Below are 138629 nucleotides of genomic sequence, written 5' to 3' on the forward strand. Positions count from 1 at the left end.
TCAGGGGCATCAGTGAAGGGTTTCAGTAACGGGGGTGGGGGGAGAATCTTGTATATGCCTCAGATGCTATCTGATGACATTCTTAGCTTTTGGATTGATGGAAGCCAATTAATCCAAATTAGGAGAAATTGGTGCATTCCAAAAGGTTTTTTATTACCAGTCACAGAAGTGGCCAAGTAATGGCCGTTAAGGGGGCTAACAATACTCCAGAAAAAGGCATAATTAGGCTCTGAACCTGGGGTATTCCAACTGCTCGCCTGCACCTCAGCTCTAACTGGTCAGACTTTGCAGACACAGCTTCCTTTCGGGGATTCTCATCCACACCTGTTAGGGTTTTGTCAGCTAATTTATTCAGAGGTATTTACTGGAGGGCTTCTACATGCCTTGTTATGTATCCTGAGAGAGACAGACAAGGAAAGCAACAGGACAGATGTGCAAAGTAAGAATTGTGTAGTGAGGACTATTTAAAGGACCTAGGTTCTGGCTAGGAAGTGATGGGGTATGGCTTAGGTCAGAGAAGGAGCTGGTGTAGCAGGGCTGAGTAAGGAAAGTCTGAGATATAGCCTCTCAGGTAGAGAAGTGAGTGAGACCAGAAGACATTCGAGGTCATTCCAGAGTGGCTGGGATGGGGAGGGAGAACCAGCTGTGGGTGAGAAGAGTGTTTAGAGAGAGAAGATAGCATCAGGGTCTCCTGGCTGTGGTTTCTCTTGTCTTTGGGATGCACCCTGTCCTTCTATCCCTGTAGCTCCTTCTGGAACAGCCTTTCTCTCTATGATACCCCTGTCCTTCACACTTCCTCTTTAAGGCTTTGACTTTTTAGCTTCGTAAGTGTTACTGTGCACCAGTCTCTACCCCTCCTGTTCATAGGGATGGCTCTCTTTGTATCTGCAGCCCTGCCACACACTGGGAGGCACTCAGGGCATGAACTAAGAGCATGTACCCTTGTACATGTTTCATCCCATGTCAACAGCAGCCTCCAAACAGAGACCAAAAAAAAAAAAAATCTATGTTCCCTTTGCCACTTTTTAGAGCCCTCTCTGGAGCTCCCTGTCTGTTCTTCTGTGCTAGCCTCTGGTATCGTGCCGTGTAGAGCACCTGCCAGCATTCATCATTTATCCTCACCAGTCCTGTGCTGCCCCACTAGGCATGCCCAGGAAATGTTGGTGGAGAGCCCTTCTCTCTAGGAGGTTGAGGCGCTTGACTTCTTCATGGGAGCTCTTTCTGGTGTTATGGAGATGGGGAAGTGTTTTGAGGGACTCTGAGCTACATTCCATGAGCACTTGGAAAAGGATATGAACTCCTTACCCCCCATATTACATATTCGGGTGCTCTGTCTACCTTGCCTTTCAGGCCCTTGGGGTTTCTTAAGCAGATTTTGGAAAGGTAGAGTGCTTCCCTACCAAGCAGGAAACCCTGGATTCAATCCATAGCACCCCATAAGCCTGGCTTGGTGGTACAAGCCTGTAATACCAGCAGTTAGGAGGTGGAGGCAGGAGGATCAGAAGTTTGAGATCATGATCCACTCTACAGGGAGTTAAGGGTTATTCTGTCTCAAAAAAAAAAAAAAAAGCTCTCTTACAGACACAACTGTCCCCTGTTAACACTTGCTGCAGCCATGGTTAACTCAACCATATTCTTTGATATCATGGCGGATGACAAGCCACTGGGCCACAAGCTCTTCGTAGACAGAGTCCCAAAGACAGCACAAAACTCCACACTGGAGAGAAAGGACTAGGATATAATGGTTCCTTTCCCAGAACATTCCAGGATTCATGTACCAGGGTGGTAACGTCACACGTCATAATGGCCCTGGCAGCACATTCATCTACAGGGAAACAATTGAGGATGGGACCATCATTCTGAAGCCTATAGGTCCTGGCATCTTGTCTGTCATGGAGACATGCTGTACCAAACATGAATGGTTCCCCGTTTTTTTTATTTGCACTGACAAGATCAGTCAGCTGGATGGCGAACAGGGAAGGTGAAAGAAGGCGTGGCCACCGTGGAAGCCACTGGGCGTTTTGGGTCCAGGAATAAGACCAGCAAGAAGATGCCTATCGCTGAGAGTGAACGGCTCTGTAGCTCAGGAGAGCTCCCACTGCATCTGCCAGCAATAAATACTTCATGTATAACTTCTGCTCTCACTGAAGTTCTTTGGGTTTCATATTTGCTTCTCTCCCCTCCAAGTCTGCCTGGATTGCAGAGTTAAGTTTATGATTATGAATAGAACTTAACTGTGAAGAAGGAAGAGGAGGGGGGAGGATTTGTCTGCATCTCAATCTGATGAAAAAGAAACTGGATCTTCAGCGATGGTATACTAATCTATTTTTTTTTTCAATGGTGGCTCACAATACGGTGTGGTTTGAGTATGCTTGGCCCGGGAGTGGCACTATGAAGTGTGGCCTTGTTGGAGGAAATGTGTCCCTGAAGGGGTGGGCTTTGAGACCCTTCTCCTAGCGGCCTGGAATACAGTGGCCTCCTGGCTGCCTTTGGATCAAGATGTAGAACTCTCAGCTCCTTCTAAGTGTATTTGCTATTTAGCACTGTGGCTGTTGGTTTCATTTTTTTCTTTTTTCTTTTTTTAACAATGGCAATGTGTCCTATTATAAATGAGGAGTACAGAGCTTTGATGTTAAGGCTGTGTGGTTGACATGAAGCCCCTTTGTAGAGCATGGTAAGGAGATGGTCTGCTTTTCCTGTGGTGGAGGATCTATTCAGCCTTGTGACCTGAGGCTGGTTCTTTACCCAGATCCCTTGGGTACTCCTCACTAGCCAGGAAAGGTTTGCAGAAGTGAGACAAAGCAGTCCCTGGCACACCGTGTGCATGTAGACATTCAATTAAAGTGACACATGCGTCGCCCAGCTCTCTAGGGATCCCTGCTGATGGCACCTTGCTGACCTGGCTGCTGCTTCTCCACTCTACAGTTAGTGTCTGTGCTGGACTCTGGCAGCCAGGAAAATCCAGCTCCGTGTGCGGGGACAGCTGCATGTCCGGCTTCACTTACTAACTTCATTCTTTGCTTTTAAAGCTGACAGACACCATCCTTCTTCACAAAGGTCTTCTTTGCCACCAACCCCCCCCCCCCGCGCCCCCCAGGCTCGATTGACAAGGCTCGGCTGAAGCTAAAACTACACCCACATCTAGCAAATTAGCTAGTGGATATTCTTGTAGATAGTTCTTGTGATGTTTTGAGTTTTGTTTCTTAAAAGAAGGGTTGTATTCAGAGAGAATGGTCGTTAGAAGAGAGGCTTAGCTGACAGAGATGTTTGTTTCCTGATGTCCTCAGTTGGATTCCAAGCCCTTCCCTAGGAGGCTGGCCCAGAGGCCCTTCACCATCTAATGTGTTGTTTGGGAGGAAGTAAGTAGTAAGAGAACCGGGGCTCACTTTTCCTTGGGATTGCATTTTAAAATCGCCTGTGTTAAAGTGCAGTTTGCATCAGTAACTACACCTTTGTTACACACACACACACACACACACACACACACACACACACACACACACACACACACACACGGTATCCATTGCTTTAACCCCTTGGAGTCCCTTCCACTCCTACTTCCTGGCCCCAGGCTGCCACTGAACTGCCGTTTGCCATTGTATATTAGTTTATGTTGTTTCAGAAATCTGTGAAGAAAAAAAAAGGGAACTGGAGCCTTTTCTGTGATTCATCTGTGAGCACAGACAACTTCTGCCTCGCCTCCCTTTCTTCAGATGCTCATGATCTGGCTTGCAACCTCGGGCATACGAGGCAGGTACCCGGCCCCGGGTTAATTCTCTGTGTTGCCATGGTGTGCTACAATTCGCTCATCGTTTACCTTTTGATAGACATTTGAATTGTTCTCAGTATTTGAGTATTATGAGTAAAGTTGGGATGAGCTTTCTTGTACAAGTTTTTCTTTGCCTGTGTGCGTGCGTGCGTGCATCTGTGTGATGCTTTGGTTTTCTGAAACAAGACTTTATATTGTACAAACTGGCCTTGACCTGCCCCCTCCTGAACACGGGGCTTATAGGCACCCGCGGCTGTTCCTGCCCTTTTGGGACTTCTGAGTGGCAACCCCAATGTCACCCATGCGTATTTATTTCACAGCTTCCAGGGCTTTCCTCTCTCCTCATCAGCTCACCCTTCCCCTCCTTGTGGGCGCACCTTTCATCCCGTCGGCCCTGCCCCCACAGTACTTTATATCCAGAATCCCTGTCCCTTTCTTGGGTTGCTCACGGGCTGAGACAGTCGTTGTTCTCTTTAGTTTCCGTCTCTGGAACTTGGGGTTTGTTCTTTGGATCCTTTGGACCTCTTGCGTTTTCCATGTCTCCAGCCCGTATCCTCTGGGCATTTCTTACGTGTTCAGCATTTGAGGAAATGGCCTGTGAGGAAGATGGAGCCCTTTGAGCCCCCTGCGCTGTAGTAGGAACTTCTACACTCTGGTTCCCGGCCTGCAGGCTCCTCCCACTGTCTTCGTGTTACTTTAGGATTTCAGGGTGACTTCCCACTTGTATGTATTTATTTGTCTGACAAATTTATTTTATTTTATTTTATTTTATTTTATTTTATTTTATTTTATTTTTTGGAGCTGGGGACTGAACCCAGGGTCTTAGGGTCTTGCGCTTGCTAAGCAAGCGCTCTACCACTGAGCTAAATCCCCAACCCCAGTCTGACAAATTTATAATGCACACTCTTCAGGGATTCAGCTTGGGAAGGCTCTATCGTGACCTAAGTCTGTGGTCTAATTTCCTGAGGTAGACTTGTCACAGCAGTCCTGTGTATGTGTCACTGAAGAAGAAGGAACCCTTAGGTGTATTTCCTACCCTAGATCACAGCTTGTATCTTGTAGCATCATCAGCCACTTGGTGAACTAGAGAAGACCAGAGGCCTGGTGCTGGGGATAGGGGATGGGGGGAGGGGTGTTGGAGGAGGTGAACGATGTGGGGGTGGGTGGCGGGCATGGTAAGGGGGAGGTGTGTGATGGGGGAGGTGTGTGGTGGGGGGAGGGGTGTAGTGGGGGGAGGTGTGTGATGGGAGGTGTGTAGTGGGGGGAGGTGTGTGGTGGGGGGAGGTGTGTGGTGGGGGGAGGTGTGTGGTGGGGGGAGGTGTGTGGTGGGGGGAGGTGTGTAGTGGGGGGGAGGTGTGTGGTGGGGGGAGGTGTGTGATGGGGGAGGTGTGTAGTGGGGGGAGGTGTGTGGTGGGGGGAGGTGTGTAGTGGGGGGAGGTGTGTAGTGGGGGGAGGTGTGTGACTCGGGGGAGGTGTGTGGTGAGAATGTTTTTTTTTTTGTTTGTTTTTTTTTTGTTTTGTTTTTGTTTTTTTTTTTCCCTTTTTTTTGGAGCTGGGGACCAACCCAGGGCTTCGCGCTCGCTAGGCAAGCTCTACCGCTGAGCTAAATCCCCAACCCCTGGATGAGTTGTTTCTTAAAGTGGGATTTGGCCACCTGAACCCACTTGGGGGAAGGAGTCAAGAACTGACTCTTCTCGAGTTGGACTTCCGTATGCATACCATTCCCTCCTGTAAATGAAGAAATGTCATTAAATAATTCCTAGATTGAGTTGTGCTTCCTACACTGTATTTCCACATCCCCTTTATAGTATATAGCTCGGGGGTTTAAGCTTGTCTGTTGTAGCACTTCACCCACCCCCTTTTCATGGCTCATTAATGTTCCATTATATAAGTATGTCACAGTCTAGGTACTCGTTAATGGGTTGGCGACCATTAATTCAGTTGTGTCTGGTTTGGCTATTCTAGGTGAACATTCATGTACAGGTTTTTGTTTGGGCATATGTTTTGGATTTGTTGTTGACGTAGGGTCTCATAGACAGGCATGATGGCACACACCTTGAATCCCAGCACTTGAGAGGTTAGAGACAGGTAGATCTCTGAGTTCAAGGACACCCTGGTTTACAGAGCAAGTTCCCAAGACAGCCAGGGCTACACAGAGAAACTCTGACTTGAAAAATGGAAGAAAAAAAAAAACCAAACCAAAACTTTTTTGTTTTTGTTTTCTTTTTAATTATTGTGTGTATTGGCCTGTGGAGTTATCCAAGCAGGCCAGAATGGGGCACAGGGGTGGGGGTGGGGCGCCAGGTCCCCTGGAGCTGGAGTTACAGGTGACTGAGCTCCTGACCTAGGTGCTTGGAACTGAATGCTGGCCTTCTGCAAGAGCATTGACATGGAGTACACTTAACTTCTGAGCCGTCTCTCAGCGCCATCTTTTTACAGTTTTGTCCTGCTCCTCCTTCCTCTATGGTTACAGCTAGGAAACAGATCCTGGTCTCCATGACATAGAGACCATGTCATGATGTCTACTTGGGTTTTTTCCTAAGAGCTTAGTTTTAGCTCCTGAGCTGATGTTTGGTCCATTTGGTCTCAGGTAAGGGTCAGTATACGGCCAGTCGCCCAGCATCCTGGCTGAATGAGGCTTCTTGCAGTGTGGCTCAGACTGGGTCAGGGCTAGACCTCGTGATTCTTCTGACTTAGCCTCCCGGGTGTTGGGATTATGGGTGTGTATCGCCACACCTGCCTGAGTCTTAATTATCTTAGGCCCCGAATTCACTTAACTACCATAACAACCCTGAGAAATGTTTATTGTCGTTATCAATTACATTTTATGCATTTTTAAAGCTGCTCCTTTTTTTTTTTTTAAAGAAAATTTTATTTTTTAAAACTATGCATAGATGGGGTTGGGGATTTGGCTCAGTGGTAGAGCGCTTGCCTAGCAAGCACAAGGCCCTGGGTTCGGTCCCCAGCTCCGGAAAAAAAAAAAAAAAAAAAGAAAGAAAGAAAAACTATGCATAGACAGTATATGTGAGTGTGGGCTTGTGCACCTGACCGTGGTACCCACAGGGTCCAGAAGAAAAGGTTGGATGCCCTGGAGCTGGTGCAGTGAAGCCAGCTGACATGAGTACTGAGAACCAAACTCCAAGTCTCTGGAGGAGCAGTCACTTGCTGGGCGTGGTGGTGGCTCCAGCCTTTCATTCCAGTGCTCTGGAGGCAGGGGCAGGTGGATCTCCATGAGTTCAAGGCTAGCCTGGTCTTCATCTTTAGAGGTAGTTCCAGGACAGCCAGGGCTACACAGATAAACCCTGTCTAGAAAAACATCAAAATAGCCACCGAGCCATCTCTCCACCCCTTTTGATTTTAATGTTAATAACTGTTTGTGGTTTATTTTACCAGATGAAGAGGGCAGGCTCACCAAATCTCACAATCCAAATAAGAGCCTCTGATCTGTGCTGTGTTCTAGTCTTCCAGGCCCATGAGGACAGTAGCCTGCGGGCTATGCACCAAGAGTGCCTCCTTAGTGTATAGACAGTCTGAACCACACAGAGGAGGGCATGGCTGAAGACCTGATCTTTTTCAGGCATGGAGCTCCAGGAAGCCTCCGCTTTCGTATTCCAGAGTCCCTGTTTGAGATGGTGGCCCATGCACCGGCATGTATGAAGGGGTTAGGGCAGTTTTCAGGGTTCTGATGTCCCCATGCTGTCCCTCTCCGTGGTTGGTGGTACAGGTGGCCCTGTTTGGAAGAGTAGCATCTGAGTCATAGACCACCTGAGGTGGAGGGGGAAACTCCCCGTTAGCCTTCACGAACAACTCACCTTATATCATTTTGGGGTTTCTTCAGTTCTGGACTTCAGCGACCCCTTCAGCACTGAGGTGAAGCCCAGAATTCTGCTCATGGGTCTCAGGAGGAGTGGCAAGTCGTCCATACAGAAAGTTGTCTTTCACAAAATGTCCCCGAGTGAGACGCTGTTCCTGGAGAGTACCAACAGGATCTGCCGGGAAGACGTCTCCAACAGCAGCTTTGTCAACTTCCAGATTTGGGACTTCCCAGGGCAGATTGACTTTTTTGACCCTACATTTGACTATGAGATGATCTTCCGAGGGACAGGAGCACTGATCTTTGTCATAGACTCCCAGGTACGTAGAGTCTCACAGCCAGCGCCTACCTCCCTATATCTGTTTGCAATGTGGTTTGTTTTTGTAAAATTGTGTGAGTGTGTCTATACACACAGGCGTGTATGTCATGCACATATGCAAGTGTGTGTAAGCACAAGTGCACCATAGCCCAGGTGTATGGGATGTGTGGAAGGGGGTGGCGCTGGGGCTGTCAGAGGTTACTTTCCTGCACCCCTGGGATTAGAGGCTCAAGCCTGAACCAAGTACCTCTACCGGCTGAGTGATCCTGCTGGCCCGGTGGGGTGGTTTAGGCTTTTAAATCTGCAGGTCTTACTATCAAACAGAATTTCTTAGAGCCCTCAGACTTTGCAGCAGAGAAAAGGCTCCTGTCTAGTCATAGCCCAAACACACTTAACCTCACATGTGGAGACCAGATCCCAGAAGATATGTGGAATGACAAGTTCTCTGCAACAAAATTTACTTTGAAGGTTACATTTTATAATGTTTACTTTCTAGGTAGATAGGATTCTAAGTGAAGTTTTTTCTTCTGAATCAAAGTATTACTTTCTTGATTTTGTGATGTGTATGGGTGCTGTGCCTGCATGTATGTCTGTGAACAGCGTGTATATCTGATGCCTGCAGAGGTAAGAAGAGGACATTGGATCTCCTTGAAAACTGGAGTTATAGACAATACGAGCCATGTAGGTGCTGGGAATTGAACCTGCGTCCTCTGAAAGAGCAACCAGTGCTTCTAACCACTGAGCCATTTATTTAGCCCTTGAATCAAATTACTGTTAGTATCTATTTGATCACTATAGCTATTTTATGTATTTTATAGATGACTATTAAAGTGTGAGGTAGGTATTTCCTAGGAAGATAGTTCCTTGTTTTTTCCACAGTTCATACCTCTGTTTGGATAACCAGATCCACCTTTGTGTTTTTGCTCCCATGACTGTAAGTACTGAGAAATGTGCTCTCATGATAAGGTTGGGGATACCGGTTTTGTCATAGCGTTTACTCACGATTTTAAAATCCTCCCAAGCTGTACCTCCTACATCACCTAGTTTTCTGTCATAAAAATTATTTTTAGTAGCTTTTTAACAGATCCGGGTAAGTCCTCCTTCAAATTGGCTGTAGAGGAAGAATGGGGATCCACTGACTGGTGAGGAGCCCCATTGTCAGCCATTAGTTGATCTCACCATTTCTTTTTTTTTTTTTGGAGCTGGGGACCGAACCCAGGGCCTTGCGCTTCCTAGGTAAGTGCTCTACCACTGAGCTAAATCCCCAGCCCCGATCTCACCATTTCCTAACTGGGACTTTATCCCTTGCTCAGTGGAAGGAAGAGGAGGGGAGATCAGTCTGACCATTCTGTGGAGGGCGTGCAGTTGGGTCCTTAGAGGACCCTGAGACTCTGGTGTAGGCTGGAGGTTTTCCCTGGGCCTAAAGGAAGCAGGTTCTCCAAAGAATGCCAAACCCAGTCTAGAGTGGCGGTTTAGAGGTTTCCCAGAAATGAATCGCTTCTGTAGTCCGTTCAACCTTCCAGGGTATGTGTAATACAGAAGTAACATCTATATTACATGTGTGTGTGTCTGGCTCTGAGAACAGAACTCTCAGTGCCTTAGGGATTCATTCTTCCTTCAGGGGAAGTCTGTAGAGGGAGTGAGCCATGCCTGACTTGTGGAGGGTTCACTCTGTCCAGGTCCACTCAAAGCTTGTGCCTGGACCCTTGGTATGTATGGATCTGTTGAGAGCTGATTTCCTGGCCCTCCCATTTGTACTAATGTGTTTTCTGGCCTATCTGCCCTCCTGTCTGTTTGCCCACACTGTAAATCAGGGAGCCCAGGGAGCAGCTAATGTGTGCACAATACAGGGCAGGGAACTCTGGCTTCCCCTAATGCCTCCCAGGTTATTTCTGCAGCTGTTTTAAGTAGCTGTGAGAAAGTGGATTCCACCCAGAGCTGACGGCTTAGTAAATACTCAGGCACCATATTGTCCTGTAGCAGCTCCAGTGCACATCTGCCTAAGCCATTTGCGATAGGGCTGTAATTTCGCCCCAAATGGGTTTAGTTACTTATTTTTACTTTTGTTCATTTTTAATCATGTATACATGTGAGTCTATGTATATGAGTACAGGACCTTGTGGCATCCGGAGGTGTTTGCTCCCCTGGACGCAGAGAGAGCTTTGGGTAGCTGTGAACTGCTCCACACAGGCACAGGAACTAGACTCTGGTCGCCAGCAAGAACAGCGGTTCCTTTTAGACACCAAGCCATCTTTCTAGTCCGTACTTGCTTATATTTTTAGATAGGTATTTTTATCCAATCATGAAGCAGGCTTTTAGTTAGGTTAGTAAATGTGTGGGGTGTGTGTGTGTGTGTGTGTGTGTGTGTGTGTGTGTGTGTGTGTGTGTGTCCCTGAACACATACATGCACTTGAGTGTGTGCCCAAAGAGGTCAGAAGAGGATGTTGGGCCTCCTGGTACTGGAGGTGGTGCTGAGCCACCCCGTAGCGTGCTCAGTCCCTCCGGTTCAGTCAGTAAGGCTGTATATTACTTCATCTGTTAGTGTGAGCCAGGTATGCTGACACAGTTTTTAAAAATTTATTTATATACACTGTACAGTGTAGCTATCTTCAGACACACCAGAAGAGGGCATCAGATTTCATTAAAGATGGTGTCATGTGGTTGCTGGGATTTGAACTCAGGACCTCTGGAAGAACAGTCAGTGCTCTTAACCGCTGAGCCATCTCTCTATGCCTGGGTCTGATGATAGTGTGTATATCGGGTCATTTTATACAAAGGGTATTAGCTTGCTTTCTCCTTAAAGGTTTAAGGCACAGCATGTTTGAGACATAGTTTACATGCAGTAGAGTGTACTCTTTATGTATTTGAGTACACTGTAGCCAAAAGACCCCAAAAGAGGTCATTGGATCCCTTTGGATCCCATTACAGATGGTTGTGAGCCACCATGTGGTTGCTGGGAATTGAACTCCGGACCTTTGCAAGAGCAGTCAGTGATCCTAACCACCGAGCCATCTCTCCAGCTGAGTTTTTGGGTTTTTTTTGTTTGTTTGTTTTTTGTTTTTGTTTTTGTTTTTGTTTTTTAACACTTATTTATCCAGGGCACATGCCATGATGTCTCTGTAGAGGTCAGAGGTCAGGCTGAGGGGGACCATTCTACCATCTGGATCTTGTGGACTGAACTCAGGGCATCAGGCTTGATAAGATTACCACTCTGCCATCTTCCCAGCCTGCAACAAGCTTTGGAAAGTTCTAATAAAAGAAACCTTTCTGGTTTACTTCTTCCTGGTCTGTTCTGCCAAGTTTCTAATACCAGAATCACTTGGGGCAATGATTGCCAAGGAAGGCTCTATTGTATTTCCAGTGTGGCTAACAGTCTAGTATTCTATTTCAGACTTCTTCAAAGCTGGCTGGCTGGTTGTTATCGAGGACCGCCAGTATCCCTCTGCCCTGTCTGATCATCTTTAGAGTTGGCTTGTACCCCAGCATGTATGTTCCTCTACAGAACAAGTTGGAGCCTAGAGTTGATCTCAGAGACTTATCTTTGCTGGTACCATGTACCCGCCTTAGGTGGGGGGCGCCCCCCAACCAAGAGCAACTCCAAGCCGACATTTCTCTCAAGACTTTTGAAACAGTGTGAACACTGTTTGGATACAAGTGTTGACTACCTGTAAAGAGATAAGTGGAAGAGATATGCTCATATAGTACTTAGGAGGAGAGGACAAAGGGCTTTGCTATTCATCATTCAGTTCCCCCCTTCCTTCCTTCCTTCCTTCCTTCCTTCCTTCCTTCCTTCCTTCCCACTCTGTTTGTCTGTCTTCCTTCCCTTCCTCCCTTCCCCGCCCCCCCCTCCTTCCCCAGACATCGTCCTGGAATTCACTCTGTAGACCAGGCTGGCTTCAGACTCAGATATCTGCCTGCCTTTGCCTCCCAAATGCTGGAATTAAAATCATGTGGTACCATGCCCAGCATAGGTTTTTCTTATTTAAAAGATTAAAAATAATAATATCAGGACCCCATCCCAGAACACCATGAATACTAGGCAAGGTTTTCATTGGGCTACATCGACAACTCTGTTTGTTTAGAATTATTTCTGTATACGTTAGCTGTCCAGACACACCAGAAGAGGGCATCGGATCCCATTACAGATGGTTGTGAGCCACCATGTGGTTGCAGCAGCTAGAACTCAGGACCTCTGGAAGAGGCCTCTTTACCTCTGAGCCATCTCTCCAGCTCCACTTGTTTGTTTTGAAACAGAATCTCAAAGAATATCCCAGGCTGGCCTATAATTCAAAGCAATCCTCCTGCCTCAGCCTCCCCGCTGTTAGGATTACAGGTGTGAGCCACCATTCCTGACACTGATAGTTTGATTACTAAACAGAAAGATGGTTGCATAGGTGTTTTATTATTTTATTATACTGAGGTAGGAAAGAAGAGAAAATAGTATTGTGGTGTTTGAAACAATTGCTCTAGACCAGGAGTCTCTGTATGGGGCAGTAAGCAGAGACTCTGGGGGCTGCACTGTCTGTGGGAGTCCTGGAGGAAGAATCCACACCCTGCCATGTGGCACCAAGCACCCTGGCAGAGTATACAGACAGACAAGCACGGCTGAGCTGACTTCCTGTGTGGCTTAGGTACAAAAGCCAGTGGGGCTTTGCTGACTTTCTGGATTAGTGTTAAACTCCTTTCTCACCTTCCCTCCCAACCTCATTTTATCTGTAGTCTCCATTACGGTCCTTGGGAGCCCCGGGAAGCTAGAGGCATCTGTCTTGGAGGATTTAGGTATTGGTCCGGTTCCTTTTCCTGGAGCCCTTGCCTTTACAGCTATCAACAGTCTCTGCTATGGCTCCCCAAACCAGCTGCATCTTCTTAACAAACTTAGGCTTGTACGCTCGAAGTTTGTGAAGCCGGAATTTTTCTTGTTGGGGGTGTTGGGAGTTCGGGAAAAAATATTTTCGGAGATGATAGCTATGTGTTTCGAGGTGACAAGTGTGTGTGTGTGGAAGGTTCTGGAAACAGCTTAAGGCATGAACTTTGTTCCAGGATGACTATATGGAGGCGCTGGCCAGGCTCCATCTCACTGTGACCAGGGCCTACAAGGTGAACACTGATATCAACTTCGAGGTGTTTATTCATAAAGTGGACGGTCTGTCGGATGATCACAAAATCGAAACCCAAAGAGACATTCACCAGAGGGCAAACGATGACCTTGCCGATGCTGGGTTAGAGAAAATTCACCTGAGGTAAGAAAGGTTGGAGCAAGTGGGTTTGGGCTGCAGTCACCACAGGCTGGGTGTGAACTGGCTGGGTAGGCACAGATGGTGGCATTTTACCTGTTCACCTGTTTCTCGCTGGGATAGGATCAAAAATGTTTTGCACTGGCTAAAATGCTTTTGGTAAAAGGCAGTGTTTGTTTCCTTCTGTATTCAACAACGTCGTCACAGCTAAACTTCTCATCTCATACGAGAAACACAATGAAACCCATGACTCTAATCCGGGATGCTCACGGGTGCTCACTAAGTGATAGTTCTTGCTAATAGGATGGTGTTTAACCATGAACAGAGGAGACTTAAAATCACTAGGATAGGGTTTCAGAGGAAAACTTCTCCCATCTGTTTGGTGGGGATGGTAGGATAGATGATACGCAGCATCGTTGATTTTGAAAATTGGAAGATGAAAATGATTTAAAAGCTCCTGATCATTGTAGAGGCTCGTGTAGAGGTGACGAGTAGACGCTCTCACAGCACGTAAGGATTGCTCCCGTGGATAACGCTGGCCAAACTCTGAGGCATTCCAGGCAGTGAGGAATGGCCGTGGTTCTGGCACTCGGGGCAGAGGGGGCCGCCTGTCAGGGCATGCTTGGTTCTGAACGAGGTCATCGTGGATTCTAGTGCCTGTGCCTTAGACTTGTACAGGTCACTGGTGCGGGTGGAAGAGCCCAAGACGACTGCTCGGATGGAGCCTGGTGAAACGCTGCCTTCTCTTTCAGCTTTTATCTGACAAGCATATACGATCATTCAATATTCGAAGCCTTTAGCAAAGTGGTTCAGAAACTGATCCCGCAGCTCCCGACGCTGGAGAATCTGCTGAACATCTTTATCTCAGTGAGTAGACAGTTTTGTTCCTGCTTGGGTCATTGGCAGAATTCGAGAGCAACACGGAGAAAGTCCAAAGTTGTAATGTCTGCCTGCATTTCGGGCCACTTCAGTATTGCTCTAGAGGATCACTCACCCCTACGTCGTGTTTTAGAACTTTTCAGTTTTAACTCTGAAAATGTACGTTCCCCTCAGTGTGCTTGGATCGCTCGTTCAAATGGGAGGCAAGCATCAGTTTTAGCTAGGGAGCAAAAAAGCCTGGCTCTGGGGCTGGCAAGTTGGCACAGCGAAGGCACCTGTTGCCAGTGTCACCATGGCAACCATGGGAGAACATGTTACAAGGAGAGAACTAACTCCTTCCTCAGAGTCGTCTTCTGACCTCTACATGTGTACTGTTGCAGTCCCAACCACCCCAGCCACACAAAAAATACGTAAATAAATGTAAGCAGATGCCTTTAAAACCCCTTGGTTCTGTCAGTGAGGTTTGTGCTTGCATACAGGTTTAACACCATGTCTGTGGTGAGCCCGATGAGCCAGGGGTTAGGAACACTACCCGAGTGGTTTACCTCAGACAAATAACTTTGGCTAATGCTGCGGTCAGTTTCTTTTTCAAGTCCATCGTAAAATTCGTGACAGTTTAAAGTGCAGTAAAATCATACAACCAGAAGTCCTTGGACTTTTTTCTTATTACATTGAGGATGTATGTCATTGACTTTTTAAAAGATAGATGGATACAGTGGCCCGCCTATGTGTATGCCTGCAAGCCAGAAGAGGGCACCAGATCTCATTACAGATGGTTGTGAGCCACATGTGGTTGCTGGGAATTGAACTCAGGACCTCTGGAAGAGCAGTCAGTGCTCTTAACCACTGAGCTGTCTCTCCAGCCCCCATTCACTTTTTTTTTTTAAATCTCTAAAGAAAATCGCTTTGTTATAAAATCGTTGCCTAGTGACTGTACAAATTAGAGAGCTCCTCTGTGACATTTCATAGAGGTATACGCTATACCACCCCAGCCTCCATGTTCCTGTCCCGTCCCTCCATGCCCCTCACCCTTCCCTAATTGGTGGGATGGAGTATCATTTCTTTTAAATGTAACCATGAAGCAGTCTGAACTTGCTGTTTCTTTAAGGCCTGCCTTCCTTCCTTCCTTCCTTCCTTGTTTCCTTCCTTCCTTCCTAATAATTTTATGTATATGAGTACACTGTAGCTGTCTTCAGACACACCAGAAGAGGGCATCAGATTCCATTGTGAGCCACCATGTGGTTGCTGGGAATTGAACCCAGGACCTCTGGAAGAGCAGTCAGTGCTGAACCATCTCCCCAGCCCAAGGCATGTCTTTTTTATTTTTTTCCCCTTTCAGAATTCTGGAATTGAAAAAGCATTTCTATTTGACGTGGTCAGTAAGATTTATATTGCAACCGACAGCACGCCGGTGGATATGCAGACGTATGAGCTGTGCTGCGACATGATTGATGTGGTGATTGACATCTCTTGTATTTATGGGTAAGCAACACATTCTTTTTTATTGTCATTGAAGCAGGGTTTTTTTTTTTTGTTTTGTTTTTTTGTTTTTTTGTTTTGAGAGAGTATATTATCTGATTATTCTTAAAGCTCTAGTCCTGCTGTCCTTCCCAGGGCTGGAGATGAAGCCCAGTTATGCTCAGAGTCCTGAGGTCAGCCCTCAGCACTGCAGAAAAAGGGAGAAGTGGGGGACGGGAGGAGGGCCACCCTTCGGCTTTCCTTCTCATAGCTTCTGTGGAATTTTTGTATTCACTTGACTTATGCTTTTGTTTTAGTCGACTGAGATCTATAAATAGGCCATGTAACATGCCAATAATAAAAAGTAATTGTTGAGCAAACGCTTACTAACTGTGGTTCAAGCTTCGTCGCATGCATCACGTAGTCTCAGCTGTTTTATGGGGCAGGCACTATGCCATAGCTGTTTACAGATAAAGAACTGGACTTTCCGATGGAGAAGTTTCAAAGACACGCTTTTGCTGTCAGTATGAAAAGATTAGACTTTGAACCTTGGTCTGAATGATCCTGATGCTGGAAATCCTGCACACAGTGCCGTCCAAGGGGTAAAAATAGATCTGCAGGCCACCAAGAATGTTTCCATTAGCCCCTTTGTTATAGAAAATACCTGCTCAGTATTTTTAAACATTGGATGTTGATCGCCTAGGTGGGCAGAGAATTGTAAAACTTGGCAAACGACTTCTGCCTGTTTTTATTTACTGTGGCCTTAACATGCATAGAAACCAAAACTTCCTATACGCTTGAGATAATATTATCTATCGAGTGGAGAAAGTTGTATTGCTAAATATAGAAGCACTCTGCATGCCTGAGAGGCTAGTGGGCAAGTTTGTACAGTTGGAGCGTGAGCGAGCTGCCCCCTGTTGTCAGCCTGTCGCTCGCTGTGCTCTGAGACCCCGTGTTTTCACCCCCTCTTCTCTCTGCGTCACCCCATCTCACACTCCGTCAGCCTCTAAAGTTCCAAGATTAGCCATTTCTGTCTTCCATCTGAAGATTCTTTGCCTACCCAGTCAGGTTTTCTGTTAACCGTGTTATCTTACTCGTGAACATAAAAAACCCAGGTGTTCACATAACATACTCACCTCCTAGACGGTAAGATTGAAAACACTGTTAACAGGTTTATAGTGTTCCTGCCCTGATAGACCCTAGATCAATTGTATATGCCATAATTTTTTTTAAGATTTATTTATTATATGTGAGTACACTGTAGCTGTCTTCAGACACACCAGAAGAGGGCGTCTGACCTCATTACAGATGATTGTGAGCCATCATGTAGTTGCTGGGATTTGAACTCAGCACCTCTGGAAGAGCAGTCAGTGCTCTTAACCACTGAGCTATCCCTCCAGTCCATGTACATGCCGTAATTTATTATTGTCATCAGACATAGGCATCTAGCTTTATAAATAGACCTTCCTCAAGAGTCCGATCCTGTGGTAGTCTGTTATTGTTAAGTGGTTGTTGGTCTTGAATGAGATTTGGGAGCTGAGGAAGTCTGAGTACAGTCTCAGTTGCTATGGTAACCATATGGCGAACAACACAGATATCCGCACGTTTTTAATGCTATGCATGAACATCATTATTATGTGCATGGTAATTAGACAAGAGTGAGTTGTGATGTTAATCAGAGTTACTTTTGCCCACTAAAACAAACATGGAGAGGGAGGGAGCTGGCTTTGCCAGAGATGGTTTTTCTATGGTGGATGCTGGTGTTTAGAGGGCTCAGGATTCAGGGAGAACTAACTGCTGGTTAGTTTTATGTCAGCTTGACTCAACTGACAATGTAACTCCACAAATGGGCAAGCCTGTAGGGCATTTGCTTGCTTGCTCTCTCTCTCTCTCTCTCTCTCTCTCTCTCTCTCTCTTTCTCTCTCTGTCTGTCTGTCTCCCTCCCTCCCTTCCTTCCTTTCTGTTCGTTTTTTATTTTTGGAGTCAGGGTTTTTCAGTTTAGCCCTGGCTGTCCCAGAACTCACTCTATAGACCAAGCTAGACTCAAACTCTTAGAGATCCTCCTGCCTCTTCCTCCCAGGTACCAGGATCAAAGGCGTTCAGCACCGCTGCCCAGCTGGGCGTTTTCTTGATTAGTGTTTGTGGAGGGAGGGCCCAGCCCTATTTGAGGTCCTGTCCTGACTTCCTTTGATGATGAACAGTGACATGGGAGCATCTGAATGAGCCCTTTTTCCTCCCCAAGTTGCTTTGGTTGTGTTTGATCACAGCAGTAGTAACCCCGACTAAGACACTCAGCTAACTGAAGCCGCTGTGACCCAGCTCAGTTAACTGGCAAGGCAGGAGTTGGGATGTGGGTAGAAGTGAGACGAGGGCCTTTGTAGGCAACCAAGGAAGGAGGTGGCCTTGGGGCAGGAGGTCTTACTGACTGCCCTTTCAGCAGATTAGCTTAGGTGTTGCAGGACTCTCTCAGCTGTGGGTTCTATAGAGCTAGCAGCTCAGCACACAGGTAAACACACACACATGTGTACACACACACACACACACACACACACACACACACACACACACACATTCCATCTTCCTGTGTTTTCATTGCTTGTAGATGAGAAAGTGAGTGTAATTTTAATAGTAAAACATCACAAATTTCTACTTGTAATTTTGGTTCTTGTATTTTGTTTGATGTCTTGCTGTGGTTGTAAAAACAACACCTTTTTTTTTTTTTCTTTTCTTTTTTTCGGAGCTGGGGACCGAACCCAGGGCCTTGCGCTTGCTAGGCAAGCGCTCTACTGCTGAGGTAAATCCCCAACCCCAACAACACCTATTTGTGACAGGCATAAAAAAATAAACTAGTTTGGGATCAGGGACGGGAGCTCAGTGATGGACACTTACCTGGCCTTGCCTGAAGCCTGGGCTAGATCTAAACTAAAAACAGAAGCCAAGGTCTCCGTAGCCTTACGTAGCCTTACGTACTGTCTAGAGACAGCCATTGTTCTTAGCTTTAGGGACTTTTTATATCATGCTTTGTCAGCATGTACCATGAGCATGCCTGGTACCCTCAGAGTTTACAAGAGGGTTGTTGGGTCCCTTGGAACTGGAGTTTCTGATGGCTGTGAGTCCCCTTGTGGGTTCTGGGAGGTGGTACATGCCTGTAATCCCAGCTGTCAGGAGATTGGCTGAGGCAGAAAGTGGGAGAGTTCAAAGCCACTCGGGCAGCATGAGTGTAGCAAGATCCCATCTCAATGTAAATAATGTGTAAAATAGTGTGGTGGGAGTTAAAGTGTTAGTACGAGTCTCAGGGAATTTCTGTGAAGAGACGCCATAATAAAGGAGAACATTTGATTGGCGCTGGCTTACTGTTTCAGAGGTTTAGTCTATCATCTTCATGGCAGGGGGCGTGGCAGCATGTTGGCAGATGTGGCACAGGAGAAGAACCTGAGAGTTCTGGTTTGTAGGCGGCAGAAGGAGGCTGTGCAAAGCTAAAAACCTCAGAGCTGGCTTCCACAGACACACCCACTCCAACAAGGCCACACCCACTCCAACAAGGCCACACCCACTCCAACAAGGCCACACCTTCTAATAATGCCACTCCCTTATGGGCCAACCATTCACACTCATGAGTCTATGGGGGGGGGCGGGGGGGTTCATTCCCATTCAAACCATCTTGACATGTCTTCAAACGTCTGAACTCTTGCACTTGGGAGATTTCTTTGTTAAAGCTGGCTGGGATACAGCTCAATGGTAGACCTCTTCTTCCCTAGCGTGCACAGGGTCCTGAATTCAAATCCTAGTATGGGAGGTGGCTTTGAATCTTTGACAGTTTATAGTGGGCTCATTGGCGCTTTCAAAAACTAATTTCCCTATATTTTTTCTTTTTTTAAATTTAAGGACCATTTTATTAGAGTATGAAAGTAAAACAGGACATGACAGCTGTAAGTATTGGGAGCTGCTATGAGGAAGGAGACGGCTAGAGAGAGATGCCTTTTTGAATCAGGGTTCAAAACACCTGCCGTGTTCTGTCATGGAAGTCGGCAAGTAGGTGCATGGCAGAGGGGAGCGGAGATTCAGAGAGTGAGAAAGCCCAGGTGCCACAGAAAACATGCAGGCTTTTGGCCAGTATCTGAAAGAAAAAATGTGGCAGGATAGCTGTCTCCTCCACCCCCTTTCTTTTTCTGAGATAAGATGCTGTTATATTGTCTGTGCTGCCCTTGAACGTCTGGGCTCACCTAATCGAAACTTAAATTACTTTTAAGTGTGTGGGTACCAGCAGTTTAAATGCTATTCAAAGCTAAAATTCCCACATAGCCTTGAAAATACACTTCAGGCTCTTTATTACTTTGAGCCCCACCCACCCACTCCCCCTCCAGCCCTTTTTATTTTTGTAAGATTAAAGCATCAGCTTTGATGTTTGTCCTACCTAGATTTTAGATTCTGGTTTACCTCTCATTAACTTTGTTCAAGAAGTAGTGGTAGTAGTGGTGGTAGTGGTAGTAGTAGTGGTAGTGGTAGTAGTGGTAGTGGTAGTAGTGGTAGTAATGGTAGTGGTAGTAGTGGTAGTGGTAGTAGTAGTAGTAGTGGTAGTAGTGGTAGTGGTAGTAGTGGTAGTAGTGGTAGTAGTGGTAGTAGTGGTAGTAGTAGTGGTAGTGGTAGTGGTAGTAGTAGTGGTAGTGGTGGTAGTGGTAGTAGTGGTAGTGGTAGTAGTGGTAGTGGTAGTAGTGGTAGTAGTGGTAGTGGTAGTAGTGGTAGTAGTGGTAGTAGTAGTGGTAGTAATGGTAGTGGTAGTAGTGGTAGTAATGGTAGTGGTAGTAATGGTAGTGGTAGTAGTGGTAGTGGTAGTAGTAGTAGTAGTGGTAGTAGTGGTAGTAGTGGTAGTAGTGGTAGTAATGGTAGTGGTAGTAGTGGTAGTAATGGTAGTGGTAGTAGTGGTAGTAGTGGTAGTAATGGTAGTGGTAGTAGTGGTAGTGGTAGTAGTGGTAGTAGTGGTAGTGGTAGTAGTGGTAGTGGTAGTAGTGGTGGTAGTGGTAGTAGTGGTGGTAGTGGTAGTAGTAGTGGTAGTGGTAGTAGTAGTGGTAGTGGTAGTAGTGGTAGTAGTAGTGGTAGTGGTAGTAGTGGTGGTAGTGGTAGTAGTAGTGGTAGTGGTAGTGGTGGTAGTAGTAGTGGTAGTGGTAGTAGTGGTAGTAGTAGTGGTAGTAGTAGTAGTTGTTATTATTATTATTACTACTATTAAGCTTAACCTTTCCCCAGTATCTGTCTGGTTTAGAGTATTTTTTGGCAGCTAGTGCGTGATCAGAATTAAGTATGGTCAACTGTTTATTACATTGTAACTTTTGGGTGACGTTGATAAGGTTTAGTGTAATTCCAGTTGAGTCAGATTTCTAGCCACTTATTCATGAATTCGAGCAATACACTAGAAATTGTAAATAGTTTCGGGTGAAGGGAAAAGGTACAGACACTCTCTTTGTGAGGAAAGGATTCAGAACCAGTCAGTCACACTAGTATCTTCAGTGGGTCCCGTCTTGGTCCCTAAGGCTGTGGTGTTGGTGTTCGCCTGGGTTTTGCATGTTCTCACTCTTGGGCTCTGCTGAATAATACGTCATTTCTCCAGTAGGAAACTTGGAAGTGCTGACCGTTTACAAAGGAGGGAACTGAGGCAGCAGGCAGACATAGGAAAGCAGTAGCCAGGCTCTGTCCCTGGAGGCCACACCTGAACATGCTGAGTCTACCGAAAATGAGTTCAATTGCACAAAGAACTCTGTGTCTTCTGTAGGGGTTTCTAACCATGTGGGCACGTTGGCTTTTATTTTCCTCATGTCTGACACTGGTGTTTTGGCTGCACTGCTTGGACACAGGTTGCAGATCTCCTGATTCTTTGTATTTCCTGAGAACAAGGATGTCTTTTTGCAGGACCACAGTCTAACCATCAAATAAGGCAAATTTAGCACGTCCAGCATGCTCCATTATCTAATATATGTCATACTCAAATTTTATCAGTCCTGGGGGGGTGCACTTTTTTTTTGTGGAGCTGGGAGATGGATCCTAGGACCTCCGTGTGTGTGTGTGTGTGTGTGTGTGTGTGTGTGTGTGTGTGTGTATGTGTATGTGTACACATACTGTGCATGCCTATGTGAGACAGGGTTTCTCTGCGTAGATCAGGCTGGCCTCAAACTGAGAGATCTGCCTCTCTCTAGCTCCCGAGAGCTTGAGTTAAAGGCGTGTGTCACTTCTGCTTCTTACTTCTGTTTTCTGTTGGTTTTTTCCTCTGGCCCAAGTCAAGCTCAGCAAGCATTTGCCTCTCCTATCTATCTGGACTGTTTGGAGGTCTTTGGCCTTGCTTTTGGCAGGTGCCTTTGGCTTTGGAGGGATGAGAACTTTTCTCTACCTCTGCTTGCGTTCTTCCGGCACCTAGAGTTGCCTAGTTGCCATAGTAACCATTACGTTGGTAACAGACTGACAATCACCTCTGTGTCTGTGCCCAAAGGTACTGCATGTGTCTTGACTGTAAATGTCCTATTATTAGGGCAGCTGTTTTCTGTGTGTTGGGGAGGGGAGGTCGTCTGTCTCGGGGTTGCCATTTGTAGTTCTTTCTTGAAGGTCTAATACATTTTGGTTTTTTTGTCTCCATTTAGCCTCAAAGAAGATGGAGCGGGCGCCCCGTATGACAAGGACTCGACAGCCATTATAAAACTGAATAATACAACGGTTCTTTATCTAAAAGAGGTCACGAAGTTCTTGGCGCTCGTTTGCTTTGTCAGAGAGGAAAGCTTTGAAAGAAAAGGTAACTTTTGGTGCGATTTAAAAGTTCATACTGCCTCTGTCGCGTGTGTTGAATGTGTGTGTAGACAGCGGGTGCCCTCGAAGCCTCAACTTTAGTTACGTGGCCCTTGATTGGCAGGCCTGAGGCAGGCCCTTCATGAGTAGATTTCTGGACCTGTCTGTCCCCTAGGTGTGTAGCCATGATTAGGATGAGGTGGCAGGAGAACCAGAATCCTCCCTGTTAACCAGGCTGTTGCACAGAAGGTGTTAGGTGAGCCATATGACCATTGCTCTCTGATTAAAGAAGCGCTAGAGGTAGTTGGCATTTGATGTCTGCTTAGTATTCCCATACTCTTAAGTCCTGGAATAACAGGGATGGTACCATGACCCACACGTGAAGGAGTGACTGATAATATAACACCGTCCTGTAAGAGTCAAATCAGTTGTTGGTGATGGGTGTGCGTGTATGTTTTAAGCAAAAGCAACTAACTGATTCTTTTCCCCCTTTATTTTGTGAATGATGCTCGTGTGGCTAGGGCTGGGTACTGGTAGCCAGGGCATAGTTTACCATTGCTGACAGATCTGGGGTAGCTCAGGGCTTATCCAGGAGGTCAGAGACCTGGCCTCAATCACAATCACTAACTAGCGCTACACAAGTAAAGCTAAGCTATAGTGGGGAGCAAAGGCGAGGCTGTGGAGGGCAGTGGGAACAGCCTCTAGAGCAGCTTCCTTATCCTGTGTGCAGTAGGGCTCCTGATAACTGTTCTAATGTTAAGGAACACAGCTGATTAAAGGGCACCTGCCTTTAATCCCAGCACTCGGGAGGCAGACAGAGGCAGGTGGAGCCCTGTGAGTTTGAGGCCAGCCTGGTCTACAGAGCTAGTTCCAGGATAGCCAAGGCTACATAAAGAAACCCTGTCTTGGGGTTAGGGATTTAGCTCAGTGGTAGAGTGCTTGCCTAGCAAGCACAAGGCCCTGGGTTTGGTCCCCAGCTCTGAAAAAAAGAAAAGAAAAAAAAAAAAAAACAAAAAAACCCTGTCTTGAAAACCCCAAATAAATAGATAAAAATTAAAATAAGGAAAACATAAAGAACAAAATCAAACTTCACATCTGAGGTAAGTCTTTTTTTTTTTTTTGGAGCTGGGGACCAAACCCAGGGCCTTGTGCTTGCTAGGCAAGCACTCTACCACTGAGTTAAATCCCCAACCCGGTAAGTCTTGTTATATCTCTGAGACTTTTTTCTTGCCCTCTTTTCCTCATCCCTTCACTTGCAGCAAAGCTGGGTCGCTGTTGGAGTAGTTTTAGAGCTGTTTTTTTTTAGTTTCCTCACATTAGTTTTACTGTAGCAAAGGTTATCTATGTATCTCTCTCTCTCTCTCTCTCTCTCTCTCTCTCTCTCTCTCTCTCTCTCTTTTTCTCTCTCTCTCTCTCTCTCTCATATGTGGCATATTCCTGTGGTATATATGTGTCTTGTGTATGGTATATGTGTGTTGTATGTAGTGTATTCATGTGGTATATGTGTGATGTGTATTAGTATGTTATATGTGGTATAGGCATGTGTTGTGTATGTGCCAGGGGCGAGCCCCAGCGTGCTGCTCCTTCTTGTGGGTTCCTCTTGAGGCAGTGCAGGGGGAAGAGCCTCGATGGAGGGTAAGATGTTTGTCTTACAAGATACTTAGGGTTGCTGTATGATAAAAATTAACTAAGTTACTTTGCTACTGTAGCTGCCTGCCTTCTGGGTTCCTCTTAGCACCTCATCCTGAAACAACCAGGGATTAAGTGAAGTAGCCTTTGTTCTATCAGCAGGAACTATGTGGCTCTAACTTTCAGCCTGCTTGCTAGTTGAAGGCACAGGAAGAAAAGGGGGACACTTTGAAAAGTGAATTTAGCATTTATTTCTTTTTTTTTTAAAGATTTATTTATTCATTTATTATATATAAGTACACTGTAGCTGTCTTCAGACACACCAGAAGAGGGCATCGGATCCCATTACAGATAGTTGTGAACCACCATGTGGTTGCTGGGAATTGAACTCAGGACCTCTGGAAGAGCAGTCGGGTGCTCTTAACCGCTGAGCCATCTCTCCAGCCCTTAGCGTTTATTTCTAAGTTGTAAAAAGTTTCCTATGAAAGCTCTCTAAGAAAAAGGGGGAAAGCAGAAAGATCTTAAGCGGGCCAAGGGAAACTTGCTCTCCTCTCTTTGTCCTCAGCACTTACACATCTTTCAGAACACACAATCACATGGTAAAAAGTTCACCACAAGTTTACACACAAGTTCAAATCATAAACCGAGTAAGTTTACAACAGAGAATGTTTGCATGCATATCCGTTAGGAGCAATTATCTGGCTTAACATCCATCACCTGTCACAGCTCTACAGGTTCACTGAGAGTTAAAAACCATAACTAAGTTATTAGTGAAAGTTTGGTATAAATAAACCCAGTCAGTATTTTATCTTCTGCTCTAGAGCCTGTAATAAATCATAGTTCCCTTTTTATGACCTTTGGTTAATGGTTGAACAACCTTTGGAATGTGCTTGAGTAGTAGGTGCAGTTAACTCTTGCTAGAGACTGGCAGCGTTCTCCTTGCAGTTTTGACCGTCAGAAAGAACCTAACAGCGGCCCCACTGTAGAAGAGTTAATGATCACTAATATAATTTTAGGAATTCTTTTATAGGATCATCATAAGACTTAAGTCATCCATTTGTCTATGTAGCATTGGTAAAATTGCACATCTTCATAGTTCAGCAGAGATCCGCTCAAAAGGGTGGGCTCGTACCTAGTGATAGTTATGTATATTTAGTAATAACAGGAAGAGCATACCAATAGATGGAATCTTTCCTGAAATGATTTACTCCTGGGCCTTGCCTATGGGAGCAAATCTATTGAGGATTATTTATTAATCCGAAGCTGATAGTTATTAGCTTGTCCCATGATGGCTCCTGACATCTATGTTGTGTTCTTGTGGCATATGCATGTGCTATATGTATTAGTATGCTGTATTTTGTATTTATATGTTAGATGTAGTGTATAAGTGTTTTATGTGGTATGTTAGTATGTTATGGGGTGTATTTTTTATATGCATGGGATAGGTATGGCATATAAATGTATGTGGTGTATTAGTTTATTGTATGTGCTGTGGTATTTGTATATGTTAGGTGTGGTGTATGCTTATGTTTTATATGGTATATTAGTATGTTATGTATGCTATATGCATGTGTTATATAGTGTCTTTGGGTGCATACATATGTGTGGATGCTTATATCACCTTTATTGTTTTCTGCCTTGTTCCTTGAGACAGAGTTCCTCGGTGAAACAGGAACTCACCATTTTGGGCCAGGCTGGCTGAATGACCAGCAAACTGCTGCCAGCCCCCTCTGCCCCAAAAGCACTAGTGGGATGCCTCAGCTCTAAAGGGTAGACACGTTTTGGTGGCTTCCAGTGAATAGTAACAAAGTATCTTTCAGACTTTATGGTTAATATGCCCAGTTTGCTGTATTCTTATCGATAATTGAATTGAAATTTGCATTTCTAGCCTCCTTATAAGGCTGTGTTTGGTGATGAGAGCCAAACAGACTTTTTTTTTCTTTTTTCCAGAGCTGGGGACCAAACCCAGGGCCTTGTGCTTGCTAGGCAAGCGCTCTACCACTGAGCTTAATCCCCAACCCCCAAACAGAATTTTGAATCATTTGTCCTCAAACCCCTTAAGAGTGTTCACCTTTCCTCCCCTATTTCCATCTTCTGGAATGAATAACAGATTATCTATTAGATTATGTGCTTCCTCTGGGAAGACAGACAGGAGGACTGGGCCAGTACACAGTGGTAGAGGCTTGCCTCTTGTGCACGATGCTGTAGGTTCGATCCCAGGACTCCATCCCTGGTCAACAAAGGGAGGGAGACAGGGCTGTATTTTGTTTTACTCTCTCATGCAGTTGATTTTGTCTTTGTTAGGAGCTGACGGCACCAGTGTATGTTGGGGGTAAAGGTGGCTGGCTGGCCAGGGGCTAGGGGAGGTAGTCCTCCCCAGGGAAGAGCACATCCACTGGTTGTCCAGTGCTAAAAGTCAGCCCTGAAAACATACATACAGGTAGCATTATATGGACTTGTTTAGGAACAAACAAGCACATGTATATATCCATGGAATAGCAATTAGTGAAAAAAGAGGCCATGGATTTGAAGGAGATGGGGAGGGGTGTGGCGGGAGGAAAGGGAAGGGAGAGATGTTACTAAATCTACAGATAGCTACCGAGGCTCCTCTCTGGGTAGAGAGAGCTCAGTGTGCGTGTATACATTCACATTGTCAGTCCCTTCCCCAGTTTATAGTTGATCGGCCTTTCCTGTAGATGCTGGTAGCCAAGGAGAACAAGGGCCACAACGAGGTGCAACCTCAGCTGGCAGCATGTTCTAAAGTTTAGGAACTTTTGAGCTGGGCTAGAGGACCTGTTTAGTTTGAACCGATTTCATAATCAACTGGAAAAAAGTTGCTAAATTAGTAAATAATCTCCAAGTGTTCATCCATCTCCCCTTGGACATTTGGTCTGGGGACTGACAGTCTTGTAAGTCCTGGGTGGAATGAACTTGTGCACACGGGGAAGAGTCAGTCCGACACAGGAACGCCACTGTGCCCTCCCATCCCAGACACTGAATGCTGTCTGTCGGTTTCCAAGGGGAACCAGCCTCGCTCTGTTAAAGTACTGCCAGGTTCTCCACGACAAAGTTTCTATAATTAAATACTTGTACAAATCCGGTTGCTTCTTTGACCTTTAGCATTAATTTTAACATCTGACTGTGTGGAACTAAGTTTAAGTAGAAATTGATCATGTACATCTTTGGTACGTTATCCCTGAAACCTACTGGGATGACAGGCAGGTTTTGTAGAATATAGGAAATGAGCTAGAAACCTAGTTGTTGAGTTTAATTCGGTGCTGTGATCTAGAAATGTAGGGGAATGGGCACATTTAAGGTTTCATCTCGTGTTTTTGTTCTGTGTGTTTTGTTATGGTTGTTTCTGTTGTTGGTTTTTTTGTTTTTTTGTTTTTTGTTTTTTTGAGACAGTGTTTTTCTGGCTAGCTTTGGCTGTCCTGGAACTCTGTAGACCAGGCTGGCCTCAAGGATCTGCCTGCCTCAGCCTCCCCAGTGCTGGGATTAAAGGCATGTGCCATCACCGCCTAATCCCTCATCTCACTTTTGTTTGTTTGTTTTTTTTTTTTCTTTTTTTTTCTTTTTTTTCAGAGCTGGGGACCGAACCCAGGGCCTTGCGCTTGCTAGGCAAGCGCTCTACCACTGAGCTAAATCCCCAACCCCCCTCATCTCACTTTTAATGTGTGTGCATGTTTGTGTGTGTGGCGGTGTCTTTCTCTGTTGTTTTTCTATCTTATTTATTTAGTTCCTTTTGAGGCAGGGTCACACCATGTAGCCGTGAGTTCCTAGGTGAGTTCTTGGGGGGAATTCAGGTTGTCAGGCTTATGAGGCTTGTGTGTGTATATGTGTGTGTGTCAGGATGGAACTTAGGTCATCAGTCTTACATAGCAAATATACCAGCTGAGCCATCTTGACGTTAATATTAATCTTAAATTAATATTAGCCTTTAATCTGAATAATTAAGGAAGTGCAGTTCAGTGGTTTTTCAGACCTTTTGAGCTGTGGAAACATTTGGAAATACTCTGGAAACTTCTGGAATGCTCTCTAGAGAACACCTACCTCATGACTGACCTGCTATTTCTGCAGCCTGGGCCTGTGAAGCGCTGGTTGGTCCCCTGCTGCCCCCTACTGGAGATGCATGCCGGGAACAGAGGTTGGTTTTGGTGTTATTTAGAGACTTTGTCTTCCCTTGTGCAGGCCTTATTGATTATAATTTCCACTGCTTCCGGAAGGCCATCCATGAAGTCTTCGAGGTGAGGATGAAGATGGTGAAATCTCGGAAGGCCCAGAGTCGGTTACCCAAGAAGACTGGAGCTACTCCCAATGGGACTCCTCGGGTGCTGCTGTAAGGGGAGCCGTCAGGAGCCAGAGCCCAGACCTCAGTGAGGAGGCTGTTAAACTAAACTGGACTGCAGGAAGGCTGAGCCCTGACTCAGACATATTAAGGAAAAAGAAAACTTACCCTTTTTAAAATAAAATAAGCACTTTGAAGCAAAAAACCTGTACAGTGACAGTGAGACCCACTGTATGTACTTTAACTACATATGTGTAAACTTTTATGTTGATAGAAAAACCCTTGTGAGACCTGCCAGGAAATGTACATATTTTGCACCTTTTTCATGTTTTTTTTTTTTTCTCTCATTGAGGTGAACTTTGATAAGATGACTTTTCTAAAACTCTTTTCTGTACTTGGTGACAAGGACATACTGTAGTCCATATGGCAATCAGAAATTAATCCAATATATTGCTAAAGACTTTTTGTAAACTTGGGACTCTTTTGCTGCCAGTTGTGGAAGGGGAAATAATTTTTCAGTGGAGCAGGAACAGGTCAGGGCTGGAAGGGTCCAGACCAGAGCAATAAGAACTTCTCTAGCCGGACAGTGGTGGTGCATGCCTTCAATCCCAGCAGACGGATCTCTGTGAGTTCAGGGCCAGCCTGGTCATCATACTGAGTTCCAGAACAGACAGGGCCACACAGAGAAACCCTGTCTCAAAACCAATCAACCAAAAAACCCAAAACAAAACGGGAATTTTGTAGAAAAATGTTAGTGCCAAGCTTACCCCTCTACGTTTGCATGTCCCTATGGCCATGCCTTCCGACTCGCCCAGACTTTATGGGACTTTTTACCTCAGCACACACCATTGTAGTCACTTTATGCAGATAGGTGATTTCTTCCTGCTACATTATTCGGATGAACCTTTGGGGGACCAGATTTCTAAAAGGATGCCAATCAGTGTAGAGAATCTGAGTTTGAGGAGACCGGGACAGATAGCATTGATTTGTTGGGGGAAAACCGTAGAGGCACTTCTGCGCCTGCCAAGGAGGGTGCTCAGACTAAAGATGCATCCGTACATCGCATATGTAAAGCTCCTGCGAATGGTGTATTGATGCACTGTGTTTAAAGTCCTTGTTCAAGACCAGTTTTTAATGCTCCATGACCACAGGAGTGGAGCGGAACTTTGGTCTTGATTGAGTTTAGTCCTTGGTGGCTCAGTTTGCTACCTGACTCATTCTTTTTTTTTTTTTTTCATAGGTATGTCTGCACTTTAATTTTGAAATAACAACAGTAATTTTAAAAATCATCATATTGTTCTAAAATAATATCTTCTGGATATGAAGGGGCTATGACAGAGGGTATGGTTGTTGTCATAAGATATACATTATCAAGTCAGTCAATATCTGCATGAAGAGGCAATGAGCTCACAAGATCCCAACCTTAGCTGAGGAACTACTGACAGTTGATATCTCTGACTCATTCTTTTCATCTGTGACAACACAGTTATGTGTGTGCTTCTTTAGATCGGTAGGGAACCGAGAGTCCTAAATCTAGCCCCATTTCAAACCATTCCGAGGGTTAGCACTATCAGCTATGTGTGGCATTAGCAGAGGTTATTAAAGCAGGGTCCACTAGGGATGTCAAAGCAGCTTATCTCTGAAGCTCACTTCTTCTAAGCGTCTTCTTCCCATCTTCTTGCTTCCCTTTCCCCAAATTCTATATTGTTCGAGACAGCACATCTCTACGTAGCCCTGGCTGTCCTGGAACTCGCTCTGTAGACCAGACTGTCCTTGAACTCAGAGACTCACCTGCCTCTGCTTCCCCGAGTGATTAGAGGTGAACACCACCACTGGCCAGGTCTTAACACTTTTGAAGTTGGTAACTGAACCTGGAGATGGATGGTTGAAATGTAAGATTTGAGCCTCCCAGTAGTCCATACATTCAGGAGATTTCTAGTAGTCGTACTATGGCTCCTTCCTTATGATTTCTGTGAAGAGACTTGAATGAGATGGTAGGAGCCTGGAGTTTTCCTTAATTTTCAAGAACTATTCCCTGATTGGCCTTTGCCAAAAGGCTGGGTGGAGGTTGGCCCTGTGTGCCCCCCACACACAAAGGCACCAGGGAGTAAGGGGCACAGTTTGCTCTTTTTGAGAGGGGGTGGGGTCTGAGGTAGCTCAGGCTGGCCTCGAACTTGCCAAGTAGCCAAGGATGCTCTCCAGTTTCTGATGCTTCAGCCTCCACTTCCCCTAAGCGCTAGGATTATAGGAATGCACCACCATGCTTGGCTTGAACAGTGCTGAGAATCGAGCCCAGAGCTTTGTGCATGGGAGGGCAAGCACTCTACCAAGCTAGTATTCCCCAGCTCCCTTTCGTAATAGTTTTTTTACAAAGACTTTCTCTTTGAATAGATAAAGACTTGAGTATTTAATAAGACTTTAGTTTCGAGATAAGGCACTAGCCTGTCTGGTAAAACCACATAAAATTAGCATGTCTAAGTGGCGCTTCCATTTTTAAAGCTGGTTATATAATGGTTTTTTGTTGAAATGTGCCTTAAAAGCCTATCACTTCAAGAGCATGTGATTTCTTTGAAGGATAGGCAGGAACAATCCTGTGACATAGGGCCCACGTTCCTGATCATAAATGCACTCTTCAGTTACTCACAACATTGACGGCTGCCTCAAGCCTGCTGTGACAGTGACCTCTTGAAGATGTCTGAATGGCGACGTTTCCGTCTGTGACTAGAATTGATCATGTCCTCACATTTGTTTTGAATTTTACCTTAGATTCGGGAATTAGCTTAATGCACCACAGACTGCTTACGCTCAAATGTGACTGTGAACAGAAAGGCCAGTCTCCTGGCTACGGTGGCTTCAATGGAACATTGTTCGTTTGGTTTTAGGAGTTGAGAACTTGGAAGATGTGTAGACCAGGAGTCAGGCTTTTGCTCTCTGAGTCAAGTACAACTTCCGTGTAAGAGTTGTACTGAATTACCGTCTTTGGTTGACTGTAATGGTGGAGGTTAGTGTGAGTGACCTGTGCGGAGTGCTTTTGGAGGAGTATAGATAGAAACTGATGAATAGACACCAAGTGCTATTTGGTGAACATAATAAATGTTGGGTCCTTAAATAGAAAATGACTAAAAACCATAGCAGTACTTATGCATGGGTTATGCCAACTGTGTCTGAACCAGAATTCATAAAATCAACGGGACTGTCACGATGAAAGTACGCTATGCACCCAACAAACACAGGCTGGGTGTAGTTCGTAACCAAGCACACTGTTTTACTGTTGATAGGACATTTGTAACAGCCTTCAGGGATGTAAACTGCCAACTTGAAAAGCATGCTTGTGTGTTGATGGCTTGACGTACCCAGAGCTTAGTTTTCTGGGAGCAGAATGGTCTCTTTTGTTGAAATTTAAGATGATGTTTACTACACACACACACACACACACACACACACACACACACACACACACACTACTGTTTCATTGGTTATGTTAGGTCCATTTAATAAAAAGTTTAAAAAAAAAAACCTTTTGAGTTGGGGGCGTCTCTTAATGTCACTCAGCTGATCTTGGATTTCCGGGCTCAACAGATCTTCCTGCCTCAGCTTCTCTGCAGCTGGGCCACAAGTTGGGACAGCCACCACCCTTGACTGCTTTCAGCCAGATCTCATAACTCAGTTCTAATTTTATGCAAATGAAGAGAAATCATTATGTAAACTGAGCTTACACCTTTTTGAGACATGGTCTAAGTATATAGCCCTGCCTGGCCTTGGAACTATATAGACTAGGATGTCCTCAAACTCAGAGGCCTGCTTGCCTCTCCTTCTGGGTTGTAGAACTAAATGTGTGTGCTACCATGCCTGGCTTTTGTTGTTCTCTTCTTTAAATCCCGTTTTCCTTTGGCATCAGCCAAGTGTAGGACCTTCCACATATTGGACAAGTGCCCCAGCCCTTTTGAACCCTTAGTACACAAAGCAGGTGGTGCTTCTGGCCCTGCCCTTTAGTAAGGGAGTTATTAGGCTCCCCCTATAACTTCCCCCTAAAGCAGTGAAGTGGCTCTCCTGGAGAGATAACACCTGTATGCCTGTCCACCTAGTGAGAAAGGGACTTTCCTGAGGCTCAGACAACCCAGAAAGTACTGCCTGATTTCATTGCCTAGGCTCTAAGCATCATCTAGGATGTTTAATTCTGCAGATTCCCATCCCTAACTCATGCTTCCTGAATCAAAATCCGGGAAGTCATCTAGGGATCTTCGTTTTAAATATTCTTGGGAGACTTTGTTCCCCTGTAGCTGTTAAAGAGCTAGAGAGGGGAGATTGTTTTGCGTGAGGATTATAATCACCAAGGGAAGTCCTCTATATAATAAATGCACATGCACACACACAGACATATATGTATAGGTGTGTGTGTATAAATATATATATGTATATATACATACATACATATATATGTGTGTCTTCCAACTTGATTATGAGATTTGAAAAGTTATTTAACTCAAATTCTAAGGAATCTGATGCTCTTTCTTGGCCTCCACTGCATGCATGAAATCTCAAAACCAAAAAACTATTATTTAAAGTACCACTTAATGTATACTGCAACACATGTAAATGCTATAAAGTCCATTTGAATGATCAACTTAGATATTTAGATCTTTGCATTTATATAACAAATTACATAAATGTTTAAATTTCCTCTTCCTTTCCTTCACTCCATTAAATCCTTCAATGTACCTAGTGCCTTCATCGTCAGAACATTTTCAATGACCTAACAGTTCTCTGGGTGGGTAAGATCTTACACACTCTAAATTGAGTAGGTTAGTGTCAGAGGACATTTAACTGAGTTGGAAGACCAACTTGCTTGTTTGAGACGGTCAGTCTGGAGCTTGTGTTCTCCCCTCAGCCAGAGTGCTGGAATGAGGGGTGTGCCACCATGCTTGACTTGGGATGGGTTCTCTTATTTTTTCCCAGTGTCAGGATCTACCCCAGGGCACTGTTACACTGACTAGGCAAGTGTATCGTTGTTAAGTGACCCTCAACCCAGGAGACTATTTTCTATTTTACCCAACATCCTAGTGATCTCCACAAATAAGTTATACTTTTTTATTCAACTATTACTCAAGAGCTTTCTGCTGATGACCACCATTGTGTGTTTCCCAAGGCCACGCCCCCAGCAACGATGAGTCATCCGGTGTTTGTCTCTCTGCACCCATTGGCTGAGGCGTGTGACTTTTATAACAGAAAATTCCTACCAACTCAGGATTTTGAAAGACCTTGTTTCCCTGAACAGTAATTTATTCAAAACCAACAGATTGGAAGACCAAACCGTCTACTTCCTACTCCTTCACATATGGCATAGACTGTTTACAACCATCTATACTTCAGCTCCCCTTCAAGCCTCTGGGGAAGTAAAATTGGTGCCAGTATTTCTTCACAGGGCACCAGAAGGCAGATAGATGGATTGTGACACTTCTGGGGCGCTGAGTGCTAAGTGAGCTGTGGGGAAGCCCAGGATTAGCTTTGCCAATATTGTAAAGCTTTTGTGAGAGAAAGCCACAGCGTTATCCAAGTGTGCTAAAGAAACTGGTAATTATAGCGTGGAATGCTGGGGCACAGAATTACGCCCGGAAGTTCCATAATTCCTGTAAGGTCTCTGACCTTTGCAGAGTGAAGAATGTGATGTGTACTTATGAACTTTTTTTTTTTTAAAGTTTGTGGCTATTACAGCAGAGAATAAAATAAAAAAAATTGGCTTAAAAGTATTGAACTCAGTTCCTAGTGAGTAGGAACCAACACAGCCGTGAGGAAGGGGCAGCAGTGTTTTGAGCAATCACGTTAGTGTGAAGACCGCCGAGCCTCGTCAGTCGGCGGCTGCCTGGCTGGGACTGAGGGAGTAATAGATTGGAGGGACCGTGAGGACAGAAGAAAAAGGGCACATGCAGAGTGGCAGAGGGGCCTGGTATGGGGAGCTCTTAAGAGAGGCCTCAGAAGGCAGAAGACACAGAAACACCCCAGCTGTCTGCAAGCACATCTGGACGCCTCTTCTGGTCATGAAGGACGGTTTTATCTCAGCTGCAGGTGTTTCCTTTAGAGCCAAACTTAGCAGATGAGAGCATGCTTGCCAAACCCAGCCTGTGGTCCATCCGATCTGAGAGAGAGGAGGGGGCAGATTGTAAGCTCTTTTTTTTTTTTTTTTAAGACAAAGTCATTTTTTAAAATTTTTATTTAAAAAGAAAGCCAAACACTGCACTTAATTTAAAACAAAAATTCTTTTTAGTTTTACTCATGTGTTTGGGTATTTTGTCTGTCTGTACGTGTACCACATGCATCTCTGGTGCTTGCCAACATCAGAAGAGGCTGTGGGATTCCTTCAACTGGAGTTGCTAGTGGTTGTGCTATACGGGTACTGGGAACTGAATCAATGTCTTCTGCCATGGCCATAAGTGCTTTTAACTGTTGAGCCATCTCTCTAGCCCATTGCTAATAAAACAAAGAACAAAACTTCATAAAAGAAGTGACACGCATGCGGTCCATGTACAGACAGACAGACAAAAGCATGATTCTGAGCAGGACCCCTCCCTCATTCCCACTACTGAGTCCTGGGGGGTTGGAGGGAGCGCCACAGAGCTCACGACTGTATTAGTAAACTGAGTCTCTGTGAAAACAGATAGATTTAAAGGGCCATAGAAGGAGCTGGAGAGATGGCTCAAGTGGTTAGGAGCACTGACTGCTCTTTTGGAGGACCAGGGTTCAAATCCCAGTACCCACATGGCAGCTCACAGCTGTCTGTAACTCTGAGATTTGACACCCTCTCACAGATGTGATGGCCAAACACCAATGCATAAGACTGGGGGGAAAAAGCCACAGGAAGAAGTGATGATGTAAATGGTGGTTCGCTGTCATTTGGAGGTTTTATTTTTGCTTATTCATGGAGGGAAGAGAAAGAATAGTTTCTGTCAAACACATGGTGCCAGGAGGTCCTATTCTGGGTGCTCTGTTGGTTTCAGTACATTCACCTGGCATCTCAGCCTAACACCTAGTACCACTAGAGTGCTAAAAATATATCAGGTCCAGCATTGTGAGCAGCGAAGGAACAGAAAACAAGGCTCTTGTCTCTTCCCGATTTCTCTGCTGGCCACCAGATGGCAGGCAAAAGCATCCTGTCCTTAAGAGTTTAAACCTGGGAGCCTAATAATAACCCAAACAACATTTCTGTCACATTAATATCAGACATGTGACCGTTTAAAAAACCCTCAATTCTGGGGGGATGGAAAAATAGGAAAAACTATGGCAGATGGATTTTTCCCCTGAAAAAGAGCAAGACCTATTACAAAATATTCAAAATCACTAATACAATGTTTAGGATGTTTTTCTTTCTAAATATTACTCTAGGAAAATACTGATATAAGCCAGTTCATACCATCCAGGCAAATGATCACAGCACTGCGGTTTGCAAACCGTGTAATCCATTAGCTGACAGCAGCTGTGCTACAGAAAACTAGATGCAACAGGATTTGAACTGTTAAAATGTGCTTTACAATAATGCTCACGGAAAACACCAAACTATTAATCATGACCATTTCTGAAGAGAAGGGTTGTGGATAATTTATATTGTATTTGTATCCCAACTATGGAAAGGTAATCATATATGACTGTTAAGGTAAAGAACAAAACGCAGGCCTTGTTGTTTTTCTGTTTGTTTTCTCTTTGTTTTTTGAGACAGGGTTTCTCTGAGTAGACCTGGCTATCCTGAAACGTGCTCTGTAGGTCAGGCTGGCCTTGAACTCAGATCTGCCTGCTTCTCAAATGCTGGGATAGAGGCATGCACCATCATGCCCACCATTTCAAAGAAAAAGGATAGTTTTAAGTGATGAAGACTAGAATGAAACTAGCATTGAAGTGTAAGAAACACATACGTCATTTCAAGCTGTTAGAGCATTAACAAACAGGGTTTCAATCAGAATGCCTGGGCGCACCTGGGGTTCTCATTCTTATGTAGGCACTGAAACTTTAAGGACCTCTGATAAAGATTTCAGAGTATTTAAGCATAATAAAAAATAAATGAAAATGTTAAAATTTCGTCAATATGGTGGCGGCCACAGAGGTTACACCATCCTGTCCAGATCTTACCCTGACTCCACTTTGTGTCTGCCCAGAACTTTCCATGACCCTGATTGGCCCAGATATTCAAAATATCTGTTGGTTGTATAGTCAAAACAAATGTGGCTAGGCTCCCCTGACCTATACCCAACAGTGATGTCATTGTGCTTTTATCCTTAGAAATGTTGTAGCCTGAGTCTCAAGCTTTGGTGCCAAGAGTTGCTTTGGGGCAAGAGCCTATTCTGGGTCACTGGTTAACAGAGGACCATAATTTGGCCTATATAAGGTGGTCAGCAACGTTCTCACCTGGACTGTGACATAGGAGCCACAGTGATATTACCTTCTGCACATGGGACTCAACCTAGTCCATACCTGTACCCCTTGAAGTCATTCTAGAGACTTATGCCTCCTGCTGAGCCCAGAAAGGTCTGGAATAGCTGCTGTGTTTCCAGACACCAAGACAGATGGAGTCCATCTGGTTCTTCCAGGAATGCAGTTCTGGTTGAGAAGGTCAGGGCTCCTGGGAAGCCCTAAGGTCTATGAGGGCCAGGCCTCCTGGGGAGCCCTTGGGTTTGGGCATTCTTTTGTCCTCTCATGCTATATTGGGACACCAATAGAGGACCTGGGATTCCGATTCTGACTCCGCTGAGGGTTTGGGAGACCTGGGTTTCTAATGGTTGGCTGGCCGAATTGTTGTGTGAGTGACTGGACAGATTCTGCCCAGAGAGTAGCATTTTTGCTATTAATGTCTTTGCCCTGTCTCCTTTGGTTCTGTCTCAGGAACAAGAGAGCTGGTCTGCTCTCCAAGCTCTTTGACTTAATGACCAACTTGGTGTGTGCACCTCACCTTTAAGAGAGAAATCTGCTGCCCTTGTCACCTTACAATTCCTTTCTGGGATTATACTTGTGGTGTCCTCCGCCCTCTGATTCCATCTGTGTTTCATTTTGTCTGGAGACTCCCCATCTGCTTCTCTCCTTTCACCCCAAGCTCTATGCCTCTCTTTCTCCTCTCTCGGCCCCTCTTTCCCAGCTTTCTCCTCCCTCCTCTACTTCTCCCAGACTCTCTGACCCTCAGGGTCTGATCTCAACTCTTCTTATCCTACTGCTCAGCTCCCATTTATGGCCTCCCAAAGAGCCAGAACCTAGTTAACAGTCCTCCTAAAGTGCTCCCTGAGCCCCTAGGGCAGCCCCTGTGTGGTAGGGTCAGCGGCTGCAGGCTAGCTTGTGGCACAGGGTGTGTGCCAGCGGTTGGAGTCACCAGAGCAGGAAGTGCAGTGTGGGCAGGGGCACAGCAACCCCTCCCCCACTTTATCTCCACTAAGATTGAGGCATCCCGGCAGGGCAGCCGGGGAATCCAGGACTTCACCTCAGAGTGGCTAAGGGTGCCAGTTGTTCTATGGGGGAGTCCCTGTAGCTGCCCTGCTTGGGCAGGAGACTGCAGAGAAAGCTATGCTAACTGTTGGGTCTCCAAGACTACTTCCTCTGATGTAAAATAGTCTTAATTCTTGGGATTCCCTTACTCTCTGCCAGTGGTCTGCCTTTGTTTCTGTATCACCAAACCCAGAGACTCTTGGTTTTGTTTCTAAATTGTCATCTGCTGTTTTAGCTCACGGAAACCTGGGTCAGGAGACGGAATCTTACCTGCCCACTTTAGCCCTAAGCATGAATTCTGTTATAGTCATCCTAAGCACAAATGAAATTAATTTACAGAGACAAGCTTGGAGGGAGAGACCAATTTATAACCTGCCTTTATAAAGTCTTCATAGTCTTCTGTGTATGTCATCACAGTTAAGCCTGAAGAAACTCAAAACAAGTTTAAACTTTGTTTAATGTGGAGTAATATTCAAATTAAGGTGTATTTAAGAAACTGGTTTTTGAAAATGAAATGATTTCATAAAACGGGTTAGATTTACAACACACTTGCATGTCAGGACATCTGCAGGTTCAAGGAATGCCCTATCAGAACACAAACCCCATCAGAGTAAATTACGTGTCTCATTTAATAACTAAAGATGCAAGGGCAGTCAGATATGACGGGAGTCTGCTGCTCGTGTCTCTGGCTATGTGGGTCAGACCAGGAAAACCTCCTCCTTCCCTATAAAAGATGATCAGTCTGGAAAGATGGCTCAGGAGTCGAGAGCACCGGCTGCTCTTCCGAAGGACCTGGGTTTAATTCCTAGTACCAACACGGTGACTCACAACTGTCTTTGACTCCAGTTCCAGGGCATCTGACATCCTCACACAGACATACAAGCAGGGGAAACACAGATGCACATAAAACTTATTTAAAAAGATTTGTTTAAAAATATGAATTACTCCTCATGTCTCACATGTAGGGGAATAGGTTCTCTTAGAGTCTGTGCCCACATCCTCAATGTCCCAAACAGAGAGACAAATACAGCTACTCAAACAAATGAGAGTTTGCCAGACATATGAGTTGTGAGAACAGGGTAACTCTTGTACTTAAGCCTGCCATCCCCACTGGTATGGGAACTGCATACTAGTTCAGTTGGCCCTTTACCCTGGCTACCAATTCTCCTCATCTTGGGAGGAGAAGCTAATCCCATGGCTGAGAGGTAATTAGCTAATGCTGTAAAAAGTGCACCCCCTTCCCCCGTTTTTATTCTGAGACAGGGTTTCTCTGTGTAGCCCTGGCAGTCCTGAAACTTGATCTGTAGACCTTGTAGACCAGGTTGACTCCAACTTCCCTATACTGGGATTAAAGGTATGAGCCATCACACATCAGATGACGTAAGACAGGGACTCTGACACAGGGCTAGACAGCTGTGGCTAAATATGGACAACATCTAAATACTAGGTGAGATGTGTCACCCCATGGATCCAAGTCCAGGTAAGGAAAACAACACTGCCTGAGAAGGAAGCAGCCCAGACTGTGAAGGTCTACCTGGACCGGCCTCACCTTCCAGAGACTACAGGGTCCGGCTCTCCAGCTCTGCTCTGGCTACCAAGCCAGAAGCTAGTGGGCACACATTGGAAACTAAGGAATCCCAAAAGAGACACGGAGATGGGGATCATGATGTCCCTTCCTTCCTTGTTCAAGTATTCGAAAAGTAGCTAAAAGAAATGAGGAGTGAAATGACTACGGTAATGCTGTTTTGTCCTGATCTTACTGTAGCTCCATTTTGTGTTGGCTTGGGCACTTTTTCAGCTCCTACGCCCTCTCCACAATGCTCCAACAGTCACATCCACCTTGGCAGCACATTCTGGACTTTCCATTACTCAGATGCATAACCAACTCATAGTCAACTCAAATGCAAACACGTTCCCCTGACCCTGCGAATGCCATCGTGGTTTCTCTTTATATACCCTGAGCTTTGGTGCCGAGAGATTCTTTAGGGGCAAGAGCCTGTTCTTGGTTGCTGGCTTAGTAAAGGGCTATAATTTGGCCTTACATGTGTGGTGGTCTGTAACTTCTGACCTGGGCTACACCAGTAATAATATACCAGGAGGCTAAGAACCTGTACTGTACTCGAGAAGTTAAATGAACCACTTACTTTCTTCAAGACTTCAATTTTCTTCAACCATAAAGATAATCGGTGTCACTGCAAACACTCATGAAGAATAAAGGAATTGATCAAGCATTCGATATCCAGTAGAGTTTGTATTAGGGCGTCAGTGCTAAGGGAGAGGGACCCACAGTCACAGGGCCTTGTTCGCTCTCTAGGGAAAGGGGAACACACGGGGATTGAAGCTCAAGGCTGTCAAGTCTCTGAAGTGTTTGAACTTCTTTTTGTCATTTGTGGTATCTCTTGAGACTGGTTTAAATTTTTTTTAAGTTATCTTTAGGATTATTATCAGGAACAAGGTGAAAATTCTTCCAAATTTAATTTGGGATAGAATCTTTTTGTCTGCTATAAATTGTTACTTTCTTCTTGGAAGGAATTTGTTCTTTTGACAAACCTACATTTCTGGGAAAATTAATTTCCTTCCCGCCCAGTTAACAGTCAAGAAAGTAGCAACCTTTAAATGGCATTTACTTCCTTTTTATCCACATTTTACCCTATCTGCACACGTTTCTATTTAGAGAAAACTCAAGAGTTGGCTTTTCTCTTGCAGCGATTATAATTAAGCTTTGCCACAGCCTGTAACTCAATGCCAGATTTGATGCTGTTTTTACCTAAGGAAGAGTCCCCAAGGACAACGTGATGGTGGCTTCGAGAATAAAAGAGAAACATTCTACCTCCACTGTTTGGAGGAAGAGAAGAGCCTCATGGGAAAGGGCCCTCAGAAGCTGGTTGGTGAATGAGAATGACTACATCCCTTTGGCAGGCCTGGTTATGAGGTCAGTTGCTGAGCTGGGCAGGTTGTTGGATGTTGAATTTGAGGACTGAACACAAAGAATGAAAGCTGAATGAAACGTATTGAAGTTTGGTTTTGCTTGCTTCTCTATTCATCAGATTATCAGCTTACTGATATTCAGAAAACATCACCTTTAATGGCTTAAAAGATGCCATTTAAATCTTTTTTTACCCTCCCACTTCAGTAGGCTGGGACAAATCACTATGGCATTCACTTATAGATAATTCACTTACAAACTTGACAATATAAGATCAAACAAGATTTTTATATAACACTAATTTGTCTAATTAATCTTCATCCCACCTATATTACCTTCTGTAATCTCTATGGGTCCCTCCTTTCTTGAGACCCACTTCCTTCGTGAAGCCTTCTGAACCATCCTTTCTCTGTCCTCCACAATCCATGACCGGTCCCATTTATGTATGTGCTTTTACTAAAATTCCAGGTGACCGCCTTGCTTTTATTTCTGGAAGGTTCTGATGCACCCCGGAAGCGGTGTCTTAGTTAATCACACCGCGCAGCTAGGGGCCTCGGGTACACAAGACCACTCGGGTCCATCGCACCGAGACCATTGCGGGCTCGGAGAAGCGCCGTCACGGTGGCGGAGCCCTAGGCCGTGCTCGCCCGCCTGCCGACCGCTACGGGCTGCGCCGTTCCTCCGAGCTTTCCGCGAGCTCCTGGGGAACCCTGCAGGGCCCGCGGCTAGTCGGTCTCCCCGGCTGGGCCGAAGGGAAGACGAGGGTGCCGCCCGTGTCCTCGGGTCCCCGAGCGGGCTTCGCGGGGCCGCCGCTGCCGCTGTCGCCGAGTGAACAACCGCCACGAAGTGACTGCCACGTCAGGCCGACTTCACAGACCCGGCGCCGGCGGTGACGCAGCGGCGCGTCGGCCCGGACGTCAGCCCCGCAGGCCGTCCGCAGCCCGGCGCCCCGTTCGGCGACGCCCCGGCGCCCGGCCGGCCCTCAGGGAGGCGGACCCCGCGGCCCGCACCTCGCCCGCGGTCGGGCTGGACTGGGCGGTGTCAGCGGAGGCCCTCGTCAGGCGCGTCCGCCGCGCGACACCCGGGCAGCTGCGGCGCCGACGAGAGCGGCAGCGGGGAGGTCCGCCATGGAGACCCGCTATAACCTGAAGAGCCCGGGTGAGCCGGGTTGGGGCGGCGGGAGGGGACCCGGGACTCAGGGCGCCGCGCCTCGGCCGGCTCGTGTCCGCCGGTCCTCGCGCTGCTCCGGGCTCGCGCTTTACGCGAGGCCGCGGCCGGTCTGGGGGTGCAGGCCGCAGGGCGGGTGGCCGCTACGGATCCTCAGATCTGCTGACGCCCCTTGGCTCCTGGCCTCTTCTTCCCAGTCTCTGCGGAGTGAAGCTGGAGACAGCCAAGCCAAGGGCAGGTGTAAAGGCGATGTCGGCCGGTACTACTAAACATCCCTTGCCGGACCGCGTCCCTCATATCCCTTCCGCCTGTGCTGACGAACTTTTGTTAGGTGTTTGACTCAAATTTGAGGAAATCTGTGGTTGAAATAGCCCATTTCAGTATTTGGGGGAGGATTTATAGACATAAATGTCCTGTAGCTAAACTAGTTGAGCTGTGTACTTGAGAATTAACCACGATTTGGGGGTGGATTGCTAATGTGAATTTCTTCAGTTAATGCCCCCAGACAATCCTGGCCTCCAGTTATTTTCTGATGCATTAAGAACAATGCAAAAATTATTATCAGTTGTCTAATCTATTAAGGCAGGCGTAACACAGATTACTGGAGCCTGTAAATGTCCTTTGATAATTTGTCAGGGAAAAGTAAAACCTCCCTGTTAACTCTGAATAACAAGCCTCAGGGTATTGATGATCCTTGAACTAGAACTCTCGCCACTGATTTTCTTTCCCACACTGCTTCTTCGTTTGGACTTTAAGTCTAATATCCTTATGGGAAAGAGTTGGTATTGTGAATCTCTCTCATTTAGTCCATAGGTGACTAGATGTAGAATTAGTCGTTTTTAGCGATTTTGTTTAACGTTTGGCCAAGCCTGTGCAAGAGTTACATGGCTGAATTTTAATGGGCCATATTCTTTGTCTTCAGCCCATCACTTAAAACCTGAAGAATTAAAAAAGGTTAGAAAAAGTAGAAATGCCTAAATTTTACTATTTTGAGGCCAGAATGATTAAATTAGTTGGACTTTTGTTGTTGTTTTATTTTTTGAGATGGTTTCTCTATGTAGCTCTGGCTGTCCTGGAATTTACTCTGCAGACCAGGCTGGCCTCAAATTCCAAGATACTCCTGCCACTGCCTTCCAAGAACTGTCGTTAAAGGTGTTTGCCACCTGGCTTAATTAGTTGGACTTTAAATTGTACAGTACTTCCTTAGTCACAGGGTTGCTCCAGATCTGCAGAGGTACTTAGGCAAATGTCCAGAGAATAATGCAGTGTGAAATGTTGTCAGGGAGTTGCTCACTCTTTTTTAAAATATTTATTTATTATATATAAGTACACTATAGTTGTCTTTAGACACATCAAAAGAGGGCATCAGATCTCATTACAGATGGTTGTGAGCCACCATGTGGTTGCTGGCGTTTGAACTCAGGACCTCTGGAAGAGCAGTCAGGGCTCTTAACCTCTGAGCCATCTCTCCAGCCTTCATTCTTTTTTTAAATTACTCCCTTTTATCTTTCTATCTTTTTATTTATGTGCATTGGACTTTTGCTTGCATGTATGTCTGTGTGAGGATGACAGATCCCCTGGACTGGGATTACAGAGAGCTGTGAGCTGCCATCTGGGTCAGTTTACAGGGTCCCCTGGAAGAGCAGGCAGTGCTCTTAACCTCTGAGCCATCACTTCAGCCCCAAATTGCTCCTTCTTGATAGGTTATCGTACCCGAGATTATGGTAAAATTTAAGCAACTTTAGAAATTTAATACATTCCTAGATGGGTATGGTGATTTGTGCCTTTATTTCCAGCATTTGGGATGGAAAGGTAGGCAGGTCTCTGTGAGATCCAGCGGATCTACCTAATGAGTTAATAAATTTCCAAAGAATGTCGAACTTTGGTTGACTTTTGTATCTGTTTAAAAATTCTACCCTCTAGGTGATACTCTTTATAAAGAGATTTAAAATATCTTCCCTGTTGATGTAGATGATTTTGAGTCCATAGAGACTGTTTTAGATGAACTATAGGATTTGCTAAAATGCTGTGAAGTCTGGTGATAATGTTTGCTTTGTTTGATTCTCCCATCCTTGTTATCTGTAGATTAGGATGGTGAGAGGAAGTAATCTCAACGCTCATTTCCTGTCTGCTAGTGTTGGGTTATCTCAGAGATAAGGATGGGAAATCAGAGAACACAATATAGACCGTGGTTAAAGTGAACTGTCGTGTATACGGTAACTTTGATTACCAGGAGCTTGGGAATTATCCTGTTCATACCGTTGATATCAACTGAACTTCATACTAATCAAACTTTCCAGTGAACTCACACCATGTCGTCTGGTCTGCATAGAATTATAGTGATTGAACATTTTTACAGATTTCCCACAGATTGAAAAGTCTCTGTGAATTGTAAAAACCAAATTCATTGATATCCTAACCACCTTCAAACTCATGTATTTCCCTAAAATCCATATCCCGTGGATTCATAGCACTGGGAGCTGCTGCCTGCCCTTCACACACCAACCCCAAAGCCTCAAGCATGCTGGGCAAACTTGTCTCCCACTGAGACCTCTTCCACACTGGTGGCCTCTTCAGCCTTGGTCAGTTCCTTTACCTTCTGCCCTGTGGTGAAGGTGTTACTGTGTCATCAGATCCACTAAACAAACACTCACTAGATCTCTTGTCAAACTGACAGTGTTTGAGCAGTAATCACTTAGCAGCTCTGAGTTAGGTTGGTAAGGCTTAACCCTTGCTTTCCTTTCCAGCTCCTTCTGCCTCTCTTAGGCATTTCCAGCAGAGCCACTCTGCAATGGTATGTCTCCATCTCTGTTGGGTCCTCTGTTGGAGAGCTTTCCACTGAGCCTGGCTGGAATCCCTGTTCCCTCTTCTAGCTTCTATTCGGTCCAGCCTTCTCAGCTCCTGTAGGTAGTCCTTCACACCTGGTCCATACTGTCACAATGCCTTTAAGTTTTTTCAAGTCTTCTAATTGCTGTAAGCTTGTTAAGGCAGGAAGTTATTCTTTTTCTGTCTCCACTCCGATATTCTTCAAATATGTATTGTTTGTTCATTTTGCTTTAGTTGTTTGTTTTTATTTTTATGTGTAGGAATGTTTTGTTTGAATATGTGTGTGTGTACTATGTGAGCTTAGTGTTCATTGATGTCAGAAAAGGGCATTGGATCCCTGGAACTAGATTGTGATCCTCCACGTGAGTACTAGGAATCACCCAGGAGATGAGCCTCTGAGTATTTCCAGTGTGAGATTAAAGTAATCTTAGCTGTGGGAAGCATTATTCATGGCCTGAAGTTGTAGACTGATAGAAAAGGGCAACATGGACTGAGTACTGCACTCATCTCTGTGTTTCCAACTCTGCATATGTGTGATCTGCTAGCTTTGCATGATTTCCCACCATGAGGAATTGTGGGTGAGGATGGACCATCTTTGAGATGCTTTAGTCAGGGTATTTATTACAGCAACAGGAAAAGTAATGCAAGAAGATTTCAGTCCTTTAAAAAAATTTTTTGTACTGGCTGATTTTATGTCAACCTGACATGAAATCGTCAGGGAGGAAGGAGCCTTAATTGAGAAATGCCTCGCTAAGGTCTGTAGGCTACCTGCTTTTTGTCTGCTTGATTTTTAAACTACTTGATTTCAAGAGCTTGTACCTAACCCTTTGTTTTCTTCTTTCTGCCTACTCTCTGTGTTCCAGGCTGGCCTCGAACTCAGAGATCACCTGCCTCTGCCCCCTCAGAGCTGGGATTAAAGGTGCGTGCCATCATTCCTGGCTAGAAGTTTTTTTTATTAGTCTTTGCGGATCACTTAAAAAAGTATATTCTAACGATCTCCACTTCATGGGTTTTCTTTTAGCTGTTAAACGATTGATGAAAGAAGCCGCAGAATTGAAAGATCCAACAGATCATTACCACGCTCAGCCTCTGGAGGTTAGTTTGTCTCCGTCCTCCTCAGGACGGCAGCCCTGCGGTATCAGGATAGCCTTAGAGCTGCGTTTCCTTTGCTTGCGTAGTTAATGGTGTGCTTGTTTATTGATGTACCTTTTCTGTTTCCTGAGTGTTTCATTAGCCTTTCATCAGACTCCTTAGGCAGTGCTGACTCAGGGACTCTGTCAGAGGGTTTCAGATGCTAACCTGGTGTTCAGTGCTGAGGGAGGGAGGGAGCAAGCGGAGCAGACAGAATCGCAGACACTGTATAGTAAGAAGACCGATCCTTCAGGGGTCCCTGCAGCTGTCCTGGCTCTTGTGTTTTCATCTGTGAAAGGAGGATGCCAGTGGGCATGCTCAGATTTCCACAGTGATCGTGAAGTACACACGTTACAGTGAATAAGAACTTTGCACTTAGAATGGTAACTTGTTAACCCTGTAAGGACATATAGCTAGTCTGTTAATATTACTAACCAGTTATACATACTGGAGAATACTTTTTAAAGGTTTGTTAAAATAACTCAAATTTATACTAATGATTTGACCATATTTTCACTAATTGATAGTTAATTAAATTAATCTTATTTATGAGTGTATAATAGGACTCAGACACTTTAAATTATTTAAAAAGTTTTTAGCTTTTATAAGACATAAAATTTACATTAAATAATACATTTTAGGGGCTGGAGAGATGGCTCAGTGGTTAGGAGCACTGACTGCCCTACCAGAGGTCCTGAGTTCAAATCCCAGCAACCACATGGTGGCTCATAACCATCTGTAATGAGATCTGACGCCCTCTTCTGGTGTCTCAGTGTACTTACAGATAATAAGTAAATAAGTAAACAAATAAATAAATAATACATTTTACTTGTGACTTTTGAGGCATTTTGAGCACTAGAAACTATTATAGCACTATTAGAAAGCTTTTGATTTTCCTCACCTGGCATTTTTAATGTTACTATTGATAAAAATGATAATATTTTTAAATGTTCTTGATTCTCTGGATTCTTGATTTTGTTTAGGATAACCTTTTTGAATGGCACTTCACAGTTAGAGGGCCCCCAGATTCCGATTTTGATGGAGGAGTTTATCATGGACGCATAGTACTGCCACCAGAGTACCCCATGAAACCACCCAGCATTATTCTGCTGACGGTAAGAGCTCTCGGCTTTACAATGCTTGCAGGTTAACTTTTCCAGTCATAAAAAAATGAAGTACAACATTATTCTATTTTTTCCTTCAGAGCCTAGACCATAGAAGTACAATATTTTTCCCTCAGAATAATTCTGAGGAAGCTGATTCGTCTGTGAGGTACTGGTGATCCTAGCGAATGCTTATGTTTGTAGCACCGGTGTGAGGACTCAGTGAGTGCCTGTGTGAGGATGCTGGGTGTGCTGCCTGGCACATGGGGGACAGTTGGAGCAGCTCAGTCACATCACCTCTTTCCCATCCTCCTCACTTTCTTTTCCTAAGTCCCTCAAATTTATGATGAACTGTGATGTCTGTCTCACTGGGTGACAGTAAAATTATTCAGTATCTGTATATAGCTCTTAGGATAGGGCCTGCTACAGAAACCTTAATAAATGTTATTTCTGTTTCTATCTCAGAATTTCTTTTTTTTTTTTTTTTTTCTTTTTTTTCGGAGCTGGGGACCGAACCCAGGGCCCTGTGCTTGCTAGGCAAGCGCTCTACCACTGAGCTAAATCCCCAACCCCTCAGAATTTCTTGTTTGTTTTATTTTCATGTGAAATACTATTAATATCTAACTCTTTTAATTGCTAAACTTTTCTTCCCTTATTTATGTTTAATTTTCTCCTAACCAAGAAAATTGTAACACACCCACACCACACACAGACACACACACACACACACACAGACACAGACACACACACACACACACAGACACACACACAGACACAGACACAGACACACACACACACACAGACACAGACACACACACACAGACACAGACACACACACACACAGACACAGACACACACACACACAGACACAGACACACACACACACAGACACAGGCACACACACACACACACACAGACACACACACACACAGACACAGACACACACACACAGACACAGACACACACACACACAGACACAGACACACACACACACAGACACACACACACACAGACACAGACACACACACACACAGACACACACACACACACACACACACAGACCTTTTTATTGCCTTGTTTTTCTTTTTGGTAACCTTATCTTGTTTCGGCTATTGCAGTCTGGTTTCAGGGATAATTTTGTTGAAACATGCTTCCTCTACTTATCTGAGAACGGCCATGGCGTCTCAGTCTCCATCTTGTCCCATCTAACTTTTATCTGACCTGAGGGGTAGCACTTTGTGAAAAGATGTTCGTCCACAGCAGCGCACTAGCACAGCTAGGCTGTCCTTGGGAGGAGGCTGCCAAAGGCCTTTGGTGTAGAGTCAGCTTGCCAGGGCTCTGTTCTGATAGTGCGTGGTTATGTATCGTCTTTGAAATTTAGTTTTTGTTTCGGTCAAATGGAATGTTGTTGTGGCAAATACAGCCACATTCTCAAGTTCCTGGCATCTAGAAGCTGTTTAATAAGCACTGGGCCTTGCTGTTAATTGTTGATGTTGGCATAAGGCTGGGGTTTCCCTTTAGGCTCCCATTGATATATTAACTGGGAGAAACAAGCAGTCTGAATAAGGGCTGGTATATGTGGGAGGCCTGTGTGTATACATGTGTGACTGTGTGTGTGTCTGTGTGTATACATGTGTGACTGTGTGTGTGTCTGCACCTGTGTGTATATATGTATCTGTGTGTGCATGCATGTATCTGTGCCTACATGCATTTGTGTGTGTGCATGTATGCATGTGTATGTATCTGTATGTATGTGTTCACCTGTGTATGCATGCATGCATCTGTGTGCACACATGTGTATGTATGTGTGTATGTGATAGTACTAAGCCATAGACAGCAGCTTCTTACCAGTAGTAACCAGTGGATCAAGTGGATGTACCCCACTGGAGCAGTGGTGGACCCCTCCTTAGTGGTCAGTATTGCCTCCTCACTCACTTCCTTTCCTAAAGTCACTTCCAACCTCGATTCAGCAAATGTTTATGGAAGTGGCCTGTGATGTGGATGAGGCAGGACCTGTCAGCCTCCTCCCAGTGGAGTGCGAGTTCCGACCCTCTCACCTTCTTCCCTCACGTTGTAGATACCTCTGCTTTTCAGGGTTGCAGCTGCTTTTCATTTGTGAGAGTTAGCTCAGTGGTCACCTCTGAAAGGAAAGGTGCCCAAGAGTCTCTTGAGTCTTTTCTGATACCATAAATCATGACCAGTGTTCTTCCTCGATTGTGTTCTAATTTAATGGCGTCATCCTTCTGTAAAGCCACTGCTGCTCATAGTCACCTCTCCACACCCGTCCTCACCCACTAGTCAGGTGACTTTGGCAGCACGGTGCACACCTCAGTAAGGAAGCTATGCTAACTATTTAGCCCCATCTCAGAAAGGTGCTCGTACACCTTCTACACACAGCCTTCATTATTTATTCAGCATTCAACACATGTTTGCGTGTCGATAAAAGGACAAAATCTATGTCTAAATATTTAAGAAGATAATAAATATCTTGAAAATTATTATACATATATAAATATAAAATACATGTATTCATGAAAAGGATAAGGCATTAACTGGACTTTTGCAGTTTTTAAAATGTGTTCTTTGTTTCTAAGGCTAATGGACGATTTGAAGTGGGCAAGAAGATCTGTTTAAGCATCTCAGGACATCATCCTGAGACCTGGCAGCCTTCATGGAGCAGTGAGTACTAGTGAACACAAGCTCCAATCACTATTCCGTTTTTTTTTTTTTTTTTTTTTTTTTTAAAGATTTATTTATTTATTTTGTATATGAGTACACTGTAACTGTCTTCAGACACACCAGAAGGGGACATCAGATCCCATTACGGATGGTTGTGAGCCACCATGTGGTTGCTGGGATTTGAACTCAGGACCTCTGGAAGAGCAGTCGGTGCTCTTAACCACTGAGCCATCTCTCCAGCCCACTATTCCGTTTCTAATAATGAATTGTAAGACATTTTTGGGATTGAAGATATTTTGGCTAATATGTGCCACCATTGAAAATTAACAACAATACTTTTTCATGTGTAGGTTTATACATTACTTAAATACCTCTCACTTGCATCTCTTCTAAAACCCTGCAGTTCTCTTTTCCAGAGCTAACCTAATTTCTCTTAAGGTTTTGTCTGTGCGTTTGTGCACATTTGTGTGAGACCAGCAGTTGTTGTGGGGTGTCTCTTCTACCTATTTTTTGAGGCAAAGTCTCTTACTGATCCTCCTGACTCTGCTTGCCTAGCGTGGGTTAGCGTGTAGGCTGCTGTGTCTGCCTGCTTTTTCCTTTCTTAAAAAACACACACAGAAAGCATGAGAGCATTGAGACCCCGTGGGTTCCCACACTTGCACTGCTGATCTGGCTTCTGTCCTAACCCAGCTCCTGTCACTGAAATGCTGTTCCCTTTCTGTTTCAGTAAGGACAGCCCTGCTGGCCATCATTGGGTTTATGCCAACTAAAGGAGAGGGAGCCATAGGTTCTCTAGACTACACGCCCGAGGAGAGGAGAGCACTTGCCAAGAAGTAAGTTCCTTGTTAGGCTGAGCGCTATCAGTGGTCAGCAGTGTTAAGTCTCTTTCTCTGCGTCACCTTGGCGAAGGAGCCAGTCTTTTCTTTTTTAATAAGAAATCTCTTTTTTAAAGATTCATTTATTATATATGAGTACACTGTAGCTGTCTTCAGACACACCAGAAGAGGGCATCGGATCCCATTACAGATGGCTGTGAGCCACCATGTGGTTGCTGGGAATTCAACTCAGGACCTCTGGAAGAGCAGTCAGTGCTCTTAACCACTGAGCCATCTCTCCTGCCCCATGGATCCAGTCTTAATTGTAGAAACCATTTTTGCAGATTTCCTCAGAGTGACCAGAATATAAAAAATTGACTTCGTGACTTTTTTTTGTAGTATTAAGGCTCAATCCGAGGGTTTCACCCTGTGTTAGGCAGCTACTCTTCCACTGAGCTGTATCACCAGCTCATCTATCTCATTCTTTTAAAAGTAGTTGACGGGCTGGAGAGATGGCTCAGTGGTTAGGAACACTGGCTGTTCTTCACAGGACCCAGTTTGATTCCCAACACCCACATTATGGCTTACAATGGTCCAGCCCTGTAGGGTCCAACTAACTCCTTCTGGTCTCCGTGGGTACAGGAACACAGGAGATGCACAGATGTACATGCAGGCAAAACATCCATACACATAGGAATAATAATAATTAAAAATAGTAAAAAGTTGTTGCTGTTCATTGATTTGACGCCAGCTGGGAGGCATGTCTCCTGGAGAGCACCCCTGGCCTTTTGTCCCTCTTCAGCTGCTGTCACAGATGGCACAGCCAGAGCCATTGTGTATGTATAGCTGCCTGGAGGATCAGTCCCCTGGGGCTGTCGTGAATCCTCTGTATCTTTGTAGCCACTCGTATGGCCCACAGCAGATATTAGTGAGTGACCTGGGATAGAGTAAAGGAGGTTTTCTTAGGTAGTGATACAGGGTTCTTTATTTTCTTTTTGGTGTATTTTTATCTATAGATCATAATTCATTAAATTCAAAGTTCCATTCCCTTTTGGTAGTACTGAGATAATGGAATCTGGTTTTGCTTTTTTGTTTTTTTGTTTTGTTTTGGGTTTTTTTTTTTTGGTTTTCTTTTTGAGACAGGGTCTCACTGTGTATCCCTGGCTGTCCACTGTCTAGGGCTAGCTGGCCTCAGACTTACAAGTTCTGAGATTAAAGGTGTGTATCAACACACCTGGCTATACATTCTATTTGTAAGTGGCTTCTTTCCTATTTCACATGTTTCTGCTAAGAGATAACTGAACCTTCATATCTACTCTTTTCACAGACTTTGATAGGCTCATGATGTGTGCTCTTAAGGACATCATATAGTATATAAACAGTTTACATACATATGTTGTCCCTGTACAGCCGAAGTTTGTCTTTCTTTACATAACGTATTTGTAAAAAATGAAGTCTAAGCTATTTTTTTAATAAACACATTTATTTGTCTCAGAACTAATACTCTCTCACAGTGAATAGATGAGTATACTAAAACGTTGTTAAGTGTTCTTTTCTTTTAGACATTTGGTATTTGAGTATCTTTATTTTTTCAAGATTTATTAATTTTTGTCTTATATTTGTGTGTGTGTGTCTTGCCTGCATGTATGTGTGTGCAGTGCCTGTAAAGGTCAGAGGGCACATTAGCTCCCCTAAAATGTAAATTACAGATGGTTGTTTCCTACCACATGGGTTCTGGGAACTGAACACCATCTCTCCAGTCCCTATCTGAGTATCTTAAAAGAGGGAATTAGTACTCAACTGTTTTGGTTTATGCTCATTGAACAACATTCTATCCTTCCAGATCACAAGACTTCTGTTGTGAGGGCTGTGGCTCTGCCATGAAGGATGTCCTGTTGCCTTTAAAATCTGGAATCGATTCAAGCCAGGCTGACCAAGAAGCCAAAGAACTGGCTAGACAAATTAGTTTTAAGGTACCGTAAATTCCTAAACCAATCCACTTGGGGAGTCTTTGTTTACTGCTGAATTCTAGGAAAAGGAAAGTAATATGGTTCTATTGAAATGAGATTTATGAGTAATGATTCCTCACTGTAAAACATAAGCTACACTCATGAAGAAGGCATTTGAGCATAGCAGTTAGACTAGTGTACAAGACTGCGTTCAGATCTCAGCTTTGCAGGTCATTGGCTGTGTGCTCACGTGTCAGGCTTCACTGTCGTGTGCCTGCCCCCTCTACACCTGCTGACAGTAACCTGAACCTCCTTGTGGGATTTTGTCAGGCTGTGTAATTAATACCTATACTACATGCATTATAGCTGCATTTAGAACTCTCCCTGGTGCTTTTTAAATTCTAGTTCTTCTTCTTCTTTTTTTTTTTTTTCCTTTTCTTTTTTTCGGAGCTGGGGACTGAACCCAGGGCCTTGCACTTGCTAGGCAAGCGCTCTACCACTGAGCTAAATCCCCAACCCCAATTCTAGTTCTTTTTAAGCGAAGTAGGTAATCTCACCTCCAAGGTGTTACTGCTGTTAACATTTTGGCAATTTCCCCTTTATCCCCCAAATATAACATTTTTATAATATTTTAACACTCTGAGTAATCACACTCGTATTTCTGGAATAAGTTAACCTGTATGAAGCAGTATGCTGCTGTCTCCTCTTACTTTTCTGCCCTTTGTCTGCTTCTAGGTCCAGTTCTTGGGAGCTCTCCCTTCAGTTTTATCTTAGTTCCTAGAGTATAAATCTTGACGATACTCTTTCTTTTCCAGGGTTCCTATTGTACTTAGAATCTTTTCTCTGAAGATCTTAGGATCAGATGTGTTTTGAATGTCATGATTTTTCAGATTTGAGGAATATGTGCATCTTATGCTGACTAGTTACAGTAAAGTCTGATCAACCTGGGACTGTTGTCACAGCCCCAGCCAGCCTCCTAAACATCACTCAGAGCTTGAGTTCATGGAGGGTCTTAGAGTTGTAGGTTAGCAACCATAGGCGTGGCTCCTCAGTAGGTAGCAGCTCCCTCAGAATGCAGGCTGCCCTGTGGAAACGATGCAGACATGCTCGGAGCTTAACTGCTGGTAGATACGAGAGGAGCAATGCAGATAAATTCAGGAGAGGGAGTTAGTTGATTGTTAACACATTTCTTCTTATAACACTGCTCTTGGGTATATCTTATTTATAGGCCGAAGTCAATTCATCTGGAAAGACTATCGCTGAATCAGACTTAAACCAGTCTTTCTCACTAAATGATTCACAAGACGATTTACCTACAACATTCCAGGGTGCTGCAGCAAGCACATCGGTATGGTTCTTATCTTTTAATACACACCACACCACACACACACACACGCGCGCGCGCACACATACACACACACACACACACACACACACACACACACATCATTCTACCCCGCTACACACACCACAACCACATATACATGTGTGCCAGTACACACACACCACATTACACACACACACACTACACACACACACTACACACACACACACACTACACACACACACACTACACACACACAGAGCACACTACACACACACACAGCACACTACACACACACACACACAGCACACTACACACACACACACACACACACACACACACATATTTTGGACTAAGATAAGATCACAGATCAAATACAGAAAGTTGTGCTTTTCTTAGTAGTAGGATTTTAACCCAGCTGCCCCATTAGTTACAATGTTTTGAACAAATCTTTTTGGACTTCAGTTTTGTGGATTTTTGTTGTTGTTAAGTGGGGTTAAACGAAATAGTTCTAGGTTCTATTGTTTCAGAATGCTATGACTTCTTTAAAGTCAGTGCTAGCATCGTGCTAGCCTAGGTAAAACATGCTTATTAACTAACTCTCTAATAGATACTAGACACTGACAGTAATCTGCCTAGTACGCTATGACACCTGCTCTCCAAGTTGAAGTTCAGCAGGCTCTAGTGAGGTCAGCAATGTTGCCCTCAGGCACACTGGCTGTGCTGAGCCCTGTGCAGCATGTGGCTGGCCGCTCTATTTAGAAGCACAGACCAGAGTTTAAGCTCTGTGCACACAGCCCTGTTGAACTGACGCTATGGAGAGTCAGTGGCTAGCAATTGTTGGGTGAAAGAGTGTCCTGTGGGTGGTGACAGCTCTGCTCTGACCAGTCGCTTCAAATAGCGTGTCAGCACAGGTGACCAGAGAGGACGGGCACAGATAGCACTGCAATGGCACTGACTAGTGAGTGTTGTGAGGGAAACGCTTGACTTAACAAGAGGTTCTTACTCCTTTTGGACTCAATTTTGCTACAGATTACTTGACAGATTATATTTCCCCCTCTGGATAGAAGACATTTATTGATTTAGTGAGGGAGTTGTGCACATGTATGTGTGGAGGGCAGAGGACAGCTTGCAGGTATCAGTTCTTTCCTTCTGCCCTGTGGGACCTGGCATTGAACTTGTGTCAGGCTTGGCAGGAGGCACTTTTGTGCACTAACCATTTCCCTGGCCCTGGAGGCCTTCAAAGGTCAGAAAGTGTATCTACCGTAAAGTGGGACTCAATAGCTTTGAGTGGCTTTCTTTCAGGGATGCATCAACATGTTTTAAATCTACTGGGAAGCACCTTGTTACGTATTCCAGCTACATTAGATATCATTTATGTTGTTATTAACTGTCTATGATGTAGTGTTTTTATATCTGATGAGAGCTCGTGTTTGCCAGGCTTACCAGTTTCCTGGATCCACCCAGGGACTGAAATTCTGAGGAAGCCATTCTATTTTATATTAAAAAGTGTTCCAGGATGGCTCAGTGGGTAAAGGCATTTGCCATGCAAGTCTGGCGACCTGAGTTCAATCCCTGGAGCCCATGTAAAGTTGGAAAGGCCGACTTGTCAAGTATGACATGGCACGTTCATGGCATGTAATACCACACATGCTTGCCTACAGTAATAAGTAAAAATTAAGAGCATCCTATTTAATATAAAAAACAAACAATTCACTCAGTCGGTTGTTCTGGTTACTATGGAGAACTTGCTGTACATACCTATGACTGTACTTATTTTAGAGAGGAAAAGTTTCAGTATTTTATAAGATTTCATTAGTATTTAGCCAGTTATACAAAAGACATCTGAAATATAGAAACCAAATAAAACATTATATAAGCCCTTTTGGGGAGCAGGTTTCAAGACAGGGTTTCTCTGTGTAGTCCTGGCTGTCTTGGAACTTTCTCTGTAGACAGCCTGGCTTCAAACTCAGAGATCTGTCTGCCTCTGCCTACTGAGTGCTGGGATTAAAGGCTTGTGCCACCACCGCCCAGCAGTAAGCAATGTAATTAAAGCACATGTACTGATTGACTAATTAATTAATTTTGCAGTACCAAGATCAAACTTAAGAGTTTTGTGTGTGCTGGGTTATTTAATTTTTTTTTAAAGACATGGTCTTGCCATGTGTTCCAAGTTAACGTTGAATTTACCAGTCCTCCTGCCTCAGCCTCCCAAGTGCTGAGATTACAAACATGTTTTAAGGGTTGTTTTCTAAATGTATTAATCACAGTACTAAGGAGGCTAAGAGCCACTCTAACCAAGTTCACAACTTAGCTTTTGAGTCTAAATCTGAAGCCTGCAAAAGGATATGTTAACAGTAACAATATCAGCGATGATTAACATTTACTAAGTCAGTATGTGTCATAGCACTTGGTGTCACTAATCCATTTAACCCTCACACCTGCTGGATTGGATATTATCTGCCTCGGACAGATGAGGGAGCCGAGACTTAGGTTAAATAGCCGGCTTAGGCAAACACATCTAGCAGGCAAAGGCAGACATAATAAAGGCTCATTGTTTCGTCTGTTTTTTGGGCAGGATAATTTCCCCTCAGACTAAGGGAAAAATAATACAGTCAATACAAGCTTTGATATATCTTCCCCTTAGACTATAGTGCTATGTTGTCATGGTTCTCCTTAAGAACTTGTTCCTTGATGGTTATGGGGGTGGAGGAGGATGGGGCAAGAGGATCAGGGGAGGATGCAGGAACGAGACTGTAATGTTTGTTGGCTACTGTAACCAGTTCACTGATTGAATCTTGGTTCACTTACTGTGTGGCATTTGTGATGGCATGGGACCTCATATACCATACAATTTTCTGTCTCTGTGCTCCTCAAGGGACAGACGGTCCCTTGGAGTCTAGCTTGTACAAGTCCAAGTTTATGCAGCCATAGTTCAGTGTTAGTACGCTCTTTTACGCAAACTCACCAGTAGTTTCTTTATATCTTTGTATTATGGGTTAACTACATTTAAGAAATTTCAAAGAATAATTTTAAGAAATTCAGATTATCTAAGTTTTTTTCCTATGCTAGGGATCAAACTCAGGGTTTTGTGGATGCTATGAATGTGCTGTGCCACAACGGGGCACCACCACACCTTTATTCTGAGATAGTGTCTTTCTATGTAGCTCAGGCTAGCCTTGGATTTACCATCCTGTCGTCACTCTGAGTGCTGCTGTTACAAGTGGGATCCACCATACCCAGTTAACAAGTGGCTGTTGAAACGAATGTCAAGCTTCAGACGGGCATTCTGCAAGTAACTGAGATCAGCAGTCCCCCATGTTCAAGCTGTTGCCAGCACAAAACTTATAATTTTAATCATTTGGGTTATATTATCTGATTCTTTTAAGTGTTTGCATTTTTTCTATTGGAAACTCTTTGACATTTCTCATATGTAATTCATATTATACTAAGACACTTCATTCTATTTCTTGTCTTAAAGCATCAATATGTTCTAATGGAAAGGCTATTCCTAGTGAAAGGACTAAAGCCATTGATGCAGTGCGGGCAGGTTAAGGAGTCTGTGTGTACTCCACCTTTCAAGCTTCCCTGAGTGTGCTGTTGCTAGTTTTAATGTCTCCAAGGCAAACTTGAGATTTTGAAACCCTGTGTCACATTATGATTGTCCCCTGACTGAGCCAGTCATTGCAGCAATTGGAAGATGCTATCACCTGGGACCTTGGGGGACAGCCGTGCACACAGTGGAGCACACTGAGGCCCTCATGGACCCAGGGTGCCCTCATAGCATACAATACTGAATACTAAGTAACAGATACTTTAGACCTGGGTTTAGTTCACTTGTGTGGGATTATGGAAAAGGGTAAGCTGAGTTTGAAAACAATCACATTTTTATAATACCAGCATGAAAAATTAAAATTATTTCCTTATTATTGTCGATGGAGGGATGTCAATTGGTAAGATAATACTGAAGAGATCAGTGTCCTTCAGGGCCCTTGGATAGAAGAGCAGTGTCCGGAAGCTTAGCAGAAATTGCTGCAGCTGTCCACCATCTTCAGAGAAACAGCCACAGTGGACCTTTGTCTGCTGTAAATGGGTTCCTCCATTTCATCGAGCTCACCATAACCTGTGTTTCTAGCTTATTTATCAGGGTTGGTTCCTGGTTTCCGCATTCAGATGGTTCTTGGTAAATTTGCCCTAGTCATATCTAATACTCTAGGTATTCTCAAACTGTTAACAAGTGCATGTACAATTTTTCTTTTTGTGGCCAATTTCAAACAGATTTTATTATTTCTTAGTATGGCGCCCAGAATCCATCAGGAGCACCCTTGCCACAACCTACCCAGCCAGCTCCTAAGAATACCTCCATGAGCCCTCGGCAACGTAGAGCCCAGCAACAGAGTCAGAGAAGGTCGTCTGCTTCCCCCGATGTACTCCAAGGCCAGCCACCAAGAGCCAACCACACGGAGCACGGCGGGTCAGCCATGCTGATCATCATCCTGACTTTGGCACTGGCAGCTCTCATCTTCCGACGGATATATCTGGCCAACGAGTACATATTTGACTTTGAGTTATAATGCTGGTCTATGACTTCAGAGCTGTGACTCAGTTGCGTCATTAAACATTCTGCATTGGGTATAACCTAAGGATTGTTTACAAAAGATTATTTTGTATTTACCCTTCGTTACTTTTTTTATTGTTATAAATTCATTGTGCTATAAGTAGACATTCAGGCTGTGGCCCAGCAGTGTGTCGGAAGCCATAGTCCTTGTCTTACTATTTAATCTACTTCACAGACAAGTAACTTACTGCGGTTGCTCACACCCACGCTGCTTTTCTACAGAGCGCAGTGCTTTTCTGTGTGTCCTTTGGCATTCTCAGCTAAGAAGGTGTTTCCATTGAGTGTTATGGCTCCTCAGTCTCGCCTGTGAGTCCTTCTCTAGTTAGACAGTGAGGGAGAAGATGGCGGTGGGGCACACTGCTCACTGTCTTCTTGAGCAGTGTCATTCATAGGAGAGACATGGACGGGGATCGCCCACTCTGTCATCTTTGTACTGGAAACTGTGTGCAGTGAGAATGATTTTATTTCAGACATTTATGAAGATCTTTGTTATATTTTGTTTTGGATTTTACTTGAAGAGGAGAGACTCTGCAGCACCTTGGTATGCGCCATCCCCAATATGGACACAAATGAAAGAAACAGGCTTCCACAGCCTTCTCAGGCCAGGGTCCAAGCCAAGCAGTTGTTTGATTTTTCCTTCACAAGTAGGTGAGGAGGTCACCAGGTTTGAATCTTTACTTTGATCTGACATGGTTTGAATTTTATGCCCTGCTCTGTAATCACTCTAGCTTTTCAGTATTCCAGAGATATGCTTAGTATTCAAATTTTAATAGGAAACTCTGGGCCCAAGGTACAGCGATGGATTAACCACAAATAAACCTTTATTTAGAACTGTTCACTGGCCTAAGAAACATGTAATGAAGAATCCATCTACCCTTAGTGCCAGCAAGTGCCCCAGACGCTGACCTGTACTCTTGTCATCACAGTGCCTAGTGAGACTGCTCAGGACAAGGTTGCCTTCCCATGCTCCTTCAGCAACCTCGAGGCACTTCGGAGGGCCCTGCATTGCTGACTCGACTGTCCCCAGCTTTTAAATATATCATGCTCTTGAAGCCCATTTGGAAGTTTGTTTTTGTTTTTTGTTTTTTTTTTTAAGGAGAACTGAATATAAATGGTATTTGGGTTCAGTCCACAACTGTTAGCTCATGCATCTTTTAGGTATGTGTGGGAGGGTAGTTGTAAAGTCCTCATGTGGTTTTAACTAAATATAATTATCGGCAAGATAAAACAGCTCGCAAAATCACTTTAAAGGTGAGCCTGGTTCTCACTCCTGTCATGTGATGTTGGGATCTGTTGCCACTGAAGAGAATTCCCCTTTGTATTTGGTAGCTGGGTTTTGTTGTTACTGTTGTTATCTTAACACCAGAAGTTTTAAAAGGGACCGAATGCTATATATAATATAATCTTCCAGTTTAATAGAGTAGATTTTTATAGTTATTTAAGGATTGTTTATAGATGAGGTTGGCAAAAATCTAAAAAGCCCAAGGACTTTGTGAAGACTTCATGTAAGGAAGACTATAGATTACCATTTTAAAAATAATGTTCTTGCCATGAAAAAGCATATTCTTAGTTTATAATATGAGAAACTGTGGTTCCATGATCTAGTAAGAAGTCAGTAACGCCGTGGGAAGCCTGGGTGGCCTTCCCACTTAGGAGAAGAACCCTGGCGCTGTCGCCCTGGGCTGAGACAGCTCATATGCTAGAGCCGTGCCCCTCCAGTCATCCCCCTCCAGTTAGGCCTGGCTAGTGTTTGGAGGGAGCTCTGCGGTCTTGCTGTGCTTCTGTGGTCACTTGTGCTGGGTGTGGAGGGAGATCTCATCCACTCCCTCACTGTCGCTAACTGGCTACCTCCTTATGCATGTTGGCAATTTTTAGCACCTGATACATACATCAAAGTGGTACGTTTTGTTTTTACCCATGATCCGCTATCTAAAAATTTTCCTCCAACCCCCACCTTGGGGTTAGTGGACTCATGGAAGGCCTCTGTTGTCAAAGCCTCAGTTTAACCCCCCAGATCCGGCATAAGGCACAAACCATGTAGAAGCTGGTAGGTAGGTCTTAAATTCTTGTCTCCCCAGTTCTCAGATTCAAAACTCAAGGCTTTTTCACTGACCAGCATATCATATGACTACACATCAAATTAGTCAAAATAGCATGCTTGAAAAAATATGCCTGTTTTGCTTGTAGCAGTCTAGCCCGCGGGAGCCTTCCAGATCTGTATGTGGGTGGGGCTCTGATGTAGCACTTTACGTTTTCTTGCTGCTGCTGTTGGTTTATTCTACTGAAATAAATGATTTCATCAAGCTTCTCAGTGAATTAAGGAGACAGTCATTTATTGGTGTTCCGATGAGAGTGACAGCCTTCCCTATTTCAGGAGAGTAAGAACTGTTTACTCAGCTCCAGCTTATGAAGAAACACGGTGGAGATTGCCCACTTTCACAGACCAGAATTTAAAACCCCACATACCTGTACTTACGGGGCCTCAGGATGAAGTGTGAAGAAGCCTACGTTGCTCTATGACCTTCGAATAAGTATGTACCAACTGTATCGTAGTGACCCTCACTGTTGAGTGAATCCCTGAGGCCATGCGAACAAGATCTGTTCACCTCAAATGGCATTACCGCCAGGCCAAAAGCCAGTTCACGCAAGACTGTGTTAGTGACCAATGAATTTGTTGGGGTTACTTACAACAGGAGCATGAGTGAACTGAAGGCAGTGTGATCTGGGAAAGCCTACCTCAGCTAGGGATGACTCAGGAAACAGCATCCCTGCTGCAAGACTGACAGGCAGCCCAGCCTATTGGAGTTTCTCCCCGAGTAGGGTGGTGCTTACTTGGGATGGGCCTTGTGAAACTTGTTTTGGGAATTTACTAACCCCTGCAAGTTTCCTTTACTTCCTGAGTCTTATAAGCCCCCTGCCCTCTCCCTCCAAAAGAGAGTATTTCAGTTGGATGGAAATAGCGAGGCTACACTGGCTGACCAAGAGTAATGAATGATGCACACCTGAGCCATTGAAACTGGCAGGAAGCTGTCCCCAAAACCCAAAGCTGTCCCAGTACCTTTTGAACATGTGTTTTCAGAACTTGTTTGAGCAGCCAATAAAACCAGTGACTGTACTCATCCCTCGTTTTAACCAAAGGTGGCATTCTTTGCCCTGTAATCTTACCTGGCGTCCATATTTGAGTACCATGTCTGGATCATTCCATTTTACTTTGTGCTTCTTGCCACCGCTTTTGTTAGTCACTGTCTAATTTGCACAGTTACCTCTGGATCTCCTCCAGTCTCGGGCCATTCTTTACAGCCAGTCTGAAGTATACCTGCTTCTGTCTCTCCTCTATCAAGAAAGTGGCGGCTGGCCTCAGTGGCGCTAATCAGGAGGCAGGTGGATTGTCGTGAATTTCTGACAACCCAGTTTGCATAGCAGGTTCTAGCTGGCCCAGGCTGCATAGTGAGATGCTGTCTCAAACAAACAATAACAAAAACTTAATATAATTCAGTACTAAAAAGAGGTAGTGTTATTTAAAGCTGACAACAGAGTTGGAGCTGGGCATGTGGCACACACTTGTAATTTCAGGATGTGGGCAATAGACACAGGAGGATCGGAAGTTTTGAAGTCCTTGGCTACATAGCGAGATCGAAACTAGCATGAGCCAGACAAGACCCTATTGAGAAAGAAAGAGTGAAATAAAGCAAGACCAACAGATTTGAACAGACGTTTCTCCAAAAAAAAAATATATATATATGGATAGCCTGTGCGTATATAAAGAGAAACACATCATTAGCTACTGGGAAGGCTGTGCATCGAAACCACACAAGACACCACGAGAAAAGCCAGGGTACTCATAACCAGAGCACAGACTCCAGACGTTGTAGTACAACCTGTGATTCTAGCACTTGGGAAGTTGAGGCCTGCTCGTGCTACACAGTAAAACCCTATCTTAAAAGTGGGGACTGGGTTTGGAGTGGGAAGGAGGGAGGAAGGGAGGGGGAGGGAAGGAGGGAAAGGAAGGGAGAGAGGGAGGGAGGGAGAGAGAAAGGGAGGGGAGGAAGGGAAGTAGAGGAGAGGGACAGGGAGAGGGAGAGGGGGAGGGGGAGAGGGAGAGGGAGAGGGAGAGAGAGAGAGAGAGAGAGAGAGAGAGAGAGAACTTGTCGCCCTGGCAGACAACCTGCATATGGTTCTCAGTACTCAGGTAATAACTCTAACTCGAGGTCCAGGGTATCTGGTGCCCTTTTCTGATCTCCTAGGGCACAAAGCATGAACAATGTGTATACTCACACAGGCAAGCAGAATACTTATAGAGAGAAGCAAAACTGTGAAGAACTTGGAACCATATTTCAGAGGTTGCTAGAAAGGAGGGTGCTGGGGAAAGAATAAGACTTACCCAAATGTTGTTGGCTTCTCCAGAGCAGTTCACACTTAGGTGCCTTTACAATGTAGGATTTTGGTGACCTTAAAGTTCTATCTGTAAGGTGGCAGGGAAAGCCCTTCTTCCCCTTCGGTTACTCAGTGAGTGAAGCATACAAGTTAGAAGGTAGAGACGTCATTCTGTAAACAGGTGGTAAAGTGGATTCCCGGTGATTGCTCAGGTGACACGCTGGGCTGCTTTGGGAGACTCAAGGTCACAGAGCACGTTGGCCGTATATCTGCAGTTTGTTCCCTGTCCTTGGTGAGACACCTTTGGGAAACACCTGTCGTCCCTAAGTGCAGCTTGGGCTTCATCAGTGTCTCTGAAGTTTTCTCACTTCTCCAACCCACAGGCAAGCCAGACTTCTCTCACGCTTTCCCGCCCACACCCCCATCACTGTTCCTGTCTCTATCCTCTGCAGAAGCCTCAAATGCTCACTGCATGGCTGTCCTGACTGACTCACTTCCAGCTTCCTTCTCTTCTCCTTCTCTTGAGGAGATCCCTCATCTGAAAGGTCTAACATTTGGGTTCAACCAAGATAAATTGTTGGGGGTTTCATGGAGTTTATGAGAAAAGTTATTAATGACACAGCACAGTAGGGGCTCTAAAGAGAGTCCAGTCCTTAGCACCAGAGACAGACAGTATGGCGGGGGTCCTGAAGAGAGGAATCAGGGCCCATGTGGTAGAGTCTGGGGTCCTTTTTTTCCCCTAAGAATATATGCGAGCACACTTGACTTTGTTTCAACGCTTATTTGGACCTCATACTTGCGTGAAGTGACAGGGTGGTACAAAACTACTTTGAAATGGATTTTTTACTCTTGGGTGGTTTCCTTGTCTTTACCAGGGTTAGGAGCGAGTTTATTTTCAGGGGTTGTAGTGTTGTATCTGGAGCTTGTCCACCTTCCGAAAGCTTCCTCTTACTAAGTTTTGTAAGGTCATCGGATGAAGTGTCCAAAATCGCTTTGTCCTGGCTTTCCAAAGATTCAGTCTCCAAACTGTGAGATCTTGAGTTCTATCTGGAAGCCATGGGACATTTAAGCTGGGCACCCTGGGAATGATGGCTTCTACTTCACCAGCAAAGTCCATGGTGTTCTTTCTGAAGCCCAAGGCTAGCACACGTTTTAAGCCAGTGACTGGAACAATTCTCCCGATGAGCTGAGGTACTTGTCAGGCAGGAACGGTTCTGCTTAAACTCAGCTGAATCAAATGTGAGGTGGTGATGGCGGGCTTGACTGACTTACACACTAGGACCGGGAGCAGTTCATTCCTCTCCAAAGCCCTGGTGACCTCACTAACACCTATGGCCAGCTGTTTTCTGACGTGTACAGGGGTCCACCCTGACATCCCCATGGGGCTCTCTTGGATCCTCACTAGTCTCAACATCTGGCCCACATCTTTGCTTTTTTCCCCCCTTTTCTTCTTAATTTTCTGTATTCCAGTCGATTTAAACTTGTCTTCCGGTGTCTGTAATATAAAGTGCATGTCTTCTCTCTCCAAGGTACTCCAGGAGATAACATAGGGTTGTTCAGTGATGTCTTTACAACCAGAGGTCTAGTCTTCCAAATAGATCTCCTCTTTGGTGCCTGAGGGGCTGTAGCCATCTTGAAAACCAGTGATGGCGAGACAGGGATGCACTTCTCTGATTTACAAGCCCCTCGGAGAACAGATAGGAGCGACCTTAGTTGAGAAGTCAGGAAACGAAGTCTCTCTGGAGGAAATGACCGTAACAGCTGCTATCTAAAGGACTCCTTCTGAAGGAAGTGAGCATCAGGGTATCCCAGAAGAGTATAAAAGTTCAGTATCATCAGACAGAGATACTAGAGTTGGAGTTACTGAGCGAGGACAAGATGGTGACTCTAGAGAGACGTTCAGAAGGGCGGCCCTGGGGTCCTTTTTTAAACAGCGCTCTAAGAAAAGGTGTGTGCTGGTGGTAAGGGTTCACAACCTGCAGTCAGGATCCCTGACCCCCTACAGAAGGCAGGGAAGCCCGTGAGAGCAGAAGGGTCACCAGTACCTCTTTGATGTAAAGCCACTCCCCATGACAAGTAATCCTGCCCCCAGAGGACTGTGTTTGCTAGTGTTACAGAAAACGTTCTTGTGAGGAGTTTACACAGTAAATGTGAGATTCCGCCGTTTTTATCTGAGGGTTAAATAAGAAAGGGAGAAGCCCGCCCCTTTGAGAAGACGCCATTTGGTAAAAGTCTCTCCTGAGTGAAATAAAAACGTTCACTTAACGGTTTCACTTTTTTTTTTCTTAGAAACTGTCTATCTATGTTAGCTAATTGCATAAGGTCAGGCTCTCACTAATCAGGTGAGACACAGGACCTTGTATTAGGAGTAAAATCCCTCCGGACTTGTTACTTGCTTGCTGGATTTTCATGGCTCTGCAGCCTTCTCTGTGAAGAAGTTAAACTTCTTGCCTTGCCGAGACGCTTGACCTTGGGTGGTTGTCTACCTGGCACCCCAGATGCTTGACTAACATCCCAGCAGGAGCTCGTAGGTATCTGTGGAGGGGAAAGGGCACCGCAGGCATAGACTTCTGCCCAGTGTAGATTCTAATGCTGTATCTCATGAATAAGTCTCTGTCCTAGGCTTGGAGGCCAACTTACAGTGAGGACAAACTAGGCTCATTCCTGTTTATGATTAAATCTGTTTCCCAAGGGTTGGGCTGTGCCCCACCTGAAACCCTCCAAATTGGTTCTGTGCTGTCTGTTCCAGGAAACAGCAAACAATGTCTTTGTTTCAAAGCTGTTGTGACTATCTTGCAACCCTACCTTTGTTCCAAAAATTATTGTAACCATCTGTTGTCAAGACCAGCTCATCATGCTGCTCCTGTCACTGCCTGTGTCTGCCAAATCTCCCATATGGAAACCCCCTAACTCCCCTGAGCTATAAAAACCCTTATCTTGCCCATGTCCAATGCTGACCTCTTGAGCCCTGCTTTAGGGGGAGCCAGTGTGTGTATATGAACAAAAAAATAGTGCTTACCAGTTGGGGTGATCTTTTAATCACAGTACTTGGGAGGAAGAGGGCAGGTGGAGCTCCATGAGTTCAAGACCAAACCTGGACTACAATGTGAGTCCGGAACAGAGAAACTCTGTCTCCAAAAAAAAAAAAAAAAAAAAAAAAAAAAGAAAAAAAAAAAAAAGAAAAAGAAAGAAAGAAAATAAAAATCAAAACGAAAAGCCAAAATATTGCTTTAATTAATTTGGCCATGATGGTTTGATTGATGGTCCCTTTAATCTTTGGGAATACCATTTGGAGGCTGCAGTGAGATCATGACCCTTCCCCCTAGCCCTCTGGGACTGAAGGGCTGCTCCCTGTGATGTGCACGCCTTGGAGACAGTCTAAGGCCGGAAGACTTGCCTGTGGTATGGTGAACTGCCTCAGTGAATGACTATCAAAAAGAGGGGCAAGCACGGGTTTATGGAGGCCCCTTGGTAAGTCGTAGATATTCTCTCTGACCTCTGGTTCTGTGGGATCCCGATCTGGGGACGTGGGGAATTCTGATTAAGATCCAATAGGTCTTAGTCCAGGGCTGCAAGGGAGAAGTCACTTTATGTATCTTGTTACTTGGGAGTTTGGCCAGGGCCACCAGTTTTTGTTTTTGTTGTTTGATTTTTCTGACCCTCCTTGGGACCCTGGGGATCCCTTGGTAAGACTGGGAGCCAAGAAATTGGAGAGGTCTGGCATATGAGCACCCTTGGCAGGAGTTCAATGTTCAGGCTGCAGAGCAGAGGAACGAACACCGAGGACCTTCCGAGATACGGGGAGCCAACAGATTGGATAGGCACGGGACATCAGGCATGACTGGGGCGGAGATGGAAGTCTGAGAGGCCCGGCCTAACTGAACTGGGGAAAACCCGGCACTTCTAATGGGTTCCAAGTGCCTGGGTTGTGCAAGGGGGCAATTGCGCAAAAGCCTCTTATTTCTTTCTTTCTTTTTTTTTTTTTTTTTGGAGCTGGGGACCGAACCCAGGGCCTTGCGCTTCCTAGGCAAGTGCTCTACCACTGAGCTAAATCCCCAACCCCAAGCCTCTTATTTCTTAAAAATACTTCTTTGGTTGAATCGGTGAATCTTTGAATTGCCCGATCATTGTCCTTGTCCTTGTTGTTATATTGGTCTCATGTTTGCTGTCTCTGTACCGTGTATTTATTTCTGTGCTCCCACAGTGAGTCTTCTCCAGTTACAGAAGAATTTAGGAGCCTGGACAAGCTCTAGTTACTGCCACTCCCACAACACTAGCATGTCCTCCTCCCAGCCCAAGGCACAAATCTGCTGCTGCCTGACAAGGCTGCTTTGATAGCTAGACTGAAAATTCTCTGCCTCTGATCTTTCTGACCCCTGGATTCAGTTCAGCAGGATTCAAATGACTTTTGGATATAAATAATGTGTGTGTGTACGTGCTATTCTGCTGAAGTAAAAAGCTGGTTCTGGAGTTGTAAAGTTTCTGTCTTGTGTCAGGTGAGCCACCTGACTTTGTAAGAATAAAAAAAAAAAAAAGCAAAGCAGAGAGGCTAAAAAAAAAATAGAATATTGATTTCATCTGTCTTGAACTTCTTTAAGATATAAACCTTATCTCAAGATTTGTAATTAATTTTATTTAGTTTCTGTACCTCAGGATTTATGTTTATTAGATGTGGTTAAAATATGTAGAATCTGTAACAAAAATTGACTTAAAACTTATAACACAGGGTTCATAACTAAAAAATTTTACATAGGTAACCTTACCTTTCAGGCTGTAAAACTCAGCACATAGACAGCACCACCTGCCAAAACAGGCCACCAAAGTCAGTATTTCTGGACAAGTCTCCGGATGTGCCAACCTTGCTTTTTAACCCTGGTAGTTCCTCTTCTAGAGAATGCTATTCCTGTAAACTGAGATCTGCCAACCCAAAACATGGTTTCTGTGTTTAAAGTTTCACCCTGAGAAAACTTAAAGCTACTGGGATCCCAAATACCCAGTGTAATCGCTGGCCAGCTAAAGTTCGGGCCACGACTATAAACAGCAAATGCTAACCACCAGAAACCGGGATATTCCAGTTTTCTGATGCAGTAGTCTGCATATGACCTAATCCTATAGGATGTCTCTCTTTACCTAAGGTCTACTCAGGCTAACAGAGGTTGGCTAAACAATGTACATCTACCTAACTTTCTAAATCTTAGCTATTTTGGTAAACTAAGTCATACAAGAAATCACAATATTCTGCAATGGTGCACTATGAAAGGACCAGGAAAGTAAAGTTGTCGGTCTCTCTATGGACTATATTTATGGTTTAAAGTTTTGGTAAGTTTTATTCAGCCTTCCGTATATGTTTTCAAGGTTAAACCTAAAACAGGTAACTAAAGTTTATTAAAAATTAAGTACACTTAACAGATGACCCTCAAAGCTCTTCAGAGCTCTGCTGAGTATGACATTTGAAATGTTTAACAGGAAATATGACAGACGGAAATGCCAGATCCTAGTGGCAACCCTAAGGTCTCCAAAGAAGATGGTGGGGGCACAAATGACTCCACCTGGATTGGGGTAAGGCTACACTGGGGAAAATTGCCACTGCCACCAGGGTTCTGCTCAAACTGTGGACGTTACTGCATTGGCTGCCCTGCTCTGCCTTGTCACAGCAGGCCAGTTTTTCTAAGTTTCTTTTCCACAGGAAAATCCTATGTGACAGCTGAAGACCAATGACCACTGCCACCAACGAAGCCACAGAGACCACAGGAGCCTAGGGGTAAATGCTCAGTTGGTAGCCAGTCTGTCATTTTAATTGATAGACAGGCCATTTGTATTATACTTCCTGCTATAATCTTCTCAGATCTCTGATGGCTTTGACAGCTAACTGTACCACTATCAATTTAGCCTGACCAATGCAGTTCATATCTAAAAAATCAGGTCTTATTTTTTTAGAGCTATTAGGTCACCTGATGAAAAAGGCAAATTTACAGACAGATTTGCCTCACTGCAGACTTTGTGTTAAAGGGTAAACAACTTTACAGTTTAAAAGGGACTTGTTTTGCAAAGACTGTTTTTAGTAATCAACCACTTATGTCAAATGGTAATAGTTGGATAAAAATGTTTAAGGTTTATATAAATTATAAAGGTCTAAAAATAATTTAAATTATAACCATCTAAGGATATAAAAGCCTGAAAAATTACAAGGGTCTAAAAACTGATTTAAGATATATGAATACAAATTATGCTACCGTTAATTCAAAATTTCAAAAATTTAATATTAATCAACAGAGTTCTGATAAGCTACTCATATAGCCTTGGTAAAGGACTATTATCAGCTATGAGCTCAAGATTTTTAAAATTTCCTCTGGTTGTCTTTGAATATAGACTTAAGGATGCTTCTTATCATGCTAAAAACCATCTCTGTCCAATCTGTAGATATCCAGTTCTCCAGACAGGGAAAAAAAATGCAACAAAAGAACGTTTATGCTTTGTTACTACTCCAAGGTCTGAATCTTTTCCAGAAAAACTCACAAGAAAAGTGAGTTTTACAGACACGTGTTAGCTGTTTTTTTTTTTTTTTTTTCTACAAATTGGGTTTCGGTACAGATTACAAACAATGAAAATGTAAGCCTCAGGGAGTTGAGAAAGTCAAAAGACCTAGATCCGCCTCTCCCAGGCCAAGCAGTCTCCAGATAAGCGCTCCTGTCAATTGACAGCCTGTTTCCCTGCCTATTGTTTATTTCCAAGGGGAAACGCCAAATACAGAGGTTTCCTCTAAGTTCTTTAAGTTCTGTATCTGTCATGGCAGAGTTCCACTCGGCTGGTAGACACCATCCAGAAATCAGGTGCGGACTACAATTGCTCCAAAGGTGAGCTCCGCCACTCCAGCCCCAGGTAGTCCTTCAGAACTGGAAAGCCCTGGACTTGCTGAAAACTGACATAAAGCAGTCCAGTCGATGTGATTCTTGCTGTCTCTTTAGCTGGGTCAGCAAACCAAATGCTTCTGATAAATACCCCACTGCCCTAATCCCTTCCCAGCCTTTAGCTGATATGCCAGCCTTCCTGAGCTCTCACCACAGCATCCTAATTTCAGCAGGAAGTAGTTACAGAAGAGGATACGCAGCCCTTTATCCTCAACAGAAGGCTGGGATATTAGATTAAAAGAAACCCCCCTGGCAACAGGGCAAGACGGATACCTATAGTACCTAGCGGTATACCAAGATTATATGGCTGAAGATTTTGATCTTTCTGTGCTAACCAAACAGGCATAATTTATGAATGGGTATACATTACAATTTTTGTTTCCCCTTAGATAAACAATGCCAAGACTTTATCAAGGATTTGGCAAAGACACTTTAAGACAAAGGGGTAATGATGAGCCCACCTGCCCATTTTAAGCTTAAAAGACATCTAGTAAAACCAAATTAGGCTTTTAAAAATCAAACCTCTGTTTCCTCAGGATTGGACTATGCCCCACCAGTAACCTTAACTACAAATAGTTGTGTGCTGCCTGTTACAGAAAACTGCAAGTATGTCTATGTTTCAAAAAGTTGTCATGACCATCTTGCAACCCTACCTTTGTTTCAAAAGGTTATTGTAACCACCTGTTGTCATGACAACCTTGTCAGGACTGACATGTTATGCGGGCTCCTGTAACTCTGCCTATTTGCCTGCCAAACTTCCCATTTGGAAATCTTGCTTCAGTTAAGTTTGGCCATGATGCCGTGGGTCAGCAGTGGTCTTTGCATCTCTGGGATCAGTACAGTCTTACGGAGTCCTCTTTGATTTGGTTTCCTAATCCAAACTGATTCAAGTTAGGGATCCTTACAAAATAAGATGTGATGTATCATTCCTCTGCCCTGATTTTGACTCTTCCTTTCTCACATAATAAAAAGTCCAGTTTCATCTCTTTCCACCTAACCTCTGCCCTTAGCTCCTTTCTCCCACACTAAACTCTTCATTTCCAGTACACAGTAAGCAAGCTTTAAGCAAGTTTAAAACACAGCGTATTGTTCAATCATGACCTCACATATCTCTATAACTCTAGTGTGCACAATTCTATTTTAAAGGATAAAAATCCAGCCTAACTGATGTTTGACTTTACACACTTCAGGGTCAAAGGGCAAAGATTGGAAAAAAGCAGTTACATAATCACAGCTTTTCTTTTTTTCAAGCTATTTTTCAAAAATCAAAATGTGTGTTTTTGATTTTTTTCTGGGAAAAAAAAAGGCATAAATTTGAGGTAAAGGCAGTTATCCTCAGCCATAGGTAAAACATATTCTCTTAGGTCAAAGAACTCCCTAGAACCATCAGTGTTTTTTCCCTGGCTTTCCCCAAACACATGCAAATCCACTCAGAATCAAGCAGACTTGCTGCTGGATGTGACAGACTGGTTTTATGCAGCCAGAGAGATGGATTAATGATCTCAGCAGAAAGCTGGCATGTTCAAGAGATTTAAAATACTTTTTTATATAACCGCCTTAGCCAAAGCTGTTCTAGGGTTCAGAGGAACCCCAGTTTCCCGGGAGGACCTTGACTAATGGCCAATCTCTAAGCAGAGGGGAGGACAGAGCCTGGTGTTTGTGTCATGATCAGGTGTGGAAGGGCTGGGGGCTAGGCAGTCATCAGAATCAATTAGTAGGTTGGGAAACTCAGCCTTGCCAACCATGCTCGCACAGCCCTTCAGAGAAGCGCTGACCGGAGACTGGAGACAGGATCCATGGTTAAGTCACAGGGCATCTTCCCCTGTTCCTGTTGTTCCCCTGTTCCTGCCTGTTGCGTCATAGACGTTTGCAGAATGCCTTATTTTATGAGACTCGCTTTGTTCTTGTTTTGCCTGATGGCTCTTGTGGAGAGCAGAAAACCCAGGAGGAAGAGATGGACAGGGCACCTGGAAACATCCAAGCCAAGGTAGGCTTGCTGGGTGAGGAGGGAGGAAGGGTATCTTCAGTTAGGTTTCCCCAGAAGAGCTAGTAGTTACCTCCTTAAATGTCCTATTAGGATGCCCCAACTAGAGGGACCTCCGCCTTCCCAAAGTGCTGACATTCTGCCATGGCTCTGAGCACACAGCCATGCTCGTCAGACTTGATTCTGACACCCGTGTGCATTAAGAGTGTTTTGGTAGATGGCTCAGACTTGAAGGGCAAAGATCTCTCTGTGTTATTGATTTTTGCTGCTTTCCTTCTGTTAGGTTATATCCAAGCAGGGAACACGAAGTTGGCTGGGAAGATTTCGGTCAGGAGTTGTAGGGCAACTGTATACAAGGACTTAACGTGAACTAGTAACAAAACGTTCCATGTTGAAATATTTCACGGTGGCAGGCTGCTCGCAGAGCATGTGTAGCCCAGAGTTGGAGCCCCAGCATGACAGAAATAGCCAAAATGTAATTGAGGTGGTCATTTTAAAATTCTTTATCAGAGAGGAACTTGAACCTATTAATGGGCTTGGTGCCATTGTTCTGAATTCTAGAGAATTTGTTTGCTACATTCTCAGTAATACATGCACAGCAACCATGAATACCGTTGCAGACGTTTCCAAGAAATACGGATCAGGCCCAGCATTTGCACTGGAAAATTGTTGTGTTAAAAAAAATCTCCACTCCTAGTAAATCTGGTTTGGACCGATGTACAGAACTTGATCCTCCGAGCTAAGGCACAAGGGCTGCTCAACATGAAGAAGAAAGAACAAACAGACATAAACACCCTGGGCGGAATGGACAAACAGACATAAACACCCTGGGCGAAATGGACAAACAGACATAAACACCCTGGGCGAAATGGCTTGCACCGGTCTCTCCAGTGTTCTGAGAATAGTCATAAATAATAACGTCTTTGTTGATCAGTTTGTTTGTTTACTTGCAGAACCTTGAGTATATGAGATGAATTGTTTGGGTCAGTGGTCTTCAAATATTTTTGGCCATGGACTGTTACTGGTAACAGTTTCCTGAAATGTATCTCTAATATCTCTCTCTCTGTCTCTCTCCCTCTCTCTTGCTTTCTCACTCTCTAACACACACACACACACACACACACACACACACACACACACACACAAACAGTATTGTAGATAAGCATACTAGCTTAAGTGTTGACTGTTTATTTTCAGAAAGACGCTAAAAGTAAGAAATTATAATAAACTTCTAGCACTTCAGTGGAGACGGCCGCTCTGGGAAACCTGGATCTCGCCGAGGGCCTGTCTACCCAGTCAGGGAGCACAGTCCAAACTTATCTTGGTTATGTGTCCAGGAGAACAGGCCGGAATCAGAAAGGGACCTCAGAACCCACCAGGTCCAGCTGCATTTCTGAACTCTGATTTTGGGGAAAGTGATCAGGTGTGGTGTGAAAAGGAGATTGGGCAACCCTGCTGTGAGCCATTTAAGGGTCGTCACAGTAGAATTCTACAATCTTTTTGATTCAGACGGGTACTGTGAACCTTGAAGAGGGGCTTAGATCACAGTGTTGGTTAAAAGCAGGAAAGCAACACTGACTTGTGGGATACTCTCCCACTGAGAACATGCTAGAAAATGGCGTGAGTGTCTCAGGGGTGTGAGTCACTCTGGTTGCTGGCCCACTCACCCTAAAGGAAAAGTGTTGCAGGAAACGGTCCCCTCAGAATGGTGCCCACACTCTAGGACCCCACTCAGCAGCCTGGCTGCCCCAACTTCTGCTGATTCTCAGAAGACACAGAGTTTCACTTGACACTATGTGGCACTAGGGAAAGCTCCATTCTGACACTCGGAGTGAACATCATCTCTTTAAAACGTGCCCCATGAGGAGTTAACCTGAGAAAAAATGAACATAGTCTCAGGATGTGTACTCACTAAAGCAAAGCTGTGAAAGGCTAGGAAGCCCAGAGCAGGCTCTTTCTGGCTCTCTCAGGACATGCATGTGGTTGATCACGGTGGATATGAGTCTCCTCAGGGGTCGGGGGATGCCAGTCACGCTTCTGACACTTTAGTTTTCAAAATTTCATTACGTAGGAGCAATGTAATCTGACAAGTAGGAAAATATGATCTCACCCCTTTGTTCTCAGCCTTGGGACACTTCTTAGAAGTCTTGATTGCATACAAACACTCGCTCATACACACATAGCACCCATGTGCTTCTAGTCACAAACACACAGTGTACATGGTCTTCCTCACATAGTCACAGACAACACACATGTTTCTATACGCCACATGCCTTCTGTTAACCTGACGGCCTTCCTTGTATCCTGTGGCAAGTTACTCACACAAAGCAGTTATTCTGGTTTTTAAGACCTGCCTCTGATTCTCTGATCTTTGGTGGTTCCCTGTGCTGAGCTGCTGCCAGGGGGGTATGTTCCATTCATGGAGAACGTCCTTGTTCTTCCTGTCTTTCTGCCTCCTGTTTGCTTCTCTTTCCTAATGGCGGAAGCCAAGCTCCAAGTGATGAGTCTGTTCTTTCCCATGTCTGAGCCTGTGGCTTCCTTCTTGTTCTCCTTTCCCATCAGCCATCTCTCTGGACCCCATCCTTTGCCACTTCTCTGGTGGTTTTCATCATGGCTGTGATGTTCTGGACCAGGACAGCTTCTTCTGCCCATCACCCACGCCCCGCCCACCAGTAACTCTTGCTGGTGCTAAGGAGTGGAGAGGCCAGGGACGCTGCTCTCTGGCCAGGCAGATTTTTTTCCCCAGTCTTGTTGACTTCCGTTTCTCCAACTGAAAAATAAGTTTGATGATCCATGTGGAGTGCTTAATATTCACAGCTGAGTACCCACACGGAGCAGAGCCACCTGCGAGACCCAGTGCTAGGATTACTGTTGTTAGCAGATAAACCAAGATCCAGAACTCGAATCTGCGCCCATATGCACAGCTGTCCACAGGCGTGGTGAGAACTCCCTCCCCTTCTAATTTTCTTCTCATAAAAGGCCAGGTTTAAGGTCTCCCAACAGTTCTGACTTCTTACCAAGAAGGCGGGGCTCAGAAGTTTGGGTCTAATAGCCAAGCCTGACCAAAGATGAGTGGAGAAGCCCCCTCATGACGAATAGCTCAGGGACCAGGAGAGCCTTAGTGACACTCCTGTTATCAAACAGCTAGTCCCTTAAAACAAAAAATTCCTGAGCCCCAATGGCAACGGATTTAAACCTGCTGTATCCTGTCCGGAGTGACGGCATTCTGTAACTTCCTGTTTGCTAATGCTTCCCTAGATAGCTGTGGAAAGTGTGTTGACAGGAAGGATTTGCGCCTGTGAGGCAGAGGGCACAGTTAATGTCTGTGATCAGCTAAGCCCTTTGAGCTCCTCATCCACCCCGACCCCCCTCCCTGCAGTTTTTGCAGGGGATCTGCTTATGGCGGTTGTGCTTCCGGGACTGAGCATAGATTCGCTGCAAACCTAAAGACGTTTATAAAGACTTCCAGTGGAGATATTGGGAGCAACAGAGTTCAGTAGCTGTGTTGGTTGGGTTTTGTCAACTTGACACAAGCTGGAGTTATTATATAGGAAGAGAGAACTCCGATTGAGTAAAATGCTCCAATCAGATGGGCCTGTAGACAGGTCCGTGGTTTTCTTGATTGACAATTGATGCGAGAGGGTCCAGCCCACTGTGGGCGGTGCCACTCCGGTGCAAGTGGTCCTGGGTATAATAAGAAAGCCGCCTGAGCAAGTCAGTCAGCAAGAGGCCATGCTCCATGGCCTCTGCATCAGCTTCTGCCTCCAGGGTCCTCCTTGAGTTACTGCCCTGACTTCCTATGGTGATGAGCTGTAAGCTCTAAGGAGAAATAACCCTCCTCTCCCAAGTTGCTTTTGGACACAGTGTTTCTCACAACAGAAACCTAAGAAAGCAAACCTAAGGCAGCAGGTCAGAGAGTAGCAGTACAAAAAGAGCCAGGCTTTCTTGTTATGTTGCACAAGCCTTTGCAACAGAATTTCTTGAGTGCGCTCCCTTCCATGTAAATCCATATATAATTCCATGCATTGCTGTCACATTGGCATCTTTTGTGTGTGTGTGTGTGTTTGGTTGGTTTTTTGAGACAGGGTCTCATCATGTAGCTCTGACTGTTCTGGAGCTCACTCTGTAGACTAAGCTGGTTCTGAACTCACATCTACCCACTCCTGCCTCCCAAGTGCTGAGATTAAAAGTGGTTTCATTGTCATCTCAAATCTTCACCTGGAGTTGTATAGTTTAATCTTAATATACTCTAGGGTGCTGCTATGCCTATACCCTATACCAGCTTTAGGGTGTGTGTGTTGGGGCAGGAGGTGGGGTGTCCTGGCCTGTTCTTTCACATGGTAAAACAACGTCAAGGCTTTCCTTAAGATCGTCTGGCCCCTCCTGTTCTCTGATCTCCTGACTTTTCTGTTCTGCCTCAACTCCTCACACTGCCTCTGTCTGCAGGATCAGGCCTGGTCCCAGGCTTCAGGGAGTGTGGAAGTCCCTCAGGGACCCCTGGACATGACTGCTCATGCCCAAGGGGACTAGACGGGATCCAAGGCCTGTGTCTAGTTCTAGTAGAGAAAAAGCTGAGTGAGCTTTTCTTCTTACCCTGTTCTTCTATGATGGGCTTATCTAAAGGCGAATCTCGTCACTGCATCCACCTCTGTCCGCTCAGCACCTTTTATTGCTTTCCCATTGCCTTTCAATAGGCAGAATCCTTCCTGTGGTTGATTGTTAAGCTCTGCCTGACCTGGGGCTCGCCCGTTTCTGCAATCAGTAATGTTCATATTCCCATCCGCGTGCTTGGCCCTTTTCTTTCTCATCAGCCTGTATAGCTGAGGGTGTGGGTCCCGTATCAAGTGCCTCTGTGGTACCCAAGTGGGGATGTGGAGTTTAAATGTTGGATACAAAGGCTTAGAGCAGAGAGATGATGATGGCTCCCATATGCTCTGGCAATGCAAACCCAAGAGGCATGCTGGGACATAGGCTTGGTGACACTGGAAGGAGGGGTGAGGGGAAGGGGAGGGCAGCAGCACAAGGGAACAGTCTGGGCAGGCAGAGGGGTGGTAGAACCCCCGAGTGTTTTATTTTGAAAGACAACAGTGCCCTGATTTCTGTGGGGTAGCACAGCACAGGCAGGCCTGAGGCTGGGCATTGTCACCCATAGCAGACAAGGCAACTGCACATGGATACCAGCTCTTAGGAGAATTTATTTATTCATTTATTTGGGGGTGAAGAAAAATTTGAGGCTAAAAGGACTTGTGGTGGGGGCAGCAAAACTACTTCTACATGGTACTACTGTCACGACATTTACCCAGACCTTTAGAATGGCCAACACCAGAGTGAGCCCTGGGTCAACATGGACTCTGGTGGTAATGATGAGTCAGGGCAGGGTCATCGACTGTCAAAAAGGCCCTGCTGTGGGAAGGCATGTGGCTAATGCGAGTTGCATACAGAGAGGAACCCAAAGACTGGCTGGCCCTCTGCTTACTTTTAGTTCAGAGTTTAATTACACATGGGAATGAGCCATGACAGAGGGGGAAGCTGGGGACTGGCAGTAGTGGTTGAGGGCGAGGAAGGTCAGATAACTCTGTGAGCCCCATCACCTTAGAACCTTACAGTAGAAGAAGACGTAGGAAAGGGGTCTTCTTGAAGACAGATAGAGTCAAAAGACTTGGTGGTGGGTCAGCTAGAACCAGCTAGACTGATCCAGGTCATGGCTGCCGAGTCTAAGGTGTCCCATGCCCCTGGCACTTTGCTTGCTGTCCCTGTCCCTGTCGGCTCAGTCTGCCCTTTCCTCTTCCCTCCCGGTCTCAGAAGACCTCCCAAGGCTCATCTCAATAGTTTCCCGGCCAACCCTCTCTCTTATTCTTTACCCGGTTTGTAATTTTACATCACTCGGCACTCCCTAAAGTGACGCCATTTACCTGTTCACTTTCTCGTTGTCGTCTCCACTGCTAGGTCACAAGCCCCTGAGGATGCAGGCAACACTGTCCCATGCTGTGAACACATTAGGCAGAGTAGCTGCTCCCAGGAATATGTCAGGCAAGTGAACATGATCCCTGGCATTGGGTACTGCCAGATGGCTGTCTGTATGGATGGTGATATCCCCAGATGAAGAGGGAGAGCCAGGTGGACTCAGACCCTCACTGGAAGTGAGGGAACGAATGGGAGGCTTGGGGCTGTGAGATGGAGAGAGGCAGCCCAAAAGAGGCCCTAAGCTGGAGGCTTAAAAGAATCTGCGTGGCTCAGGGGCCTTGCCAACCCTTAAACTGGCACTGAGTTCATGATAAAATGTTCTGTGGTCGTGAATGCGTTACCTATACTGTCCAAGATAGTAGCCACAAGCCACGAAAGTTGTTCTTGAGCACTTACATATGGCTGCTATGGGAGAGAAACTGGATGTTAATTGTATTGAATTCTATAGAAGTTGCAAATGGCTACCCGTATCTAATGGCTGCTTCGCGGATGTGCACAGCTTTGAACATGTACTTCGTCCCACAGTATTCCAGTGTCTGCGCAGAGCAGGCAGAGGATGAAAGTTAAGACAGGCGTCTCCGAGGCCCACCAGTCTCCTGTGGCTTCAACAGGAAACAACTGCTCTTTCTAAAGCCGAATGGGTGGGGCAGGAGCTTGAGAGGAATGAGAGGATGAAGGAGTGGGAACACTCAGGATGAGAGCGCCCATTAGCTCTACCGCACCCCGGGAGTGGGGCACACGGCAGCTTGCAGGTCCTGAGAGAACCTGCGGCCTTTCATGTGTTGGTCACCTCACCTCTTAAGCCATGTGGTTAGCGCTGACCTGCATCTGGGCACCCAAAAAGCAGGGCCAGAGTAAAGTCCTGCTGGCTTTCAAGTTCCACTTACCCAGCATTCAGCAGGGCTTTGGAAAGTCCCACACTTCTACCTCCCCGGAATCACCCAGCCCCTCATCAGCGGCGTGGCAGCCCCTGGGTGGTGACAGTGTGGTTAAGTCTGAGAGCCACTGACAGAAAGTGATAGTTTGCAATCACTGATGTGTCACAGAATCTTAAGATGTCACGCTGGAGTCATGGTCCTCAGTGTGGCCGTGTGAGAATTAGTGTGGGTCCCTTCCAGGGATGGATTTAAGTGGTCTGGGTTGTGCCCAAGCATCAGCGTTTTTTTTTTTTTTTTTTAAGTTCCCAGTGAACCCTAACACACAGTTAGAGCCAAGAACCATGTGGTTTATTTATTTATTTTTAAATAATTTTTCAAAGATTTATTTATTGTATGTGAGTACAGTGTTGCTGTCTTCAGACACACCAGAAGAGGGCATCAGATCCCATTGCAGTTGGTTGTGAGCCACCCTGTGGTTCCTGGGAATTGAACTCAGGACCTTAGGAAGGGCAGTCAGTGCTCTTAACCACTGAGCCATCTCTCCAGCCCAGAATCATGTGGTTTAAAGACAATGTTGACCAATTTGAATTTCTTCTAGAAGCTGGCTGGCACGTGCTTCACATTGCTCCCGCTTTACTGGATGTCTAGTGTGTTCTGGGCACAGACACACAGAGATGAGCTCAGACGCCACCTTTCAGGTTGCCCAAGAAATACAAATGGTACAGCCTAGATGCCCCACATAGGCAGACCATCCTTCCTGCCACAGAATGACTGACCAGAAGGTGAATGCTTTACACTCTTCTGGATCTGACTTCTCATGGGACAAACTTAATCTGTGGAGTATATGACAATGAAGAGACAGGGCTAGATGGACAGATCTGTCCCCTGGACTGACAGAAGCCACTGCAGCTTTAACTGGGGAAAGCAGTGCTTAGGGCTTTGACCACACTTATATCACAGCACATTTATCACAAACCACATTGTAACACACAGGTCTCACCATGCAGCCCTGACTGTCCTGGAACTCACTCTGTAGACCAGGGCGGTTGTCCTCACAGAGATCCACCTGCCTCTGCCTCCTGAGTGCTGGGATTGTGTGTCACCAAACCACCATGCTCAGCTTTGGGGAAGTTTTTTAAAAAGAAAAAAATATCATACTTTTCATCATCCCTTAGCTTAACCACTCTTATCCACTCACAACTCACTAAGAACTTGACAGGTATAAAAATGTCCGCGTAGGACGGTATCTGCTCCCAGAAATGTTCTGGAAGGACCTGTTTCCGGGAGGACATCCTTGTGAGGGTATGGGCAGTGTGGAAACTCTTAGCCTTCTGCCTCCTTGTGTTATCAGAATAAAGAAAAAAAATGCTAAACATGTGGATCCTGCAGGGAGCCTTCCATCCAGTCGGTCTCTCCCAGTGCCTCGGTGGCCATGGAAACCCATTTCTATTTCTTTGCAGTCACTTGTATAAAAAGAACCTCGATGTGACCAAGATCCGGACAGGAAAACCTCGGCCTCTGCTCAGGGTAGAGGACCATGACTTCACCATGAGGCCAGCCTTTGGAGGTAAGATGGCATCCCCCACCTTACTGTTGACTCTCAGGTTTTGTCCTGCCTGTCCCCAGTGCTGCTGCACTGAGGTGCGGACTGTGCCATTCTCTCAGTCGCAGCTCCCCCTAGCCCCAGCGAGGTAAGCTAAGGAGGGAAGTGGTCACAGGCAGTGGAGAGGCTGGTGATAGAGAGGTTGTAGGGCAACTCATCCATTTTTTTTGCCTTTACCAAGGAGACCAGGTTAGCTGCCTTTAGGGGGCAAAATCTGACAAACAGAGATAGTGGAGGACCTAGGTCACTCCATGGCCAGCTGGGGATCCTGGTGGTGGAGCCACCATAGCCCAAGGCAGCGGTCACTTTGCTCACCATGGGGCCCCTCACACTTGGTACTGCATTTCGCCATCAGCTTTCCCCTTTGGGGATCAGGGAGGGGACCCCTCACTGGGGCCTGCATTCAGTTGGGTTGGGCTGCTGTAACACAGCCCCATAGGCACGGTGGCTCAGAAATCGTACACATTTGCCTCTCACGGCTCTCAAGGCCAGGAGTGCACAGGGTCTGTGTCTGGAGGGGCACCGACTTTTGGCTCCTATGAGATCTCTTCTGCTCACTATAATTCTCAGCTTTACGTCACCAGAAATGCCAATGACCAGAGACAGGAGAGGAATCTTCTTTAAAAAAATTACAATGTGGGGTTGGGGATTTAGCTCAGTGGTAGAGCGCTTGCCTAGGAAGCACAAGGCCCTGGGTTCGGTCCCCAGCTCTGAAAAAAAGAACAAAAAAAAAAAAAAAAAAAAAAAAAAAAGGGCTGGAGAGATGGCTCAGCGGTTAAGAGCACTGACTGCTCTTCCAGAGGTCCTGAGTTCAAATCCCAGCAACCACATGGTGGCTCACAACCATCTGTAACAGGGATCCGATGCCCTCTTCTGGTGTGTCTGAAGACAGCTACAGTGTATTCATATACATGAAATAAACAAAATCTTAAAAAAAAAAGAAAAAAAAATTACAATGTTCATTTCATGTGTGTACATGTGCAGGTCAGAGGACAACTTGTGGGAAACAGTTGTCTCCCTCTGCCATGTGGGTCCCAGGGATCGAACTCAGGTCTTCAGGCTTGATGGCAGGCACTTTATATACATGTGCATGTGTGTGTGTGTGAGTGTGTGTGTGTGCATGCGTATGTGTGTGTGTGAGTATGTGTGTATATGAGTATGTAAGGATGTGACAGTGTATGTGTATATGTATGTAACATTTATTTACTTCATGCACACTTGCCATTGAGCAAGTGTAGAGGCCAGAGGACAACTTTTAGAATTCGGTTCTCTCCTTCCACTATGTGCCTTGGTGGTAAGAGTTTTTCCTACCTGAGCTGTTCCACAGAATGGGGCATCGAATCTGTAAGTTGTACTTTATTCAGAAAGCCCGCAGTTTCGGGAGACAGTGGGTTCTCTATGAAGAACTCTGCCTTATGTCTCATCTTCAAGCTGGGATCTCCCTGAGACCCCTTTTATAAAAGACTCTTATCCAAGAGTGGGTTCCATGCCTGAGATCTAATTACTCATTTCCTAATAGCACCACGTGGGGGGTGTGCAAACTGGGAAAGGAGACAGCATGTCTGATACGGAATGAGAATAGCAGAACACAGTCACCCTCAGATAACCTCAACCTCATGCATGTGGAGGAACTAAGGCCCAGAGCATTGTAGAGAGCAGCCTGGGCCAGGACAAACCCAGGGAGGCTACTTTTCTTCTTATCTCTGCCCTCTAACATCCTTCAGGACCCCACCCCACCCCATTTTCCTGGAGCAGGGATGACCTTCATGCCTTCCACACTTTCCCGAGGCATCAGTAAGCTGTGGAATAGCCTCAGGCGAGCCACCGATCCTTCCCGAACCTCTGTTTGCTCCCTTATAAAATGGGAATAGCAATCAACTTATGGAGCTCTGAGCAGACTCCCAGAGATAATATATGCAAAGCCCCCGACGTGTGCTCATTCACATCCTCAGAAAGTCCAGCTGTCAGGCCTTCCTCCTGCAGGACTGTCGAAGGATTTAGAAATTAATTTATCTCACAGGCTTTCGAATTTTAAAAGGCAATGTATTTAACACGGATTCTGGATGGAACTCGGGCCATCAGGCTTGTGTGGCAGGTACTTATCTGCTAAGCTGCTTCACCAACCACACGGGTTTACTTAGATTCACACAGTAAGTATGCCTGCTTGGGGCATATGATTGAGGAAACTGGGCGGCCCTTACCCACAATCCAACTGTGTTAGTTGGGATGGCGATCCACCCTAAGAGAGAAACTGAGTTCTCGGAGGACAGCGGCTGTGGGTGTCTGCTGAGGAAGAAGGGCCTCACCATCTTGAAAGGAGAATCACAGGAAGTCCTGTCATGGGGACCACGGAGGTGATTGATTACAAGGAAGAGGCTGACTGGAAAGGAAAAGGAACCAGGGAACAACTCAGCAGCAAGTCGGGTGCAAGGGATGAGGGGTGCACAGGCCGAGTGCCATCAGCAACAAAAGTGGCTACCACAGCGCGGGCACACATGTCTGAGGTTTCTGGGTAAGTAGTCCAGTGGCTGCTGGGGACTGATCTCAGGCTCTCTGGAGGAGAAATGCATGGTCTTAACTGCTGAGCCATCCCTCCAGCCCCTGGGACTTCCTCGATGGCCTGGATTTGGAATTAACTAGGCCTCCCTCTAGACTCCAGATGCATCTGTGGGTGCATCTCACATCACTCTGTGCTACATCTCCTTTTGTTGTTCCCGGAGAAAGGAAACTCATCAGCCACCCCCACAACCTGGCTGCACTGCTCGGGGCTTGGAGCAGACACTGTCAGTGTGAAATGTTGAGTTTACTGGTCAGTCATGAAGCTGTGTGGACCTGGGGGGTGCTGCACACCTGGGAGGACTTACTCAAGTTAAGTTACAATGCCTATTCATTCTTTTCTCTTGTTTTCTCCCCCTTCCTCTGCCTCCCCTTCCTCCTCCTCCTCCCCCTCCTCCTCGTCCATCATCACCTCCTCCTTCTTCTTCTTCTTCTTCTTCTTCTTCTTCTTCTTCTTCTTCTTCTTCTTCTTCTTCTTCTTCTTCTTCTTCTTCTTCTTCTTCTCCTCCTCCTCCTCCTCCTCCTCCTCCTCCTCCTCCTCCTCTTCCTCCTCCTCCCCCTCCTCCTCCCCCTCCTCCTCCTCCTTCTTTCTTCTTCCTCCTCCTCCTTCTCCTTTCTCCTCCTCCTCCTCTTTCTTCTTCCTCCTCTTCCTTCTTCTTTCTCCTCCTTCTCCTCCTCCTTCTCCTCCTCCTCCTTCTCCTCCTCCTCCTCCTCCTCCTCCTTCTCCTCCTCCTCCTTCTCCTCCTCCTCCTCCTTCTCCTCCTTCTCCTTCTCCTTCTTTCTTCTTCCTCCTCCTCCTTCTTCTCTTCCTTCCTCCCTCCATCCCCCATCCTCAGCTTGGACTGAAACCAGGGTTCCCCACATACTAACTACATGTTATACCACAAAGTAATACTCTCAGCCATGTTTTACTTCTTTAGCAATCTGACACCCAAACTGTCAAGTTAAGGCAACCAGTAAGGGATTGTTATTATAGTTTTGTTTTTCATTTTAACTAATTTTGTTGTTTTGGGAAAATGTCGTCATAAAAAGAGGCTTTGTGAAGGCGCTTATAGAATTCTTTGCCTTTGGGCCCTCAATGAGTTCCTTATTCATTTCGATGTGGCAGCTTCTTGACAGGTAATACAGGACTCTACAGTCACCTTTTCCATTTCCATGGTAACTAGGAACATACTCTACTAACAATGCTTGGGGGGTAGCTACATAGCATTTTGCTACTAGGCCTTCCCGCTATGTTCTGGGTATGATGGTCTCAACCCTGTTTGTGCCCACTCCACTGGGGAAAGCACAATCTACCTGGTAACCTCTGAGCCCAGGCCCAGGTGATGACCCAGGAACCCTGTTGGAGGGGATCCAGGTACCTTAGGCAACACCAGTGTGGCAGAGATCCACTCTGGATACATGACAGACATGCGGGAACCAGATTTTCAGTATGGCCCCTCAGTGATCTAAACACCAGTGTCAGAGGCTGGGGCACAGTTCTTCCTCTAGCATGGGATAATCCATCTGCAGGCCTGCTCCTCTGCTCAGTTAGTACTGAGGGTGACATCAGGAGGAGTAAGGTATACAGAATGCACCGTTGGTGGATAGCACGGGCACCAGGAAATGTAACATGGGAGCCAGAGCTTGTGCTGAAGAGATAAGAAGGGCCCTGTGTAAAATGGAGTACGGGAGAAGCATCCTCAGGGCAAGACACTGTGGATCCTGCTCTTGTCGATCTACAGCTCTCTGGGAACAGAGACGTCCAACATGAGGTTCAGAAGCTCTGTGAGCATGTCACGGGGGCCAGCAGTCAGTAGGCAGATCAATTTACTTAGGGTGATTGAAGAACTGAGGATAAGGACATCCAAGATGGGGTAAGGTCATTACCTGGGGACCTGGGGTACCTGGAATGTTTCATTAGCATGGGGAAAGATTTCAATCAAGCTAAGGCTATGTGATATTCCTCAAGTAGGGGATTTTGAATTCCCCAGACAAGGTCAGAGAAGGAGAAGACCTGCTAATGAAGGGAGTCTCCCATATTGCGCCAAGCCCAGAGGTTATTCTGTCATGGTGAACTTTGACCTTAAAAGCAGAGCTTTCCCACAAGACACTAGCCAGATAATCCTGCAATTTGTGAAAGGAAAAGGCTTGAGGAATATTATGTTCCTTAGAAGCAACAATAAATTTGCCTATGCAAATATAATTCAAGAAGGGGCCAGGCTCCAACCCAAGCAGGTAGCCAAATACAGCAGGTTCAGTCATGTATTAGCTTTAGCTTCATCAAGGATACATAAGTATAGTGGCTTGAAAAGGTATGACCCCACCGACTCATGTGTTTGAATGCTTGGCCAGGGAGTGGCACTATTAGGAGGTGTGGCCTTGTTGGAGGAAGTGTGTCACTGTAGGGTGGGCTTTTACACTGTGCATGTTCAAGCTATGCCCAGTGTGGCACACAGCTTCCTTCTGCCTGCTGATCAAGATGTAGAACTTTTGGCTCCTCTAGCACCACACCTGCCTGCATGATGCCATGCTTCCCGCCATGTTGACAATGGACTGGACCTCTGAAACCGTAAGCCAGCCCCAGTTAAATGTTTTCCTTTTTAAGAGTTGTCTTGGTCATAGTATCTCTTCACAGCAACGAAACCTGAATATCATAAGGAAGGGGGTTGTGGAATCTTCCTCAGTGGATAAGGAGAGAAGCTGAGACCAGGTATGTGGCAAGGGGAATTCTTATATGGAGTCCCAATGACGCCACTGTGAAGATGTGAATATGAAATCTGGATTCTGCTAGTGACTCCATGATCTTGGAGGTGCCAAAGCTGTGGGGTATCTTTCAGGAAGAACTAAAGACAGAGAGTAGAACCAGCTGAAGAGGGAGAAGTGTGTTGCTGTCAGTGAAGCTGAAGGGCAAAGCCATCTAAGACCTTGGCATCAGACATGTGGTTATGAGATTGGAAGTTTGCTCTCCTGGGTTTTGGTCTTGCTTTGGTCCAGTAGTTCCTCACTCTGCTCTGTTCTTTCCCTTGAAATGGTAATGTATATGTGTACAAATGTATGTTGCAAGTATATGATTTGCTTTTTTGATTATTCAAGAAGTTACAATTAAGAGGTTGCCTCAAGTTTCAGAAGAGTCTGTGGATTCTAAACTGTGTTGAGACTGAAAGACTACAGGGACTTTGAAATTGAGCTAAATGCATTTTCTGTTACGATATGGCCAGGAGCCTTTGAGGGCTAGGGAATGAAATGTTTGAAGAAGAATGGTCCCCATAGGCTCATATATTTGAATGCCTGATCCCCAGTTGGTGGGGCTGTTTAGGAAGGATTAGGACCAGTGGCCTTGTTGGAGGAGGAGTGTGACTCAGGGTGAGCTTTGAAGTTTCAAAAGTAGACATCACTCCTAGTTAGCTTTCTGTCTTGTGCTTGTGAGTCAGGAGGTAAACTTTCACATAATGCCTCCATGACATGCCTGTTTACCGGTTGCCATGCTCCCCTGGTGATGATCATGGACTCTAATCTTCTGCAAGAATGAGCCCCAAATTAAATGTTTCCTTTTATAAGTTGCCGTCATCGAGGTGTTTTGTCATGGAAATAGAAAAATGATGAAGACAGACACTGACTGATATGATTTGAAGCTGAGTTGCACATGGCATTCTATACATTAAACTATACATTAAGGTGAAGTTCTATCTTTCTTCACTACTAAGGTGTGATGCTTAGAAAGGTAGTACAAAGGGTGGAGAGATGGCTCAGTGGTTAAGAGCATCGACTGCCCTTCCAGAGGTCCTGAGTTCAAATCCCAGCAACCACATGGTGGCTCACAACCATCTGTAATGGGATCTGATGCCTTCTTCTGGTGTGTCTGAAGAGAGTGACACTGTATTTACATACATAAATAAATTGTTAACAACAGAAGGGTGGTATAAAACATCTACTTTGGGGTCTCTGCAGTCTAGTCTCTTTCCTTGAGCCCCGAGGAATCATCTAAAGCACCATGGACATCCATGTACATGCCTGGCTCCCCTTGGAACTATAAATGCTCCCAGGAGAATAGATCCTAATACCAGGTCCCCCTCTTTGGTCCATGTCTGCCCCTAGCATCGCTCCCGTAAGCCTGCACAATTCTGTTGACTGATGCCTGCACAGAGAAGACAGCAAACTGAGCTGTAAGTCAGTCGCACAGTTTTGCCTGCCATACAAGGGTTTGTTCCCCAGCACCACTTAGCTTCCCATTGTAAGTTAGCGAATCCCTTGATTCTTTCCAACGGTAGAGGAGGGTTTACAGCTCAGTGCTAGAGGGTCTGTCCAGAATGTATAAGATTCTGAGTAACACACACACACACACACACACACACACACACACGCTCCCAACACTAAAACAGATGCTCAGTACCTAAGCTAACTCTGATTTAAGCATGATGTACAGCTTTTAAAAATTTAGTGCCCGGGGAACTGGAGCTATGACTCCGTGGTTAAGAATATTGGCTGGGGATTGGGGATTTAGCTCAGTGGTAGAGCGCTTGCCTAGCAAGCTCAAGGCCCTGGGTTCGGTCCCTAGCTCCGGAAAAAAAAAAAAAAAAAGAATATTGGCTGTTCTTGCAAAGGACTGGGTGTTCTTGCAAAGGACTGGGTGTTCAATTCCTGGTGCCCACATGGAAACTAACAACTGTGCGTAAATCCACTCTCAGGTAATTTGATGCCCAGCAAAACACCCATGTGCATAAAAACAAACAAACAAGTAATTAAATAAATAAACCCTAACATTCAGTGCTGGGCGCTGCTGCTGGTTCATTAGGGGTTTAGGCCCCAAGTGTTGCATGAGGTTGGCTTGTGATTTTGCCTTTTCATTCCTTGTTTTGACTTCATAAAACAGATTGATATTTTAGATGTCTCTTTTGGTTTCTCAAACATTCTTTCTATAACTTCCAGGAAAGGGCATACATAGAACGTTGCTAATTCCCCCGAAACCATTGGTGCCTTGCTGCTATAGCCATCTGGACCTGCTATTTTCTCTTTTGGGAAAATTTTAATCACAGATTCAATCTCACCTGATCCTTGAGGATGGCTGCTTGGCTGTGAATGTGAAGATGCTTGGTAGACACCCAGTTCTTAGTTTTCTCCTTTTATGGTTTTAATATTAAAAATATTTTTTTTATTTAAAAAGAAAAAAAAATACCTGAGACCTGGTCCAGCTGAGTTGCCAAGACTGGCCTCAAAATTCAATCCTCCTGACTTAGCCCCCTGACTAGCTGGGATTAGTCATGCACTATATCTGGTATCATGGGTCTCAGACCCATTTAAAAGTTTCTTTCTACAGTATACATGTGTAAACAGTACACAGGCTAAGTGCTCAGCTCATCTTTTTCTTGAACTGGATGACAGTGGGAGGCCACTAAGTAAACTCATAAAGTGCCTGTCATTCAGTTCAAGAAAAAGATGGCCCGCCTAGATAAACTCACAGATGAATGCTTGTAGAAACCTGGCCATAGAATCTCACTCGATGCGCCTTCAACCTTCTGCAGCGCTGTCTTGCACTGTGATGTAATCGGTTAGACATCTCATCTCATACTAGACTAAAAGCTACTACAATATGGCGGATCTCCAGCTGTGTGTTAGCTTCTCTGTAGGAAGGTGATCCAGCCTTAGGTCAGTGATTGAGGTCTCCACTCAGGGACTGGGGGTCACATACGCTGACTTCCCGCTACCCTGTAGACACAGCCTAGAATGGAGGTGGGTGTAATCCGGCTCGTAGCCTGCCCAGCAAGCACAGAGAGCATTCACTTCCGCCTAGGAACAGCGTGTAGTGTAGACCCAGTCTCTGACCTCAGTGATAACGTGTAGACACCTTATACTTCAGGAATTAGCAGAAAACACCCCACCTGGACTTCGGAGTCCCTGCCACATCCCTGAGGCAACCCCTTGCTCCACAGGGAAAGCTCAACCCCTAGTGGAGCCGACTGTGTCTTAATCAGCTGTCTTTGCTCCCCCGCAGGCCCGGCCATCCCTGTGGGTGTGGACGTGCAGGTGGAGAGTCTGGACAGCATCTCCGAGGTGGACATGGTAGGCACTGCCCCAGGCTGGCTTCAGGGAGGGATCACATTGCTGAGACCACGGGAGCCTCTGGGATGCGGGTTGTGGCTGGGAAGCAGAAGGTGGCCAGATCCGGTCTTGGAAGTTGACCAAGGAACAGCGACATCTAGAGCAGGGTTATTGTTCGCACTGGTAAAAGTAGCTGGTGACTGAGGCCTTTTCAGGGCGTGCTGCAGGTAATATAAACAAGGGGCCCAGTGAATCGCGCTGGGAGGAGTGAAAGTGCTAGAGGTGGGCATTTTGGTTGAAATCCTTCAGTGCTTTGCTTTTCCATCTTTTGACTCTCTTGTGGAGGCTCCCTCAGCTTGAAGGGGAGAGTGACCCTCCATGCCTTTGGTCCTCTCTGTGTTCTGTGCGCTGCTCTTTTAGCCTACAAACTTCCTCTGCACGTGGCCTTCCACTGGTCCTCCCAGGAAACCTCTTATCTTTCTCTATTGAGATAAAGTTCCTTTACGGCTCACCCAAACACACGGTCTGAGCGTTCTGTCGTTCCTTCATAACTCACACAACCAGCTCTCTCTTGCTATGGATTAGTTTGGAGCTTCCCTTCCTCCTTTCTCCCCTCCCTCATTCCCTCCCCCCATCCTCCCCCTTCAGTTTTCCTTCCTTCCCTCCCTCCTTCTCCCTTCCTCAGCCTCCTCCTTGTTCCCTTGATTGAAGTGGGAGGACGTGGCTCGTTGTGGGTGGCGCCGATCCTGGGAGGGGATCCTAAGGTGTGTAAGAAAGCAGGCTGAATTACCTAGGAAGCGCAAGGCCCTGGGTTCGGTCCCCAGCTCCGAAAAAAAGAACCAAAAAAAAAAAAAAAAAAAGAAAGCAGGCTGAAGCTGGACGTGAGGTATCTGCCTTTGATCCCAGCAATCCAAGTAAGCAAATCCGAGACCATGTGCCTCTAAGCAGACCTCTGCCTGCCGCTGAGCTCCCAGCCATCCTTTGGCTCTTAGCTGACTCAGAACAGCATAGCTGAGAAGGTAAGAGCTGTTTACTCCTCAGAGCTCCAGCTCCTGGCAAGGATCTAGGTATGGAAGGTGCCACAACCTGCCAGACCCTTTGGCTGTTCACCAGCTGGATTCAGCTGGATCTGGGTCCAGCCTGGCTTCCCGAGGCCACGGGGACACACCAATTCTGTGTATGAAGAGCCTTCCTTCAAGCATGGCTTCAGATGGATATTCAAGGGAGAAGTGGCCAGAGTGGTGTCTTAGGGATTCTATTGCTGTGATTAAACACCACGACCTAATGCAACTTATGGAGGAAAAGGTATTTTGTTTGTTTGCTTTTGTTATTTGTTTTTTTGGCTTACACTCCCAGGCAACAGCCCATCACTGAGGAAAATCAGGGCAGAACTCAAGGCAGGAACTCAGAGGCAGAAACTGAAGCAGAAACCATGGAGGGGCGCCGCTTACTGGCTTTCTTCTTTCTTTTGGGGGGATAGGGTCTCCTTGTTTGGTTCAGGATGGATTCACAGAGACCTACCTGCCTCTGCCTCCTGACTGCTGAGAATAAAGGCCTGTGCCGCCATGTCCAGCTTCAGCCTGCTTCCTTACACACCCTAGACCACCTGCCCAGGATTGGCACCACCCACATGAGCCAGGCCTCCCACATCAATCCTTGATCAAGAGAATGCCATACAGACTCGTCAGTAGACTGTCCGATGGAGACATGTTCTCCATGGCAGCTCCTCTTCCAAGATGTTTCTTGCTGTGCTAAGTTGACAGAGAACCAACCAGGACACATGGCTTGCCCTACTTAGAAAATCCACCACCAGTGGGGAAGCAGGAGTCCAGCGAAAAGGAAGGAGCAGGCAGAGAGCGAGCTGGCTGCACACAGTTGGTATTTGAGAGCCTGCAGGGTGGCACTCCCGTCCTACTCCCTGGCGTCTCTCAGAACATGCTCTCCAGTTGTGTGACCAGAGGGGCATTTGGCTGGTCCCTTCCTGTTTATAATTAGCTACCACTTCTTGTTTATAGAAGAGGAGTTATAGCAAGTGCTTATGCACAGGTAACTGGACTAGTCTAGAAATGGACTTAGATAAGCCCCCGAGTTAAACACATAGTAAGCGTGCATTCATCGCTCCAGATTTCCACTGAGCGAGTGTCTTTACTGGTGCTGGTGATTGGACCTTGCCTGAGTCAGACGAGCGCTCTATAGTGAGCCACACCTCCAACCCTCATTTAGCAAGCGTTTATTGAGCACTTACCTTGTGACTTGCTAGGCATTAAGTTCAGTGGCGAATGGTAGGTAATTCAGTGCATGAAGAGCACAGCTCTCTCTGCCTTTGAGGATCTCCCAAGTCCAATGGTAGACGTCTTTGCAGGAGGGACCCCTGAGTGTCTAGGTTTCTGGAGCTGATCCCTCAGCTGATATCCACTGGTTGAGGTGACTGAATCAGGCCTCATCCCCCAGAGTTGTCTCTGGAGTAGAGCGGTCTGTGCTGTGGCTCGACCATTCTCAATTATGATATGTGGTACATATTCTGGGCTGAACTAAACCATGTGATAGGGAACTTCCCAGACCTTTAAAGGTTATTAGAAGTCAAGTCAGGGGATTGGTTTGAGGCTTAGAGGGAGATAGCTAGGGAGGTTGCCTTGAAGGCTGCCATCTGAAAAGGCTCCTTCCCCTCCATCCCTTCCCTTCCTCCCTCCCTCCCTTCCTCTTCTCCCCCTTTCTCAGGCTTCCTCTTTTAAAAATTTATTTATTATGTGCATTGATGTTTTGCTTGCATTTATGTCTGCGTGAGAGCGCCAGGTCCCCTGGAACAGGAGTTACAGACCGTTGTGAGCCACCGTGTAGCTGCTGGGAACCGAACCCTGGTCCTCTGGAAGAGTAGCCAGTGCTCTCAACCACTGAGCCATCTCTCCAGCCTCCTCATTCTTACTCTTGAAGCAGCCGTCCAGGTTTTAAAGGGAAGGCCCCTTCTCTTTAAGGCTCCGCCATGTTTGGATCTCCATTTAAAGTAGCGTTTCTAATACTCTTCCTCTACCCTTGAGTCTCAGTCATGGCCTCAAGGCCCTTTTCTTCTAATACAGTTCACTAAAGGGAATTGTTACACCTTCCTCCCCAAACTGACTGCTGGTGCTTGTATTCTATTACAGTAAACAAAACAAAACAAAACAAAACAAAACGCCTGCTGTGCACAGGGATCCAGCGCAGAGGCCAGGGCTTTGGAAGCAGTACACCCTGCTGGGCTGTGGCCATACAGTGGCTCCATAACTGGGTTTTCAATTGCAAAACTGAGCCACTCTCTTCCCGACTGCCACAGGGCCACCCATTTGGGTGCTGAGGACTGCAGGGCTGTCACTCGGAGTCTGGAGGCAGAATTTGGGGTATTGTGCAGTAGAGGACGGTGGATCCATTGCAGGGAGGGATGCGCTCTAAGCCTTTCTATCTAAAGCACTCCTGGCTTCTTCCCTGGCTCTCAGGACTTCACCATGACCCTGTACCTGAGGCATTACTGGAGGGATGAGAGGCTGGCCTTTCCCAGCAGCAGCAACAGGAGCATGACCTTCGATGGCAGGCTGGTGAAGAAGATCTGGGTCCCTGACGTCTTCTTTGTTCACTCCAAAAGGTCATTTACCCACGACACCACCACCGACAACATCATGCTGCGAGTGTTTCCCGATGGCCACGTGCTGTACAGCATGAGGTAACAGCCCATGGGCCGTCACTCCTTTGTTCAGCGTTGTCTTGCTAGCTCCTTTGGTCCCGGACTAGTTTGTCACTGTAGTAGAGTCTATGGGGTGACACAAGCCTTTTGAAGTCAGTCAGTCTGATGCCACCCCTGCAGGTGGCAGCGTCCTCTCTGCTGGGGTTTTACCCTTGAGTTAAAAGATTAGTGTAGCCCATTGATGGGAACAATGACTTTTTATCTCGTAGACTCTAGGATCCTAGTTGATTGCCAGTAACAATTTAAAATTAATAACAGTAGTTGATTGCTTATTAAGTGCTACTACGGATTGCCTTCTGAGAGGATTCAGCTGACTCAAGGGTTCTTATTCCTAGCCTGTTCATGTGGTTCACCCGAATTAATTTTAGTAGCAGGTACGCTCTTTTCTTGGGCCCCACCTCCCAGGCATCTCTGAGGGAGGTGGCCCTGACAGCTGAGGAGGTGCTGACTAAGACACACATAAGTGTGGACAGTTAGGAATTAACTTCTCCACTCCAGTAGCTGGGGGACAGCAAGCCCAATAAAGGAGACCCACCAGGGGGCCCAGAAGACAAAGGTCTAATTAAGTCCCCATGGCTTAGATGCCTGACTTCCTAGGGTGACAGATCTAGGCTGCCACCACTTGTGGGTGACCTACTGGGTCTCCCTAAGTATGGCTGGAGCCTGAGCTGATGGTCCACTCCCATGCCAGCTCACATCTTTGTGCTTTACAGGATTACCGTCACTGCCATGTGCAACATGGACTTCAGCCACTTCCCCCTGGACTCCCAGACCTGCTCTTTGGAGCTAGAGAGCTGTAAGTATACAAGGCTTCTACACTTTTGCCCTATTGGCTCTCCCACCTTGGGGCCACTCGGGAATCATGAGGCTGAGGGGCTCTCGGCCAGTGTGAAGAACTGTCACAGGGTTTCCGAAGAAGTGGGAGTCAAGTTCACTTGTTTTCCTCTCCCCAAGACGCGTACACGGACGAGGATCTGATGCTGTACTGGAAGAACGGGGATGAGTCCCTGAAGACGGACGAGAAGATCTCCTTGTCCCAGTTTCTGATCCAGAAGTTCCACACGACTTCCAGACTGGCCTTCTACAGCAGCACGGGTAGCTAACCACTGTCACAGCCAGTCTCGAATGTGGGAGAGACGCGTTTGAATTCTCTGGCCTTCACCTGTAGAGCATAGTCCCAAATAGCACTTTTGAAGGAGAGGCAGCTGCTCTCTTCTGAGATCCCACCCCCAGAGGTGACACAGATTTGTAAATCCCCTCAAGAAATCTTACTGTAGCTGTCTGATTTGTAAGAATGGGGTGGCGGTTTGCATGTGGTTCTATGGCCTTATATCTTCTACTTCACAGATAACAAGAAGTATTTATTCTCTATAGCCTATCTATCTATCTATCTATCTATCTATCTATCTATCTATAAATATTTTGTGCTGGAGGCTGAACCCAGGGCATGGAATACACTCAGTCCGTGTGCTATCACGGATCTACACCACCAGCGTCAGTGGTGTCTCTTTTCAGTCCTTGTTTTAACCTCTTGGATCCCGGGCCACGTTTGAACATTTGAGGGGATCCATCTGTCAACCTTTATCTAGTCTCACCTTAAGCTCCTCAGTTAGATTTTTAGAACTGTCATAAGGGAGTTCTGGATATTTGAGAACAACTGAGATTTAGTCTGTCACAGTTTGTGAGGCCAGAAGCCTGAGGGCCATGCTCCCTCTGCAGGCTGGAGGGCAGAACCTCTCTTTCTAGCCTCTGCTGTTTGCCAGCAATGCTTGGTGCTCTAACCTGCAGCTGTGCCACCCCTATGTGTTGTTCTCCTGTGTCCTTAATTGGTGTCTTCCCTGTGTGTCCATGTCCATGTGTTCTGTAGGGACACCGGTCGCTTTGTCAGGGTCTACTATAAGCCAATGTAGCCTTATTTTGTCTTGATTACCTTTGCAAAGACCCTACCTCTAAATAAGGTCACGCTTGTTGGTAGTAGGAGCTAAGACTTCCATTTATCTTTAAATACAATTCAATAGTACTTCTCTAGGCTACTGGCTCTAATGGGACTCATACTTCATTGTCCCTTGTCCCAGAGCTGGGATGCCCAAGCCCCTCTATGGAAAGCTTTTGTGTGGCTTCCTTATCCTGCAGGGTGTCCCAGATGGTCACCTGCCTCCCCCTACCCACTATGCTCATAGTACCAAACACTGGAAGAGCATAGGCCTGTCTAGTGCTGTGCTGGCATCAGGACAGCCACAGGCCTGCTTCAGTGCTCGCCCTATGTGCTGATCTCCATCTCTTCCCTTTACCTGGTGTCCATGGTGTGTGTGGATGCCGTTTGAGGTGGGGAAATGGGCCTGGTGGGATGAACTGATTGTTTTCTTCCTGTTCTTGAAGAGAAGAGCACGTTCTGTTTGTCCATCTGAAAGCATCGGCCCTTTCAGACAGCCCAGGAGAACACTGAAACCAGGTGTCAAACCTGCCTGGACACACCCTATTGTTGCAGCCTTTTCCTACTGACCTAACCCTCCCTTCCCCTAAGCATTTACCTCCTGCTTTTGCCGGACAGTCTGTCTGCTCCCCAGTGTTTCTTGGGAGTCTCAGAGATGCAGGCCTGAGGGTCCCTGTACCCACACTACTGAACCAAGGTGCTCACAACCTGGGGCAAGCTTGTGGCGTCAGAGCGAGGGTAGGAGTAGCCTGGGAACAAGGCACCTCTCAGACCTCAGGTGGATCAGAACGCAAAGGCTGCTCCTTTAGGCCAGTGCGGTTCTCAGGCTGTGTTCAGGCACTCTGGGGAGCTGGCAACTGTGTTTGACAAGTCCTCTAGGGGTATCTATCTATCTCTTTTGTGGGGGGAGGTGTGTCCCTCATCAATAGGTTACTTGTGGGCTCTAAGAATTTGCACTTCTAACAGATTCTAATGATCCCCCTCAGGCCCAGCAAATGCCTGCTCACAGAATGAGCAAAGCCCTGGTCTTTAGATAGAGACCCTTAAGTGACAAGGTCTTGGAGCAGATCCTGAGTCACAAATCTTCTGTGGGCCAAGTAATACTGCTCTGATTTCTCCAACCATGGTTACTCACAGGAAGACGCCCCAGCCATCTTTGTCTTACCTAAGATGGGACCATGCTTTCAGCAACCTAATCGGTCTCTTTAAGTCAACTAAACTTTGTGTACTTTATTCGGCAAAGGAAATTTGCATACCTGTAACTGATGGAGATCACAGCTGGAGTCACTCGCCAAGAGGAATTTAGGAGAGGAATTTTTATTTTTTTTTCCTTTTCCTTTTTTTTTTTTTTTCCGGAGCTGGGGACCAAACCCAGGGCCTTGCGTTTGCTAGGCAAGCGCTCTACCGCTGAGCTAAATCCCCAACCCCTTAGGAGAGGAATTTAATAATGCAAGGAATACACAGGAGGAAAAAGGAAAAGGAACCCTGCTTCTGTACTGCGTGCCCCCTCCCACACCCAAGCTGCCACTGTGTGGTACTTTGGGACCCCTGACAGTGCTAAGCTGAAAAGCACAGGCTGGAAGTGCGCACCTAGCTTTAACTCACACACACTGTCCTTGGACCTTTGTGGGTCATGGCTGTATAATCTTGTAGGTGACCAAGACTTCACACTTTGAAACTCTGTTCACAGCTATTAAACAGGGATTCTCAGAATGCATGGTGAGTTAGTGCTATAGCATGTTTTTGTCTTCCTAAATGGTAAAGGATTAACGAGAGGGGTGGAGCGTCAGAAGTAGAACTAACGCCAGACTGCCGGGGCACGCCAACAGCCTCCTCCTTGTGCTGGCAGGATTGAGTATGGGACCAACCAACTCTGATTAAGAGGAGCAGAGTGAGAGCCCAGCTCTCCTGCCTCCTGACCCAGAAGGACTGACCCCAACAAGACAGAGACACAGTCTCTTCTCAAGCTCCTGACGAGCCCGACACTCAGGAGATACAGTTGTGGTTTGCAAGTCATAAACACCAAACCGACAACTACATGTCCGTTTCCCTCTACTTTCTCCCTGACTGATGTGAAAAGTTAGATCACGCTCCACGAGAAAGTACTAGATATTGACAAGGTGGTCATAGCACAGAAGAGGGAAGGCACTGTATCAACTTCTGCCTCCTGTGGTTGACGAGAAGCGTCAGGATGCTCTCTATGGAACCTCACTCCTCCTCCTCCCTGTGTCCCCAGGCTGGTACAACCGTCTGTACATCAACTTCACTCTGCGACGTCACATCTTCTTCTTCTTGCTCCAAACCTACTTTCCTGCCACCCTCATGGTCATGCTGTCCTGGGTGTCCTTCTGGATCGACCACAGAGCTGTGCCTGCTAGAGTTTCACTGGGTAAAAGTATTTGATAAGGTGTGGTAGGATGCTTTTGGTTTGCTTTATTTTTCAGCCGATCGCTAGGTAATGGAGAACTAAGGTCATGATCTGGGCATGGTGGCTCAGTAAAGTAATCCCTGCACCCAGGCTGCCTGGAGGACTGTAAGTTTCCGGCCAACCTCTGCTACACAGAAAAAGTTTTGTTTTTTTTTTTTTTTTAAGAAAAAAGCTAAGTAAGTCTTTAGAAGTCTTAACGGATGGGCTTGTGAGTTGAGGGAGGAATTTGCTGCCCCTTGCCTACTCTATCCTCCAGAAGTCTGAGGTAGCACATTGTAAGAACCCCTCAGATCCCATCAATTCACTAGCAATTGCCTCACAAGTAGAGCCAATCTGGAGTATGAACAGCACAGTATGGGAGCACAGTACTAAAGTAAATAAATGGTTTTGGCAAATGCCAAAAAGTTCTCCCGTAACTCCCAAAATCTTGCTGGCTTATACAGTAGAGGTTGAAAGCAGGCGCTAACGTGCAGTTTCTGGAGTGAAAGCCATGTTCCTTCAGAACTTCAGCGCTGGCGTTTGCCAGACCCTGAATTCCAGCATTGCAGTCCAGCATTGCAATTTGGGTAAAGTTGGGGTAGACCCTGACAAGCGGGAGGGCTTACGGGGCAAGCCATAGTGGAGAAGAACTGAACAGAGCTTAGTGAATGTGGCTTAGTCCCTGTGTTTACTCCTTCAGAGATATCCCTGAGTCATTGTTTTTAATTCCACATCACAAGTGCTCTCTCACGAGGCACGACATTGTCAGCCAATTCACAGAAACTCAGACTCCCACGGTGACCAAAAACAGGCAGCTGGTTCTTGGGGGTTCCGGGAGGCATGAGTCAGGGGAGGCCTGTTTGTTTAGGGAACAAAGCCCCATGCCTCAGCTGTGTGGAAATATGGCTGAGAAATCTCTTACTTGGTTTAGGGGACAGAGAATACAAAATTGTGACTGTGAGGTGTGGGCCCAGCTTTGGGGTAGCTCAGCAGCTGAACTAAGATAAGATGGTTTTACAGGCATCATGACGGTGCTGACCATGTCCACCATCATCACGGGCGTGAACGCCTCCATGCCTCGAGTGTCCTACATCCGGGCCGTGGACATCTACCTCTGGGTCAGCTTTGTGTTCGTGTTTCTCTCAGTGTTGGAGTACGCAGCTGTCAACTACCTGACCACAGTGCAGGAACAGAAGGAACGGAAGCTTCGGGACAAAGTAAGGAGACCTTGTTCCTCTTCTGTTGTAAGCTGGGGCTAGTGTCTGCACAAGAATGAGTTTGTCGGTTGGATAGGGACAGTTAGGAGGGGCCAATACCAGTGGGAAAGGGGGACATTAATGCCAAAGTGTGAATTGTCCTCTTCTTGCCCTATTCAGGCAGGAATTGTGGGTAGGAAAGAAGCTCTTTACGTGCTGTTCTAACCTTTGCACCCCTCAGCATTTGACAACAAGTGTTAGGCAGGAGCCACAGCAGGGACTACTATCTAGAGCCCGGCCTCTTAGATGTGCAACTGCTATCTTCTACGTATACAATATAGTTTGATCGTGGTTTCCCTGTCCCCCAATTTCACCCAGATCTTCCCTACCAATCCAACTTCATATTCTTTCTCTTCCTCTCTTTAAAAGAAACAAACAGAAAACAAGAAACACTCTCCCCATTCTACAAACAAAAGACTAATAACACACACACACACACACACACACACACACAAATGCTTGAACAAAGTAAAATGAGACAAGAAGTTGTACAAAAATACTATTGAGTTCATGTTGTGCTGTCCATCTCCTTACTGCTGGGTGTGGATGGATAATAGGTCCAAGGGGACGCCATTGCTGACAACAACTTTTTTCTTTGCCAGTGGGCATTAATTACAGATTAATACAATGTAATTAAACAATTATAGCTTCTTGGTTAGGAGTAGGAGTGATATTCACTCCCCCCTCTCTCAGTGCTGGGACCCCATCTGATGGGAACTCGTGTAAGCCTTGTACATGCTGCCACAGTCTCCGTGAGTTCAGGTGCACATCCGTCATTTTCTACCTGGAAGACACTGTTTCCTTCGAGTCATCCATCACCTCTGGCTCCTACAGTCTTTCCTCCTCCTCTCCTCCACATAGATCCCTGAGAGGAGAGGCTTCATGAAGACATCCATGTAGGACTGAGTGTTCCAAAGTCTGTCAGTCTGTACATTGTACAGTTGTGAGCCTGCATTGATTACTGTCTATGCAAGAAGAAGGCCGTCTGCATCACAATGTCATTCGGAGTTACCTCACTATGTTCCTTTAACAGAATTTGGTCTTAACCTAGGCAACGCCGATCTAGCCTCAGGTTCTTGTTGCTGTAGCAGCGTCAGGTGTGAGTGTAGGGTGGGCCTTAAACCCGTCCAGTCAGAAAGTGGGTGGTTGCACCCACAACTATTGTGCTATTATTGTCGGAGTATATCCTGCAGGCGGGTAGGTCGCTGTTGTGGGTCACGGGGTTTGTAGCTGGGTTGATGATTATCTTCCTTCTCTGGTAGCACACAAAGCACCTTCCGAAATCATAAATGCTAGTCAGCAGGAGTGAAACTTCTAGTTAGGCATCAGCAAGGCTCCTCCATACATAAAGAGAATATGTAACTGTCGTCTTCAGCCATAAGGCCTTAAACCATTTGGCTGTAGAAAGTAACCAACAGCCTTAGCAATAGCCTGTGATGTTCAGGGTTTCTTTTTTTTTTTTTTTTTCTTTTTTTTCGGAGCTGGGGACCGAACCCAGGGCCTTGCGGTTGCTAGGCAAGCGCTCTACCACTGAGCCAAATCCCCAACCCCATGTTCGGGGTTTCTATGGGGCCCCTTTGTCCAATGACTCAAAAGGATGTAACTCATCCCTGGTACTGGTTTATTTGGTGGCATAAGATGTCTAGTTTGGTGACTCTATTTAGATTCCACGTGTATATTTTAGGAAACATCTACAGTAGTAGTAGGTTTCCATACGATATTCAAATGACAACCAGCGTCTCATTCCCTCTTTTTCTCTTTTCTCCTATTCCTTTCCCTATTTAATCCTATTTGTCTCAGTTAGGGTTTCACTGCTGTGAGCAGACACCATGACCAAGGCAACCCTTATAAGGACAACATTTAATTGGGGCTGGCTTACAGGTTCAGAGGTTCAGTCCATTATCATTAAGGCAGCATCCAGGCAGGCCTGGTGCAGGAGGAGCTGAGAGTTCTACATCTTCACCAGAGGGTTGCTAGTAGAAGACTGACTTCCAGGCAGCTAGGATGAAGGTCTGAAAGCCCATGCCTACAGTGACACACTACTCCAACAGGGCCACACCTCCAAATAGTGTCGCTCCCTGGGCCCCTGGGCCGAGCATATCCAAACCATGACACTATCCTAATTTCCTCTTTATCTCTCCATGAAAATGTATTCTATTTCCCCTTCCTCAGGAGAGCCTTTCCTCCCTGCTGGTCTCTGTATGTGTCTAACCTCTGTGTTTATTCAGACTGTGGTGTGTGTTTTGAAGGCTTAAAAAAGCTAATAGCCACATATAAGAGATAACACATATAACATACAATATTTGTCTCTTCAGGTCTGGCCTTACCTCACTCAGGATGACTTTTTCTAGCTCCATCCATTTACCTGCAAATTTCTTAACTTCATTTTTCTCAGCAACTGAATTAATAGTCCATTGTGTAAATGTACCACATTCTTGGTATCTAACAGTTGATGGACATCTGAGCTATGTTTCTGGGTGTTATCAATAGAGTGACAATGACCGTGAACAATCAGGTGTCTCTGTAGTAGGATGAAGAGTCTTTGGGATATATGTCCAAGATAGCTGCATCCTGAGGTAGATCTATTCCCAGCTTTCTGGGAAACACTGATTTCCATAATGGGGGGTGCACGTTTGCACTCCCAGCCATGAATAACCTGTGTACCATTCCCCACCTCCTCTCTAGCATGCTCTAACAGTTATTTATTTATTTAGATTTTTATTTTTATCTTATGTGGATTTGGTGTTTTACCTGCATGTATGTCTTAGTAAAGGTGTCAGATCACCTGGGATTGGAGACACAGACGGTTGTGAGTTGCCGTGTGGGTGCTGGGAACCAAACCTGGGTCCTCTGGAGAAGCAGCCAGTGCTCTCAACCACTGTGCCATCCATCCAGCTCCCGTCACTTGTTTGACTGAGTTTAGCCCTTCTGAGTGGGCTGTGGTGCTAACTCAAAGTACTTTTAATTTGCATCTCCCTGATGGCTAAGGATATTGAACAAAACGTTTCTCAGTCATCAGTGTTTCATCTCTTGAAAACTCTGCTCAATTCTGTACCTCGTTTTAAAAACTGGCTGACTTACTTTCTTGACGTTCAGGTTTTATTAGATATTAACCTTCTATCTGATATACAGTTGGTAAAGATATTTCCCCATTCTATATCCCTCTGCTTCAGCTGAACGCTGCTATCCTTTGCCATACAAAAGCTTTAGTGTTTTGCGAGGTTCCATTTATTAATCTCTGTTCTTAGTTCCTCTGCCAATGGTGTCCAGTACGGAATACCCTTTTCCCTGCCAGTTTTCCATTTTCTCTTCTATCAGATCCAGGGTATCAGGTCTTCTGTTGAAGTCTTGGTCCATTTGGAGTAGGGTTTCGGGCAGTATGGTGGGGACAGATCTATTTGCATTCTTCTTCATGCGTCCATGCTGTTTGGCCAGCTCCATGCTGAAAATACTTTTTTTTTTTTGCGTCATTGTTAAAATCCATGTATATATTAAATATGTTCCTTCAGTTTCAATTTTGCAGAATAATTTGAGGAGTTTTGATGTTGGTTCTTCTTTCAAAGTCTGGTAGAATTGTGCATTGAATTCATCTGATCCTGATTTTTTTATTTTATTCTATTCTATTCTATCCATCCAACCATCCATCTATTTTTGGCTTGCAGACATTTAGTACCTGCTTCTATTTCACTGGGGATTACAGATCTGTTTAAATTGTTTATTTAATCTTGATTTAATTTCTGTGGATCTTATAGATGAAGAAATTGAACCGTTTATTTTAGGAGTTCTAGTTTGTTGAAATACAGATTTTTAGAGTATGTCACGCCTCTGTGAATTTGTATCTGTTGCAATATCTTTCATCCATAGTTTTATTCGCCGTATCTTCTCTTTTTACCTTTTAATTAATTTAGCTAAGTGTTTAGCCTTATTAATTTTCTTCCATCCAATTACTAACCAGGCTCAACCCAGCTTTGATTCCCAGACCAGACATGGGTTTTTTTTTTTTTTCAAAGTTTAACTCTGTGTTTCACTGATTTTTTTTGGTATCGTTTGTTTGTATTTCATTGTTTTCAGCCCTCGGTTCAATTATTTCTTGCCTTCTCCTCTTGAGTGTGATTTCTTCTTGTTCTTAAGCTCTCAAGTGTGCTGCTAAGTTACTAGTGTGAGATCTCCCCCGTGTTTCTATGTAGGCACTCAGTGCTATGAACTCGCCCCTTACAACTGCCTTCATTATGACCTATAACTTTGGGTATGCTGTGTATTCATTTCCATTCAATTCTAATATGGTTTCAGTTCCCTTCTTGATTTATACTTCAACCAAATTTTCATTTAGTGGTAAGACATCGTTTTCCTGTTTCTGCTGTTGATACCCGGTTTTAGTCGTGATCGCCAGCTAGGATGCAGGGTGCTGTTCTAATTTCCATCTATCTGTGGAGACTTAACTTTGTGCCTGAGTATTTGGTCAAAATTCTATGAGCTTCTGAGAAGAAAATTTCCCTTTTGAGTTTGGGTGGAATGTTCTGAAGCTGTCTGCTCGGTCCACGTGACTTTTGGCTAATGCCAGCATTCCCTGCTCATGTTTGTCTCTGGATGGCCTGCTCTTTGAGGAGAGTGGGATATTGCAGTTGCCCACTATTGGTGTATGAGGGTCAATATGTGATTTCTGCTTTAGTAGTGTTTCTCTTATGAACTTGGGTGTCCTTTGTGATGAGTGTGTAAATGTTTAAAATAGCAACATTCCTTGGTGGAATTTCCCTTTGATGAGTATGTCGTGTCCTTCGCTATTCTGATTAGTTTTTGGCCTGAAGCCTATTTTTATTATATATTAAAATGGCTATACCTGCTTACTTCTCAGATCCATGGCTCAGAAATGCCTTTTCTATCCTTCTTACCTGAGGTCTATCCTCATGGTGTGTTTCTTGGATGCAACACAATATGACCCTGTTTCTTTTTTTTCCCCTCCCCCTCCCCTTCTCTATGGGTGTTCTCCTCCCCATCCTCCCCCCATTATCACCCTCCCCCCAACAATCACGGTCACTGGGGGTTCAGTCTTAGCAGGACCCAGGGCTTCCCCTTCCACTGGTGCTCTTACTAGGATATGCATTGCTACCTATGAGGTCAGAGTCCAGGGTCAGTCCATGTATAGTCTTTAGTTAGTGGCTTAGTCCCTGGAAGCTCTGGTTGCTTGGCATTGTTGTTCATATGAGGTCTCGAGCCCCTTCAAGCTCTTCCAGTTCTTTCTCTGATTCCTTCAACGGGGGTCCCGATCTCAGTTCAGTGGTTTGCTGCTGGCATTCGCCTCTGTATTTGCTGTATTCTGGCTGTGTCTCTCAGGAGAGATCTACATCGGCTCCTGTCAGCCTGTACTTCTTCGCTTCATCCATCTTGTCTAATTGGGTGGCTGTATATGACCCTGTTTCTTAATCTACTCTGTTAGTCTTTTTATTGATATTTATCCCTGAGCAATGTTGATTGATTCCTGTTACTTTGTGGTTACGATGTGGAGACAGCCCCTGTGACTTATTGTTTTGGGATTATTAATTCACTGTGTCTTCTTGGTTGCAGTTAACCTCTTAAGACTCAATTTTCTTCTAGTGTCCTCTGTAGAGCTGGATTGGTAGATAGAAATTACTTAAATTTGGTTTTATCATGGAACAGTTTTTCTTTTTTTCTTCATTTTGAAAGTTTTGCTGGGCATACGCATTGTTCTGGGCTGGCACCTGTGGCCTCTGAGAGTTTGCAGAACATCTGTCCAGGTTCTTCTGGTTTTCAGAGTCTCGTTTGAGGAGTCAGATGTCATTCTGACGGGACTGCCTTTGTATGCTCCTGGGTCTTTTCCCTTGCCGCTTATACCATCCTTTCTCAGTTGTGTATACCTAGTGTTTTAATTATTATGAGCCAAAGGGAGTTCCTTTTCTGGTCTCGATTATTTGGTGTTCTGTATTCTTCTTGTACCTTGTCAGGCACATCCTTCTTAGGTTGGGAGAATTTTTCTTTTATTATTTTGTTTAAAAATATTTCCAGAGCCTTTGACTCTGGTTCCTTCTCCCTCCTCTATCCCTGTTGTTCATAGGTTTGGTCTTTTCATAGTGTCTCAGATTTCATAGATATTTTGTGCTTTTTTTTTTTTTTTTAACATTTTCTTTGACTGGACTTTCCATTTGTTTTTTTCTTCAGTCCAATCTTCATCCCCTTCCCAGTCCCTCCACCCCCCCAGCTTTGCATTTCTTCTGCCTTGTGTTCAACAACTGAGATTCTCTCTCCCATGCTTGTAATCTGTTGGTGATGTTTACCACTGAGGTTTCTGTTTGAAATGCTAAATTTTTCATTTCCAGTTTCTTCAGTTTGGGTTTTCTTTCACGGTGTCATCATCACGTTGTCATTCTCTCACTGAACTATTTGTGTTTCCACAGACTTCAACAAGGCGTTGATTTATACTTTCTTTAAGGTCCTTGAACATATATATTCCTAAGTGCTGTTTTAAGTGCTCTAGCTCCATTGCATTTCCCAGGGCTGCTCTAACAGTTACTGGATTTTGATGGAGGCACATTCTCTTGGTTATTCGTGTTCATGATTTTGTGTTGGAGTCTGTGCTCGGAGTTAGGGTGTCTGCGGTGATTCTAGGTGTTGATATCTGGTCCTGTCTTTGTTGCGTGGGTGCTCTGTTCCCTGGCTGCTGTTGATCCTAGGCAAGTGGTGGCTGTGGGTTCACTGGTACGGAGTGCTTTTGCAGGTTGGTAGCCAGCAGAAAGGAATGGAGATGGGCTTAGAACAGTCTGAGAGGAGCTGTGAGAAAAAGCTACGGGGATCTGGTCCCCACCAAGAGACAGTCTGAGGGGTTGGGATGTGGTGGGAGGAGGGGCTCCTGCAAGCAGATGGCAGTAGGGCAACGAAGGAGAGACAGGGATGAAAAGGTGAGGAGAATCCCGGGTCTGTACAAGAGGTGGAGTCCACAGTGAATGGGATCCTGTGAGCAGGCTACCTCAGGATGAGGCGTACCTCTGCAGAGAGTATAACAAGAGTATAGGAAGGATACTGAGAACGGCTTCCTAGAGCTTCAACCCAATGTGGCCACTGGAAAGAGTGGTTGGTACAAAGGACAGAGATGAATGGGAACCAAAGACTGAGAGCGTCCTTAACTCAGCCACAGAGTATTCAAAATAACTGGTGCTGGCATAAGGGTGCCCATCAGCCATCAGACGTCAAGGCAGTCGGGTTCACAGAAAGTTGACCAGTAGCTGCCAACCAGGACTAAATCCCCACTTTCACCCTTTCTCATTTACATGACATCACCCCCAGTCAAGGTTTCTAGCAGTCTTCAACACTTGTCTGGCACCTTGAAAATTGTCGTTTCTCTTCCTCCAAAGACATTAGGCTGCTCTAAGCCGTCACTCCGGCCCCTATTTAAATATTTTAAAAATAGTCTCTCTTTTTTAGATTTATTTATTTTATTTTATGTTTTTAGTATTTTACTCCTATGTATGTCTGCACACAGTGTACATGCCTGGTACCTGAGGAGCTCGGAAGAGCATGTCAGACGTCCCGGAATTATGGAGACACCAACTATTGTGAGCCACCATGTGGATTCCAGGAATTGAACCTGGGTTCTCTGCAAAAACAACAAGGCCTCTTACCCACTGAGCCTTCTCTCCACCCTCTATTTAAATACCTTTGTTTGATAATCCTTCACTTTTCTATTACAAAAAATAGCCATGCTTTCATCTAATTCTGTTCAGCTCCCACTTTGGGGACAGTTTAGCAATGAATATTGTGTGTGGGACAGCAGGAGAAAGTTGCCTTCAGCAACTGAGCTTTTCAGCCTTCTGTTGGTGCAGCTGGGCTGTTTTACGATGTATCATAAGGACTCTGGTGGTAACCCCATAGAGAAGAGCAGAGAAGTCAGTGCTAGCAGCAAACCACTTAACTGAGAACAGGACCCCCTTTGGGGGAATTAGAGGAAGGATTGAAAGAGCTGAAGGGGCTCGAGACCCCATATGAACAACAATGCCAACCAACCAGAGCTTCCAGGGACTAAGCCACTACCCAAAGACTATACATGGACTGACCCTGGGTTCCAAATTCATAGGTAGCAATGAATAGCCTTGTTGGGCACTAGTGGAAGGGGAAGCCCTGGGTCCTGCCAAGGTTGGACACCCAGTGCAGGGGAATGAATATCAGAGGGGGGCGGTAAGAGGGGTGGATGGGGGGGAACATCCGTATGGGGTAGGGGTAGGGGATGGGGGCTTATGGACAGGAAACTTGGAAAGGGAATAACATTTGAAATGTAAATTAAGAAATATATCTAATAAAAATTATATATATACATATATATGTATATATGTATATATATATATACAGGCAAAAGACCAATAAGAAAAAATAAAGTTCTAACAAAGCAAAAAAAAAAAAAAAGCACTTCCTGAGACAGTGGATGGAGCCCACACCTGCCTGTAGCTCCAGTGCTGGGGAAGGGGGCAGGGGGAGTAGGGAGCTGCTGGAGAGATGGCTCCAGTATTGAGAATCTGTAAAAGACTAGAGTTCAGCTCCCAGCACTCACGTTAGTTCACAACTGCTAGAAACTCCAGCTCCAGAGCAGCTAGCCCCTGGCCTCAATGTCACCTGCTCACATGAACATACCCACACACAGATACACGGCATACACACGATGATGGTGATGATAATGAGGGGGAGGAGGAGGGGGAGGGGGAGGGGAGGAGGGGGAGGGGCAGGAGGGGGAGGAGGGAAAAGGGAGAGGGGGAGAGGGAGGAGGGGGAGGGGGACGGGCAAGAGGAGGAGGATGGGGAGACCAGTGTGGTAGTCTACCTCTTTAAACCTGGCACTTGGGAGGCAGAAACAGATGGGTCTCTGTATATTGTAGGTTAATCTGATCCACACAATGAGTTCCAGACCGGCTGAGTACTACATAGTGAGCCTCATCTCAAAATGAATGAATGAATGAGTGAATGAATGAATGAATGAATAAGCAATTGACTGAATAATGAAGTGAAGAGTAACACAGAAAGATACTTGACGTCCTCGTGTGGCCTCTGCATGTGCACTCGTGAGATTGCCTCCTCCACGATTAAATATTTTAAAGCTCAGTAAAAGCACCCCAATTATTTTATTAGTTACATGTTTAGAGACAGGGTTTTTTACAAATAGCCCAGGCTGCCTCAAACTTGTGATCTTCCTGCCTGTTTCTGCAGAGCTGGGGATCACACGCACACATCACCATGCCCATTTATGGCCCTAACTCTCACATAAATGCAACTTTGAAATAAGGATACTCTTCCTTTAAGTTACTTTTCAATGTTGGGGACAGGGCAACCAAGGCCTTGCACCTGTCAGGTAAGTGTGTTCTACACTAGGGACAACCCCAGCCTCTCCTCATCTTTTTACCCTCTTTTCTTGATTCACGAATACAGAGGCAGATCTCAGCACTAGAAACCGAAAGCATAGATTTCAAGTTCTGGCTTAAGCCCTCATGAGTTAGAGGAAATGTGAGGGTTCTAGGCAAGCCTGGGTTGCTCAGTGAGATCCTGTGTCAAACAAAATAAATGAAGCAAGTCCTGGATCTCATATCTGCCGTCTGGAGAACTGTGCAGCATCTGCACCTCAGGTTTCACTTCTGAAATGGGGATAGACCAGTGCTTCTCAATTCTGGCTGCACAGCTGTTGTGTAAGAAGATCACACACACACACACACACACACACACACACACACACACACTCACACACACATACACACACATACACTCACACACACATACACACATACACACACACACACACACACACACACACACACACACACACACACACAATCTACTCACCCCAGATCTGCCCATAGCAGATCCTGTGGATGCCACCAAAGTCCAACTTGGATTTACTGGGATTATAGGAATGTGGCTGAGGGGTTACTCACAGGAGCAGAAAGGACTCAATGGCAGCTGCATCATTATAGCCCAGGTGTGACAGCTCACAAAAGCTGGGCAGCATGAGGCCTGTAGGCAGCTCAGCAGGTTGGGGAGTGTCCTTTCCATGTGGACTAGTTAGTCTAAGCCTCTTCCAAGCAGCTTGGTTGGTCTTTGTTTTTTTTTCAGGCACTTCTCCTGGTCTCTACTTCACTCCTGTGGCTGGACTTGTCTTAGTTTTCTTCCTGGCTTGACTTGGTTTGTCAACAGCTAGCTCTTAAACTCTTGGGAAGGGAGGGGTCTGATGAATCAAGTCAGTTTCGGAACTTCCTGAAGTTGATTTGAATTGTTTCCTTCCTTTCTTAATGAGCTTAGGGACAGAATGAAATGTTTCAATTGTGAGGAAACTGATATGCAATAGAGAACTATTTGTAAGTTTTGAGCTGGCCTAGAGTGGGTGTGAGTAGTCCTGGTGATTATAACATGTGGCCAGAGAATTACTGTACTCAGTGCCCTCTGATGTCCTGATAACTATGTCTCTCTGGATGCCAGAGTAGCAATGGGCATTGCTCTGTAACAAGGCCAGCTCCCCTTCTCATCTTCAAGATCTAACTGAGCCTTCCTGTTTGCTGCCTGTAGTTTCCATGCACGTGTGGAATGCTTCATTCAAGAACCATGACGCTGGATGGAAGCTACAGTGAATCTGAGGCCAACAGCCTGGCTGGCTACCCAAGAAGCCACATTCTTCCAGAAGAAGAAAGGCAAGACAAAATAGTGGTTCATTTGGCCCTCAACAGTGAATTGACTTCATCCAGAAAGAAAGGCCTTCTCAAAGGCCAAATGGGACTCTATATCTTCCAGAACACCCATGCCATTGACAAATACTCCAGGTTGATATTTCCTGCCTTCTACATAGTTTTCAACCTAATTTATTGGTCAGTGTTTTCCTAGGGATTCTAAGGCTGGATCTGGGAAAGGGCATGACCATCCGTTGGTGGATACATGGACCTAATGACCACACTTCCTACACCAGGCCAAGCAGCTGCTCCTGGCTTGGAGGAGCCCAGGGACCTCCAGCTGCCCTCACCCCATCTTCATGGCTCTTTTCCTAGTTCACACTATTCCAGATCACACTTTTGACTTCTCTGAACAGAGAGCTATCTTCTGCTGTGTGTGAACTTGTTCACAAGAATCCACCACCCCACCCCACCCCTTATCCCCCACCCCCGGTCCCACACCACTTAATAAAAGACTCAAATGCCTCCCAGATGTTCTGAGATGCTCAGTATGGGAAGAAAGAAAATACAGGGCATTCCGGGTAAGAAACTAGATGCAAAAATCTGTGAATTTATCCAGTTGGATTAATTAAGTGGCAAGGAAAAACTCTCAGAACGGAGACAGGAAATGATTTGGCCTAAACAAAACTGGCAGCTGAGATGATTTTATAAATGCTAGAGGAAGTTATTCATTTCCCTGTTCATTCAATCATTCATTAAACACTGAGTTCCCACCCGGTGCCTGGAAATGAACATAGTCTTTCCCTTCATTGAGCTTCCCTAAGCTGTGCTCATTTTACATACACAATATATTTCTGCTACCCTCCAAAAAAACCCAACTTCTCTGCCTCAGTCATCCAAAGACCGTTTCCCTTTCCGGGTGCTTTTGCTCTAGGTCTGTCTAAAAAACAAAAACAACAACAACAACAACAAAAACAAAAACAAAAACATTTCCAGGCTCCCGTGAGGCTCTCCTGGAGTCAGCCCAGTGTTTCTCTCCTGAGACATCCTTATGGTATGAACTGAGTGCCGAGGAGAATAGGATTTGAGTATTGGATAAAAGCACAGTGTGTTCCCGGAGAGAAGGGGCTGCAGTAGATGCTTCCCTCACTTCCTGCTTCAGGCTCCTCCCCTTCCACCTCAGCCGATTCATTATTCTTGTGCCAAAGTCCAGAGGCTGTACCTACTCCACCCAGAAGGCTCCTACACTCTAGAGTGTGCAAGTGTCTCTTTCTCGATCGAAGCTGAGACAGAATGAAGGTAATCTGACCTATTTAGATGACACTCAATAGTTTTGGGTCGTATAAATAGGCTATGATTTCAAGAAGAAATTCTTCCTTCAAGTCAAAGTTTCTGGAGTCAGAGGCTGAGGGGCAGGAGGGAATGTCCCCCTGCATCCATGCTCACTGAAGGACACCACTCTGCCCACTCTCACACTGTCCTCACTAGCTTCCTGTGAGGGACCGGGTATATAGCCAAGAGTAGAACAGCGATCCACAAAGGAGGGCGAAGCTTGCTTCAGACTTAGTAAGCTCTGGCTTGTAGTCTGCGGCACAGCAAGAGGCTCCCGGGAAGGATTTGGTTCCGAGGCCCAGGTAGGTGCACAGGAATACCAGAACCTCCATGAGTAGGAAACCAGGGAGGGACCTGCTGCAGCTGCCTGATCCTCTCGCTCCGCTAGCGTGATTGGCTCTTGAATCGATATACCAGGATCACCCCCCCACCCCATCTTCCGTACTTCCTTAATCTCCTATCAACTGGCTCCGGTTATTTGTTTCAACAGTCCCTTGCCCGTGCTAAAGATCTGTCATCTTTAGCCACCAGCCTTGACCTCAGCTGTAGCTTCTAGCCCACTGGTTCAGAGGCTCCGCGGTAGATGGGACTCAGCCAGGTGTGTCCAGTTTCCGCTGTGACCTGTCTTACCCTGAGTGAGCAAACTCAGTAAGCTTCTAAGGCTATTCTGAGATTTAAGAATTCTCTAGAATAATGGGTCTCGATCTTCCTAAAGATGCGACCCCTTAACACGGTTCTTTATTTTGTGGCAACCCTGCAACTCTAAGCTCATTTTCGTTCTTTATTTCATAAATGTAATTTTGCTACTGTTATGAATTGTAATGAAAATATGTAACATCCAGGATTTCTGATTTGTGACCCTTGTGAAAAGGTTATTTGACCTCTCAAGGGGTCAGGACCCACAGGTTGAGAACCTCTGCTCTAGACGGACTTACAGAACTCAGAAGAGCCATTATTTTCGTGGTTGTTTATTATTATAATGTTAAACTAGACTCACCAAAGAAAAGAGGCGCATAGGAGAGGGTCCGGGAGAGACAGATGCAGGACTCTGAATTGCTGACTCCCATTGGACCTATAAAGATTGTGCTTGCTTTCCCCAGCAAGGGCATGTGCAACACCAATCAAGGTGTACAAAGGCTTTATGGAAGCTTGGCATGGTTGATGGTCCACATGACTGATCTTAGTCTCCAGCCTTTCTGGAAGCTGAGCAGGTACCTGACTGCTTCTAGAGGGTGGGAAGTCCCAGAAAAAGGGCCTCATCCAATCTTGTCTTCTAACTCTGTTTCCTGTATTAGTTACTTTTGTGCTGATGTGACAAAGTTCTTGACAGAAGGAATTTAAAGGTGGATGAATTTATTTTAGATCTTGGTTGTAGTCTGCTGTAGTGGGGAAGAGGTCAGATTGGCAGGAATGTGTGGCTGAGACTCCTATAAGTGGACCAGATAGCAGAGAACCATAAGCAGATATAACCTTTAAAACCAACCAACATGTAGCCAGGCCACATGTCCCAAAGAGTCCATGGTTCCTAAAATAGTGCTACCCTTTGAGACAGAGCATTCAGACACATAAGCCTTCGGGAGACATTTATATTCAAACCACAGAAGCCTTTCAAAGCCCTGCTTTTGGATATAATTATCACTGAGTTTCTAACACATGAATCTTTGAGGGCCACATTTAAATCGTGTGTTAGAGCCATAGTAAGTCTTCAACATGTGCTGTGAATTTTGAAGAAGGAAAGAAAAAGGTAAGACTGGGTCTCAAGGAGAAAGATGTCCCTCAGACGCTCTTCACAGATGGGCATTTGGATAGGAAACATGGGGCCAATTACATGCTAGGTCTCTGCCAGGAGAAGCAAGAATTAAGTTTGTGGGAAGAAAAGATGAGAATTTGAGTGACCTCAAACAGCTAGAGCAGACTTGGTTTACTGCCAGAGAGGCCGCATCATGAATCCCGGCCACACAATGGTCAGGTCAAAGGACCCAGTTACTCAATGACCGGAATTAAAGAGAATGCAAATTACAAGCCCTAGGTTGGTTTTTTTTTTTTTTTTTTTTTGCCTAGAACAGGGAAGAGGAAGAGAGATTTGTTGGGGTAGAATGGGGAAGTTGGGTGTTCTCCTTAGACAAGTTGTTTTTGAGACTGCATGGTCTGTTGGGCCTTTTATAACCAGAGGGCGTCTGGGGTTAGGGTCAGCTGCCTTTCTCTTACAATCCCCAAACAGTTGCTTCCTGGAACTTTTGAGTTCAGTGTAGGGCCTTGGCTTCTGTTTGAGGTAGTGGTCTGTTCATGTGCTCTCTGATATGATAGCCATGTGCCACCCACATATTTAAATTTTAATTAAAGTTAAATAAAATTGATATTCGGTTCTCAGTGGCACTGGCCATAGTTTAGCACTGACTTCAATAGCCACCAATACCTGAGGCTTTCTTACTGGATGGAGGGATCCTCAGAGCAGTGGTTCCCAACCTTCCTAATGCTGCAACCCTTTAATACAGTTCCTCATGTTGCGGTGACCCCCGTACCCCCATCATAAGGTTATTTTTGTGGCTACTTTCTGTCTGTAATTTTGCTAATGTTATGACTCATAATGTCAATGGTTTTGGAGATAGAGGTTTTCCAAAGGGGTTGTGACCCGCAGTTTGAGAACTGCTGTCATAGATGAAGGGATTAGCCTGTGTGAACAGATGGGAGGAGAAAGGAAGCTTGGAAACGCAGAGTAAAGGACACATGGGCAGGTCATTCCTTTCAGTGATCCCAGACTGTGGGAAGGACGGGTGAGAGCCCAGCTGTTCCATGGTAAGGCTCGTGGTAGGTCTCTACCACACCAGTGCCAGAGGGACAGCTCCCCTTCCCTGGACCTGCCTGGCCAAGGTCACTGGGTTTTCCAGTTTTGTAGTTCAGCGAAGAACTGCGTATTAGAATGGCTAGCTGTGTGGGATAGGGCTTCTGGGTTTGTCTAAAGCCTCGAATCTTAGTTACAATCCTTAGGTATACAGTACTGCTCTGTTATGAATCCTCACTGACTACGTTGCCCTCATGAACTGTGGCTTGCTAAGCTGCCTCTTCACAGAACGAAGGATGTTCTCACTAGTAACTGGGATGAATCCTACAACGTTTAGAATCCTAAGTGATCCCACTGTGCAGCACAGCCACGCGATTGCAACACTTTTGTCTTTCACAGGCCCATTGTGATCTCAGGGTCTGCTTCCGCTTGAGAAAAATGAAAGGAGGCCAAGTGGAGACAGGAGTGGAAGTGGCCAGTGCTGGGGAAATACTGAGGAGACTGGAATGAACCCGTGTTATGGGGCATTTGAATGGTGCTTTATTTCCCAGAATCTAAGATATATCAGATACGATAGGTACTCTGATTTTGGGTACCACTAAGAAAGAAAACAAATGCTGCTAATTGCATGTGGCAGGCCAGTGATTAATATTAAATTGTAAAAAAATATTCCTACTAGAAAAATAAAAAGAAATAGATGCTATTCAAAACTAGGTGTGGTTTACAGATACCAAGGGGTTCTGTACTGCCTATCAAGTGTTCCTGCTGGAAGTGGGTTGGGGGTAAGTCAGTAGGAAACATCTCAGTCACTGAGGAGTGTATACTACAGAGAATGTGGCTGAAAGGAGGGAAATAATACCACAGGACTTGAGATGTACTTTTTGCAGGTTTTTTTTGGGGGGGGGCAGTCTGAAACCTGGGATTGAACCAAGTGGTAATTTTTGAGCAATGGGTAGTGTCTTAGTTAGGGTTTTACTGCTGGGAACAGACACCATGACCAGGGCAATCCTCAGGACAACATTTAATTGAGGCTGACATACAGGTTCAGAGGTTCAGTCCATTATCATCAAGGCAGGAACATGGCAGCATCCAGGCAGGCATGGTGCAGGAGGAGCTGAGAGTTCTACATCTTCATCAAAAGGCTGCTAGGAGAATCCTGGCCTCCAGGCAGCTAGCAGGAGGGCTTAGAGCCCACACCCAAAGTGATACACCTACTCCAACAAGGCCACACCTACTCCAACAGAGTCACACCTAATAGTGCCACTCCTTGGGCCGAGCGTCGTATGCAAACCTTCACAGATAGGAACTGTTTTGCTTCAGTCTGGGTGTAAGAAAGAAAGTACAAGTGTGTTCAGGGGATGGTAAATAAATGCCATTTATAATGTACAGAAGAGATTAGATTTGAAAATCAAGTGTGGACCGAGAAGGGTTCTAAGTAAGGAATAAATAGTTTGGGTAATTGATTTGCCAATGGCATATATGTTTGTATAATCCCAGTTAGGTGCCAGGGGCATAAATCGTGCAAATTAAACACCAAAGGGCTCATAGAACAAAAGCTGACCATCATGGGGACTTACAGAGTTGAGGTGGGACTCCCTATGTCTCTCCAGAGTCATTTCTCAGTACCTGTCTCTGCTCTCACTTCAGATGGGCTTTCCTTCCCTGTTAGATGTGGCGGTCATGAGGAGAGAGGGAGGTAGCCATGAATGTCTCATGAACACAGCCTTCTAGTTCCACAGTTCTGGTAGGAACGTTCCCTCTACTCAGACTAAACCCAAGGAATTCTACTTATCTGGTCTGGGCCGTGTCTGTGGAAGATGGTCAGAGATTGTGTTAGTTTACGTGTGGAAAGCTAGAACCCTCCAGAACTGCTTTTCATTGGCTTTTTCTTTCTGTAAACATTTGTAGAAGGAAGACCAGGAATTTAAAAACTGTTTGAGGAAACCATTGAAGAAAAACAATGACCATAATAGCAGAGAAAGTTCAGCTGTGTGTAAAACAAGATCCACAAGGACTGGGAAAGAGAAAGAAAAAAGGGTTCTGCATGGAGGATGGGTGGGGGAGTGTGGCAGGAAAATGTCAAATAAAAAGCGCTTAGTGCTGGTCTGGGAGGCAGATAAGAATTCAGACTACTAGACTAAGAGAGGCCATGAAGCGGGAAGAAGAGAAGAGGTAGTGTGTGAAGTAGCAGGACCTGTTACTGGATTGTCAACCAACAAAAGACTATGGTTGAACCTGGGAAGAGAGCTCTGAAGGGAGCAGAGACAGACAAGTTGGAGCAAGGAACATAAACACTGAGAAGGGCTGAATGACCAGAGGGCAAGGTGTAGGCTGGAGACCAGGTGCAAGTATTCATCCCATCCTCGGTTAAGAAGAAAAACCTTAGCTTAATTCGAAACCAAAATGCTGCTTACCGAAGGGCTGTGGCTGATTGCTTAGAGAATTTTAAAAAAATGACATAGTGGCATACTTGTCCCGAATGAACGTTGTCTTCTCAATGGTGGATCCCCTAACCTGTAAAAATAGAATATAAATAAATAAGCATAAACAGCGCTGGGATTGGAGGGGCAGTGGTATAGGAACAGAGCCTATGACGGGGTCGTCAGGTCCACGCCTCAGACCTTAGGAGTATTTGTGCCCTCCTCTGCCCCCCACGTTGGGTGGACACAGCCGTGGCTCTCATAGATGATACAAAGGCTGACATTCGAGCGGCTTCTATAGAGGGTACTTGAATGTCTGTCCTCAACACTGTCCTATGTGCTCTTCCCTTATGTCCCTTGAGCTGTTCTCAGCCCTGAGGGAATGTGATGGATTACCTGGGGGAACTGCTTAGAAAACATTAATGAGCCATGAGTGGTGGAGACTGAGGTAGGAAGATCTGAGTTGAAAAGTCAGCGTGGGCTAATGTCAATACCATACCTGTCTTCTTAAAGAACTGGGCTGGAGAGAAGGTTCAGTGGTTATGAATATTTAAGAATACCCGGCTGTTCTTTCAGAGGACCCTGGCTAATTCCCAGCATCCAAATTTCGAAGCTCACCGCCATCTGTAACTCTAGTGCACATAAACTCATACACATGCACACACATAGACAAACACACTCACACAGATGCACACAGATACACAGACACAGACACACGTGGGCACGCACTGAGACATACCCACATGGATACACACACAGAGGCACACACAAATGCACACAGATACACACACATGAGCACACACATAGAGGCACGCATGCACGCACGCGCGCACACACACACACACACACACGCATACACACACACACACACACACACACAAATAATAAATCTTTTAGAAGTTAACATCTGACCTTTGACTCCCAAGTTCCTAAATCTTCTGTGGCCTGTGATCTCTCCCCACTTCCTCTCTCTAGGCTGGTACTAAAGTCAGAAATACATTTCTCTAGGAGAATACTGTCTGGATGTGGAGGCTTTTCTCTGGACATGGTCTGAGGCCACACTCCCTGGGACTCCGGGAGACAAGAGGTGGAAGTCAGGGATGAGTAAAATGTGTGGCTACGAGGCCACTGACCAAGCCATGACCAAGGCCAGCCCACACTTGTTGTTCCTCAGCAACTTATCTGCCCTGCTCTTGGGCAAACCCACCAGCCCAAATGAGAGCAACCCCTCAACCACCAACCATGGCTATCACAGGGACCTGATCCTCCAAGAGCCGGTGGTGAAGTATGGTTGTGTGGTGAGCTGTGGAAGCAGATAGCAACAGCAGCCCCCAGCTCCGGTCAGTTCCACTTGGCAGCTTCCTGCTGGCTTTATTGCTGCTGTTGTTCGTTTTGTCATTGCTGTTCTTTCGATTTTGCTTTGGTAATTGTTTGTTGGGGGACGTTTGCGTTTTCTTTTTCTTACGTTTATTTATTTATTATATGTAAGTACACTGTAGCTGTCTTCAGACACACCAGAAGAGGGCATCAGATCTCATTACAGATGGTTGCAAACAACCATGTGGTTGCTGAGATTTGGACTCAGGACCTCTGGAAAAGCAGTCAGTGTTCTTAACCACTGAGCCATCTCTCCAGCCCCCATTTTCTTCTTTAAATACCCCTTGGATTTATCTAGAAGCCTTTGGCTTCCTGGTGGTGTGGGTTCAAAGGATGGGAGAGACAGGCAGGGCCTGCCACCCACAGGGCTGACTGTTTCAGGCCCAGCGTTCTCCAGTGTTTTCTGCAGCCATTTCTCTGCTTCCCCCTTTTCCCACTCCCTTGTGTCATGCCTCACAAGGAAGCAGGCATCCATGGGTACTGTCCCGCTACCATGGCATTTGAGAGGCTGCAGAGTGGAGCTCTAAGTGCAGGCAGGGCACTTGGTGGTGGTAAGAGGTGTGGAGTGGGCAGGGGGAGGGTAAAACTATACAGGGCAGAAGGGGAACACATGCTAAAGGAAGTTCCCCCAGGGCAAGGAGTTGCTTGTGTTTCTAACTGCTTCGTTTTAGGGTCCAGGACAGTGCTTAGCACATGAAAGATGCTCACTGCACTCATGAAAGACAAGACTGACCAACTCCTCTCTATCAGAGCCCTCTAGGCCCTAGGCCCTATGCCAGCTACTTACATCACATCATTTCCTGTTGGCGATTGAGATATTTTAGTCTTATTGCATGTAGAGGCAGGAGTCTAGAGAGTAAAAGTATGCACCTTGTGGGCTCCCGGGAGAGAGTGTTAGCCCACATTCTAGAAACTCTCGGCTTGCTTCCCAGAACTGCATAAACTGGACACGGTGGCATTCAGGCAGGGAGGATCAGACCTTCAGGGCTACAGAGTAAGTTTGAAGATAGCCAGGCTACACGAAACCCTGTCTCAAAAGTAAAAGAAATTAAGAGGAAGAAAAGAAGGAAGGGACTTTGCGAGCTGTGTGATTTTGAGCCATTTAATTTCCATGTATTTTCATCTCATGTAAAAACAATTTTTAAAGGTGGTGGTTCTTACTTATTGGGGTAGATACGAGAAGCAAATGGGTGGTGGGAGCTCTCTTGGTAGAAAAGCCTTTGTGTGGAGTTGCTAAGACCTAAGGTCAACCCCAGCATAGGAAAAATAGAAACTAAAAGCAAATAAACTCAAATACCCAGCTCAGTGCCTGCCCCAGAGAAAATGTAAGTAGAAGAGAGGAGAGGAGCTGGAGGAAATGAGTCAGCTGAAGCTATAACCAGTCATGCGACAGCCGCTAGCTAAGGTGGTGCTGAAGTGATAGCATAAGAAAATCTTATCAGCGCATAACATAGATGGCCGATAGTCATGAGACTGTCTTTAACAAGACGGCGCTGAAGCTATGGCCACTCATGTGACTGCCCTTAGGTAAGATGGCAGCTCTACCTGTGGAGGAAAGTCACATGTTAGTTACACCTTAGAATGGGACAGGAGGTCTCTGCCTGTTACGGTAGGCTGCCCCTGTCACCGTGGAGGATCTGAGTAAGCACGGGGATTTATGACTGCCCGATGGAACACACAACTGGCAGCGGCGGCTTGGCAGAGTAGGGTACGGGCAGCGGTGGAGAGCAGTGAATCGGGGAGGGTGTGAGCACCTGTAGCTGTGCTCAGGACAGCCTGCTTCCTGCAACTCTGCAGCAATCATGTGCACCGTGGGGTCAGGTCGGGCAGGGAGAGAGTGAGGGGGAGAGCGGAAATCGGAGGGTGGAAGAATAGGTGGTTTGGAGCAAATGAGGGGAAAAGTCTACACAACAATCTTTCCATTATTTGGATGGCTGGTGGGAGGGTTTTTTTGTTTTTTGTTTTGTTTTTAAAGCACCGTTAGGTAGCTTTAGAGTTATTAGTGGGGATTGGAGTCAGATTTAGCCTGTGAATTCCGCAGCCTTTAAGTAGTGGTGAAGATATTACCTTTGAGCGAGCCTGGAGGTATCCCAGAGGGGAGCCTAGAGGTATGGATGAATGCCAGATACCCATTGGATGAGAGTAGAGGCTGTTACTATTATCGCTTTCAGCGTCCTGAGGACAAATTAATAGCTAATAACAAGCAGCCAGGATTAGACTTGCCAGGTCATCATGCAGTAACCTAGTGGCTGAGCTGTGGGCCCAATGCCTTCGAGCTGTAGGACCAGAGCCCGAGGAAGAACGGTTTGCCTAGGCCTAGGATTTTCCAGCAGTGTGAGAGAAACTGAGAGGGAAACTGTCTGTGAAACTATCTCAAGGAGAGAGAGAGAGAGAGAGAGAGAGAGAGAGAGAGAGAGAGAGAGAGAGAGAGAGAGAGAGAGAGCGCTTTTATAGCAATGTATTCTTCCATCATAGATAGACATTTGATTTCTTTTGACTTTTGGCTATTATACATGTTGCAATGAACATCCATGCAGAAGTTTTTATAGAGACTTTTAAACAATTCTTCTGGGTATAATATTTTAAGAGTAGAATATTTAAAAAAATTTTTTTTATTAATTTTTGTTTATGAGTAGAGTGTAGCTGTTTTGAGATGCACCAGAAGAGGGCACCAGATCCCATTACAGATGGTTGTGAGCCACCATGTTGTTGCTGGGAATTGAACTCAGTACCTCTGGAAGAGCAGTCAGTGCTCTTAACCGCTGAGCTATCTCTCCAGCCCCAAGAGTAGAATATTTTAAGAGTAGAATTGCTGTTATAGGGTAACTCTGTGTTTAACCCCTAGAGGAACTATTTTCCAAAGTGCAGGCATCCTTTAATATTCCTTACAGCAATATGGGAGGCCTTTTAACATTCCCAGATCCTCACCAACACTTTATATTGTCTTCTCTTTTTTTAGGCCGCTCTCCACAGCAGGGATGAAGTGTTCTCTTTGTGGCCTGGTTTCACATTTTCCTGTTGACAGTGGTGCTGAGTTTTCTGTGTCTTATGGGTGCCTCTTGTATTTTCTTTGGCAAATGTTCATTCAAATCGCTTGCCCACTTTAAAATTTGGCTGCCTCTTCATCACCGAGTTTCAGGAATTGTTTATATAGTCTAGATACAAATCCATATCAGATTTATGCTTTGCAAATAGTTTCTCCAGACAACTGATTCTCTAACTGTCTTATGATGACTGCTGAAACCCAATAGTTGTCATTTTGATGAAGCCCACTTAATCTGTCTTTGTTTGGTTAATTGTGCTTATGAGGCCATATTTAAGGCAGGCATGTACTTATCTAAGAAAGTGACAGGTGTGTGTGTGTGTGTGTGTGTGTGTGTGTGTGTGTGTGTGTGTTGGGGGAGGGCATTGCTGCATACATAATGGCCCACAGTGAAACCACCAGATGAGAGACAAGAATGAAACTCAGTTCATGGTGACTTAGACGGCACTGGTTCAAACTATTGGAGTCTAACCCCAGATAGTTTATTTTAACCACATTCAAGTACAGCACAATTTTGGGAAAAAAAGGTTTTCCGATGGCAATTAACTCAGTCCCATGTGTACCACATGCTTAAAACATGTTTACTTCGAAGCCCTTTACAAAGTACGTGCACCTTCTTCCATAAGGATGAGTTCTGTTAACTTAGAAGCAATGCTGAAGACAGGGACTAAGGAGAATGACTGAGGTAAACCAGTGCCTGTGGGAGTCAGGAGTGGCCAGTCCCTAAGATGACACAGAAGTCACTTAGGCTGTTGCTGTAAAGTACAAATGGCTTCCCTTGTAAGGATGAGTTTAACGGACTGAAAAGCCATGTTTAAGATATAGGTGTAAAAGCCTGGGATAAACAAACAAAATTCCAGGGGATTCTGGTGATATCTGGCCTACAGATAGGTCACCAGGTCGCAAACTACACCCCCTCCCAGCATTCTGGGTGGAAGACGGGTAAACATCTCTTTCCTTAAAGAGACAAGCCTGCGTCCTCAACTTTTTCTGGCTCCCTGGTGCTTATCTCTGTGTGTAATGACCTCTTACTCTTCACAAGATAGGCACAGCCCGAGCCTTGCACGGGATAGATACCGGGTTGAGGGCAGAGAATGTAAAAGAATCGGTTAGCACAAAGCACAAGACAATACCTCCCCCAACAATGTTTTACAGTTGCTAAATACCGATTGCAATCAATTAAAGGAAACAGGCATGGTTTGAGGTACAGTTAGAAGGTGAGAACAAAACTGTTTCTCCGAGTTACAGCAGAGTCCACCCTCATACAACGAAACAGTGTCCAGAGAGTCTTACCAACCTGAGAGCAGCATGTAAGTGCTAGGAGGTGTGCGGTGGTTCTCCCTCCAGCAGCTGCAGCACAGCTGGCTCAGGACTTCCGGCTGCCGTGACGAAGTGCACAGGTTTGGTGGCTTCATGGCATGCACATCTCTAGTCTGAAGGCTGGGAATCTGCATTCGGCAGGGCTGGTAGGTCCTGTGCTAGGACAGTGACCAGGCTGCAGCCTCAGCTGACTGATCTCTGGTCTCTCTTTGAAACAGAGGAAAGAGCAGCATAGGTCGGTCCTGGAAGGGGAATCAGATGCACAAGCCATTCCCTTTAGAAAATGTGGTCACCGATGTAGGATGATGTCACAGGTGAGGCAGGCACAAGATAGAAGGAGGCCTGTCATTGGATGAGAAGGAAGGATGGGCGGGAGAAAAGTGTGAAGGAAGAGGAGGGGACTGGAGCAGAGAGAGGGAGAGACAGGAGGGGGAGAGAGAGGGAAGCCATGGCAGGATGATGAAGGCTGATATAAAGCTCTCGCTCTGTGTATTTACAGGTTGTTATCAATGTTCCTAAGGGATGGATGGTGCCGGGCTTTGCATGTTTAAGTGGGCAATTATCTTGGGGCACCGCGATGCAGGACCTATCGGGATAAAAGACAACTATTTTTTTTATCTTTATATTTTTACAACAACACACCGAGGTGACCTTGAGACCACAAGCAGGTTTTGAGGTGGGAAAGAGAACATTTGACAGGAAGTGGTGCGTGTACGTAAGAGGCCAACAGGACCGCAGCTTTAAAGGGAAGGGGGGACCTTTATTAGGAGAGCAAGTCAGCATCCTCTTCTGACCTCTACGTTCACCGCTCAGGGGGAAGCAGAGCATAAAGTGAAAATAAATATTTATTTATTTACTTATTTAAAATGATGTAAGTATAGAGACGGCTACCATGAAAAGCTAGGGTGGCGGTAGAGAGGCCAGGCAGAGCATTTTCCAAGAAAATGCCCAGAGCCATCCCAAGAACGAAGGCATCTCAGACTGTTAGAAGCCTTCAGGGGGCGGTGGCATTTTGACAGATCAGGTGTTTCTCGTGGGGATGGCATCTTGACTGTGGTCCGGGCGCACAGCTTTGCATATCGAGCCTCTCACACCTGTTCTGAGGCCAGGAAGTGAAACCGCTAAGTAAATGCTTCGAACTATCATCGTTCAGAACGAGCCCAGCGACTGTTTCGGGGCACAAGGGAAGAGGGCTCTTTGTATTTGGTCCTCAGACAAGTCACATAAATGTTCATCACACATCTCTTCCGCACAGCGGTCCCACAGACATGGCCCCAGGCATTGGGAGTCACAACGAACACATCAAGTTCCATCATCAAGAAGCTGGAGACTTTGGTGAAGTTATGCTTGACCCCAGGGAGCCTGTGGTGAACTTTAAAGGCAGACTTTTAAGTTCACCACAGCTGATCAAGGGTGTTTTATATGATTTTACCAAGATACCAGCAGAGGGAGACAAGGCTGAACTTTCCCAAAGGAAGTCCATTTTAACTTAGAAGCCTGTTTTTAGAAGAGCCAGCTCACCCTCTTTCCTTCCCTTCACCCTCCCCTCCCTATCCTGTGACCGTAGCCACCATTTTAGCTCCTTGTGGTAGAGAGAGCCTCTGGCTCGCAGCCATTACAGATTTAGCTCAACTTTCAAAAACAGATTGTGACTTAGTGACCATAAGGCCCAAGAGGTTTTGGGAAGAGTGGCCAGGGAATGTTACACATTCAGCTCAGAGGGAAGGCCTTGCGCCTGATATGGGGTCCTCACTGACAGCTTCTGGTTTACCCTGAGTGCTGCCATCCTAATTAGGACAGAATTGGTTTTGCAAGTGTGCTACTCCAGGTCCAGGAGAGACTGTGTCTAGTCCAGGGCAATCAGAGCACATTTATCCTCTGGAAAAGCTAATCAGCTAGGACAAGGAAGGGGTCATCTTCCATACACTGAAAGGAGTCTTTTCTACCAGAGACGAATGAGCAAATTTGTTGCTGTTGGCATCTATATTGCAACCATAAACAAGATGGCCAAAAGAAGAAGGTGGCATAAAGATGGAAGGAAGAAACCCAGATATTTCTTGCACCAGGGATCCTGAAATCAAACCATCTGATGTCCTAGAATTTCTGTTTTATGAAAAAATTCATTTTAATAATTTAAAAAAATTGTTCTTTCATATATTACATCCCAACTGCAGTTTCCACTCCTCTCTCCCCTCCCAGTTTTCCCCATTCTCATCCACCCACTCCTCCTCCATTTCCCTTTAGAAAAGGTCAGGCCTCCCAGGGATAGCAAGCAAACATGGAAAGACAACCGGAGATAAGACTGGGCACCATCCCTCAGGAAGGCTGGATGAGGCAACCCAGGAGGAAGAAAGGGTCCCCAAAGCAGACAGAATTCCATTTCCACTTGTCTTAGTCAGGGTTTCTATTTCTGCACAAACACCATGACCAAGAAGCAAGTTGGGGAGGAAAGGGTTTATTCAGCTTACACTTCCACATTGCTGGTCATCACCAAAGGAAGTCAGGACTGGAACTCAAGCAGGTCAGGAAGCAGGGGCTGATGCAGAGGCCACGGAGGGATATTACTTATTGGCTTGCTTCCCCTCGCCTATTGAGTTTGCTGTCTTATAGAACCCAAGACCACCACCCACAATGGGCTGGGTCCTCCCACCTTTATCACTAATTGAGAAAATGTCTTACAGCTGGGTCTCATGGAGGCATTTCCTCAACTGAGGCTCCTTTCTCTGTGATAACTCCAGTTTGTGTCAAGTTGACGAATAAAACCAGCCAGTACAATCGACCCCTTGTCAACTCGACACACAAACACATCACTATTAAGCCTCAACCCTTAGTTTCTTATTCATCCCCTAGATCTAAATAACTTTAAAAATCCCACAGTCTTTACAAATTCTTACATATTAAAATTTCAATTCCTTTAAAATTTCCACTCTTAAAATTCAAAGTCTTTTAACTGTGGGCTCCACTAAAATACTTTCTTCCTTCAAGAGGGAAACATCAGGGCAGAGTCACAATCAAAAGCAAAATCAAACTAACTGTCCAATGTCTGGGATCCACTCACGATCTTCTGGGCTCCTCCAGGGGCTTGGGTCACTTCTCCAGCTCTGCCCTTTGTAGCACACACATTGTCTTCTAGGCTCCAGACGCCTGAACTCCACTGCTGCTGCTGTTCTTGGTGGTCATTTCATGGTACTGGCATCTCCAAAACACTGTTATCTTCCGCTGCAATGAGACTTCACCAATAGCCTCTCATAGGCTCTCTTCATGTGCCAAGCCTCAGCTTCTTTGCATGACCCCTTCAGTCCTGGGCTGTCAACTGGATTGAGGCTGCGCCTTCACCAATGGCCTCCCATGGCCTCACACAGAGCCCACCCTCAGCTGTTCTTCATGACCCCTTCATGCCTTCAACCAGTACACCTGGGTGACTCTTACACATTACCAAGTCCAGCCACAGCATGAGGTACAACCTTGGCTATCTCTGGAACACAGCTTCTTTGTGCTCTCAGAAAACACTTCCCAGAAGATTTCACCTCAGTGATGCTGGTCTCTTCTTTTTTTTTTTTTTGTCTTTTTATAAATAATTATTAATTAAATGAATAGCTATTATCAGAGCACATGTACTTATTTTTCAGAAATTCTTCTTGAGAATAATATTCTGTCTAGTCATCACTTAAGGATTTTTTTTTTACTATTAATATTATCTCTTACATGTTTTTTTAAATTAGAGAATACTTTATTAGTTTTTGTAATCAAACCCACGTAGATAAGACCTTACATATTTAATACAGTGTGTTACCCCTGTACAAATGGAAAAAACTTAAGTTCAACATTTCTAGACCAATATGGCTGTTAATTTCTGTACAGTGCCAACTCAACACAGTAAACGGGGATACTTTTTTCCGAAGTTGACAGCACAGCTAAAGTTTCAAAAAATTCAAATTATATATCTGTATATATATTTATATTTATATAAAAAGACCAATAATAGCAGTGTGTTATGCATCAACAGCAGCAACCGCTTTTCCAGGTTCTGCAGTCATCTGAACAAAACTGTAGAGACATCCAGCACACTCCATTAAAAAAAAAAAAAAGTAAAAAAACAAAACCCAAGAAAACAGCACAGTTCTGTTACTCTTGTGGTACCTGGCATCATTTTTTTTTTAAATTAGCTTCTCAATCATCATCTGGAAAGAAAACATTCTGAGCAACATCATTAAAAACAGCTCTGATAAAGCACGGTCACTACTACGTATCATAAAGCAGGTACAAGCTATTTTACATCCACAGAGGTATGATACAGTACTGTCCTACATCTATAATACTAGAGGATACAATTTAAAAGGCATTATTTGAGACTTGATTCTACTTTTCCAGCAGAGGGCCCAAATGATGGTGTGACACAGCTTTGTAAAGAAACATACTCTAGACAGGATTTCCTTTCACTAGTGGCACAGTTCTAAGGATTCATTCTCTCCATGAATGTCAGCTAAAATCGTTATTAAAAAAATGAAATATCGGGGTTGGGGATTTAGCTCAGTGGTAGAGCCCTTGCCTAGGAAGCGCAAGGCCCTGGGTTCGGTCCCCAGCTCCGAAAAAGAGAACCAAAAAAAAAAAAAAATGAAATATCCCTAGAACAAAACCGTATAACCACCGGATTCACATGAAGATGACCTAGTGGAGACAAGCTGGACCTCACCTTACCAACAAGCTATCAAATCTGTTATGTTTAAACAGTGAGACCTCCAAGGAAGGAGATGCCAAGTAGTGCTTCAAAGCTTCGGACCACAATCAAACACAGCATCCTTTTCAACAGAAGCAGAAGCTCATCTGAATATGCTCAAGGATGCTGACATCAACATTTAATCATCACCTCACTCTTCCAGGAAGAAGGGGAGATCAGTTACTACTGTACTTTATTGTGTTCAACCAAATCACTATGTTACAAAAATAACGAGCTGCCATAATAAAAAATAAGGCTCCTCTATCCAGCACCAGATAGCATCATTTTACTTTCAAGCCTAGAAATTGCACACGTGTGTATAAACCAACCGAAGATGAGGATTGAGAGTTCATCTTGGTGGATTTTTCCTTTGATGAATATGAAGTGTCCTTCCTTATCTTTTTTGATGACTTTTAATTGAAAATTGATTTTATTTGATATTAGAATGGCTACTCCAGCTTGCTTCTTCTGACCATTTGCTTGGAAAGTTGTTTTCCAGCCTTTCACTCTGAGGTAGTGTCTGTCTTTGTCTCTGAGGTGTGTTTCCTGTAGGCAGCAGAATGCAGGGTCCTCATTGCATATCCAGTTTGTTAATCTATGGCTTTTTATTGGGGAGTTGAGGCCATTGATGTTGAGAGATATTAAGGAATAGTGATTATTGCTTCCCGTTATATTCATATTTGGATGTGAGGTTATGTTTGTGTGCTTTTCTTCTCTTTGTTTTGTTGCCAAGATGATTAGTTTCTTGCTTCTTCTAGGGTATAGCTTGCCTCCTTATGTTGGGCTTTACCCTTTATTATCCTTTGTAGTGCTGGATTTGTAGAAAGATATTGTGTAAATTTGGTTTTGTCATGGAATATCTTGGTTTCTCCATCTATGTTAGTTGAGAGTTTTGCAGGATACAGTAACCTGGGCTGGCATTTGTGTTCTCTTAGGGTCTGTATAACATCTGTCCAGGATCTTCTGGCCTTCATAGTTTCTGGCGAAAAGTCTGGTGTGATTCTGATAGGTCTGCCTTTATATGTTACTTGACCTTTTTCCCTTACTGCTTTTAATATTCTTTCTTTATTTTGTGTGTTTGGTGTTTTGACTATTATGTGACGGGAGGTGTTTCTCTTCTGGTCCAATCTATTTGGAGTTCTGTAGGCTTCTTGTATGCCTATGGGTATCTCTTTTTTTAGGTAAGGGAAGTTTTCTTCTATGATTTTGTTGAAGATATTTACTGGTCCTTTGAGCTGGGAGTCTTCACTCTCTTCTATACCTATTATCCTTAGGTTTGATCTTCTCATTGAGTCCTGGATTTCCTGTATGTTTTGGACCAGTAGCTTTTTCTGCTTTACATTATCTTTGACAGTTGAGTCAATGATTTCTATGGAATCTTCTGCTCCTGAGATTCTCTCTTCCATCTCTTGTATTCTGTTGGTGAAGCTTGTATCTACAGCTCCTTGTCTTTTCTTTTGATTTTCTATGTCCAGGGTTGTTTCCATGTGTTCTTTCTTGATTGCTTCTATTTCCATTTTTAATTCCTTCAACTGTTTGGTTGTGTTTTCCTGGAATTCTTTCAGGGATTTTTGCGATTCCTCTCTGTAGGCTTCTACTTGTTCTCTAAGGGAGTTCTTTATGTCTTTCTTGAAGTCCTCCAGCATCATGATCAAATATGATTTTGAAACAAGATCTTGCTTTTCTGGTGTGTTTGGATATTCCGTGTTTGCTTTGGTGGGAGAATTGGGCTCCGATGATGCCATGTAGTCTTGGTCTCTGTTGCTTGGGTTCCTGCGCTTGCCTCTCGCCATCAGATTATCTCTAGTGTTACTTTGTTCTGCTATTTCTGACCGTGGCTAGACTGTCCTATAAGCCTGTGTGTCAGGAGTGCTGTAGACCTGTTTTCCTGTTTTCTTTCAGCCAGTTATGGGGACAGAGTGTTCTGCTTTCGGGCGTGTAGTTTTTCCTCTCTACAGGTCTTCAGCTGTTCCTGTGGGCCTGTGTCTTGAGTTCACCAGGTAGGTTTCTTGCAGGGGAAAAGTTGGTCCTACCTGTGGTTCCAAGGCTCAATTTTGCTTGTGGGGTACTGCCTAAGTCCTCTCCGTGGCGGCAGCAACCGGGAAGATCTGCGCCGCTCTTTCCGGGAGCCTCCGTGCACCAGGGTTCCAGATGACGTTTGGTGTTTTCCTCTGGCGTCTGGATGTGCACAGAGTGCAGTCTCTTCTGGTTTCCCAGGCGTGTCTGCCTCTCTGAAGGTTTAGCTCTCCCTCCCACGGGATTTGGGTGCAGAGAACTGTTTATCCGGTCTGTTTCCTTCAGGTTCCGGTGGTGTCTCAGGCGCAGGGGTCCTGCCGCTCCTGGGCCCTCCCCTACGGGAACCCAGAGGCCTTATACAGTTGCCTCTTGGGCCAGGGATGTGGGCAGGGGTGGGCAGTGTTGGTGGTCTCCTCCGCTCTGCAGCCTCAGGAGTGCCCACCTGATCAGGCGGTGAGGTCTCTCTCCGCTGGTCTCTTCTTAATCACCACTAATTTCTTAGCTCCAGCTGACCAGCATCAATAGTCCCAGTAATGCAAAGGTTTTCCTTTAGTAGTTCTGGTATCTTGTTAATCACAGCTGATACTTCAGCCCCAGCTAACCAAAACCACAGAATCTTCACAATCAAGACAGCAACGGCCCTGATAAGAGTCTTTAATCTTCCCTCTGAAATCCCACAAGCCAGGCCTCCATCTTCTGCACTGTTCTCTATCTTCCAAACTCCTACAGAACACCCCACAGAGCTCCTAACACCCAATGGCTCTTCTAGCCCAAAGTCCCAAAGTCCTTCCACAGTCCTCCCCAAAACATGGTCAGGTTGTCACAGATGCCGGTACCAATTTATCTTAGTCAGGGTTCTATTCCTGCACAAAACATCATGACCAAGAAGCAAAGGGTTTATTTAGCTTACACTTTCCACGTTGCTGTTCATCACCAAAGAAAGTCAGGACTGGATCTCAAGCAAGCCAGTAAGTAACATCATGGCCTTCCATGGCCTCTGCATCAACTCCTGCTTCCTGACCTGCTTATGATTAGACAGGCAACTGCAAAAAGCACGAGAACTCAGAATGTCCAGTGCTTTGGTTGTGGAAGACCAGGTCATTTCCTAAACGTAGACAAACAGTTCCTAAGGATAAATTGTTTTCTAATGAGAGCCCAGGGAGAAAGCTCCTGGGGTTTGTAAAAGATGTGGAAGGAGTGGACACGAGGCTTGTGACTGTAGACCATCCAGAGATAGACAAGGCAATTCCTTACTTCCAGAAAACCTTCTGAGGGGCTTTGCCCAGGCCATGAGAAAAAAACAAGATGAGCCATTCGTTTCCTGTCAGCCAAGGAGAGACTGTTCTAGAGAGCAACTAAAAAAATCAAGCCATTAAGCAGGAATAGAGCAGCTCCAGTGGGTAGAACAGGAGATTCCGAAGGTGCTAGAAAACAGATATTTTGGCAAACTTTTATAAATGATAAAAGATGAATGTTGAAATTACAATGAAATGAAATTATGTTCGAAGGCCTAGTGGATACAAGATTCTTGGAATCCAACTTGGCCTGTTCAAAGGGTTTCTACACAGCTCCTAGGGATTGGGACAAAGCCTAAAGTGGATTAAATGTATAGGACCAGAAGGTCAAATAGGAAGAGTAAGGGCTTATGTGGCCGTTCTGGGAAACACAGATTAGCACTCCCCCAACTTCAGGGACAATTCACAAAATAGGAGATGTTCCTGGTAAAGGTATTGAAAATGCTATCAAATCAGTTACTGATCATCCAGGCTGTCCACAGCACAGGCAGGACTTGGCAGAACATGGCTTTCCAAAGTCATAGGAGGGCTGACATATCCAGATGGTTCAGAAATAACTTTATTATTTATACAACTACAACAGGTAATTTGAAATAGAGATCGCCCATTTTACATAGCCTATATTTGGTCTCATACAGGTTTGCCAGGGCCGTTTGCCCTAGGATCAGTTATTAGTAGAACATGTATTAGAAGCTGCAAATTTTCATAAAAGTCATCATGCAAACAATAGACTTGAAAACTTTTTCTACAACATGGCAACAAGCCAAGGGAACTATAGACAATGTCTTAGTTGTCCTTTGTATAATCAAGCTCCATTACCTGCCAAAAATAACCCTAAAGGTACCCAAAACAGTGAAATTTGGCAGATGGATGTGTTTTGTCTTGCAGAATTTGGAAAATTAAAGTATATATATATATATATCATAAAACTGATATGTATTCAGGATTTCAATGGGGTCCAAAAAGGCTGATTCTATAATTACATGTTTACTATAAGTGATGGCTATCTTTTAAAAAAATTTAAAATTAATTTTTATTTATATGAGTACACTGTTGCTGTCTTCAGACACACCAGAAGAGGGCATCAGATCCCATGACAGATGGTTGTGAGCCACCATGTGGTTGCTGCGAATTGGACTCAGGGAGAGCAGCCAATGCCCTTAACCATTGGACCAACTCTCCAGCCCACCATTTTTTTTAATTTATTAAATCCTCATGCAGTTGATAATACGAAAACTGTCTAAGATATTTGGATTTTTCTTTGATATATTCCTACATGATAAAAATAATAACTATTAATTATAAATTCCTACATGATAAAATTAATAACTGTTAATAACTATACCCCCAAATCTTACTCATTGCATGAATCATATCTTTGTTATGTCTATTTGCCTGTCCAAGACTTAATGTCTAAACAGATTCCGTAGACACAGGGGAAAATATGTAGCCCTGCAGGGAACCATGGAGTTGGACTGGCCTTGAGAGGCATCATCGTAGGGGTTTCATGTGGATACTCATACATGAACACACAGGCACACAGACACACACAGTCACAGACATATACACACACATAAACTCACACACACCAAAACAGAACAGAACAAAACAAACACCAACACAGGTAAGCGACCAAATATGCCTGTTTTCTGGCTCTGGCTCTTTTTCTCCCTCTTCCTCCCCCCCCTCCTCCCTCTCTTATTCCTTCCTCTCCCTCCCTCTCATAAATGCACACAAGAACATTCACTTTATAAACAAAATAATTTAATAGGCTTCTTCCCTTGTATTAAGTCATGTCATCATCAGTATAATAAAAATCGAAATGTAAAATGTAGCATTCAAAGTACAGTTCAGCCTTCCTCACACACACCGTGAAAGTGCTCTGCACACACAGGACCCTATAGGACATAACGTATAGGAAACAGACCAGGACTCTGATAAGCAGACTAGGCTAATTTTCAGTATTGTTATCAGCACATACTAGTTGTATATAATTGTAGGACATAAAACCATGCCAGGAAGTTTGGTGACGTAGAGCAGGTCGAGACCTGGAGGCTCAGTGGGTGCACACCTGAGGTTTAGGTGGCTCCCAGCTCCCTGCCAGCTCCTGACTTGGAACACGTGCTACATTTCTCACATACAAGAGACATGTTCTTTGGCTACGTAGGCTCAAGACAGAGTTCTCCATGCTAATGAGGAACCTAGAGGTCTGGAGGGCTTAGCCAATCAGTGTTCCTTCCCAGACACTTCTCCCTGGAAAGGGTATTTAATATCAGGCCCACTCTGAGAAGTGGGTACGGTTTTATGCGTCCGTTTTCCACCATGACAATAAACTGTTTCGAACCGTGGACTGTCTCTCTTTTATCAAGAGCTGCCATTGAGAGCCATGGAGTTGGCCTTCAACTACAGGGTCACTGCTTAATTCTCCCAGCCTCTCTGCACTCCCCAGTCACAGCCACCACCAAGCCTGCCTCTGCCAAGCTAAGGACAATCATCCAGGGGACAAGCCGGAGCTCCCCTTCCCCCCACCCCTGTCCCCCCAGTCCCCCTGAGGGAAGGTAAGCATCAACTGCCCAGCTATGACAATCTTTTGCCAGCCATCCCAGCAGAATTCCTGAGGATGGTGCCAGTCACTTGGAGGATGTCCTGTATGACAAGGGATATGTGTAGGGTGTGTGCAGGTGCCTGTGGAGGCCAGAGATTAAGGCTCAATACTTTCCTTTGTGACTCTTCACATGATTTTTTTTTTTATTGGACATCCCATTGAATCTAGACTGGCTGAACGGGCTAGTGAACTCTAGGAATCCACTTGTTCAAACCCCACTGCTAAGGTTAGGTACCCAATACCATGCCTGGGCTTTGTGTATATCCTGGACAACCAAATTCAGGGCCTTACGTTTGTGCAGCAGGCACAAGGAGCAATGGACTCACGTACTAAGCCCTAGGAGAACGTTTTCTAATCTAGCATTCAAAAATCTCTTCAGGCTCGCACTCCTGGAGGGTGTGTCCCATTGTCCTAGACATTGTGTTGTATTTGGTCCCAGAACGTCCCCCCCCTTGTCACTCATCCTTGAAATCAGCAAGGCACCGCAGCTCACTAACCACACTGAGCTCACCCTGACCTCTGGAGACATCACATCCTCTGCCTCTATTTCTGTAGGTTGAATGGTTGTCAGGTGCTGACCAATATTTAGTTCAGCGTTTAGCTCAATCGGTCCTCTCCTTAAGTTCATGAAAGAGTGTTAATCTCCACAGGAGCCTCTTGCAGTTTGCTTAGCAAAATCGAGCCATTCGGTGTTGAGCAATTCCAAATTCGCCCCTGTCTAGATGTTATCAGAAGGAACCCTGGGCTGTACTTTATTTTATTTTTTCAAGATTTATTTATTTATTTTATGTATAAGACTACACTGTAGCTGTCTTCAGACACACCAGAAGGGGGCATCAGATCCCATCACAGATGGTTGGGAGCCACCCTGTGGTTTTGGGGACTTGAACTCAGAACCTCTGGAAGAGCAGTCAGTGCTCTTAATCACTGAGACATCTCTCCAGCTCCGGACTGCACTTTAAAAAGCATTTATTGGGCTGGAGAGATGGCTCAGTGGTTAAGAGCTCCAACTGCTCTTCCAGAGGTCCTGAGTTCAATTCCCAGCAACCACATGGTGGCTCACAACCATCTGTAATGGGATCCGAAACCTTCTTCTGGTGTGTCTGAAGACAGCTACAGTGTACTCACATACGTAAAATAAATAAAAATCTTTAAAAGCATTTATTGTTCGCTATCCTAACGAGACAAGGAAACCAAGGCCAAGGAACTCTAGAAACTCAATTTTTTCTAGAAAGACAATTTTTCCTCTAGTATGTAAACATTCAGGACAATTACTTTTTCTTCAGGTCTCAAAAAAACAACAAGAAACAAACAAACAAAAAAACAAAAAAACAAACCCAAAACCTACCACATGATTTTTATATATAACATATTTATATATTTAGAAACATATACATATATTATATATAGGAATATACATATATATCAAAGATACACATATATTCCTAAATACATGAATACAGCCTGTTCAGTCTGTATAATAAGGCTTGTATGTATATTTCAGGGTTATATTTGGTATTGAGAACCAATTGGTGTGCTGCTCCCTGAAGAAGATTATTTCTACCACTCCCAGCATTCCTTGGTTGGCTGTAGTTCTTTGTGTAGGGTTAAGGCCCATTATCGCCCACCCAGTGTCTCACAGAAAACTCCCTCTTATAGTCTGTCTTGGGGTTTCATTGCTGTGAAGAGAAACTGTGACGAAGCCAGCTCTTACAAAGGGCAGTTTCAGAGGTTTAGTCCCTTATCGTCATGAGGGAAATCATGGCGTCATACTGGCTGACCTGGTGCTGGAGATGGAGCTGAGAGCTCTACGTTTTGATCTGAAAGCAGCAGAAGGAAAGGCTGTCACTGGATGTAGCCTGAACTTATATCAGACCCTCCCTGATACAGGAGTGTTTCCTAGATGTATGTATGAGTTAGGACTGAACTCCACAACTCTGCGAATTTTTCTTGATGACGAATGAAGACCAGACTTATCTATATATCTAAGGACAAATGTTTTGAGTTAGTTAGGGATTCCGCTGGTTTAGTAAAGTAGCAGAAGTAGTTTCTCCTCCAATATCCACGACTTCACGAGGCCCGAGTAATTGACTGTGTTTCCAGTACCAGGCGTGATTTCTCCCTTGGTTGAGCGTGTCGTAAGTCCAATTAGAGAGCTGTTGGTTACTGCCAAGATGTGTGTGTCATTACTGCATCCTTGGCGTTCTCATGCCATACTGGTTGGTATCGTGGTTCATAGGCATCATAGTTGGGCAGGACTGTTCCTCCTTTGGAAGCTTCATGGTGCCTTCTTGTCCTCGTGGAGGAGGCTTTACAATCAGTTCCAGCTCGAGGACTGTGCTTCTCTGTGTCTGAGCAATAGTGACTTACCTTCCACCTCTAGAGGGCAACCAAAGGCAATAGCAACAATCGGTAATGTTTGGAGAGCCTCCTAGAGAACCCTGAGTGAACCCTCAACATGCCCGAGTTCTCATGCCTGGTGCTGGGGGCTTTATTGGTGGGTCTTCAGCTCTCGAAGGAAGCATTGTCAGCCCAGATGGGAAATTTTCATTCAAACTGTGTGTTTATATACAGATTTAAGTGTATGGTAGGTTTTCTAGGTAGTATAGTATAGTATAGTATAGTATAGTATAGTATAGTATAGTATAGTATAGCTCCTCACGACTTTCTCAGACATCTTCCCTGTCATTTTACCCTCTCTCTCCTGTATTTATTTATCTCCCTTCCCCTCCCTAATTAGACAACCCCTCTCATTTTGCCCAGTCAGATCCCGTGTGCCCTGGTATTCCCTATATATTGCCTGATCACCAACAATGGCCCCCTTTTCTTTTTCTTTTTACTTTTCTGGTTTTTGCAGTTATTACAAGATATGTATTTACATCTGCAGACGTTGAGCTAGAAGTCTCAGATGACAGAGAACATTTGATATTTGTCTTTCTGGGTCTGGATACCTCACCCAATATGATCTTTTCTGGTTCCATTAATTTCTTTGCAAAATTCATGGTTTCATCTTTCTTTACAGCTGAATGCATACATACACTATGTATACTACATTGTGGGTCCCCAGGCCAGATAAGGAACGATAGAACATTGCTCACACTTCGGACATATCTCAGAGAACATGGCAGGAATGGGACCTCACCCTACCCGAATGAGGCTTGGGCCTACTCACCTCCACAGAGACAAAAGCCACATCTCGACAGAGCCAGATAGGCTACTGTTTCTCTCCAGAGAACGGGTTTCTCAGAATCATGTGACAGGTAGTCTGCCAACGTAGCCAATAAGCTTGGAAGGCCGCTGCCCTGCTGCAGCCCCTCCTCCCTTGTTGTCTCTCTTTCCCTCTCCCCTGACTCGAGCTATGTAAGTCAACCCCACGATGTCAACAAACAAGCTGTTCTCTGAAACAGTCTCCCAAGTCATTCGCACTCACCCCCACCTAAAACCCTGTTCCCTGGCTGCTCCTTATCTGGAGACCTCTGGCGGATGTGGGAGCGGGGTTTGGGGTTAGGGGGGATTGGGGAGTGGAGAGGTGGGGATGGGGATGGGGCAGGGGAACCACACTACGTTGACACCGTCCATTCATCTTTGAAGGCCATTTAGGTTATTAATAGAGCAGCAATGAACACAGCCGAGTCAGTATCTGTGGAGTAGAATAGCAAGGACTTAGGGCATATGCCAAGGAGTGTTATAGCTAGACCATATGGTAGAGTTACTTTTAGCTTTGTGAGGATTCTCCACACTGATTTCCACCAACAGAGAATGAGGGTTTCTTCCCCCACCCCCCTGCATTTGTTGTCATTTGTTTTGCTAATCTTTGCCATTCCGACTGGGATAAGATAGAATTTCAAAGTTATTTTGATTTAAATTTCCCTAATTGCTAGAGATGCTGAATGCTGTTTCAGATAATTTTTTATCCACTTTTTTTTTTTATTATTTTGAGACCTTTCTGTTCAAGCCCCAGGTCCATTTTTTCTTTCTTTTTCCCTCCCTCCCTTCCTTTTTCTCAGTTCTTTTTATATTCTGGACATTAATCCTTCGTCAGACATGTAGTTGACAAAGATTCTCCCCCACTCTGTGGACTTCCTCTTCACCAGGGTGATCGTTTCCTTAGCTGTGCAGATTTTTAGTTTCATGGCAAAGTTGTTCACTTTAATTCTTAGGCAAATGGGTGATATTCACGAAGTCTTTTCCTACACCTATATCATGTAAGGTACTGCCTATGCTTTCTTTTTTCCCCTTATAACATCTATATATTCACAGAAAAATATCATATACCTTCTTATATATGCACTCCTTTTTGTCCTTTTTTCCATAATGTATTTTTATTGAATATTTTTTATTTACATTTCAAATGTTATCCCTGTTGGTATCAGGAATTGCTTTCACTTCCAGCAGTCACACCACCTGTCACTGTTGCCATGGCAACAGCCATACATTCCCAGTATACCCTTGGCTTAGTTCCCAACTTCACCTGGGAGTAGTTACATCACATTCCAAATAAAAGGCAGACATTTTCTGCCCTCTCTCTCTTTCTCTTCTTTCTCTCGTCCCTTCCCCTTGTTTCATTCTCCCATTAAATCTCTCCATGTGGAACCGTGTTGCTTTATCTCTGTGTGGGCCGATATTTAAACAACAATCCCCTTTCCCGGTTTCCCGTCCATAAATGGGAATATCTCATCCTCATTCCCCTTCTTCTATGAGGGTGTTCCCCCCTTCCCGCTGAAAGGAAAATTATACAGATTTAAGGTTTAAAAATATGAAGTTAAAAGAGTAAGTTTCAAAATTCACAAACTCAGGGCTAAACACTGTAAAAGCAAGTCCAGGCAGCCCCGCCCTGCCCCTAGAACTAACAGACCATAAAAGGAAAGGAATGCAGAACAGACCAGGAGTACCGGATCTGACTCACAGGCCACCTGGCAGGAAGAGATAAGCCCCCAGCCCCCCGACATCCAGGACGCCCCAAACCTGCCAATGTGTGTAGCTATACCTTATTACCTCATCATGTGAAATAGCCAATCATATGTGAACATGTCTATGTGCCTCGTTTGAATCCACCAATCCCCGTAACTATGCATCTGCTTCTGTACGCCCGTTTCTGCTTCCCCAAACCCTATAAAAGGCCCATGCTGGAGCTGCTGGGCGCGCAAGTCCTCCGAAGAGACTGTGTGCCGCAGGTACCTGTGTTTTCCAATAAACCCTCTTGCTGATTGCATCCGAGTGGACTCGGCTCGGTCATTGGGTGCTTGGGTCTCCTCCTGAGGAAAGGTCCTCTCCGGCTCTCTGGAGGTCTTTCACCTCCACGACATTCCCTACACTAGGTCTCCTCCCATTGGTGCCCAACAAGGCCATCCTCTGCTACATATGCAGCTGGAGCCATGGGTCTGTCCATGTGTACTCCTTGGGTAGTGGTTTAGTCCCTGGGAGCTCTGGTTGTTGTTCTTATGGGGTTGCAAACTTTTTCAGCTCCTTCAATCCTTTCTCTAACTCCTCCAAGGGATCCCCATTCTCAGTTCAATGGTTTGCTGTGAGTGTCCACCTCTGTATTTGTCATGCTCTGGCAGAGCCTCTCAGGAGACAGCTATAGCAGGCTCTTGCCAGCATGCACTTCTTGGCATCAGCAATGTGATCTGGGTTTGGTGGCTGTATGTATATGGGCTGGATCCCTAGGTGGGGCAGTCTCTGGATTGCCTTTCCTTCAGTATATGCTCCAACTTTGTCTTAGTATTTCCTCCTGTGAATATTTTTGTTCCCTCTTCTAAGAAGGACTGAAGCATCCGCACTTTGGTCATCCTTCTTTTGAATTTCATGTAGTCCGTGGATTGCATCTTGGGTAATCCGAGCTTTTGGGCTAATATCCACTCATCAGTGAGTACATACCATGTGTGTTTTTTGTGATTGGGTTACCTCACTCAGGATATTTTCTAGTTCAATCCATTTGCCTATGAATCTCATAAAGTCATTGTTTTTGATAGCTGAGTAGTACTCCATTGTGTAGATGTACCACCTTTTCCGTATCCATTCCTCTGTTGAAGGGCATCTGGGTTCTTTCCAGCTTCTGGCTATTGTAAATAAGGCTGCTGTGAACATAGTGGAGCATGTGTCCTTGCTATATATTGGAGAATCTTTTGGGTATATGCCCAGGAGTGGTATAGCTGAGTCCTCAGGTAGTACTATGTCCAATTTTCTGAGGAACCTCCAGACTGATTTCCAGAGTGGTTGTACCAGCTTGCAATACCAACAACAATGGAGGAGTTTTCCTCTTTCTCCACATCCTTGCCAGCATCTGCTGTCACCTGAATGAGTCTCGGTCATTTGGCTCAGTTGAGAATTCTTTGTTTAGCTCTGTATCCCATTTTTTAAATAGGGTTATTTGATTCTCTGGAGTCTAACTTCTTGAGTTCTTGGTCTATATTGATATCAACCCTCTATCAGATGCAGCAACACATCAAAACAATCATTCATCATGATCAAGTAGGCTTCATCCCGGGGATGCAGGGATGGTTCAATATACAGAAATCCATCAATGTAATCTACTATATAAACAAACTCAAAGGGAAAAAACACACATGATCATCTCATTAGATGCTGAGAAAGAATTTGACAAAATTCAACACCCCTTCATGTTAAAGTCTTGGGAAGATCAAGAATTCAAGGCCCATACCTAAATATAGTAAAAGCAATATACAGAAAATCAGTTGCCAACATCAAACTAAATAGAGAAAATAATCACTAAAATCAGGGACTAGGACAAGGCTGCCCACTCTCTTCCTACCTATTCAGTATAGCACTTGAAGTCCTAGCCAGAGCAATTAGCCAACAAAAGGAGGTCAAAGGGATACAAATTGGAAAGGAAGAAATCAAAATATCACTATTTGCAGATGACATGATAGAATACTTGAGTGATTTCAAAAGTTCCACCAGAGAACTACTAAGCCTGATAAACAATTTCAACAAAGTGGCTGGATATATAATTAATTCAAACAAATCAGTAGTCTTTCTCTACTCAAGGGATAAACAGGCTGAGAAAGAAATTAGGGAAATGATACCCTTCATAATCATCCCAAATAATATAAAATACCTCGGTGTGACTCTAACCAAGCAAATGAAAGATCTGTATGACAAAAACTTCAAGTCTCTGAAGAAATAAATTGAAGAAGATCTCAGAAGATGGAAAGATCTTCTATGCTCATGGATTGGCAGGATTAATATAGTAAAGATGGCCATTTTGCCAAAAGCAATCCCCATCAAAATTCCAACTCAATTCTTCATAGAGTTAGAACAATTTGCAAATTCATTTGGAATAACAAAAATCCCAAAACAGCAAAAACTATC

The 138629-nt window shown here is 45.2% G+C and overlaps 3 protein-coding genes, 3 long non-coding RNA genes and 1 pseudogene across 19 annotated transcripts in view; 3 read left to right on the plus strand and 4 right to left on the minus strand.

The window, feature by feature from the left end:
* Rragd (Ras-related GTP binding D) overlaps nt 1-28360 on the plus strand; it is a 35467-nt gene extending 7107 nt beyond the window's left edge. The window contains exons 2-7 of the mRNA NM_001106641.2: nt 7608-7903; nt 12943-13142; nt 13889-14003; nt 15355-15497; nt 22097-22245; nt 28059-28360. Of these exons, the coding sequence (NP_001100111.1) occupies nt 7608-7903; nt 12943-13142; nt 13889-14003; nt 15355-15497; nt 22097-22245; nt 28059-28210 (1055 nt within the window). The 3' untranslated portion in view covers nt 28211-28360. The remainder of the gene's footprint in view (nt 1-7607; nt 7904-12942; nt 13143-13888; nt 14004-15354; nt 15498-22096; nt 22246-28058) is intronic.
* Nucleotides 28361-33417: 5057 nt separating this feature from the next.
* LOC108350947 (uncharacterized) lies at nt 33418-41013 on the minus strand. The gene is made up of 2 exons (XR_001837925.3): nt 40873-41013; nt 33418-34288 (listed from the first exon to the last, which is right to left on the minus strand). It is a non-coding gene; the product is annotated as an uncharacterized LOC108350947 (long non-coding RNA).
* Nucleotides 41014-41466: 453 nt separating this feature from the next.
* On the plus strand, nt 41467-60465 carry Ube2j1 (ubiquitin-conjugating enzyme E2, J1). Of its 4 annotated transcripts, none has more exons than XM_039109428.2 (9): nt 41558-41695; nt 45394-45449; nt 45552-45625; nt 46645-46776; nt 49359-49443; nt 50171-50276; nt 52102-52231; nt 53436-53555; nt 57827-60465. In XM_039109428.2, exons 3-9 carry the CDS (start codon nt 45566-45568, stop codon nt 58103-58105), a joined length of 912 nt encoding a protein of 303 aa, XP_038965356.1. In that variant the 5' UTR covers nt 41558-41695; nt 45394-45449; nt 45552-45565; the 3' UTR covers nt 58106-60465. The 4 variants fall into 4 exon arrangements, with proteins under 4 accessions (NP_001100112.2, XP_038965356.1, XP_038965357.1 ...); XM_039109429.2 differs by lacking the exon at nt 45394-45449 and adding an exon at nt 56699-56826 and having other exon boundaries at nt 41561-41695; NM_001106642.2 differs by lacking the exon at nt 45394-45449 and having other exon boundaries at nt 41467-41695.
* Nucleotides 60466-63107: 2642 nt separating this feature from the next.
* Nucleotides 63108-64221, minus strand: Rpp38-ps1 (ribonuclease P/MRP subunit p38, pseudogene 1; annotated as a pseudogene).
* A 1002-nt stretch (nt 64222-65223) lies between these two features.
* On the plus strand, nt 65224-108915 carry Gabrr2 (gamma-aminobutyric acid type A receptor subunit rho 2). 9 transcript variants are annotated; one of them, XM_039109380.2, is made up of 11 exons: nt 65224-65994; nt 67990-68082; nt 71368-71418; nt 79718-79824; nt 88388-88455; nt 91902-92125; nt 92860-92942; nt 93101-93241; nt 96316-96468; nt 97507-97703; nt 108293-108915. In XM_039109380.2, exons 1-11 carry the CDS (start codon nt 65948-65950, stop codon nt 108602-108604), a joined length of 1476 nt encoding a protein of 491 aa, XP_038965308.1. In that variant the 5' UTR covers nt 65224-65947; the 3' UTR covers nt 108605-108915. The 9 variants fall into 9 exon arrangements, with proteins under 9 accessions (XP_038965308.1, XP_038965309.1, XP_038965312.1 ...); XM_039109381.2 differs by lacking the exon at nt 108293-108915 and adding an exon at nt 105235-105922; XM_039109384.2 differs by lacking the exon at nt 108293-108915 and having other exon boundaries at nt 96316-96486; nt 97507-97637.
* On the minus strand, nt 87505-91087 carry LOC120102852 (uncharacterized). Its single transcript, XR_005504699.2, has 2 exons — nt 90680-91087; nt 87505-88655 (listed from the first exon to the last, which is right to left on the minus strand). It is a non-coding gene; the product is annotated as an uncharacterized LOC120102852 (long non-coding RNA).
* Nucleotides 108916-113510: 4595 nt separating the features above from the next.
* LOC102555980 (uncharacterized) lies at nt 113511-121381 on the minus strand. 3 transcript variants are annotated; one of them, XR_005504697.2, is made up of 4 exons: nt 120642-121381; nt 119230-119456; nt 114919-115018; nt 113511-113825 (listed from the first exon to the last, which is right to left on the minus strand). It is a non-coding gene; the product is annotated as an uncharacterized LOC102555980 (long non-coding RNA). The 3 variants fall into 3 exon arrangements; XR_005504698.2 differs by lacking the exon at nt 119230-119456 and having other exon boundaries at nt 113511-114312; nt 120642-121373; XR_592466.3 differs by lacking the exon at nt 119230-119456 and having other exon boundaries at nt 120642-120976.
* Between the last annotated feature and the right edge of the window lie 17248 nt (nt 121382-138629).

This window comes from Rattus norvegicus, chromosome 5 (genome assembly GCF_036323735.1).
Source record: "Rattus norvegicus strain BN/NHsdMcwi chromosome 5, GRCr8, whole genome shotgun sequence".
Taxonomy (NCBI): domain Eukaryota; kingdom Metazoa; phylum Chordata; class Mammalia; order Rodentia; family Muridae; genus Rattus; species Rattus norvegicus.

Coding starts and splice junctions, on each gene's coding strand:
- Ube2j1 (NM_001106642.2), top strand. CDS start 41,665: ATGGAGACCCGCTATAACCTGAAGAGCCCGG. Junction 45,626..46,644: donor ACCACGCTCAGCCTCTGGAG/GTTAGTTTGTCT, acceptor GATTTTGTTTAG/GATAACCTTTTTGAATGGCA. Junction 50,277..52,101: donor AGGAGAGCACTTGCCAAGAA/GTAAGTTCCTTG, acceptor CTATCCTTCCAG/ATCACAAGACTTCTGTTGTG.
- Gabrr2 (XM_039109380.2), top strand. CDS start 65,948: ATGACTATCAAAAAGAGGGGCAAGCACGGGTTTATGGAGGCCCCTTG. Junction 71,419..79,717: donor CTGGAAACATCCAAGCCAAG/GTAGGCTTGCTG, acceptor ATTTCTTTGCAG/TCACTTGTATAAAAAGAACC. Junction 93,242..96,315: donor GGCCTTCTACAGCAGCACGG/GTAGCTAACCAC, acceptor CTGTGTCCCCAG/GCTGGTACAACCGTCTGTAC.